The sequence below is a fragment of the Choristoneura fumiferana genome, chromosome Z (assembly GCF_025370935.1).
Source record: "Choristoneura fumiferana chromosome Z, NRCan_CFum_1, whole genome shotgun sequence".
NCBI classification, from domain to species: domain Eukaryota; kingdom Metazoa; phylum Arthropoda; class Insecta; order Lepidoptera; family Tortricidae; genus Choristoneura; species Choristoneura fumiferana.
In genome coordinates, this window is record NC_133472.1 from 28,094,080 (window position 1) to 28,238,258 (window position 144,179).

Consider the following 144,179-nt stretch of genomic DNA (forward strand, 5'->3'; position numbering starts at 1 on the left):
TTTTTCTATTTTAAATGTGGGACGTACAGTCTGCAGTTTAATGTTGGCTGAACTGTTGTGATAGATTGATCTAACGAGTTCAACATACGTGGATGGGATCTAAAATCTAAAATTTAATACTCATATTTATTATATATAGGTAAACATACTATTTATAATTACTCTCCTTCTCAATCCAAACTTCACCGAACAAGTCTGAATAAAATTATGTCTGTTTGTCTCAGGTTGTCCAATTTTTACTCATTTACAATACCGCTTAATCTTAATGTTCAGGTAAGATTGAAATAGGCTGAATGTTACCCGATTCGTACACGCGAGTTGCTTCACGGGCGGACAGTAGATAAAATAATTTTCTGACGAGTTGCTTCATAGACGATAACTCTTAGCCAAGTTGCAATTTCGTACAAATGATTTTAGGACGAGTTGATGCTATGCTTTACCCACACCCCACACTTCAGTCTACCTACTCGTGACCACGGCCACTGTAATGTGGTCGAAACGTTGAGGTATATATTACTCGTGTGTTTAGCGTGATAAGTCCCGTTTGTGGTATTTTACTTACGAGTTAATGCTGTAGACCAGCTGCGTTTAGGACCATCTGATACTAACCCCAGCATATTGCATGCATGGCTTTGAGTTATTAAAATTGCAGGTAGCAGTAGGTAGTGGCTGTGCTGTGTTTTATCACTAAATAAGTCCATGTATCTACATTTTTAGTCCATCAATGACCATGACCATTAACACCTTCAATTTTATAGTTAAGTACATTCCTGTTTGAAAATTAAAGAATATAACAAAATACTGGAGTTTATTTATTTATTAACATATTATTACATGATGGGAAGTAGGTATGAATGAACATATTATGATAAACTCGGGTTTATGGAACATACCAAGTATATATATATATATTTGAGCAATGGAATCGCTGTGAGATGCACTTTGGCTACAAATCACTAAAAACTATATATATATAGTTTTTAAGTGATTTGTAGCCAAAGTGCATCTCACAACGATTCCATTGCTCAAACACAGCATAGTTATATCATTTTATAGCAGAGTACCGGTACCTACGGTCTTCTTTATCAGGGTCCAGTTCACCAAATGATACATTCTGAATGTAAATACTTGACTTGATGTTAAAAATGCCAAAATCGCTATAGGTGTGCTTTAAAAATTCGATGGTTGCCCTCGATTTCTCTAAGATCCCATTATCAGATCCTGACTTGGTGTCAATGGGACCACCTCGGAAGTATGTGTTTTAGAACTTAAAAAGAATTTTGAAATTCGGCCCATAATTGGCGGAGTTATCGCGTAACAAACATACATAAAAAAACATACAATTGAATTGAGAACCTCCTCCTTTTTTGAAGTCGGTTAAAAAGTAATAAATAGGTACTTAATAGAAGATTGCACTGGAGTATTTGAATGTGATGTTTGGCGTTGTCTTTTTGCCAAATACCTGAACTACCTTTAAAAACTCCATCTTTCCCGGATATTCGCAAAGCATAATAGCTCTGTAAATTATGTAGGTACAACATATAACAATATGATGGAAGTTGACACGTCGAATTGTTGTCTCAAATGTGGACTAAGAAATATCAAATACAGAGTATTTGTTTGGTATAAGACTTATTTAAAAAAAGAACAAGTTAAGTAGGTACAGTCAAAAGGATATCGACACGGTCAAAGTTACAAAAATATGACCTTAATGTTAAGTTAAGTATCTTTGCACTTGACTGTACCTACATAACAGCTGCAGTTTCAAATAAAATCAATCATAAAATACTTGCATTTTTTATTACTTTTTATCAGGAGAAGCTTAGTTTTCAATTACTCTCTAAATATCTTAATAATAAGTTCAGCTACTATGACCCAAGTTCTTAATGACCTAAAAACAGGAATTATTAACTAAAATAGATACCTAACAAATCGTGACACAATTTTAATTCTATCGGTGCTGCCCAGGGCGATCTCCGTTATTTTATTTATTTTTATTTTTAAGCTCCTCTCTATAGGCAGGCAATTCCACGCCATCCCAGTGAAGGCAAACCTTGTCGAAGAACCTAGTAAAAAGAAATAAAACGGGTTCAGTTAAATCGAGCTAATGAGCTATTCCCACCGAAATACCTAACCAAGAATTTGAAACAGTATGGAATAGAAAACACGTGAACACCCAAATGACAGACTCGAAACCCATTCCAGTACCCCTAGTGTAAGTTTTCGGTTACAAAATACGTCTCGATCGCGTTCGCGTTAAAATCTCAATTTATATGGAACCACGAACAGCGCCTCTAGCGGAACGTTTGCGATGTTCGTGTTTCTATACAAATTGAGATTTTAACGCGAACGCGATCGAGACGTATTTTGTAACCGATAACTTACACTAAGGGCACAGAACAACACGGCAATATGGCCGCAGCGTCCGTTCGTTTGCCCAGGCCAGGCGTTTGACGAATACTTAGGCACTGTTATGCCTGTAAGTGTAAGTTTTCGGTTACAACATAAACGAAATCTATCTCGAATAAACACGAACAATGCAAACTCGTGTTTCCTTTCATACAAATTGAGATTTTAACGCGAACTCGATCTAGACGTATTTTGTAACCGAAAACTTACACTAAGGGGCTGTTTTACCATCCATTGATTAGTGTTAACTGACGGTTAAATGTGATGCCGTCTCTATTTGTTTTGTTTGAATAGACGGAGGCGGCATCACATTTAATCGTCAGTTAACACTAATCAATGGATGGTGAAACAGCCTCTAAGGCAGGCATTGGACACTCCGCAGTTCAGGTACGTTCGGCCGGCGCACCCAACCATTGGGTGCACGGCAGTGGGTTGCCGCTTAGCTCGCATGCTGGACGCGTCGCGCGTGATTTGTGTAGGTACCTACCAACTTATTTTTTTTGCAAACTATGACTTCGATATTGTTTACGGCTGTATAAATAAACGGTGCCCAAGGGAATATGAACGCTCGTGTAACATGATAAGTTTCAATTTCGCGTGCAAGTCGTAAGAGTAGGCAACGATTTATACCTAAACTTGACTTTTGTTCGAGAGAGTCCCTTCTGTACGGTAGTACTATTAGTTATTCTGTGCCTAAGGGTACGTGGGCCAATCAACTTTTTACCGACACTAATCTGTCCGCGACATTTTTCAAACAATTGCAGATTTTTGTAAGTAAGTAAACATGTTTTTTCTGTAATTTAATAGATGGTGTACATGAATACATGCTATTATCCTACGTAAGTTTAAGCTATTAAACCGTGAAATATCTTGTTGGAAGTGCGATTTTTTGGTAATGCCAGATACAATTTTGGTATAACGGAGACACCCAGTGTCGGTAAAAAAGTTGATTGGCCCCATTGGCCCACGTAACAAGAAACTCAGTTCGCGCGGTGACAAGCGATGCCCGTCTTTCAGTTTGCGATAGTTAAGCGACAGACAGCCGCTTTTTCGAGACGTTATCATAATAGGTACTTATCAACTTTCGGCGAATACACTTTAGTACCTATAGTGCCCTTCATTTTAATACTCACTTTTGGGGCAGCGGAGACAGATGATATGACACAAATACACGAACTGATCAACTAAGTGGTCTCCCAACGTTCTATCTTATTTATCTATACCTTGTTTCAAAAACAGTAGGTAACTATTAATAAGGTTATTTTTTTATAACATTAAAACTTATAAGTACTTAGCAAGCAACTTGGCAAGCACAAGGTCGTTTAGATATCTTGTTACCTTGACTGCAAATCAGCTAGGATATTTTGTTCATGTTGAGTGAGCCCTCCGTCCACTAGGCTTAAGGTATCCTTCATTTGCGCAATGTCGAAAAATCCGCAAACATTTGTGTCGATATTCGGTTGGTTTAGCGTAAACCACGTTGCTAGCCGAGCTAACTCTACACCTTGTTCCTGAAATACCATTGAGTGATTATTAAATTTTGGTTATCAATCTTTCGCCGTGTCAGTGACGAGTGTTACGATTATGGTTTTAGAGGTCTATGTAGGCAAGCGGTGTAGGGTAGCTATAGAGTCGCCATCCATAACATAGAACCATTATTAGATAAGAGGAATATAAATGTCACGCGAGCTAAAAAACGCGAGCGCGTTGTAAAATATAAGTTGACTGAAAAGCCGCTCACAAAATTGAGTTATCGCGGAGATGATGGATCAAAAAGGAGTAGGTCTATTTGAACAAGTTTCGGTGAACTGATCACCCGAATCGCCCTGACTTTACTCCTTATTTGTCACGTAAGTACCTAAGTAGCTATTGCTCACTTTGCAGTAGTCAGATGCCTGCTTGCAGAAAGATTTGATGTGGTCGCTGGCGGGGTGCCACGGCTGCGGCCCGTTGTTCGTGAGCAGGCCCATGCCTGTGGCAGCTGCATTAATAACTCCCACGCCTTTACTCTGCGAAAGGGTTAGATGATCATTATTAACTTTTTTTTTAATCGACTTCCAATAAAATACGGGTCCTTTTATTATTTAGGGTTCCATAGGTTACACAACGCCCGTCCGTCTGTCAGTTCGTTCGACACCAAGTCAGGATCTGATATTTTGAACATGAAACTACCGTGAGACTCACTCATATTAGAATTATACATTAACTAGTTACGCAGCAAAATGGTAAAATTAATTTTTGAAAATACCTAATGCGGGTTTCGTTAAATTATACGTCTTTCAAAATATGGCAGGTTTCAGGCACTTTTGCAGGCTTTTAATTGGTAGGCACTTTTTGATTCAGATGAGTTTACGAAATTTTTAATGGACAAAATAAACTATTTAAAAAAAAAAACTTTTTCACCTCAGCACCTCAAACAGGCAGGTTTTGCTATGAGAAATCAGTGAGCAAAATCGCATTTTGCTCACTCCGTGAGACAAAGTAACTTTTTAATTATTTTTTTTAAATGCTGAGTACGGTGTTGGGTCTACTCACTGAATTCCAAATATTTGAACTTTACTTTGATCTGTCATTTCACTTCAACTCGAAAAAAACAAGAGATAGGATCAAATTTGTCGATTACAAACTTAAATTAAGTTTTTGGTATTAAACATATATCGAAATATTTCCAAAATGTAAATTTTCCCGATCTTTTAATAAAGTATGCAACCTCGTTGCACGAAATCCGCTTCTCTTGTTTTTTTTTATAAAAGAATTCCGTATACTGCCTCTACAGTATAATTATTATTTGTTAAATTCAATGATTTTTTAACAAATCTATTTATGTTTATGTAATAGAAATCTTAATAAAAATCATATTTAAAGGTTTAATTGTTCAACCTTTTCAATTACCCCGAGATGAGGCTTTTTGCAGTATTAAAAAATAAGTGTGACATTAGTACAAGAAGTTAAGATTGCATGTTATGAGTATGCGATTTGTATTGTAGCTGCTGGACTCTTTTTTATGGTTTTAAATGTAATTATTATATTTGATAATAATCGGATTCAATTTAAAAAAAATGTGTTTGTTTTGTAAACAGGTAGGCATATGTGGTTTTATTCTTATGTTACATTTAAATTATGTTCTCGCTGCTGAGGTGAAAAATTGTATGTGTCACACGAGACCAAAGTTTTTTTGCATCTCGTGTATTTCAATCCCTTGCTGATCTCAGGATTCTAACCTAGAATCACTCGCTAACGCTCGTGATTCAATTATAGAATCCTTCGCTTACTCGGGATTCAAAATCAACACTCGCAACAAAAAACAACTTTGCTCTCTTGTTGCACAAATAACTATTTAACTTTTAGAATAGTCGACCGAGAAATACCTTTACCATTCAAAGGTTCAATGTCAAATGCCGCGAAATAGGGGATTGCCTGCCGAATTGGCCGAGTGTCAATGAGTCCCTGTTCGTGGCAGAAGCTTGTAGATATAGTGCTTTTCTCAAATAAATCCAAGGAAATCGGAAACAATAACACTTATGTGTTTTAATTCAAAATCACTCGTTTTAGATATAAACCGTATAAGTATTTGTTTTTTTTTTGTCTATACCCGCCAAAATAGGTAGGTACTCTTTTTCAACTATTTTTTTGTAAGTTAATGTTTTGTGGGTTAATGTTTTTTTTTTCACCAAATCCTGAGATGACTTAAATTACTAAAAAATGACGACACCTTAATAATTGGTAAATAAATTATAACAATAAATAAAACCCACTGAAACAAAAGACGATATCTCTTTGCTGGCGTAGGCTAGCAATGTTGTATGAAATTCCATTACTGTCCTCTAATTTGAAATTAGAACTAGTCTTCAATAAGCGCTATACAATGACGTAGGTACTTCGCGTTCTATGACCACGAAGATGAGGACATTTTCTTGGATGTCTGAGAAAAAGACTATTGTCACATTTGTCACTTACAAGTAATGCGACAATCAGCCTTATTGATTTTTCTGATAAAGGAAATGTCATAACATAATCTACCTAAATAATGGTAAAGCACATCTATAGGTACCTTAGTACCTTGAGCCAAATATGTGGTCACCACCCTAAAGTTGATAATCGTTTGCATGTCATTTATTTATTATTTATTTATTTATTGGTAAAAACTATGTTCATGTGGTGTTCATAAAACAATAATGACAATAGACGTGTCTGTTAACTTGATTATTCATTCGAAAGGAACTTGCTTAAAAATTGATAGATCACTATACTTGGCTGATGGTACTTGGGCAAATTATTTTTGATAATATCAAGTTCAATGTTACCTACTAAGTAATACCTAGAGTACAGCGATTCTCAAACTTTTTTGGCAACGGAACCCAATTAGAAAACTAAATATTTGCCGGAGCCCTGAAATAATTAAAAATAGCAAATTTAACGCGGTGTGGTACAGTCATCTGCATTAATATTTACCACACCAGAACGTGCAAAAATATCTGACACCTCTTTGCCGGTTCTAGAGAATAGAGTCGTATCTGATATAATGCAGGCTTTTTTGTGTCAGATATTAGTGGTGGTACCAGCGAAAAATAATGGTACAATGGTAAAAACACACCTTGAAATAGTTAGTAAAATTTTGCAATCTATTGTCGTGCAGTGTTGATTTAGCGTATGATAGTACTGTAGATATTTTGATATCGGTCTCTTCAATAATTTCCTTCATTCTATCTAAATCGTAATCACACAATCCGATAAATCGGGCTTTGCCATCTTTGACGGCTCTTTCCAGGGCTGGCAACGTTTCTTTTAATATTACGGACAAGTCTGGCACAAAGGTTGGGTCATGGATCTGTAAAATAAAAAGACTATGTACTTAACGCAACGCAACCTTCGTCCAGAGCAGACGCCAAGTCGAACGTTCCGTTACATATGATTAAAGCTCAAATAGACTACGACACTTTACACTTTGCCGTACACTTAACTAGTGTTTAGATACAATACATGACATGCTTCTGCAGCTTTATAAAAGTTCAGAGAAAAATTGCAAAAAAGTCCTGACATTTTACGAGTACCTACACTACGTTTACGATTTACGTGTACATAATACAATAGGGTATGTTGTGTAATTAAATAAAAAGAAGCTCGACTAGTGTGAATATATTTGAAACTGTACTTATTATAAACCTTGTAAATAGTGTTAAATACTTAGTATGATTTTTTTAGTGTAAAATACAATAAGTAAACGTAGTGATTATAAGGTGTGAATTTGGCGAGCGCTTTATCAAAGTTGGCTTCATTGAGGTTTTTGGTTCATAAATTGCTTTATTAATTTTGCACAAAAACCAGGCCCCTCTTCCCCACTGGGCACACTGGGCACGTGCCCAGGGCCCTGCGATGGATTGGAGCCCCCTAGTTCCTACTCCATTACCAAACGATAACCGATAGCTACTCAACTCTCGCCTGAAAATTAGGCTTAGTACCGAATGCAGCATGTTGTGCCCAGGGCCGCTAAAAGTTTTCAAAAGAAGCTCCGGACAGTCAGTACTTGGCAACGGTCAGTTGAACTTTATAAAAGTTACTAACAATACAGGTATATAGGAAAACGTCGTATGCAACTCACATCTCGCCGTATCAATACAAACTATTGATCATTTCATTACACACGAGGCTTTATTGTAAGCGCGAGCCGTAGGCAAACGCCCTAAGGAAGCTGACCAACTTAGCACACTTGTATCATCATAACGTACTATAAACTAACCTGGATTAAATCCACGTATTCGAGCCCAAGTCGTTCCAAGGTCATGTCAACGGCGGCTTCGGTTTTTTCCGCGGAAAAGTCAAACATGTGCTGAACATTCTTCTCATAGCGTCCAACTTTACTTCCAATGAAGTACGACTCTCTTGGAATTCCTTTGAGTGCCTAAAATTTTCAATATCAATGAATTTGTGCACAAACTTTAAGTCAGGTTAACTCACCGAGAGTATTTGTATTACAATTGCTGGGATTATTACGTGACAACACACCAGTGCACCATCTCAGAACGATTAGAATGTGCGCCATTTTTCCGCTAGTCGCTCATGCATTTTTCCTACTTTCTTACGCACAAAGCGACAAAGCCCAGTCAAGACGTTTATCGTGCTAGCTGTATACCTACTTAACAAACATGACCCGCCCGCCCTGCAGGGCTTCTACGAAACTCGAAACTCGAAGTTCGTATCGTGCCGTCCCTCTCGCTCTCGTATTAAATAGTGTAAGTGTCAGAGGGACCGCACGACACGAACTCGAGTTTTGAGTTTCGTAGTAGCCCTGCTGACTTTAATTATTACAATTATGGGGTAGGTACCTATCGAATCACTACTGCTGTTATCACTTTTACGCATATTAATACGACTACTAAATACTACCTAATCTAGATATTAGATACATATTTCTAATTACCTTGCCGTAACTTATTTCTGAACTTCCTTGACCATACCATGGACTAGTTTCCATATAGTTAACACCTAACTTTAACGTTTCTCTTATTAGTTCCACACTTTTTTCTTTATCTTGTAACCTGAAAGTGAAGGTAGGTACATGTGAGCGTCAAGTATTTGAAGTGCCCTGGGATGACATCAGTATTTGATGACCAATGCAGCGTATCGTCAACAGCGTACAGTCACCTGCATTAATATCTGCCACAGCGGAGCGAACAAAAATATCTGTCCTATCGGCCCAAGAAATAGAGTCGTATCAGATATTTTTGCACGCTATGTTGTGTCAGATATTGGGGCTGGTGACTGTACCTACTGGAATGTTATCGGTAATCCGCAGTAGTGAACGATGACGAAAACGTGGCCTGATTGCATCGCAGTTAGTTATGTCAACCACGTTGTTGACAATATATATTTTTTTTATTTTTTTTTATTCAACTGGATGGCAAGCGAGCAAGTGGGTCTCCTGATGGTAAGAGATCACCACCGCCCATAAACATCTGCAACACCAGGGGTATTGCAGATGCGTTGCCAACCTAGAGGCCTAAGATGGGATACCTCAAGTGCCAGTCATTTCACCGGCTGTCTTACTCTCCACGCCGAAACACAACAGTGCAAGCACTGCTGTTTCACGGCAGGATTAGCGAGCAAGATGGTGGTAGCAATCCGGGCGGACCTTGCACAAGGTCCTACCACCTGCAAATATGCAGCACTATGGCTATTTTACGGATACTATTATTATTATTAATTTATATAAGTATAACACTTTAAACAGCCTCTATTTATGTTTATGTTTGTATTCTTTAGCCTGTGTATGTGTTGATGCTAATATAAATAAATGTTTCTCTTTCTAATTTATTGAAGACTAGCTGTTGCCCCCAACTTTTACGTCCGGCGGGAACTTTGTATCTACTTACCTGGGTAAAAACCTTTGTAAAGTATTAATTTTTATTTAATAATAATAATAATAGTATTTTTAAATCGGATCAGTCGTTCCTATCATTATCTCCTTCATACAAAAAAACAAACACCATACTTTTTGAACTGAGCACCCATACCTAAAAGCACATGACGTGATTTTTGTCATAGAGATAGTTTATGGGCCAGAGAGTGATAAAAGCAATTTTTTTATCCCGGAAAAATGCAGAGTTCCCGAGGGAACAGCGCGCGATAACGATAACCGAATTCCACGCGGGCGAAGCCGCGGGCAAAAGCTGGTATATATATATATATATATATATATATATATATATATATATATATATGTATGTGTGTACGTAGCTTTTTTCATCATATTTGGTGCAGTCTAATGCATAGTCAATCGAATTAATTTATTTCTATCCCGAGGCAATTTTCATTATCCCAGATAAAAAGTAACCTAAGTCAATCAACAATAGTGTAGCTTACTAACGGTGAAAGAATTTTTAAAAAAGGCTCATTAGTTTCAGAGATTCGACTGCAAACAAAGAAATAAAAAAGTTTAGATATTTCCCCATCCCGTGGGAATTTCAAAAAATCCTTCCTTAGTGCACCTCTACAACACTCGAGGTACATGTATGCCAAATTTCAAGTCTCTAGCAACAGTAGTTTAGGCTGTGCGTTGTCTGTCAGTCAGTCAGTCAGTCACGGTACTGTTTTATAGGTATAGATTTTTTAATTAATCCATGTTATTCACCTTTTCGATCAGTGTATGCACAAACAACCACGATTGGCGCGTCTTGGGTAGAGATGTTATTGATGTTAGTTAATTAATCCATGTTATTCACCTTTTCGAGTAGTGTATGCACAAACAACCACGATTTGTGCGTCTTGGGTAGAGATGTTATTGATGTTAGATAATTTTATGAATTATTTATTATTTTATTATTATTACGCGCTAAATGGTTTAAATGAAACTAGAGAGTCGAAACGACACGATGCATTTACATCACAATTTAATAATAAAAACCGGCCAAGAGCGTGTCGTACACGTCCAGGATAGGGTTCCGTAGACATTACGAAAAAATCAAATAATATTTTTCTAATGATTTCGTATTGTGTACTGAATCTTCCAAGTTTAGGTATATTTTATACCTTATAGAGAGAGAGAGAGACAGAGAGACATTCATTCATTATTCATTCATCATTCATTATTTACACATATTCGATACACATAAAATACATTAGATGGAAAGAATAAAAATAACATCGAATAGTATAAAATGGGCCACACTCAGCATAATGTTACGGCAAGTCGCAACGCTGTTTTTCAAACGTTGTTTTAGTCCAGCGCTCCCTCTTTGAACTGTTCACCATCATATAAGTATATTCAATAGTAAATGAGGTCACAACGCAAAACTAATTTAGCAATTGACTTGTGATTTCGCTTACCCGTAAATGTTACTAAAAGACGCACCTCCTAGACTAACATGGGAGACTTTAAGACCGGTGTTACCAAGGTAATTATATTTCATTTTGTTTTATTTTTACGTAGGTATCGTACAATTTAATTCGGAACGTCTCCCGCGTACTGCGCGCACGGCCTGGCCGATACTGATACTGGTGTAGCATGATGTGAATGTAAAGCTTCAACCTAACGTTAACTATAGCGACGCCTGAAAGGCGAAATGGCATAAGCGACAAAAGGTAACTTTACAGGAGAGCCAAAAGACAGCATAAATTTTTGAAAAAAAAAACAATAGGTATGTATAATTTGCTTTGTCAACCGATTTTAAAAATTCAACTTTGTACATGACCAATACCACCTCCAAGACCATACTCCCCTTTGTCTTGACATTTTTAGTACTTACCAGCATTGACTTGGAAAGCTCTTAATAACAGTTTTTTATGTGTATCGAATCGTGAATAGTTACTTCAGAAGTGCAGTGTGTTATTTTGTCAGTAACTACCGTAAAATGCTGAAAAAAACTTCATTAATCTTGATTTAAGTTGTCTCAAAAACATGAATTTCAACTTTAACCATCTGCCATGAAAAAAAATGACTAGAAACGAAACAAATAAATAACGTCAATAAATTAGGCATGTTATGCAGATTCAGAAATGGTATGGCACATGTATCTTACTGCAATAACATTAGGCATTCTTATCACTTTGCTGATGCCGCAAGCCGTCACTGTTAAGTAAAAACATGTTACATTACCTACTAATTTATTGAATCAGGCGTTACTTTGCCGAGGTCCATATTAATGAACTGAAACAATCACCTACTTTGCTCACCCGCGACCTTATGATAGCTACGTTTATACTAGAAATGTGTGTTCATTCAGATCCTCTCCTCCACACTGCAAAATACAGGGTAGTTCGAAGGACTCGCGCTGCTAGGCAGACTTGACATCTCACACTTCAGTCTACTCGTGACCACGGCCACTGTAATGTTGCCGAAATGCCGAGGTAAATATTACTCGTGTGTGTTAGCATGATAAGTCCTGTTGCTGGTATTTTGACTATGAATGAAAATCACGTAAGTTTAAAACGTTAGATAATATTATTTGGTTAACGCTATAATCTGGACATACATCTTTAAAGTCAAAGTGAACAGACACCTTTTAGACAAACGTGTACCATCTTAGGCCTCATTTTCGCCTTCCATCAAGCGAGATTGAGGCCAAACGTAAGCCTATTAAAAATATTCTAAAACCCGAATTTTTTCAATGAAATATTGTGGACTGTAGAATCGGCTTGCAAAGGGATGGATATTTCAATTTACACAACGTCCATAGCTGGCAGACAGAAAACCACACAGATACATGAAGAACGAGAAGATCGGTCCCATTACCAATTCAAAATTAATTTGTGGAGTGGAATTCTTAATGGACAAATTGTGGGACCGGTCGAGTTGCCTCCTATTCTTAATGGTAGAAACTATTTACAGTATTAGTACATTGTGCACTAAGGGATGTAAGAAGCGGATTACTAACGAGAGGCTATCAGATGTCATATTAATGACTCGAGTTTTTAATCTCCTTACGACCCGTGATACACACAATGATTTTCGTCACATTGAGAGGAAAAAAATGCAAAAAGTTAAGTTATTTTGTGTCCAAACACTTTACAGGTCGGCAAAAGAAAGGCGCTAAGAAAACAACTGAATAAAATAATGGCTAAATACTCGCCAATACAGGGGGCTACTACAAAATTGGAAAACTGAAGTTCGTATCGTACCGTCCCTCTCCCTCTCGTATAAAATAATATTAGCGACAGGAAAACGATATGAATGAACTTCGATTTTCGAATTTCGTAGTAGCCCCCCTGGTTGTAACTTTTTTCGAGTCGTCTACCATAGATAATGCTAAGAATTGTGTTTAGTTTAGAATTCAAATGGTCTTACGGCCAGATTGTTCCAACGTGCTAAAATAGTCACAAGTCACAAGGGAGCAAAATGGTGTATTTACGGCGAGGGCGTACGTTGAATCCAGAACGTAGCGAAGGATTCTACAATGGAATCCTGAGCGTAGCGAGGGATTCTAAAGAAGAATCCTGAGCGTAATGAGGGATTCAAGTGTTAACGCCCAAGATGAAAATAATTTTGCTCCCGAGTCGCTCATACAACTTTTCACACCGAGCATTAAGAAACTTGGAAAAAAATAAATTGTAAATATTATTTAAGAATAACCAGCATAGAAAATGACGTGGTTTTCCAATTATTAACTTAAAAAAATGGCATTTTCAATAAAACAGTTAGAAAAGCCTTGAACAGAAAAGTTGAACTTTGCCTCTCGTCAGGGAGGAAAAGTTACTTTTCTGAAGGAGAGGTGTGAAAAAATATTTACTAAAAGGATTGCAAAACAAATTGATATAAATTTAAAATATAAAAATAACAAAGTTTCATGAAGCGTAGCAAATTTTTATGGGGAAAAAATTATAATAATTATAGCTAAGTTTTAAAAATGTAAATAAAACGTTGGCTGACTTGAAACCTCTTAAGTCCGAAATGACGTACCTACTAACATTTAAAAACTAAAGTCATAACTCCCTTGGGGAGAAAAAACTATATGTAAATCCATAGTTCCCGCGGGAACAATTGAGGCCATTGTCCTTTAGTTTACAGGCATGGAATAACATCATTGATGAGCAAGTGTGATGAAAATTATATTTTCTTGATGAGTGCAATATGTGCTCCTCAGGAGCGTTTACTGTGACGTTTTCTAGCGTTTGTTGAATCTGTTTGTGTTGAGGAAATAAACTAGGGTGCCATTCCACCATAGATGTGCTATGCTGCGAGGATGTCTACACGTACAGTCACCAGCACCAATATCTGCCACAACGGAGCGTGCAAAAATATCTGACACGTCCTTAAGGCCCTAGAAATAGAGTCGTATCAGATATTTATGCACGCTTGTTGTGTCAGATATTGGTGCTGGTGACTGTACGCTACGAAACTATGTGACCCTTTCCACTAATGCGAAGCTATCTAGCCGCTCGAGGAAGATGCGCAACCGCGAGGTAGCTGTGTGAGAAAGGTTTAGAGTTCTAGTTGACCAATGAATATGAATATGTAAAAAAAATGTTATCCGGCAGGCGAAATATCGCTAGATGACGTTAGTATCGTGAGGTCCGTTTGGGTGACACTACTTAACGGCACGGATAATACCGACCCGATATTTCGTGTACACGCCCATACAAACTGGTGTCAAACTGACAAGATTTTCTATGGGCGTGTCACAAAATATCATGTGGGTATTTCCATGTCGGTATTGTACCTACGTCCGGTAAATAGTGTCACCCGTCCATCATGTTTGTCATTGTGTGTGAACGCCATCTAGCGATATTTCGCCTGTCGGAAACCCTCTTTCCTTATGTAGTTCGTCTATCACAGGAATCGACTCTTGATGATTTTTCCCGCTTTTTAGGGTTCCGTACCCAACGGGTGCCAACGGGACCCTATTACTGACACTCCGCTGTCTGTCTGTCCGTCCGTCTGTCACAGGGCTTAAGCCGTATAAGTTAGACACCTAAAGATTCGATTTGTAGCATTCGAACATAGTTGAAGTATAATTTTGATAGTGTTTTATGCGGCGATTAACAGTGAACAGTGATCACAAAATTCTATATATTGCTTTATTAGTGTCTTACATTTTTTAATGCGCAAGTTGTCTCCACGTGGTTACTGGAATTTTACTATCAAGTTGCAAAAACTACAATCACCATATAACGTCGCTCCCAAAGAGTGCTTATATACTTTGACACTGGCGAAATTGTTCTAATATAGAACAGAACCCATATTTAAATAAAATAAAAATAGACACTTCAAATTTTCACAGATTATGTATTACTGTGGCCGCTATAACAACAAATACTAAAAATAAAATAAAGTTACAAATTAAAGGGGGTCGTCATACAAGAAACGTGTTTTTTTCAGCGTTTTTTGGTTGCTAGGGGTTTTTAGCCGTTGTTAAGGCGACCGAGTCGCGTAGCAACGGCTAGCTATGTCGTTTGAATATATTAACCTTATATTTACCTTTAAGTTTGCGATTTTAATGATGTTTTATAAAAGCTTCGATAATATAATATAGTGACTGTCTGATTGTGTGGTTTATTCGTTTTTGTGCAAAGTTAATTAATAAAGCAATAAGAACGATATTCATAAGAACCATAAACCTCAATGAAGCCAACTTTGATAAAGCGCTCGCCAAATCCATGCCGTATTAATCACTATGTTTACCTATTGTTTTTTACACTAAAAAAAGACATACTAAGTATTTAACACTATTTCCAAGGTTTATAATACGGTTTAAAATGTATTCACACTAGTCGAGCTTCTTATTATTTAATTACACAACATACGAAGTCCGTCGAATTTCCCGCGAATGAACCACGCTGACAGCCACTATTGTTTGAGCCGCGCGCGGCGCGGAGCTGGCAATGATTTCAGAAGCAAACAGCCAGAACCGAAGAGGATGAGAATTCAAATGGTTTTTTATTAGAAATAATTGCACAAGCAGCGATATTTTTAGATTTTATTTAGCTTGCCCTGTTTGTTTATTTATTTATTGTTAGTTTGGGTCAAATCTTGGAAGCTAAATTTGACCCACTTCCAGTGGTCCGATCGACTTGTAATTTGGCATACTTATGAAAATTTGGTGACAATGCAATAATCTGGTAGTGACATCTTGGTGGTCCTGCCAGAATCGTCTCTGCAGGAGGGAACTCCTAAATAGTTAATAGTACCGATTTGAAATTTGGTACAGATATTTAGTGTAAATGACAATGCAAGTACAGTCAACAAAAAGTACATTCGGCAAAAAGCTTGTATTAAAAATGATTTTTTTAACAAAAACTTTTTACAAGCATTATATTTATTTGCAGTGTAATGTAACTATGTTTGCTCGGGTGGAATCTTTTAACTCAAATTTTAAGATATCTTCAACCGATTGAGCTGAAATTTTACACGCATTTATAAATCCGATGACAATGCAATATTATAACATGGAGTTGATCTGATGATAAAGCTAGCGGGTGGCCATAGGAACTCTGTGATAAACGACACGACCGCATCGAGTTTGGACTCTTTTGTCGTCTTGACGAGTACTTTGGTAACCAGGCGCATAAAGTACAGTCAGCAAAAAAAAACTTATATTAGAAGAATTTTGAGAAAAACTTTTACTGAACTGTTTACGGAACCCTTTATGTACGAGTCCGACTTGCACTTGACCAATTTTTTCGAGTACTTTTTCCAAATGTTTTCCTCCTTTTAGCCCCATGACCTATGCTTTAGGTAAGTACAGTCAATCAGTTTGATTCCTGGGCCACCATGGAACCTTATCATAGTAAATAATTTAAATACTCTGTAACATGTTTGGGCCAATCCACTTTTTTACCAACACTTTGGGCGTCTCCTGCGTTACCAAAATTGTCTCTTGCTTTACCAAAAAAATCGTACTTCCAACAAGATATTTCACGGTTAAATAGCTTGAACTTACGTAGGATGGCATGTATTCATGTACAGCATCTATTAAATTACAGAAAAAACATGTTTACTTACAAAAATCTGCAATTGTTTGTTTTGTGTTGGTAAAAAGTTGATTGGCGCGTTTATCGAATGACGTATATTATTATTACGACTAGGTTCTGTGGTGTGGTTTTCCCTTCAAAAAACGAAACTGCCATACACTATAACATCCAGCTATAGCAGAAACCCTGCTTGAAGGCAGGCATGTTGAGAAATATTTAGAGTATGTTTTCACAATAGGTACAGTCGAACATATTGGATCATGACCCAGGGTGGAACCTTTTAATAATCCAAGCCTGGTTCATGGTTCGATTGTTCGACTGTACTTACATCGGAAAATCGGGAGCATCCATTAATACGAGTCTATACCTAATCAAATCTCACGACATCTTACCAAGGAGGGAGGCAGAGGGCCAAAAAATCATCGAAATTACCTAAAATTTAATTAACGTATGCCCCCTACTTTCCTACGCATTCGCAAATTCGCCCCCGTCGGCCTCAAGTTGGAACTCGAAAGTGAGTTTTAGCCTGGTCTCCGTTCGGAGGTAATGCTCCAATTCAGAATTTGAAGTAATATCTTGCTTATCTTTTTTTATAAGGTCAACTCTACCTAAATATTGTGCGGTAGAGTTTTTACAACTAAGTTCAGTCTATATGTCTCATGTCAGTAAATAAGTTCTTGTACGTAATTCTTGTGATGTAAATTGAAAACGATTTGGAGGATTGTACCCTCTGAATGAAATGAAATAATGACGAAAATAAACCAAATCAAATGACAGCACTCTGTACCTAAATATTTGGCGTTCGTTGCGTACGTAACTATACGCGTTGCGCAGCTGAGCAGTGCACTTAGTGTAAGTTTTCGGTTACAAAATACGTCTCGATCGCGTTCGCGTTAAAATCACAATTTGTATGCAAACACGAACAGCGCCTCTAGCGGAACGTTTGCAATGTTCGTGTTTCTATACAAATTGAGATTTTAACGCGAACACGATCGAAACGTATTTTGTAACCGAAAACTTACACTAAGGGTACAGGTAGGTAGTATCTCTTTCGCTCACGCTAGAAATGATACGGTGTAGGTATCTCTTTCGTTCGTGGAAATTGTTCGATAAAAACGCCAAGAAGCATAATATAAACTTAGTAAGGTAGGGAATAAAATAGGTAAGTACTTAACTACTAAATTAGCGTGCGCACATCGACCGATCTTATTAATATTATGTCTAAATAATCAATAAGAAATGCCCGCTCTGTTGCGTCGTTAGCAGGAATTGGCTCAACATTGACTGTAGGGGTGTAAAGGCGTCAACCGAGGGGAAACTGCTAACAGAAATTTCTGGCAATGTGCGCCGAGACTTAAAGGAGAAATTTTTATACTACGGCAACCCCGCAGGCGATTTTTTTTTCGTTTATTTATCGTATCGCTCCGTTCAGTCGGTTGTTCTGTCGACGACTCAGCACGCACGACAAGCGTCAGTCATTTTAGTGTAGGAAAATATCGGATTTAGCATTTTTAATAAACCGACAGCAGTGAATTATTGATGTAGGCAATTAATTATACGAAAAATGTAATTATTAACTAATACTAAGGTTAATAGGATTTATCTCTCGGTAAGTACCTAAGTAATATTTGCTTTTTTTGCAAATATATTTTTATTCAGTGTAATAGAAATTATTAATTAAAGTTCGTAAATATTGTGTCACGCTTAATATTATTCAAGTGGAAATTGCATTCTGAAATATTGTTGCGTTGGTTGTATTGATTCAACATAAAAGAATAATAGAAAATTATAATAATAAACACGGGTTAGAGCTAATTTCAGATGTGCTTTAAAAATCTTTGAATATAGGTATCTTAGCGAATCTACACTTCACTACAAATTTAATAGACGATGGATTTCTGAGCTAAATATTTTTCCTTTAGATAGATAGGTATTTTGTAAAAAATATAAATAATCAAATTAATGAATTTACAAAAGATATTTTCAGTTATATTCTGGCCCATTCATCATGATTACAAGATGATGTTATTACTCAAATAAGTGTAGCTACCAGCCCTTCTAAGGGACAGTCTAGCTAAAGCCCAGAGGGTTAGGGGATGAATTCAAACAAAAATGGATTTTAATTTAACCCCTACCCTTTGTACCCATTTTTTTTAATTTTGAACCTTGTTGCAACCGCATTATGATTATTTTAGAATTAAACTATTTTTATTTTTTGTAATAAATACTGGACTTATTTCTGTTTGTTTGTACGAGAGCCATGTTTGAATAGTCCCCATTTTTCATATAAGTACCTAGTCCAAGTAGAGAATAGGTCCCCATAAAGTACCTATTTATAATGAAAAGAGTTCTTAACTTATATGTATTACCAACAAGTTCAGAAGAACGAATTAAATATTTTTTTTTATTACCAATAACTAGCTATGTCCTTAAATGTTCCCTTAAATTTGTACCTACCTATGTCAGGGTTGCATCATTTGCGAAAATTTTACTGAATCCTTATATTTCAGCATGGGAAAGTTTACAAGTTGCTGCTCCTGAAAATACCTATTGATATGAATGAATGTACATAATAAAATAACGTATTGAAATTTTACCAAATTAGATACTGTCTTTTCGTCTCAATCAACTAAAAATAATAATGGTGATGTCTTCATGGTCCAGCAGGCTTAGGTTTGCCATATGGAAAAACGAAATGTCCTGTTTAAAACCTGTCATCCACCTGAAAGTCCTGACATTTCCTGTAACAAAGATTTGGCATAGATTGTTACTAGAATTTGAAACAAACATTTTTTTTATTAAAAAATAGTTTTGAAATAAATACTATTCGTTTTGTTGACTACTTGCTAATCACAAGTACCTATCATTTCACTTGTTAAAACTAAATAAACTCTATATAGTTAAGTTATTATGAAAACATAGATTATTTAATAATTATTTTTTCATTTAATGAGGACATTTTAAAAAATCTGGACACTTGCCAAGTCCGGCCGCAATCCTGACAAAGGGTCAAAAATCCGGACATGTCAGGACAAATCCTGACGTATGGCAAATGGCAACCTTAAGCAGGCTAGACCAACGTTTTAAAAAGAAAAACCAGTGAAATTTGTTATTAACAGTTATTTTATACCTGTCTTTACCTGCGGCTTTGCTCGCGTAAATCATTCGATCTGGCAGTCGAATTGAAATCCCGAGATTTTCCTAAATTAATGTGGGAATTTCCGAAATATTCCTAAATTACTGTGGGAATTTCCGAAAATTATATCTTGGCTTTCATATACCTATGTTGTAACAAGAACACTTGTGCGAAATTTTGTTTTTCCAGACTTAGCCGTTATTTTGGGATTTTACATGGATCCCGTTTGAATATCGGGATAAAAAGTAGCGTAGGTACAGACATTCAGCTATACATACCGAATCTCATCTAAATGCGTCCAGCTGTTTTAGCGTTAAGGAGTAACAAACACATATAAGCACGCATACATGCCCGAATTTAGGTTCTCATAAAGTATTGCATTTATAAGTAACTATATAACTAGCTATTAACAGCCCGCGACTTCGTGTGCGAATAATTCGTTTATTGGGCCACCTATCCCAGGGACCGTAATTAATTTTCTGGAAAAAAAAATATTCTATGTCCTTCTCAGTCACGATCGGTTGCACACTTTAAGCGTGAATGCGTAGCAAACAATCAAACATACTCACTTTCGCATTTATAATATTAGAAAGGAAAGTTGATGCCCGCGACTCTGTATCAATATAATTCGTTTATCGCTATCACGTAGGAACTATGAAATTTTTCGGTAAAAAAGTGTGCTATGTCCTTTCCAGGGTCTCAAACTGTCTCTATACCAAATTTCATCTAAATCGGTTCAGTACCAAACAGACAAATAGGTAAGCAGACAGATAAATAGACAAAGTAACTGCACTGAAAATTACATAAAGACATATTTAATCAGTTTGTTTGAGATTTTTGTTCCGGATTGTGTTAAGTACTTGCCTGAGAGATCAATTAATACTTATATCACATCAATGTTTTGTAATAATAAAGAATCAATTTCAAAATATAAAACAATGTCTTTTTACCTCACTGGCAGGTAAGATACCTAATAAAGTTGAAGATGGACTTCCGCAAAGTAACGCCCACGAATTATTCAAATATGTACTCCCTATAGGTACCTACCCGCGGCTTCGCACGCGTAAACCATTAGGCCTGATACCTAGTTGAATTTAAATTCCAAAAACATCGTAGATTACCATTACAAACTTACTTAAAAAAATTCGCGCCGAATTTCATATCTCTGACCCTGGCGGTTGAGATTTTCTCCCGATACCGTGGGAATTTCGCAATGAAAAATAACCTATGTTTTTATTTATTCCACGCGTCCATTCCATACCTTACCAAGAATTATTCAAATCCGTCCATCCGTTTTTACGTAGAGGACTAACCAACACACGCACGAGCAAACAAACTTTCGCATTTATAGTAATTATCAGCTGTCCTGTTTCTTAAGGAAATTATAGAGTAGGATGATATCCGTACTAAATGTGAAAACGAGTATGTTTGAAATTTGATATGGAGATAGTTTGATATCCTGAAAAGCCACCGGATAGTTGTATTGATCCGTATTTATATTGTAAGTAGTTTATGTATTATATTGTTTAAGACTGTATAGTAGCTTCCACTATTTTGACTCTTAAACTCACTCTTGGTCGGACCCTAACTGATTACTCCTCTCGTCTACCCAAAGGTTGACTGGTAGAGATCCCTTAAAGGGAGAAGTCCGCCTTTGTACAAGTACGATATCGTATCTCAAAGTTTGTCAATTGTGTTTAGTTTCTTTTCTTTCGTACAATAAAGAGTTTACATTCATACATCAATTGTAAATTTAAATAAACTAATCCTTCGCAGACGCAGTCGTGACCAACAGCTAGTTAACAACGTACCTGGGCATTAACTCGTTAATCCGTTAATCGTTAATTAACGAAGTTAACATTTAGACTAACGGATTTAACTTTTAAGTTAACTTCAAAAAATGTTAACGGACTCGTTAACTTCCGTTAAATGTCCCTAAGACCGTTAATCGTTTATTTAGTGCCTACAATGTACCAAAGATACCGCACGCACGCGCCGCGCCCTTTGAGTATTCTACTAAAAGGAGATGGTATCGCTCACGGGTTGCTCACCATTTTTTCTTTCTAAACCGCGGGGGGAGGGGCGATGCACATTATGCTCTTTTATAAAATAATGAAAACAATGACGACCGGATGGCCAAGTGGTTGGAGAAACTGACTAAGAAGCTTGAGGTCCCGGGCTCGATTCCCGGCCGGGGCAGATATTTGTGTGAATAACACGTGTTTGTTCTCGAGTCTTGGATGTTTAATATCTATTTAAGTAAGTATGTCTTTATCTATATAAGTATGTTTATCCGTTGCCTAGTATCCAAAGTACAAGCTTTCCTTAGTTTCGGACTAGGTCAATTGGTGCCAAGTGTCCCATGATATTTATTTAATGTTCGTACATACGCATACAAACCGAATTCCTAAACACAGCAGTAATTTTCATTCACACAGTAAAAAAAAATCTTGTCTGGACATGACATTTGTACGTCACACATAGACAATAACGTAAAATCGATAAGAATGTCGAGCATTCATCGTTCATACATTCAGTCATTCATTAAACCCTAGAATTTTTATTAGAAGATACGGTTTGATAATAAATGTGATTGCTATATCAAGGTTTTAAATGTTTTTAGAGCAGGGGTGGCCAACCAGTCGATCGCGGTCAACCGTCGATCACGACTATTAGTCCAGTCAATCGTGGCAACGCAAAAAAATATAAATACTGAACTATGCTATTTCATTTAAGATTTCAAGAAGTATGTAATTGGTAGATCTTGGGTCTAATCAAGTTGGGCACCCCTGGTTTAGAGTATCTCTAATGAAAACTGATACTGGAGTTTATCAGAAAATGTACATATAGCATCATTTTTACATAGGTACTAGTTCTTTTGTAAACGTAGATTTGTATAGGTACATGATATCTTTCTTTGGGTAGTTTTTCATTTTTTTATTTCATTACTCGGATAGTATAGGTAGGTATCCAAAGTAAGTAATACAATAAGCACAGAATGAAGGAGATTGTCTAGATATCTCGTTATATTATTATTATTTAGTGAATCTTATATGAAGTAATAAAACAAAATCTATTTAACATATTAATGTTCATGAAGGGGAATATCCACATTAGATAATGAGGGCTATCGCGAATGAATTCGCCGCTAGAGGCGCTAGTGTAGCGTGAGGTCTCCAAAATGTCAAATCTCATAGCTTTTGGGTGAGCTACGCGGGTTTATTTATAATTAGAATAATTTTGTGAATATTTTGCAATATCTGAAATTAATTATAGCAAATATGCGTTCCGGGGAAATGAATGTCTGTGTTTTGAGACAGTTTTGTCTTTCGGAAACCTTTGTCCTCCCTTTTTTCCGAACAAAACAGGGACTATGCAACACTGTGGCATGCTCGATATTTATATGGTACGGTTTTAAGGTGTATTAAATATGATTTTAATCTAAACTTTGTTTTCACGCCCGTAATAACAGACTTTCAAAACCATACTTAAAAACCTCACGCAACAGTGCGCCATCTAGTGAGACAAAAAACGATAGCCCTCATTAAATACACCCTTAAATTATAGACAACTTTTTTTTTGTTCCTTACCTATTAACTTACCAACGCAACTATATGAAAATGCAATTTCTATCGAATGTTAATGGATTAACGATTAACGTTAACTTGCGTCAAATCTTCCTAAATGTAACGCTTTAACGTTTAACGAAGTTAACCTTTTTAGTAGCGTATTAGCGATTAACGAAGTTAACCGTTTGATTAACGGTGTCCAGCTATGGTTAACAATACGGATATAAATTAATTTATTCTTAGTATTTATCCTTGGAGTTGCCCTCAAACTTGTCTGCTTCCATTGGGAACTTACTTAACACTTTTAATCTCAAATAATGTAGCTTTCTATCTATACTAGTCTGTTTTTAATTCAGCGAATAGTTTCAGGGATAACTGTCACCTACATACATAATATACAATGTTTACCTACCTCTATTTATATTTGTAGGTCTTTTCTTTAGTCTTCGTGAGCGTTTCATTTATGTTCATTTATTGATCATAATAAATTATCGAGTATTTTTATGCATTGTATAGCATTGTACTATGCCAATAATTTATAAGTAAAAATAATTTAACAGGGCTGACAATGAGAGCTCGAGTGCCTCGCTGTCGAGTGTTCTCACCCCGAGTTTTGGCGATCATTCTCCTCGTAGCAGCCCTAGGCGCTTATTGTTACTACTACAGTGCGTCTCCACAGCCGTACAGAAAACCAGGTTTGTGTATGCTTTATTAATTTTGTCTTCTTTTCCTTAATTTTTGTGAATATATTTAGTTAAAGTCGTCGTTAACCTGGCGAATGCTAAGTACATTGTTGGCGGTCGAAGCGCTAAACTCTCCGATACCTAAGTACTTATAACTAGTGCGCTAGTAGGCCCTCTTGTGGGTAAGAGACTTCATAAAACTATTGACAAGCCAAGCACTGACCTTTTCTGTAAGACTGTAAGGGGAGCACTAAGAGTCAACGAGAGGTTTTAATTTTTTTATGCATACTCGTAAGGCGGGGGATTTTGTCGTGTAAATATTTACAATTTGAAATAGGTACGGTAAAATCTGTATAACGCTGCTAAAGAGCAAACACAATTTCGGCTTGTTAACTAAATTATTAGAATTTATTTACCTACTCGAAAACATTTTCTCTCTACATTCCCCATGAAACTTGGTGCACGGTGCTCTAGTACAATTATTTTAATTCGGGAGATGTGAGCCCGACAAGGGGAAGCGAAATCCAATCGATGCAAGTTCCTCTTCCCGCGGTGGCGTACGCTCCTCACTAGACCAGACCGGTCGATATGTTTCCATTCCATCGGCATATCTCCCAACGGTTCTAAAACGAGCAGATTCTCTTTTCTAAAATTTCTAATAATAGCAAATAGCAAACATACCTGTACATAAATCCATTCTACTTACATAGTAACTATGTGAGTTACCAAAATTTCGGCTAGACAAGAACTAATATTGGTTTTGATTGATTTCGTGTGCAAGGACTTGAGTTCGTGTTTCTAAATTTATTTTTTACAAATAATGGAACTGACTACAAAAACCGTGAAAATAAACAAAACAACAATCAAAATAAATCAATAAACCTAAAAAAAAAAAATTATATAATATAACAATGCATAAAATGTGAACTAGTACTAGTGAGTGAACAATTGTTTCCATTGTTGCTATTTCATCTCGTCGCAGTCGGAGTGTAAAACAGGGTGTAAAACTCTAGCATTAAACCCATTTTCCCCTCGACGTGTCTATCCACCCACCCTCGCCTCTTCGAACGTCTCGGGTAAAATGGCTCGTTTTATGCTCTTGTCGTACAATCTACTATTTTGCCATATTCCGTTGGAATTCAGAAAAACGTCCTCTTTCACCCTCTAAAATATGTCTGCCAAATTTTCAGTCTCTAGCTCAAAGTAGTTTAGCTGGTGCGTTGTCCGAGTCAGTTAAGAAGTATAAAAAATCCTGGAATTTAAAAAAAACTGGAAACATTTTTTAGCTATTACAGTTTGCTATTTGTATGCCAAAATTTGTGGTCTCTTATTATAAGTACTTGGCAACCGAGCTCCGCTCGAGCTAAAACTCGGTAACCAGCGTTTTCCCGGAGATAAGACCAACTAGATCTATTTTTCATCCTCTAAAACCAAATTTCATCGAAATCGTTGGAGCCGTTTCCGAGACTGTGATGATTACCTATATAAATAAAAAGAGGTGCGTTATAAGTTTGACCGCTATGTGGGTCTGTGTGTCTGTCTGTGGCGCCGTAGCTATTAAACGGGTGGACCGATTTGAATGCAGTTTTTTTATTAGAAAGCAGGTTTTCTATCGATGGTTCTTTGACATGTTTTATCAAAATCGGTTCTGCCGTTTAATAACAGTAATACTAATTTATATTTTGTTCAATTATTTAAGTTATTTCGTTCGTACTCTCATAAAATAAGGTCAAAATAGGAAGAAAGTAGGTAGAATAGGTAGGTATATGGTGCAAATTCAGAATGCACCGGAGACAAAGAAGTTTACACTGTGAATATTATCAATTCTAAAATTATTTTAATTTTAAATAGGTATTTGCTTTAAAAATGTAAAACGCCCAACCCAAACCCTGGACCTAGAAAGGTAAACTTTCACTTAGAAATTTCCTCTTTTTTTAGAGACAAGAGTATCTTGAAAAATTTCCACGGGACAAAAATTCTGAGACTGAGACAAAGCTGCGGGCATAATCTAGCGGATAACAAATAAATCATGAATATGAAACTGATTTATAAGAGTGTTCGATTTATTGTCTTCCATGGAAGTGCCATCTACTATTTTTCGCTGGTGTGAAGTGAAAAATTGTGTTTCGCTCGGCTGTAAAGTTGTTTAGCATCTCGTGCCTTTGAAACCCTCGGCTACGCTCAAGATTCTTCGCTTACTCGGGTTTCAATATAGGTAAGCACTCGCGCCAAACAGTAACTTTCCACCCTTGCATAACAAGTAATTATTTCCCTTTACTCATTGACCCGTATTTACCTAACTGATATTCTAAAATCTTTGAGAGTAAATGACTGTGCCGGAAAAAAAATATTTAAATCTGCATTTCGCCAATATCAAGTGAAAGATAAGTAGTTATAAAACATGTCGGCCATTGTTCGATAAAAGACAAGCTATTGGGTAATTATTGGCCATGAAATCATTGACCGATGCCCAAGATGCACCAGTCCAAGCACTGCTCTTCCCCGCGTAGCGTCAGAATCTAGAAGGAAACCGCAGCTCTTGAGCATACGGGGAGGTTACTCAACCACCCCCCGGATAAATTGTTTGCAACAAATGATTATAATGATGTAACGTCAATATGTAAAACTAAAGAAAAATTAACAAACAAGTAAAGCAGACTCCAAAAAACCGGGCAAGTGCGAGTCGGACTCGCGCACCGAGGGCTCCGTACACATTTATAGGTATGTGTAAACGGGAATCGTATCTTGAAGATATATCTAACTTTTCCGAGTGATTTAATACATCCAGTGTTCCCTTTGAGGAACGGAACCCTAAAAATAACAAAAAATGCTACCGACTACAAAACCCTTGAAAATATTTTTCTAGGTACCTACTATTTTTTTCATTTTTGGAGTCGGTTTTACTTTTTTGTTAATTTTTTTCTTTATTTCTCGCTTTTTAGTGATTCGTAGCCAAAGTGCTTACGTCTCAAAACGATTCCATTAAGCCCAAACACGGCTTAGTTACGTTGTTTTATTACAGAGTTCCGTTGCCTACCTTCCGGCATCAGCATCAGATCAGTTCGAAAGAATCATTAACATAAAGCTTCTGCTTAGTCGCTTATCTAGGTATATTAATCATGATCGTTTATAGACGAGCGAATATTACTTAGCTTTGACGAGTTCCATTGGTCATCTACGGTCTTTTTCATCAGGGCTAGGTTACCAAATGATACTTTCTGAATGCTCATCTTAATGCTAAAAATGCCAAAATCGCCATAGACGTGCCTATAAAATTTGAGGTTTGCCCTTGATTTCCCTAGGATCCCATCATCAGATCTTGACTTGGTGACAATGGGACTACCTCAGAAGAGTAGGTACTCTTTCGACCAAAAGAAATAATTTGAAAATCGGTCCACAATTGACTGAGTAATCGATGAACATACATAAAAAAATACCAACATAGGAACATAGAACCTCTTCCTTTTTTGAAGTCGGTTAAAATATAACAATACGGTCGTCAGCCAAACAATATGAATTTTAAATGCTCTCGGATAAATTAAATGCGGATTAAAGTTGAAATATGAATAATTTTAATATGTACTCTACTCGTATACATACATAAGCTTTATAGTTTAGGTTGGGCAGTTGGTGTAATATATATGCATTCGTGTAAAGACGACGAGCTCGTCGAGACAAATAATGTTTTTAGGTTTCATCTGTAAAAACAAATTAAATCAAATAAAAGGTTCGGTTTTGTATAAAACTAGCTTTTGCCCGCGACTTCGCTTGCGTTAAATTTGGGGTAACATACATTTACTTTCTGCGATCCTTTTTTCGTGTTTAGATTTTTTTTTTCGGAGGATTCCATGGAAATACAAATACAGACAGACGTTGTTTTAGACAGATGGTGCAAATTTTGGAATTCAGAAATTAACATAGTACCTACCTAACTAATCATAATTCGTAGGTACCTATTTTATGCTGAAACATAATCGAATTCAGTATTTCAGAACAATATTCAATTACTTCTTCGTGGTTTATTTACCTACCCATAAATCTTAACAAAGAAAGTATATAACTTTGTTTGCAATTTATTTATCGCCTAGCAATTAACAAAGAAACACGCAGTCTGATAAGAAATTTTACGCAACCTTAGTTTTTGCAAAAATGCATTTATTCGTGCATTTTTACTATATTTTTCATGGTCCGTGTTATTATTGTACCACAGTCATGAATTGATTTCTGATTGATTCAATGTAAATTGTTCATGCATAGCATAGATATCACACTGCCTGCAGAATGCAACACTTATAATTATAAATGTCCTTGCCTAGATTATCTCAGTATTGCTTTCAGCAATGGTGATATAAAATAAATAGTACATACCTAGGGCTTAAATGCCTATGATAATAATATCCTTTGATAAGATTCCTTGTCTCATAACCAGAGATCGGACAAATGGATGTCATTGTTGGCAATAATATGGGCATGCGTCCAAAGATCAATTAATTATTTTTACCTGTAATTTAATTTGTATACTTCGTAAAATATTAATCAATAAATTAAATACAGACTTATTGTGTAGATTTAATAAAGTAAATAAAAAATATTTTTTTCTAAATTTTCAAGGGTAATTTGTTCCTTTTCAAATCCAAAATATGCTTATAAGCTGAAAAACTCCGTCTGAATTTTGATGGATCAATGTCTTTTGGGCCAATCAACTTTTTTACCGACACTAATCTGTCCGCGACATTTTTCAAACAATTGCAGATTTTTGTGAGTAAACATGTTTTTTTCCGTAATTTAATAGATGGTTTACATGAATACATGCCATCCTGCGTATGTTTAAGCTATTAAACCGAGAAATACCTACCTTGTTGGAAGTACGATTTTTTGGTAACGCCAGAGACAATTTTGGTAACGCAGGAGACGCCCAAAGTGTCGGTAAAATAGTTGATTGACCCTTTTAAGATAAACTTCAAAAACACCTTTCTTTAAAGTTAAAATAACAGCGACACAGACATATTTCTTCGTTGCCTAATAGGTATGTAAGAGAAAATATTATTGAGATCTCATTCTAAATGTTTAAGTTAAGCAATAAAAAATAAAACAATTTTGACATAGCACTTCGACGTCGTATTTTATTTACTTCAATTTTGCCACGAGCTCGGTGGACTATTGACGATATTCAAAAGGCGACAAAAAAAACTATGGCTTTATTTTATTTCTTATATGATATATTTCGTGATACACATGACCATAAGAATGAAAGAATCACAAAGTAAATTTAATGAATGTCAGCATATTAATGTCAATGTCAAAAATGATTGTATTTTTAAGAAGGAAATCAAAAGAGGTATGATATCTTTCTTTTATTATCCCATTGGTTTCTTAGCAATTATCACTAAGAAATCAATTAATTCATTAATTAATCTTTGGGAGTCATGTCCACGTTCTTGCGAGTAATGACACCACACAAATGTCCGGTCTCTGCTCATAACTCATTACATTACCATAAAATAACAGACAACGTAGATCCTAATGGGGTAGCTATGGATTTAAAACCGGCCAAGAGCGTGTCGTATACGCCCAAGATAGGGTTCCGTAGCCATTAGGAAAAAATCAAGTAATATTATGTGCGTTATAACACAATTAAGACACTTACTACAGTCTTAAAATCTATTACCCGAAAAAGAGCGTATCTTCACGGCACTTACGTCCTTTGGTTGAGAAGCGCAGTTTTTCGGCAATAACTCAAAAACGGTATATCCGATCATGTTGAAACCAATTTTCGTTGAAAGTATTTATTAAGCGTTACCTTTCCATATTTTTTTGGACAAACAGTTTAGCGGAGATACCCCGGGGGGGGGGGCACAATTTTTGCTACTTTGGTAGCGATCATTTCCGGAAATCTTCACTTAATCAAAAAAGTTTTTGAGAAACCTTACTATCTTTTCAAAAGAGCTGTCGAACTATATGCCACGCGTTGATGCGAGTTAAAAAAAAAACAATTTCTGTTACGTGTATTGGGTGCCTTGTTGTAATTTAACTACAAAACTAAATAGCGGCTTTGACAAGACATCTGTACCTACTTTTCTTACACTGTGTCTGTACTCCAAATTTCATTGATATACATCTTGTAGTTTTCGAGTAAAATGCCTGTGACATACGGACAGACGGACAGACAGAGAGACAGACAGACGGACTTGACGAAACTATGAGGGCTCCGTTTTTGCAATTTTGGCTCCGGAACCCTAAAAATAGAGATGGTTTTTGCTGATGGGAAAAATAGCTAAAAACAATTATTGTTTATTTCGTTCGCCACAATGTCTATGCAAATCTCTGCTGTGAGTCCTGAACACGAACGCTGTGGGACGTTTTGCTACAAACATCAACGGGACACCATATCCAGGAAATATCAATCGAGTCGGTCGACTGCCGGCATTCATTTAACTACCGAATGCTGTGCGTAAACTGAGAGAGAGCTTCGGTTTCTTGATGCATGTGATAAAGCAATTCCAACTATGCGAAGTTGTTACCTATGCTGTTCTTGGATATCATGAGTGTGTTCTTAAGTTAACTTACTATTTGATGAAATTCATTTTCTAGATACTTAGGTAATTTGTCGAATATTAAGTTACTTTTTTATCAAAACTTGATACCTTACTCATGATCATCCATAAATCGTTTTTTTTTATCATAAAAGAAGGTGAAGTGAGAGTGTTCAGCTTTTGGTGTTATTCTTGTTATTGTACCTAACAAAAATAAAACCAATTTTTAGAGAAGGCCACTCCATACATCATCGACAACATATCTAAACGAACAGTAAGGAAGGGCAATACTTATGGGAAACTAACGAGCGGTTATGTCGTTTGAAATTATATCAATTGTTATTATTACATTAAATGAAATTATATTATTTTTTCACACCTCTCCTTCAGAAAAGTATCTTTTCCTCCCTGACGAGAGGGAGCAAAGTATAACTTTTCTGCTCAAGGCTTTTCTGAGTGTTTTATTGCAAATGCAATTTTTTGAAGTTGATAATTGTAAAGCCACGCCATTTTCTATGCTGGTTGCTCTTCAATAATATTTACATTTTTTCTTTCAAGTTCTTTAATGCTCGGTGTGAAAAGTTGTATGAGGCACTCGGGAGCAAAATTATTTTCATCTTGGGCGTTAACACTTGAATCAGCTCATTACGCTCAGGATTCTACTTTAGAAACCCTCGCTGGTTTATATTCTATTGTAGAATCCTTTGCTATATTCTGGATTCAATGTACGCCCTCGCCGTAAATACACCATTTTGCTCCCTTGTGACACAAATAACTAATTCCACACCCATGTCATTGATAGTCATCACGGATTATTTTATTGTAGACGGAGCAAGTCTCAACTACATGAAATTGCCTACCAAATATTTCAGGCGTTGAATCTCAGACATAAATGTAAACTATGAAGCCAATAATCATTACCAGAGGTCGCTGTTTTGTGTTTTAACTTTCTTACCTAGTTGACAGTTATCGACCGGCAATCATTTACCGCAGGTTGTATGTATTGTAATAGTAGATAAGTAAAATTATCATAGCTGTTTTTAGGGCTCCGGATTCAAAATGGCAAAAATGGAACCCTTATAGTTTCGCCATGTCTGTCTGTCTGTCTGTCTGTCTGTCTGTCCGTCCGCGGCTTTGCTCAGGGACTATCAATGCTAGAAAGCTGTAATTTTGCACGAATATGAAGGTAAACTATGCCGACAAAATGGTACAATTAAAAATTCAAAAACAATTTTTTTAAAGTACCTTCCATAGACGTAAAGTGGGGGTGTTTTTTTTTCTCATCCAGCCCTATAGTGTGGGGTATCGTTGGATAGGTATTTTAAAACCATTAGGGGTTTTCTAAGACGATTTTTTAATTCAGTGATATGTTTGCGAAATATTCAGCTTTAAAAAGCAAATTTTCATGAAAATCGAGCATCCCCCCCTCTAAAATCTAAACCGGCGGGTGGAAAATTTTTGAAAAATTAAGGATGGTAGTAAGTATATCAAACTTTCAAGGACTACAAGAACTATAACGGCTAAGTTTGTTTGAGAAATATTAGTACTTGGAAGATTCCGTATAAGATACGATATCCTTAGAAAAATATTACTTAATTTTTTCGTAATGGCTACGGAACCCTACTTTGGGCGTGTCCGACACGCTCTTGGCCGGTTTTTTTCTTATATTATTTAATTCGGTAAACAAAGACAGTGTAGATACTAAAATGCATTAATATTAATTATAACTATATCAGCGGCCAAACACAAGGTGTTAGTTAAGTAAATAACTGAAAACCTCTGACACCCCAAAAATATTTTTTCATTTTAAGCAAGTTGATTGAATTTATTTTTGAATATCTTCATTATTTTATCATAGCTGTTTTTTTTCTTATATTATTTAATTTGATAATCAAAGACAGTGTAGGTACTAAAATGCGTTTATAACGATAACGATAACAGCGGCCAAATACAAAGTGTTAATCAAATATTAAAATAATTATATCCTACATTTTATATACAACTAGCTGTTGCCCGCGGCTTCGCCCCCGTTATCGGTCCAGCGATTCCCGAGTTTTGCGCTTAACAACACATTTTACGATTATTTTTTATTTATTTAGATGTGGTTATCATTATGATTTAAAACTGCATATGTATTAAAAAGTTGCATAACAATAGAAGTTTCTGTAGGTATTGGCCCATTACACTGACTCACTTTTACATAGAATATGTATATTGTTGCTCGTGAAAGTGGAACATGACACCAGCAAGGGCGCCGAGGAGAAATGATCGTATTAAGGCTAAGGTGATTAGTTCAAACATGCTATACATTAGATAATAAACATTTTACTTTGTGCTAATATGATTTGAGTACCTACCTGACACCTACTTAAAGAAAATCTAAGGTTCCCTCTACTCTACGTACATCTACGGGTTAACTGGTCGGCATAGGTAGCCGTGCAAAGTAACTTTCGTCGCCACATGATAGGTACACACACCACACGTACTATGTTTGGCTCGCCTTAGCTAATCTATATTTATGTACCTATAATATACAAAACCAAATGAAGCTCGTTAGTCTCGCTAAAACTAAAAACACGGCTGGACCAAATTTGCCGATCCTATTTTTTTAATTATACGATGAGGTCCAGTCTAAGGAATTGAATTAATTAGTCATTGTTGTACCATAATGTAGTTTGGTAAATTCGGAAGCGTTGAAACTTGATAAATGCACAGAACACAACATGAATATTATATTAGTGCAGGGTAAAAACAATGTGAAAAAAGATCCAGCTTTAAAATAAAATACTACTCGTACCTACTGATCCGATTGCGATAAAACTTTGGAGAGTTGTACAGCCAAGGGTATAAATATTAGAGATGGGCCGAACATGGGTTTTACCGAATACGAATATTCTTCCGAGTGTTCGGTAAACCTTTTACCGAACCGAATATTCATCATCATCATCATCATCATCATGTCAGCCGAAAGACGTCCACTGCTGGACATAGGCCTCCCCCAAGGTTCTCCACTCAGACCGGTCTTGTGCTTTTCGCATCCACCGCGATCCCGCGATCTTAACCAGGTCGTCGCTCTGCGCTCGAAGTTGTTGACGAGTATGTATACCTAGGACAAACGGTCCAGTTACGTAGGTCCAACTTCGAGAAAGAGATCACTCGTCGAATCCGACTCGGCTGGGCAGCGTTCGGGAGGCTTTGCAGTGTCTTTTCATCCAAATTACCGCAGTGTTTGAAGTCAAAAGTCTTTGACCAGTGTGTGTTGCCAGTGATGACATACGGATCTGAGACGTGGGCGCTAACGATGGGCCTCATGAGGAAGCTCAAAGTCACTCAAAGGGCTATGGAGAGGGCTATGCTCGGGGTTTCTCTGCGGGATAGAATAAGAAATGATGATATCCGCAGTAGAACTAAGGTTACCGACATAGCTCGAAAAATTGCGAAACTGAAGTGGCAATGGGCGGGGCACATTGCTCGCAGGACTGATGGCCGATGGGGTCAAAAGGTTTTCGAATGGCATCCGCGGACCGGGAGACGAGCTGTCGGTAGGCCTCCAACAAGATGGAGCGACGACCTGGAATATTCATAGGCATAATTAATTCCTAAGTAGAAACTAGTCGTATTCCTAGAAATATGATTCATTTTTAACCGACGAAAAAAACGGAGGAGTTCTCAAGTCGACGCGTATTTATATATATTTTTTATGTATGACCACGCATAACTTTTTACAGAGTAGTCCGATTTTGATGATTCTTTTTTTTTATTGGAAAGCGTATACCCCGAAAGTGGTTCCATTTAAAAAAAAAAATTCTCACCCTAAGGGTAGGAAGACAGGGGATGATTGATTGTTCAGTCGCTGATTGTACTGTATGACCAGGCATAACTTTTTACAGAGTAGTCTGATTTTCATAATTCTTTTTTTATTAGATAGGGTATACCTTGAAGTTGGTATTATAATTATATTGTACTTAATATAATTTGGGAAAAAACACCCCCTGGGTGGGAAAAAGAATAAAATAAAAACTTTTTAACAATAAATTGAACCGCCGAAAAAACTGAAAAGCAAAAAATAATACCTTTTTTGGTTGACCATAATCTATGTACCAGTTTGAAGTCGGTGCCTCAGCACGAGCCAAGAGGAGTGATAGAAGCCCATTAGGTAGACGACTATAGGTCCACTCCTCCTGGCTAAGTTTAAATTAGTCATCATGAAATAATTGATATGACTATAGCCAAAAATCACGCTTGTGATAAATAACGTCATAGCTCAATAGCTTATTACTAATTACGTTAAATACTCAGTTACAGTGACAGTCACAAAACGCGTCACCGCACCGCGTACGTACAATGAAAGAAACTGGTTACTAAAATCACTAGTTTTAGTAACCAGTGACGTGATTCTTGTCACCAGTTTAGTTTCGTTTCGCTCAAATCACGTAACGACCCATGCCTAATCCGCCATCCGTCCATCATGGACGCGGCGCCCGCGGGGCCACGCCGCTCTCCCCCGCACCGCACCTCATCGTTGCTCTGTCTAGACGGCCGAGTTTTGACTTTAAGTTCTTTAAACTTTGGTAAGTATAGGGTCAGTCCTGAATTCCGGTTGTCGAATTTTAAAAAGTGAAAAATTGCTGCGAGTGAATGGGGCGCGTCGCGCACTGTACGTACAACGAGCAGCAACCCATATGCAATATATTTATTGACATATTCAATTAAATATAAAATAAGTTTAATCCATTAACCAGTTCGGTGAAGGTCGTTCTTAAACGGATCTTCTACTAAACTACTTCACGCTAAAACGGCTCAACAGATTTGAATGAAATTTGATATCTAGATAACAAGACATTTGGCACAACACATATTATGTAGGCTACTTAACTGGTCCTTAATTAGACATAACCTACTTCAGATTTAATATTACTTTCATTGTTGCAGAATCCAATTTTGCTCTCAGTGACCCTGATGACCGTAAACTAACTATAATGATGTGGCGTAAGACAACAACAGCTTTTCATGAAGAAAAGGTTGGTAAAGAAGAAAAGGTTGGTTAGTGGCGTTTATATATAACATAGAAAATAAATAGAAATTTAATGTAAAAAACATTAAATACAGCGGCTGTGAGTGCTTTTTTTTTTTTTATTCGAGCAAGTGGGTCTCCTGATGATAAGAAATCACCACCGCCCATAGACACCTGCAACACCAGGGGGATTGCAGATGCGTTGCCAACCTAGAGGCCTAAGATGGGAAACCTCAAGTGCCAGTAATTTCACCGGCTGTCTTACTCTCCACGCCGAAACACAACAGTGCAAGCACTGCTGTTTCGTGGCAGGATTAGCGAGCAAGATAAAGATTTAAAGATTAAGGGTGCTTAATTGAAGTTGGCTTTTGTGAAGTGTGTGTAGTGTGTGTCGGAGGTTTGTGGATCATAAATTGTTATTTAGTCTTAATGCTGCACAAAAAAATAAACCACGGTCTTAGAGACAATTATTATAACTATCGAAGGTTTTATAAAAAAACACTAATAAAATCACAAATTAATAAGTAGTTAAACATTTAACAACATAGGGTCACGGGCGTTGCCCCTAGCAACTGACGGCCGTAATCTTGGCAGCGTAGCAATCAAAAACCGCTGAATGAAACACGTTTCTTGTACGACGACCCCTTTAATTTGAAACTTTATTTTATTTTTAGTATTTCTTGTTGTAGCGGCCACTGTAATACATAATCTGTGAAAATTTCAAGTGCCTAGCTATTACGGCTCAAGAGATAGAGCCCTGTGAGAGACGGACAGACAGACAGACAGACAGCGGAGTCTCAGTAATAGGGTTCCGTTGGCACCCTTTGGGTACGAAACCCTAAAAAGAAAATGGCTGAATTAACTAAAAGTCGTTCAGTAGCACTTTACATTCTTTATTGATATAATATAAAATTTTAATTGCATGTTTATTTATAATGAAATTATGGCATTATGAGTCGTGTCGTGTACTTTAAAAATAAATAAATAATTAAGTATCGTGGGGTAGCAAAAATTTTAAAACCGTGCCTATACATTTAATTTAATATTTTAACAAATTTGCTTTATTTCCTTGCATTATTTGAGAAAAGCACTATACATGCCTCAGCGGAAATTGCAATTCGTGGATTCGTATTTATTGAGTCAAACTCTACCTACTCATCCACGAATTGCTTTTTCCCGGCCTCGGCAGTAAATGTACTATTATTGTCCGTTATGTAAGTATTAATTATGTAATAATTGATTATGTTGGAGCTCATAGAAAAAGTAATGTATGCAACTATTCATAATCAGCCAATGAAACACTCATGCGTATCTATCTATTATCATATTCGGCTTCGCCTCATGTCATAAACTCGCACTCATGTCTCAATGGCCTTTATTATGATACAGTTGCATAGAATACTATTATACAGGGTGAAAAGTTGTGATGGGGCAGCAAGGGCAGCTACTAGATCCCTTGCTGCTACGCGAATATGCTCTTAGGAGAAATTTACTAACTTTTTGAGTAATGACAATCGACATTCACAGATTTTTGATGAAATGTACTGTCAGCGAGAAAATTGACAGATTTGACTTTTTTTAATGCCAATCGGTCCCATATCTATCAAGGATTAAAACACTCATTGAGACCAACTAAGGTTAGAGTATTAGAACACCAACAAATCAAAGAAAACTTTTTCCATACAGTTCGTAGGGTACTAATTTGCAAATTGAAACATTCGCATGTTGTTTTTTTAAGAATATGAATCCTTTATGCTTAAAGAAAATTAAACAGTATGTAGACAACTAAAAACTGAACATTTTAACTAAAGTTAGTGTCTTAACCCAGTATTGCTGCCCCATCTCAACTTTCCACCCGGTATAGTTTTAAGAAATAACAGTTTTAAAGTTATTTCAGAAAATTCAAAAATATAAGACAATTAACGAATAATTGGGGATTTTCTCTGAAACTATTGGGCTTACAATTAAAATAAAACTACAGGCTATCTAAGTTCGAGTAAGAAATCGATAGGAAATTTCCTTAATATCAGGGAAAGTACGGAACCCTCTCCTTGCAAATTGAACTTGCAATCGTCGCGTTTTTCATTTTTTTTCCGTTCCATAGCAGATATCCGAGCAATGTCCTGTGCTACGAGACAGCGTTGCCGACATAGACACGTTGAGCGTGTATCCTTCTTTCGAATTTCAGGTGTGTTACAATTTTCTAGTTTTTACTGTTATAATACTTCTTTATCTAACGCAGATCTTTATCAACACTAATAAAACATTAAAGTTCAGTACCTTGCCACTTTAACACATTTAACAGAAATTGCTAGAGCGAATCAGTAGGTAATGTCAAATTATAGGTATGACAAGGGTATGACTTTATCCCATAATCCCACCTACTACTCGTTTTCGCGATATCTTACAGTATTCTGATTTATTTAAGTACCTACTTATTTATGTATAAAAGTAAAAGTAAGTAAGTAGTACTCATTCAAATACAAGTACCTGGGCGACCGAGCTTTGGTCGGGCTTAAACTCGATAATAAGCGTTTTCCCAGACCAAGCTACAGTGCTTTCATTCTAGCATGGTGCATTTGGCACTTGATGCACGTTTCGTTTTATTAAAAAAAAAGTTGCTGCGGTCTAAATATATGGAAGTATATTTCAGTTGTAGCCTGAATATAACTAGCGTAAAATATTTGAACATAAAGAACTATGTTATACGAAATAAATTTAAGCTATCAGATTTTTATAATCAATTAATTAAATTCAAATCACAATTATGCGACCTAATGAATCTTGAGTTATATCGGTACTTATAAATTGGTAAGTAAGAAATATTCTTGCAAACTCCATTTAGCCTTACTTAAGTTGCAAATAATATTCCAACCTAGAATTTCACTAATATTCTCATAAAAATTAGCGTAATATCGGATTAATGATGACATTAATTATGATTAAGATTTTAAATTATTAGTATTCTCGACTCAAGTATCTTTGACACTTGACTCTCTAGTCTTGTGATATTGACAGCTGTCACCCGCACCATGCAACAGTGAAAGTACTGTAGATCGATTTGTCATCCCCGAAAACGCCCACATACCAAATTTCATCGAAATCGTTGGAGCCGTTTCCGAGATCCCCCCGAGATATATGTACATCCATTGCCTACAAGCTTTGCTTAATTTACATATAATACAAGAATTGGTCGTTTAAAGGTGTTAGATAGATTCTTAAGCATTTTAAATAGTATTTAAATAAAATATCATGGGACACTTCACACCGATTGACCTGGTTCCAAATTAAGAAAAGCTTATAGCTACCTACTATGGATAAAATACTTGTATAGATAAATACATACTTAAATACATATTAATTATCCAAGACCCGAGAAGAATCATTCGTATTATTCATACAAATATCTGCCCCCCCGGCCGGCCGGGAATCAAACCCGGGACTTCAAGCAAATTCAAAATTCAAGTACAAATTATTTATTCAGTAAATAGGCCGCAATCTGCACTTTTACACGTCATTTTTAGGGTTCCGGAGCAAAAAGGCAAAAACGGAACCCTTATAGTTTCGCCATGTCTGTCCGTCCGTCCGTCCGCAGCTATTTTGGGCGTGTCCGACACGCTCTTCGCCGGTTTTTTAAACTACTAGTGCTTTCGGAAAGACCATCATTGCCAAGAAGATTGCGCCGCAAGAAACTTGGCAGAAAGTAATTTTTTCAAAATAAAATAATTACTTACAAATAAAAGACTTAAAAACTACCTACAGTATAAAATTGAAAAAAACTTGCAAAAAATAATAATTCAGGGATGTATGGGGTCCCTTAATCACAAAACTAAGCACTAACTATAGCTACATTCAGTGGAAGTGCTTCCACCGTCATAAAAATAATAATAACAATAATTTGATTCTGAAATATACATTTCAGATCAAGTAACCATTAAACTTTTGGATTCCGAAGGCGCAAGGTCACGCCTACCGCTCCCAAAGTTAGCTCACACGCCCTCATGTCATCTCCGCATGTCATGCTCTGAAAGCAGAGCGGTACCGAGGGCTGGTATTGCTTCCGTTCTCAAAAGCCCTATGGGATCATCGTTGTGGGCCTGTGACTAGATATTGAACTAAAAATATACAAGCTTAAAATCCATAAGCTTAACAATATACAGCCTGAAGTAGTGGAGCTTCGTAATTAGGTTCTCTAACCACTTAGCCATCGGGTCCTCTGTATTTAAGGGATATAAAGGTTTTCTTATTTTTTATTTATTTCTTTGCAGCCTAGCTGGCTACGTATAAAGGAGTTTTGGGATAAGAACTTTGAAGAACGTTATGAGGAATTCCGCAATGACAGTCGACGGCCCAAGCTAAAGGTATATTTACTTTTAATCTTTTTTTGTACAGGTGCCCAAATCATGTAAACCAGTGTAAACATTCAACCCAGAGGGAGAGGGACCTCGTCTTCTGTATAGGTACATACTCAAAAACGGTGAGAATTACGTTTTTGTCATTTTCACTTCAGAACCCTAAAAGAAACTTCTGGAGAAACTTAAATTGTTTTGATTATATTAACTGCCATAATGCCATACAAAACGAATACCAAAAACCCAAACTTTATGAATAATATAAAAAAAAAAAAAAGTTCAAGAATTTTGCGAGTTTTCACGTACTTAACCAGATATTTCGTAGGATGCGCAATTTTTTTAATTCACGAATGCAGTTTCCTAAGAGTTCCAAACAACATACCGGGTGTGGCCTCGTCAATCTGAACAACATTTGTTCAGCTACTTTTAAAAATAATGGAGTCTTTGAATTTTTATACAAACTAAATACTGCTATCAATGTACGCCATCTTAGAACACAACTGACGTCGCCTGTCACGCTACAAACATCAAGCATTTTGCTTTACATTGCTTCTTCGAATAAACTTAAAAGCGTAATAAAAATTTATTGAGTTTGACGAGTATGATTTATGTTTTAATTATTTGCTCATATTTCAGGCCACACCCGATATAGGTAATTTACATTATATGTTTATATAAGATTTGACTGGCCTTTAATTAATCAGTTTTAGGATACACCAATTAATATTTAAATTCTTATTGTTAGTTCAAATTAGAATTATTCAGACGCAAATAGATAGGACCTTAATTCTCTTTTTTTTTTACACCTATTATTCAATTTGCAAATGATATAAGGAGTCATTTCAAGTGTAATCTTTTAAGTGAATTCATAACTTATAACTTGGCTGATTCTTTGAATCGATGATTCGTTTTCGGTTTATTATATCACAAACTAACCTATGTACATGAATTCTGTAAAAATTGGTTCAGCAAAACTAGACAAGCAGAGAGTCAATATTTCTGATTTAAGAAAACAAACACAATTTAAATATTCCAGGTTATCATGGTTCCGCATTCTCACAATGACCCGGGATGGCTAAAAACTTTTGAACAGTACTTTGAAATGAAGACCAAAAATATTATCAACAACATAGTACAAAGCCTACATTTGTACCCGAATATGACCTTCATATGGAGTGAAATATCATTTTTGAATGCCTGGTGGGAAAGAGCGCACCCTTTGAAACAAAAGGTATTTTTTTGTGTAACACGCACAGCCACACCATTTTGATTTGTCATGGATACATACAGACTGTGTAAATGATTATTCGTCCCTTAACATTTGATTATACTTTTTACAGGCTCTAAAAAAGCTCATCAAAGAGGGTCGCGTTGAAATAACCACGGGAGGCTGGGTAATGGCTGACGAGGCTTGTACGCACATGTACGCTTTGCTTGATCAATTCATTGAAGGTAATTTTGAAATTTTTACATGCTTATTAGTAAAACTTATTAAAAAAATGCAAAAACGAGTGGTTCTTTGCGTTTCAGGTCATCAGTGGGTAAAAACCAATTTAGGTATTGTTCCAAAAACTGGCTGGTCTGTAGACCCATTCGGGCACGGACCCACAGTGCCTTACTTCCTAGAAAAAAGCGGCGTTAAAGGAACAATTATCCAGAGGATACACTACGCTTGGAAGCAATGGCTGGCTAAAAAACAAATAGAAGAGTTTTATTGGATGCCCGGATGGTCTACAAAGAAACCGTCATTAATAGTTCACAACCAACCCTTCGATATATATTCAATTAAAGGTTCTTGTGGACCACACCCGGCCGTTTGTTTGAGCTTTGATTTCAGAAAAATTCCTGCTGAATATACGGAATACACAGCCAAACAAGAGAAAATCACGGCAGAAAATCTTCATAGCAAATCTAAGACACTTTTAGAGGAATATAGCCGTATCGGGTCACTGACACCGCACAACGTGGTGCTGGTTCCACTGGGAGACGACTTCCGCTACGAGTTCGCCCTGGAGTTCGACGAGCAGTACACCAACTACATGAAAATGTTTAACTATATCAATAGCCACCAAGAACTGTTTAACGCTGATGTACAGTTTGGTACACCTCTTGACTATTTTAAGGCTGTGAAGGAACGGCATAAGGCAATACCGACATTAAAAGGTGATTTTTTTGTTTATTCAGATATTTTCAACGAAGGTAAACCCGCTTACTGGTCAGGCTTTTTTACCTCACGACCATATATAAAAATTCTTGGTAGACAATTGGAGCATCAACTGAGAACATCAGAAATTCTGTTTACGCTGGTTTCTAACTACATAAGGCAGTCCAATAATCATAAACTAGTTTCGTCTGAAAAGAGATTAGAAAGATTTTATGATCAGCTCATAAACGCGAGGCGGACCTTAGGTCTATTTCAACACCACGATGCCATAACTGGAACTTCTAAAGCCGGCGTTATGTACGATTTTGGCACAAAGCTGTTTATGAGTCTGTACCATTGCATTCGCTTGCAAGAAGCAGCCTTGACTGCAGTCATGATCCCAGATGAGACAATACATTCGCAGAGCGTTCTTCAAAGCGAGATCGAGTGGGAAACATACGGGAAACCCCAAAAAAACTAGAAATTTTGTTCAACGATAGAAAAGAAATTATTTTATTTAACCCACTTGCTGAAGCCAGAACTGAGGTAATCTCGGTCAGATTGAACACAACAAACGTTAGAGTTTACGATACGCGGCAGAAGGAGTACGTGTTGTATCAGATAACGCCGATAATAGAGGTGAGCGGGAACGGGCAGCGCACCATCAGCGCGGGCGCGGTTGACCTGCAGTTCGTGGCGTCGCTGCCCGCACTGTCGGCCGCCGCGTTCCGGCTGGAGCCGCACGCCGACGCCTCGCACCGCGGCGTCGTCTTCTGCAACACCTGCACCAACGTCAACTCCGACACCGATGCTCACGGACTGGCACACTTTCTTATTAAACCTATGTTGCCAGGTGATATTCAATTAGAAAACTCTGTCATGAAACTGTTAATAAATAGAAATACAGGATTTTTAAGACAAATATACAGAAAAGATGTTATGAAGAAAAACGTTGTAGACGTGCACTTTGGTGCCTATCAAAGCGCACAAAGGCATTCCGGAGCTTATCTCTTTATGCCCGATTATGACTCTCCCGAAAAACATGTCTTACATCAGTATACTAATTGGAATAATGTGCAGGGTGACAATATTTTCATAGTTTCGGGCCCAGTGTTTACCGAAATAACTACCACGTATCTACCTTTCTTGGTACATACTGTCAGGATTTATAACGTTGACGACCACGCGCTCTCGCACGGGTTGTTTATAGAGAACGTAATAGATTTTGAGAGTCCTCCTAAAAATAGGGAAACAGAACTATTTATGAGAATAGAGACTGATATACAAAATGGAGATTCGCCTGAGTTCTATACGGATCAGAATGGATTTCAATACCAGAAACGAGTTAAAGTGGAAAAATTGGGAATCGAAGCCAATTACTATCCAATAACAACAATGGCCTGGCTGCAGGATGACGAAACTAGATTAACTTTGGTCACCAATCATGCTCAGGGAGCAGCAGCCTTTGAACCTGGTCGCTTAGAAGTTATGCTCGACAGGAGAACTCTCTACGATGACTTTAGGGGAATGGGCGAAGGTTTAGTTGACAATAAACCAACAGTGTTTCAGAATTGGCTCCTTCTGGAGTCAATGTCAGGTTTACAGCGAACTAAAAGAAAAACCAGAAATAAAGAATTTCGTCAGTTACACGAACGTCAGTTTAATCCTGACGAGAACGCAAATACGTATCAGTTGCCGTCACAAACTGCTGACTACTTGAGTAGAACGCTTAACTACCCTGTTAATATTTACTTGTTAGACACTAGTGAAGTGGGAGAAATAGAGATAAAGACTCACCAAACATTTCTTAAGAATTTTCCGACTGGTATTCACCTGGTGACCTTGCGAACAATCACTGATAACATCTTAGAACAGTTCCCTAGTTCCTCCTGCTACATGGTATTGCACAGGCCTGGATACAGCTGCTCGGTAGGATCGATGGAGACCGAAAAATCTACTAGTTTCACATCCAAGACATCGTTCAACGGTCTTCGCATAAATAATATTACTGCGGTAAGTTTAACTGGACTAAAAATTTATAAGTCCCTTTTGGGCCTGAAAGATATTGAAGTGGAACCAATGGAAATAAAAAATTACAAGATCCGATTCTGAAGACTGTTAGGTTAGTGAATATATTGTATATCTGTATTTATGTGAAACTGTCCTCTCTACTCTGCTTGCGAAGTGCAAGCTAATAGGTATAGAATATTACTAATATTTACTGTTATTTTTTTACCCATGTTTTTTTTTAATTTGACTGATATTAAGCAGACTACTTATCATTATATCACACTGGCACGCTGACTGGCATAGTCAGCCAGTTTTTCTATTAATTTCTTTATTCATGAAATTATCATGGACAAAATATGAAAGACATTATTACTATATTATTATATGAATATTTTAGGCAGAGGTGGGTAAAATAAATACGTTGCTCAAAAAGTTAGTTCTATACTTACGTCTAGAAAATGTAAGTAAATCAATCAGATGATTTACTACGAGTGTGTTAACGATACCATTTTTGTAAAGACTTTGCATATCATCGGACCCTTTGTTGTATTATATAGTGTTTATTTACATTAGGTACCAAAATAGGATATCGAGTTGAGTAATCTAAGCCCGTTAATACATATAGAGAAAGTATAGAAACATAAGAATCTTAACACACTATCAAAATCTTGATGAATAATTTTTTAAGTGATTGACTGTAACCAAAGATATTTAACTACCAAAATTTGGCGATTAAGTAGTATTAGCGATTATTATTTTGTTTTACATATAATTAATTTTAAGCGTAATTATGATTATTTATTTTTAGTTAAGATATGACGTTGCTGTGCAATTAACCATGCATTCCATTTTTATGTTAAAACTTGTAAAATCTGAACGTACCGAATTGGAAATAATATTTTTTTTCGTCTACGAGTAGGTATGTAGATTAGGTCAGGCTATCCAAAACTGTGCTCTTTTTCGCACGAGTCAGTAGAAATAAAAGCAACTTCAAGGAGTTTGCGTATAGCTTAACATACTTAATAGTAGCACATTTAAAAATCTTTAAGTGTGTAGGTATTTTTTATACTTAGATATAATAAGCCTGCTCAATACCCGGGAACCTGCTTAGGTACTCAAAATTGACAAGCTTTTCAATCCATAGATAACATGTGCTCATCTTTGTATTTTAGTGCTACTGTTACGTTTGTTTACCCGAATTTAATTCCTTATTGTTGCTTCCTGTAGATCCTCGTATTTCAAATAACCAGATATGATAATCGTCTACCTACTTATCACATTTTTTGTCCTCATAGGAAACTGATTTTGTCAATATTAGTTCTTCTAAAATAAAGAAATGCTTACACATTCAAAACTATTAACATCTATTAAAAACACTCTAAAATTATCTACCTAACACAAATGAACAAATAGGTAGAGGGATCAACGATTTCGATGAAATTAGCTGTAGGGACTTTCCTGGGTAATACGAGTAATCGATCTAGGTTCGTAGATGGTAGAGTGATCTCTGGGAAATCGCAATTTTTTAGAAAAAACTCGATCGCCCAGGTAGGTACTTATGATACTTATACTTAATTACGTTCATCCCGTAAAATTGTAGGAACCGTTCCCTAGAATAGCAATAAGCGATTATTTTTTTTGGAAATTTAGTCGTGGGCAACACCTATTGCTTAAATAAATAATCGGTTATCAACTTTGGTTATCTACTTACGAGGACCAGGGGGTTGCTTCTTTCTGCTATATCAAGATCCACACCAGTGTCACAAAATGTAATAAAATAGTGCAACTATGTGCTATATTACCTTCGTTTATTTTATGCCCGTGGCTAGCACTAACGATAACACAACTTTAATATAAAAATTTTTTTTTTCTTATTCTTGGTTACTTATATTATTATTGTTGCATTTATTGTTATGTCCGTAAAACCAGATTATAATAAATAATTAACATAGGTTTGAAATATTTATGATATTATTTGTTGGTATTATTGAACCACTATTTATGTTGTTTTTTTTTGTAGGTAAGTAACCATAATAATAATAGTCCGTAAATTTTGTTGTACAGTACATGTGTCTATGTCCTGTTGCTTTATTTTCCTTGTAATTGTAACTGATGGAATATTTAAACTTGTTACGTTACAGTTGGAATTTTAATTAAATATACATAAATAATTTATTATTAATAAATAGTGACGCGGGAATGAGATCTAACGCGCCTTTAATCGCTTCCTCGCATCAATTCGCAGACAACTTACAAAACTACAGCAACAACTAACGCAGTTGCAATCGCCCATGGAATATGAACTAAGGACTGTTCAATTTACTAAACGAACAATAAAAACCGGTCAAGTGCGAGTTGGTTTCGCGCACCGAGGGTTCCCTACAAATTTGTATGTAAATAGATCGTTGATTTTTCCCGTTTTATCCGATTGTTTTTCCTTTAGTTTTGGGATAGAAAAAAAATTAAAAATATTTAACACAATGAAAAAGAAAAATAAATAAACTAAAACAAATAATGTCATTACTATTCTTAGGATTCGAACTCGGGGCCTCGTGCACCGTAGTCTGCGCGTGTATCACTACGCCACCTTGATCTAAGCAAAACCTGTCGAAATAAACCATCGCTTTCGAATGAAATAAGTTTGAAATTAAAAAAAATGTGCTGGAGCAACAAATTAGCGATTTTAAACTTTCGTAACTTTCACTGACAGCCAAAATACCACAAACAGGACTTATCACGCTACGACCTTGGTCATTTTTATTTGTCACCCTATCACGCCGACACTTATTTATACTGAACAGGATTCCACGAAGACGAAAAAGCTTATATGATGTCTAATTTCTGCTAACAAAAATAATACAAAATGAAACAGCAGATTAAAGACGGTAAAGGGCTGTCTCCAATTTAAAATATAGCAAAAATCTCATAGCATACGTTCTACTTTCCATTTGTAAATATAAACGCACTTTTACGATAAACAAGCACAGGTAAAAATACGATTAGTGCCAACGTAATAATACAGAGGGGCTACTACAACTAGAAAAATAAACAGTATGGCACCGTCCCTTTCACTCGCGTAAAATGAAGATAAGCGGTGGGACGGCATACGAAGCGGGCATTTCAACATAGGGAAGGGCTACTAGTAGTTCAAAAGTCATGGAGGCTCGACGATGCGAAATTGATTTTCGCATATCCGGAGTAGGCCCTCAGATATCACACAACGTCATTGTTCATGTTTTTCAGTATTCAAGTGGTGATATTCGTATTATTTTCTTTACTCGTATTGTCATCGGATGTGATCAGTCCGTTTTCTCGTGTTATTGTTGCTGTTGACGTTATTTGTTAAATTTGTTGAGATAAGACTTTTTATTTATTAATTTTGTTTGGTCGTGTTTTTGTTGAGTTTTGTTTGATTAAACATGGACTCTAAGCAGCCAAGTACTTCGTCGCATAGACGACACAGCGAAGAAATACTTTCGCCTCAGAAAAAACGGAAACGTCAACCTCTTAGCAAAGCCGAGAAGTGTATAATTGTAAATACGTACAAATATGTATACACAGAAGCCAAAGAATGAAATTGAAACTTAAACATCAACATCTATAAAAAGTTGAAATACCTCGAAAACGGTCGCATTTTTATTAGACCTATTTTACATTTTCTAGAATGTCATAAGTGCCCTACATTATAGTACATCACGGATCCGTTCATATCTTAATATTTTACGACATACATACATAGGTACCTACAAAATCTTTCGGTGATAACCGGTTGCGGCACATCACTATTTATGAAACGCAAAAAACAGGTAACACATGAAACGTCATTTTAGTATCTCGAATTATGGGACAGACCATAAGTGATTCTGCCCCCAGCGAGTTTCGGCTTGTAATTATTATGGATGATGTGGCACCATATTAGTAATTTACCTACAAAATGTCAGCCCCCTAAACTATAGTTACAAGAAAAAAAAACGAAATATGAATTTTCTTTAATATTTTTTCCAGTCTACTGATTTTAGCGTGTGTCATAATATATACCTATAACTAGCGATTACCCGCGGCTCCGCACGCGTAAATCATTAGATACATCAGTTGAATTGAAATTCCGGGATTTTGTTAAATTCACGTGGGAATTCCAAAAAATTACATCGTGGTTTTCATTGACGTTAAAATAAAACACTCATAACTCTAAAGGGCAACTCACACAGAGAGCGGGCGCGGGTCGTGCGCGGGCCCGCGACGGGCGTATTTGCATGGCGGTATATGGACGCCTTCACACAGAACAACAACGCGGGCCGAGCGCAGAGTTACCAACTCTCAAAAATATTTATGCCTAAAGCTTAAGTTAAAAACCCCTAAAACTCGATTTTAATGAAAATGTGTACTTTAAAGTTGAGTATTTAATAGGCGTTTAGAATTTGTATAATAATAATATGAAGCCCTAGTCCTAGAATATTTATGTTATGTTATGTTGCCATGCCCTTGCAGGGTGTCACATGTGTACTACTTAATTATATTATATTTCCACCTTTAAATTGTAATGTGACTTGCAATAAACGATTCTAATTCTAATTCTATTTCGCAAACAAATCACTGAATCGAAAAATCGTCTTAGTAACCCCCTAATGGTTTTAATTTAAAAGACCCCACATTATAGGGTTGGATGATAAAAAAAAACCCTACTTTACGTTTATGGAAGGTACCCAAAATTTTTTTTCATTTAATCATTTTGTCGGGATAGTTTTCATATATATCCGTGCAAAATTACAGCTTTCTAGCATTGATAGTCCCTGAGCAAAGCCGCGGACGGACAGACAGACAGACATGGCGAAACTATAAGGGTAAAAACCGTATTCATTTCCGCATTCAGTTCATTTTGGCGAGAATAAAATCTAAGTATTTTATTTATTTAATTAATTGGTACTACAGAAAAATTTGATATTTTTTCCATTGACTAGTATAAGCTTATTCCCGTCAAAAAAAAATCAGCCACTTTTAAAAATTTCATCCATCGCCCATCATTACATAAATTGGATTTAATTAAGTAAGTAAATAAAGTTTGACCTTGGTGCGCAATATGGGTGATGGCTAATATGTGTTCATTCAGTGGGTGGCACAACCCTTAAAAGAACCGAGCGATATTTTAGTTACATGTACTCGTAATTTATTTATTTGTTAAATTTTTTATTGTTATTTTTTATTGATGTAGTGTGGTTTATAAAATTAACCAGCATTAATATCTGCCACAGCGGAGCGCGCAAAAATATCTGTCACGTCCTTCCGGCCCTAGAACTAGAGTCGTGTCAGCATCGATTTTAATGAAAGAAAGAATAAATAAATTTATTTGCCAAAATTCGGCACAGCAAAAAAAAATTTCAATTAAAAATAAGACACCTTATTACAACCTTATTATTGATTTAGATTAGGGTATTCTAAATCAATGCGTACGTATCAGATATTTATGCACGCTTGTCGTGACATATATTGGTGCTGGTGACTGTACGTCACCAGCACCAAAACCACCAGTGTAAAAAAAAAACTTTTATATTTAAGTAAGTAAACGATTTCTAACAAAATATAATACGACATCCAGTGTGTAGTGTACCCATGCACCTATCTATTATTTGATTAATTTATAAGGTACAATAATGTATATTCAAAAGATTTGGTTATATCAGAATTCCAACTATACCTTATATTTTTATTGTTTATTGATGGTCCCATTTTACATGAGCGTCTATTGAGAAGCTTTGCCTTGCATTTTGTTCATGGAAACACGATTTTAGTAAGACATATCTACCTAGATTTTTTACGAGACATGTAATTATTACGGACACTTCACTAATTTAAATTTTCAGCGTGATATTACCCCGCCTAGAATTAAACCTAAAGTTATTTATTTATATAGGTACTCATTACATAAAAGCACTAACATAATGAGAGAAGAGAGAATGCATATATTTGAATATTAATATGTTGAGCAAATACTAAAAATTTATTCATGCACAGCTGACTAACATAAGATCATATATTAACCGGGTTAAGTTTTATCCACATAGAAAATTAAATAACGAGGTAACCTGAGTGTCGATGCAGATATTATTATATCGCACAGGGTGCTTAAGCAGATTATTCAAATATTTAATGCTAAACTGTTGTCCGAAATTCAACGGTTTTCTAACGCAATTTCTTTAAAACTCTACAGTTTGATGTTTGAATACTCTAGTATCCAGAGATAGAAGTAGGTAAGTATGTAAATTTATAACATTTTATATTCTTTCAAATTAAACCATCAGCACATGCATGCGGGCCCTGTAATAAAATAAAAGCCACATAAAGAGGTACCTAATTTACAAGCGATATTTTCATTTTCTTAATATCTCAACTTACATAGTAACGAAACAAACTACACGTATGATACATCAGTATAAAGAGAAAATTTCTTTTTAAATTATCTGTAGACCTAATACTCTTTGAAAGGTACTTTTAGAAATTCCCGCAATTTATGATAAAAATTACACCTTGTTGCGTGCTTTCTTTGCTTATTATATTTACAGACTCATTCGAAAGATTAGGTTCACATTAGAGTAATAAAACAATATAAAAATAACATATGGATACTTGGGTACAGTCAGCATCAAAGCAGTGGATCACTTCTAGTCTGTCGCATTAACACATTTTTGTCAATCTTTCATGGCGTTAATTACATGGCTGCAAAACGACAAAGTAAAAAAATGCAGCTACTTTTCATGCTGACCCTACTGGGTAAGGTGTTTTGTGTTTCGAATGGTCATAAAATGGAAAAATTACGAATTCATGAAAGTCTCTAATACCGGAAACCTCTGGCTGCATTTTTCCGGGATAAAAAGTAGCCTATGTCACTCTCTGGCCCATAAACTAGATCTGTGGCAAAAATCACGTCGACTTTTAATATTAGTATATGGATAGCTACACGACTATGTGTACTTAACATTATGGTCGTGTATACATATTTTTGTAACTTTGGCCGTGTCGAGTGTCGATATCTTTGCACTTGACTGTTTGGTTGCGTGCGCTCGCGCATGTTTTAACGGAGACCCCCAACAATAGTTAATAGACCGATTTGAGTCTAATTTAAGTATCCTCTCGCCGTTTGGTGTCTACATCAGTCAATGAAAATATATTTTTTGCACCAACATTATTCACTAAGTTAAGTTAATCAATGGTAGGTACAGTCAAGGAAAAGTCATTACTACTTTCCTTATTAATTAATGCGATGTCACTATGACGTTTACTGTGAAATGGTTCCATGGTGGCCCATGAATTAAACTCCTTGACCGTACAAACCACATTAACTATTCACCAACATCGCTTCTGACGAAGTTCTCTCTCTCTCTGTATTTACAAACTTTTATTTTCCTTTCGTCTTCATTTCTTCAGAGCACTTCACTTACACCGCACGGTCCAGGAGTTTACGAGAAATCTTCTTAAACACTTTTTTACCTGAATAAGCCACACACAGATAGTAGAGATCTCAACCTATGACCATGCCAATGATGTTAAATAAACTGTGGCAAGATATAATTTTATTTTGCCAGTAAAGCTTTAAAAGGTTGGTCAAATTCAATATTTCTAATGTTGTGACAACCGAGTAACTTGCCAAATTTAGTGATATGTACATAAATTATTGATTTTATTTAATTTAAAGTAATGTTTGTATTTACCAGTATGTAATACGAGTAAATAAATCAGTCATTCAAGTTTGTATCGTCTATCTTTGGGTTAAAAACTAATCCCAGCATTGTTTTGTAAGGTCGACATAAACAGTGCTGTGCCATTTTGGACTGCATTTCTCCTTAACGCATTCATTGCCACCGACGCACATATGCGTTTTCGGAACTTCGCCCTGTCCTGCTGTCATAATTATTTATACATTTTGAACGCAATGTGCGTCGGTAGCACCTGTGGAAGTCAGGTGGCAGTGAATGCGTTAATATCGAACGATATGACAATTGGGGCACACTCTAGTTTATCTCCGACTTAAGTGGTTGCGTGACATGCGTCACTGTCAAAAAAGTTTCACCCGCCATTTTTTGTTGTTCGAATTGAAACAATAATTAGCATAAACTTATTATTACTAGCGTATAATTAGTTTGTTTTGTTCTTTACATAAATATCGAATTGAGGTCAATTCAAATAGCTTTTTTTTATTTAAATGTCATAATAAAACCGAAATCGATGTTATTATGATGGAAAAAGTAATATTTTCACAGATAAGTTTACTGTAACAAAATAGTTTATCTTTATCTCGAAATTTGCGGTTTTTGAACGGATTATAAGGCTTTATATATGAGTGAAGATATAAACATATATTTAAATACAAGGTGAAGAAACCGCGGCCTTGCTGTCACCAAGGGTCTTTTCGCACTCAATTCGTGAACTCGTACCGCACTTACGAATATCTATAAATAAGCAGAAAGTCTTAATATTGCGAAAGATCAAAAGATTAACTTACTACAAATATCGCTAGCACGTCAGATAATCTGACGAATTAATGATAACTGGCTGAGGGATAAGATTTGACGAATTTGAATCGTGTAACATTGGAATCTTGTCATACCTACCTGCCTAGGAAATCATTATAATACTTACTTCGAAAAGGTTCCATAGTGAGTCGCGATTCATATTCTCTTACGGTAGATAGAGAAAGAAAATCAATTGTATAATTTTAATATGGTTTATTTAAGAAGGACTTTTAGGACCCTGTGTTTTGTTAATCCTGTTTTTGTGAACTTTTTGTTGCATGTAACTATAACCATAAACAAAACATAGGGACTAAATATGTACAACTTTTGTTCAAGAATAGAAATAAGTAGTTGAAATAAAATAGAAAAATTTACAAGACCATGTTTTATTCATTATACACACTTTTCTTTAACATAAATACTTATTTAATTTTGGTAAGGTAATCTTTTGCAACCATACCTTAAAATAAACATTTTTTTCATGTAAAACCATTTACAAGTAGATTAATACATTACATCTAGAACTAATAGTAACTTAGTTTCAGGGTCCCATTTATTTCAATCCGGAAGAGACCAAATCCTAGAGTAGATTTTTCCTTGTACTGATCAATGTCGCTTAATTAACTTGAGCGTGCGCACAATAATTAATGAGACTGCCATGTTTGATCCGAAAAAAGCTTGCACAATCAGTATGTCAATATATAACAGGTTTAATTAAAGGTACGAACCTTGTTTAGTTTTACACTTCTCCATTTCTTCCGTGGATGTCGTAAGAGGCTACTGAGGATATAGGTTGAGGTAACCGTAGGCGACAGGCTAGCAACCTGTCACCATTGTACCGTTTTTGTCAAACTTAAAACCTAAAATTGCTAAAAGTGGCCCCGAAGCGGTAAAGTTTCGTATGCTCTGCCTACCGCATTTGAGAATACAGGCGTGATTTTTGCGTGTGTGTGTGTGTGTGTGTGTGTGTGTGTGTGTGTGTGTGTGTGTGTGTGTTTAGTTTTACTTTGATACCTTACGGCAATGTTATTTTATGACTTATTGTCCAAATGTTTAGTTACAGGAAAACGTGCAGTATCTAATTTCATAACTAGATGTTACCCACAAATTCGTCTGCGTCCTGCGGGAACTTTCCTTTCCGGGTCCCGCATTTGATATTTACATATTATTGATAGTTACATCCACATTTTTTAGCTCGGCTGCCTCTGGCGATAGAGTTGAACTGCTAGTTTAAGAAAAATAAAACACGCGGAAAGCATACCATACAGTACCACCGCAGACAAAATATGTGGTGTATGCCATACACCCCTGGCCTGGTTAAAGGTAAATTATACAATCAATTTCATTTCAACGGTCAATAGTATTTTGCATGTGAATATCTTCATTGGCATTTAGTCTGTGACTCATAATGCTTGGTAAATTGTTATTAAATTTTAGTTTTAGGTACTTCCCGATTTAGTTATAAATGGAATCCTGCCAACCGAATTTCAGTAGATATTTAAAAGTTAACAACGTAATTATATAATTCATCGTCATCGGTGTCCTGTCATTTCTTCTTTATCCTACTTGCAATCCATTCTAGACCTAAATGTAGCCTGAAACAAATAAAAAATATAAAAATTATATATTGGATCTGCCAATTATCAAGTCTCTACATATAACAACAAGTCAGATATGGAGATAAGACCATTTTGAAGGTAATGTATAATAATCCTCTTTATTCCTTATCCCGTAGGAAATTCCAAAAATATTTTTTTACTGTTATTACCTACATTGTATGCCAAATTTGAAGTCTACTAATTATAATAATGGAGATAGGGTCACAAACTAAATCTATACTAATATTACAAAGAGGAAAGGTTTGGATTTTTGGTTGTTTGTTACGAATGAACTCAAATACTACTGGACCGATTTTAACAAATCTTTCACTATTAGAATGCTTAATTATTCCAAAGTGCCATAGGCTATAATATTTGTTACCAGAAAAAATTTCGGTTCCGTACTAAAACTTCAATAATGTGCCTCAAAATGTAAAAAAAAGTTGCCATAAAACATGTTTCATCGCATGCGGTGTGGAAACTATTGATGATAGAACAAAAAAATGTTCTACAATATTATAGATTATATCAGTAAGTATCTACAAAAAACTTCGCGATACCATATCTCCAACTAATGTAGTCACTACAACTACTTTTTTTAATTTTAAAAGTTGACTGATATGCCGACTAAAATCAGACCATGTTATCCATACCTTTGTATTAATCCTTATCCAAATAAATAGTTTCATATTCAAGATGGTTTCAATACTGTAGATTACTTTTCGAATTATTCAAATCGGACATTTCATTCAAAAGATATTACGAATGCATTTAACTACCTTACGTTGACGCGTCCGTCTTCGCGCGGGTCGGGTGTTGTTTTTGGGAAATGGCGCTGCAAAATGTGTATGAAGTGCCCTCGATTAGAGACCTTTTTAGAGTTCTGTGCCGAAAGGGTAATAAAAACGGGACCCTATTACTAAGACTGCACTGTCTGTCTGTCTGTCTCTGTCTGTCAGTCACTAGGCTGTATCACATGAACCGTGATAGCTAGACTGTTGAAATTTTCACAGATGATGTAGGTATTTCTGTTGCCGCTATAACAACAAATACTAAAAACAGAATAAAATAAATATTTAAGGGGTGCTCTTTACGGAAACAGGTAGTTCCACGAAATATTCACAGAATAAAAATTTGTAATTTAATTCACTTTAAAAATAAATAATTAAATTAAAATAGATTGCTAATGTCTAATGTTGTATAGGTACGGAAGTCCGACTCGCACTTGGCCGTTTTTTATTTATTTTGGCCATGCGAAGCCGGGGCGGGTCGCTAGTATATAATATAAATTCAGTTTATTCCTTATCTTGTAGGAATTTCCAATAATCTAAAAAGTAGTTTTCCTTACATCGAACTTGAACACACACGCCAGTAAAAAATAATAGTTTTTGCTTCGTCCAAAAAAAAAATGTATATTATCCTTTTAATATGCCCAAAAAAGGGGAACTTACGCGTACAAATATTAAAGGTTTTTTTTTTTATTTAATTTTTAACAATTACACAGTGTATACATGAACACATTTTTTCGGCAAACTGCATGACAGTTTGTTGGCGAAATGAAACACTCAAAACACTTCCTTATATAAATACTGTGCAAAACTTAATTATATAACTAACTTATCCTAATTTACATTTATATGTAAAGGTGGTCAATACTTTATGCTGCATAATGCTGTATATACTCGTACACAACAACACAAGTTCTCTTTTTTAGGCATATTAAAAGGATAATATACTTTTTTTCTTGCTTGAAGCAAAGTTCAATGTAAGCGAACCAGAAAAAGGGTTTTACATTTTCTATTACAGGTTTTGTGTTATTGCGAGCTAGCATGCCATTTATTGTGTATAAAACTACGTATGTGTATTTATAAACAATTTGGATGCACACATTTTGTGGATTTATATTTTTTATAGGGTGCTAATACTTTGGCCAAAAAGGCTGTCTTTGAGTATTCAACTAGAACGGAGATGGTATATATAAACCGAATTCGTAAACACAGCAGTAATTTGCATGCACACAGTAAAAAACTTTGTCATTTGATCGTCACACATATACAACAACTAGAGTTTGCCCGCGGCTTCGCACGCGTAAACTATTCGATCTAATAGTTACAATTGAAATTCCCGAATTTTACTAAATTATCCTGGGAAACCCCAAAATTTATATCGTGGTCTTCATTGACGTTGTGTTAACCTGACTGACATTTTTTAACAAACTTAGCGGTTAAGACCTAGACGTTGGTGACCTGCTTTGTTATTTTGGACATTATTTCAAAATTCTTAGAATTCTTTATTCGATGAACAATTTGTACTATATAAAGTACATTCGGCCGTTATTCTTAGTGTTAATTAGTCCTTTATAAAGTAGGTACGCGAGGACTTAGGAGCTTAAGAACAACTGTCCAAAATTACAAGACTCTAAACCCAGCGGTTGTGATTTCAAGATTATCCCAATCCCGTGGGAATATCGGAATAAAAAGTAGCATATTGTTATTCCAGACGTCCAGCTACCTACATACCAAATTTCATGACTCTAAGCCCAGCGGTTGTTATTTCGAGATTTTATCCCTATCCCATGGGAATATCGGGATAAAAAGTAGCCTATGTGTTATTCCAGATATCCAGCCGATCTACGTTCCAAATTTCATCCAAATCCGTCCAGCCGTTTTAGCGTGAAGGAGTAACAAACACACACACACACACACACACCCAAACTTTTGCATTTTTAATATACTAGCGTTTACCCGCGGCTTCGCACGCGTAAATCATTAACAGCAGTTGAATTGAAATTCCGTGATTTTATTAAATTCTCGTGGGAATTCCCTAAAATTACATCGTGGTTTTCATTGACGTTAAATTAAAACACCCATGCCAAATTGTATGACTCTAAACCCAGCGGTTGTTATTTCGAGATTTTATCCCTATCCCGTGGGAATATCGGGATAAAAAGTAATCTGTGGGTTATTCCAGATGTCCAGCTACCTATATACCAAATTTCATAACACTAAGCCCAGCGATTGTTATTTCGAGATTTTATCCCTATCCCGTGGGAACATCGGAATAAAAAGTAGCCTATTTGTTATTCCAGACATCCAGCTACCACATAACAAATTTCATGACTCTAAGCCCAGCGGTTGTTATTTAGAGATTTTATCCCTATCTCGTGGAAATATCGGGATCCTATGTTTTAATCCAGGTTATAAACTACCTTTTTGCCAAATTTCATCTAAATCCGTCCAGCCGTTTAAGTGTGAAGAAGTAACAAACATACTCACTCACTCGCTCACAAACTTTCACATTTATAATATTAGTAGGAAGTAAGATGTAAAAACAGAGCTGGGGCCATATCGATAAGAAGGTCGCATTCAATTGTTCATACATTCAGTCATTCATTAAATCCTAGAAATTTTAATAGAAAATGAGATTGCTATATTAAGGTTTTAAAGTGTTTAGAATTTTTCGAATAAAAACTGATTCTAGGATTTATCAAAAGATTTATAGATAGCAACATTTTTACATAGGTACATGATGTCTTTGGATAGTTGTGTTCATTATTCGGATAGTATTAGGTATCGTTATATTATGTAGTTAAAGTTGAGTTTCGGACACCAAAATGAAGCTGTATACGAGTTTCCAGCTTATTATCTCTCATTCCAAGATTGACCCCATCTCATTCCTTAAATGACCGAATTATTTAGGAAATTTGTACCCTCCAAGTGTTGCGACTGCATTCAGATCACAAATGCCACTTTCTAGCCTATACATCTTCCCGCTACTAGGAATAGGTCTCTCACAATGGGAGGTTTTGTATTAAACTAATATAAATTTTCAACTACACTAAAAATAATGCCAAGTATTAGTACTGCCATGCAGTAATGGATAATTGAGCTGTAGTGACTAAAACCTTACCCTTCTCCAGTTAGAGCACAGCACGCCTGTATGTGCCAAGGATGTTGTTTGATAGACGTCAGGTCTAATTGCTCCGATATTTCAGCAGCAGTCATAGAGCCTTTGACATCCTAGAAATTAAAATAGTAAGTTATATTAAAACAAAACCCCTATGGTAGACTAATGTCATGTTGAGCAGTTGTGTTGCACTGAGGATGAAGTCTGGTTGAGATCGATACGCGTCAGGTGTGTGTTCTTGCAGTGTGGAGGAACTGCATGAACACACATTTGTTGCATAGATGTAGCTATCGTAAGGTGGTGAGCAAAGTAATTGTTTATTTGTTTATAGTTCATTAATATGGACGTCCGCAACGCTTGATTCAATAATTTAAGCTTGAAGAGGTAACAGATAGATTACTTCCGTATCTTTACTAATATTATAATCTAGCTTTTGCCCTCGACTTTGTCTGCCAAGGATACACATAACGCTAACCCGCATTATTACTTGACAGAGATACTTTGCGAAATTAATAATATACATGCGGATGTAACAGTTCGTGTCTATTACCTCTTGACGCTTAAACCGCTGAACCGATTAAGATGAAATTTGGTATGGAGATAGTTGGAGACCTTGGAAAAATCATAGAATAGCTTTTATCCCAGAAAATAGCATTGATAATAATAATAAAAACCTTTATTTTACCAACAACAACAAACAAAACATTATACAATCACGCAAAGTAAATATTTTACTTAAGTCTAAAGGTGGGTAGGTACATATGTTGGAGGTTTATACTTTGAGTATTAATGATGTCCTTTACTCCCCGTACTAGTTATAAACTGTATCACGGTGAAGTAAGATTCGTCATTCTTAATCCTGAAGTCAAATAATTAGACATGTGTGTGGACCAATGAGCGTTTAATAAAACAAGATTTTAACATAACTACAAATTTGAGGGTATAACCGTGGCAGCGCAGCAGTACGTAAATGAGAATCTTAGTAGTATATGCAAAAATCACACATGCATTTTAGATACTATCTAAACAAAACATAACACTAAGCAGCTACATAATATCTCAAAAATTAAACATTGTTCCCGTGGGATAACAATTAACAAATTCTTAACAGACAGAGCCGCGGACTCGGAACAATAAAAAAGAGTAGAATTGACTCAAGTCGCGATTAGTATTGGGGACCCTTGGCGCCAAAACACACATCATAAAGCTACAAACATTGAAATATTGAAAGTGATTGGTCGTAGTATTTTAGTTAAAAATATTGAATTAGAGTTCAATCGATGTATTATTTATAATCGATAGCATAAACCAAATATCGATAACTTTATCGACATCATCCGCGCACTACTTTGGCGAGGTCCGCGCACGATCGAGTAGCGAACATTCTGGAAGCTAGATACTTTAACGTATGGTGCACAATCGACTTTTTTACTTTAAAATAAAGTTTGTTTTTGTTTTGTATAATAAATAACATGTCTGAGGGGAAAGAGAGAATTAAAAATTATTGAAAATAAAATAAGACTAGCCGATGATAGGAAACAAAATCATTGTCAACGTTTTTGGTGCGGCTATCGTTTTTGCACTCTGAAACAGCGCAATAAGAGAATTTTTTTTTGAATAATGGCATTCACATAACTGTCACGCACAAGCGCAAGCGGCGAACTGCGGCAAGGCTGCGATTCTCCGCATACTAGAGATGGGTAAATCCGGATCTGAAGATTCAAAAGAGTCAGATCCTCAAGCGGATCCGAATCCCTTAATGACTCCTTTCAAATCTTATCGACTCCGGAGTTACTCCGACCAAGTCCGGCCGGATCGAGCGGCTCGTGATCGCTGTCACACTCACTCGCTCCGCTTTCACTCTCGGCTCGGATCGGATCGGATCTGATCTTATTACGTTTGGTCGGGCGCTGAGTGAGCCGGTACCTACGTCGGTACTCGGACGGACTACTCGCTCGGTTATATTGGAAAGAATTGAGATAGAATTAAAACACAATATAATATGACCGGAGCGGGCGACGCTTATTTAAACACTGTTTTCAAGCTTCAAAGAATCAAACAGAGAACTAGTACTTAGGTTCTTAAAGTAGCTCATAGTTCTTTAAAAATTACACGATTTAGAATTTTTGAACATTAAAAAGACGAAACGAATCGGTACTTCAGTTCAGTACCTTGACCTTGGTACCTACCGAACCGAGCCGGCCGCATCGGCCATAGATAAATTAATAACCTGGAACATATTTAAAATTTATCAAATTTATCTTTTGAAACACCTACGAATTAATTTCGCGAATTCGCGAATTTTATTAAAATATAAAAAAAAACTACAAGCCTTACAGATAGTTTAGCATAAAAAAATCAAACAATGAATGACTTCAATTTTTGTGAACTTTATTATTCATTATCAAATTTCTGAAAAAAAATTTTTCTCAGTCATGTATTCAAATAACTGTCAATTACAAATAAAGCAATTAACTGCGGCAACACTGATTCTCCGTAAAATAAATTTATTTAAGATTCAAAGAGATAATCCTTTCAATATCAAATCTTATCGACTCCGGAGTTTCTCGAACCAAGTCCGGCCGGATCGAGCGGCTCGGCCACACACTGCTCCGCTTCAGGCTCGGATCGGATCGTTCTTACGTTTGGTTGCGCTGAGTGAGCCGGTACCTACGTAACTGACGGACTACTCGCTCTATTATATGAAAGAATTGAGATAGAATTAAAACACAATATAATATATAGGGGCTACGCATTTATGTTTTCAAGCTTCAAAGAGTCAAACAGAAAACGTACTTAGGTAAGTAGCTCGTTACACTCAAGAATTTTTGACAGCGAAACGAAGACGGTCAGTTCAGTACCTTGACCTTGGTACCTACCGAACCGAGCCGGCCCGCATCGGCCATAGATAAATTAATAATCGCTCGAAAGAACCGGAGTCAATAAAGGAGTCGGATTCAATAAGCGGATTCGGTACCGACACCGGAGCTGGATCTAGTGAGTCAGATCAATTCGCGGAGTTGAGATTACCCATGTCTACCGCATACTTATGACAGCGCGGCACGCCCCCTTATCACTTCTACTCTTTTTTATTGTTCTGTGGTCGCGGACAACAGCTAGTTTATGACAAAATTAGCCAGAAATCGACACAAGTTACACCACGTGCCATCAGCCTGTGTGAGAATGGGCTAAATCTTATTATTTTTGGTCGATGATACCAATCAACGCGTATGATGTCATAACTAAATATATACTCAGTTGTTAACATCTAAAAGACGTAGTACACTACTACTGACTAAGTATTGTTTACATTAATTCATATTAAGTATTACACAAGGTCATGAGATAACTTATCCATGCCAAACAACACCGTTAAATCTAGATAACATATACATAATTCAAATAGTAGATAATTTAACTACAAAGCAAGGCCACAAATTTCAGAGTAAGTAAATACCAATCTCTGTAAAAAATCAGGATTTCTCCTTACTCTTAAAATTGCGTAGTAGCGTAGTGTGGATTCTAAAAGTCGTCAAGAACTTGATAATTACAGAAAATAAATAATACAAGGTTTCGATGACGTATAGTTATATAGAAAAATAGGTTAAAGGAGATTCGGTCGCCGTGCCCAATTTTAGGCTTTAGATTATTGAGATCCATCAACGCTTTAGATATAATATGTAAAAGCAAGCGATAGATATAGCAATATTATTCCTACGAGCAATAAAGATAAATAATTTACTTAGGGGCTGTTTCACCATCCATTGATTAGTGGTAACTGGCGGTTAGGTGTGATGCCGTCTCTATTTGTTTTGTTCGAATAGACGGAGACGGCATCACATTTAACCGTCGGTTAACGCTAATCAATGGATGGTGAAACAGCCCCTTAGTGTTTTATAATTTTTAACCGACTTCAAAAAAACGAGGTTATCAATTCGGTTGTATTTTTTTTCTGTTTGTTAACTCAGAACTCTTTATGAACAGATTTGAAAAAAAAAACCGTTTGCCTAGGAATGCTTTCAATTAGGTCCCATAAGCACCAAATCAGATTCTGATGATTGGATCCTAAGGAATGAGGGAACTCTTCAAATATTGTAGGGACACCTATGGTAAATTGGATATATTTAGTAGTAACTCGTGCATTCGCTTTTGAAAATCATCATTTGGTGAAGTGGAACTGATGATGAAGACCACAGTTGACCATCGGAGTTAGTACTCAATTCAATAACGAATATTTCACGGGTTGAATTTCAATTACTTTAACACAGTTGTTAAGCAATTTGTTTCTCGTAAGGCATAATGGTAAAATGGAACGGGTGGTGAAGCACCAGGACTCCTCAAGAATGAACGTCTCTGCATCGGAAAAAGCAATTTTTCGTAAAAGATGACGAGCAGTTGACATTAAACTATTGCAAATTAGATCTTTTACACTAAAAAGCGTAAAAAAAACCGACTACAAAAAAAACATGAAAATATTTTTCAACCAGACTGAAGTCGGTGCCTCAGCACAAGCCAGCAGGAGTGATTGAAGCCCAATATACTCATATAGTATTTATGACTACAGGTCCACTCCTGCTGGCTCGTGCTGAGCTGAGGCACCGACTTCAGACTGGCAGAAAAATATTTTCATGGTTTTTTTGTATTTGGTTCAGTTTTTTGATATGAAATTTTTCATAACAAGCAAAAGGGCGCATGATTATTCAGTAGGTACATAGACTCTTTGTGTGCGTTGCGCTTTAGAGACACAAAATTTTGTATGGTTGTTCTTCATACAATGTAAATAGAAACCACAGTGTAAGTGTTCCTTAAACCTCTTACTAAAGATCACATGTGGTTAAAATAGCATAATATGTTATGTATAAGTTAATTAATGTACCTAATTAATTTTACAATTGCCACGCCACAACAGGGCATCATTTTTTATGATTTTATGTAAAAGGTGTTGCAATAAATAAGTACTGAATACAACATAAGTTTCGAATAGTCCAATGAAAATTTTGTAAAATCCTGGAACTCACCAAAATTTAAGAGCACCCTTGTCTAGGCAACAATAGAGCTCTCACCAGGTTCTTGTTATGGAATTAAAATTCGACTAGCAGACCTAATGTTTCATCCGAGCGAAGCGGGGGGTAAAAGTTAGTATTTAATAATATTTACCTGCTTGTTCGCAAACACAAGAAGGCACGCGCGGCTGAGCTCTTCGTACGTCAGCATGCGATGGAGCTCCTCGCGGCTGATGGCCAGCCGCTGCCGGTCCGTGGAGTCGATCACCATTATCACGAACTATAAGTCAAAAGGCACATTGTTTACATCTGACTTAGCATGTCGCTTCCAGTTGATAACACCTTTATTGGTCGCAAAGCCCTGTCATTAAACAGAACCTCAATACATAAGTATTTTATCAGTGTCATTAAAGTCGAGGTGCAAATTCAAATCAAAATATAATTCAGATAAGAGAGACTAGAAATGTACAATAATGTACATAAACTAAAACAAAATCTTTAATAATATGCGTCTTCAAGCAGTTCCTGCACCTCCACACTGTAAGAACACACAAATCACACAAACCCATCCGTCACCACCACCACACTACACTGACGCGTTTCGAACTCAACCAGAGCTCATCTTCAGAGCAACACAACCGTACACCATGCTACCAGATGCTAGACCAGGTTATCATAAGGTTGCGGGTGAGCAAAGAAATTCTTTTAGTTCATTGATATGGACCTCCGCAAAGTAACGCCTGATTCAATAAATAATGTACATATAAAGTAGTATTCTTTATACTGTAGTGTAGACACACCTTCATCCCAACCTTATATATAATCATGTATCATTAGCGTAAGCAAGACTCCAGTAATCCCTACTATCCCTACTATCCCTACTAATATTATAAATGCGAAAGTAACTCTGTCTGTCTGTCTGTCTGTCTGTCTGTTACGCTTTCACGTCGAAACCGCTGAACCGATTTTGATGAAATTTGGTATAGAGATAGCTTAAGCGCCAAGGATCAACATAGGATACTTTTTATTCCGGTAGAGGGCGCCACCGCGCGATAACCTAGGTCCGCGCCGACGAAGTCGCGGGCATAAGCTAGTCCATACTAAATGCGAAAGTAACTCTGCCTGTCTGTCTGTCTGTTACCTTTTCACGCCTAAACCGCTGAACCGATTTTGATGAAATTTGATACAGAGATAGAATAGACCTTGGGCATGAACATAGGCTATTTTTTATCGCGAAAAAAGGCTTTAAGGGGTTCAAATAGGGGATGAAAGTTTATATGGATGAAGTTCGTCGCTGTCGAAGATAAAACCATGAAACTTGGCATTTAGGCACTCAATAAGAAATCTATATATATAAAAGAAGACTGACTGACTGACTGACTGACTGACTTATAGATCAACGCACAGCCCAAACCGGTAGGCCTAGAAACTTGAAATTTGGAATATATATTGCTTCATAGGTGTAGACGCGCACTAAGAAAGGATTTTTCAAAATTCCCACGGGATAGGGAATAAATGGGATTTATATTTTCACTTCAAAATGGCCCTATTTCCGTAACTATAATTATTAGAAACTTCAAATTTGGAATGCAAATAGATAATACCAACAGCTAAAAACAGTTTTCAGGATTTTTCCAAATTCCCACGGGATAGAGAATAAATGGGATTTGTATTTTCACTTTCAATTATTGACCCTTTTACCGTAAGTATAATTATTAGAGACTTCGAATTTGGTAAACAAGTAGGTAATACTAACAGCTAAAAATTTTTTTCAGGATTTATCAAAATTCCCACGGGATAGGGAATAAAATGGGATTTATATTTTCACTTTGAAATGGCCCTATTTCCGTAACTATAATTATTAGAAACTTCAAATTTGGAATGCAAATAGATAACACTAACAGCTAAAAACAGTTTTCAGGATTTTTCGAAATTCCCACGGGATAGAGAATAAATGGGATTAATATATTTTTTTTTTCAATTAATGACCCAATTTCCGTAACTATACTTATCAGAGACTTAAAATTTGGCATAGAAGTAGTTAATTATAATAGTTAAAATTAGTTTTAAGGATTTTTGGAAATTCCCAAGGGATAAGGAAAAAACGGGATTTATATTCAGTTCAATTTGATCTATTTTTCGTTATACCTACTGGTCATAGAAAGGTGAAATTTGGCATGTAGGGTACTTGAGGAGTATTGGGAAGCAATAAGAGATATTTCCCGAAATTCCCACAGGAAAACAAAAATACGGGATTTTTCGTTTTACTGGTCGTGGAAAGCTGAAATTCGGCGCCTAGGTTGCTTGGGGAGTGTAAAGTAGCATTGAGAGAGGATTTTCCAAAATTCCCACGGGAACGGGAAAAAACGGGATTTTTCGTTTTGCTGGTCGTAGAAAGCTGAAATTTGGCAAGTGGTTTCCTTGGGGAGTGTAGGGGAACACTAAGAGAACATTCCGAAAATTCTTAAAGGGACGTGAAAAAACGGGATTTTGCGTTTTACTGGTTGTAGAAAGCTAAAATGTAAAAATTCAAAAGTTTCTATTGTAAGTAGGCCACAAAGGGCTCTTCAACCGATTTGTCGATCAATTGGGGATCACCGAACCAGGATCTGATGACGGGATCTCAGGGAAATCGAGGGCAACCCTCAAACTTTGTATGCACGCATTATATTTTTAGTTCAGTTCAGTTTCTTTATTTGCCATAAATACATGTACTAAGCATGTTGTAGATATAAATAAGTCTTAATACAATTTCAATAATATGGTGTAGCAAACAGGTACAAGCATAATCCTTACGAATATTTTATATATGCGAAAGTGTGTGTTTGTGGGTTTGTATGTTTGTTTGTTTATTTATAGTCTTTATTGTACAAAAGGAAAACAAAAGGTTACAGAAAAAAATATGTTTGTTGTTTGTTTGTATGTTGGTGCATCTTTCACGTCGAAATGGAGCGACTGATCGACGTGATTTTTGGCATTTGGCAGTTTACGGGCCAGAGAGTGACATAGGCTACTTTTATCCCGAAAAATGCACAGTTCCCGAGGGAACAGCGCGCGATAACCGAATTCCACGCGGGCGAAGCCGCGGGCAAAAGCTAGTAAACCGATATTTGTTTGAGCTTTTTTGAAAATTCGACCTGTGAGGGGGTGAAAGATTATGGAACGCCGTCAGAACCAGCAGAGATAAATCGATGAATACATGAAACTCGGCATTTAGGCACTTAAAAATAAATACATTTGTTTGTGCGTTTTTTTTATTCTACCTATGGCAGGATGAAATAGAGGATGAAAGTGTATATGGAAGGCCGTCATTATCGAAGATAAATCGATGAATCTTTGTGTTTAGGTATTTGATATGAACTAAAAAAAAAACTATTAAATGCGAGTCGATTTTTATGAATATCCAGTGCTAGCATAGCCCCTCTCATAAGCAAAATGTACGCAATGTGAGGTCATTTTAGATGGCTTATTGACAAGGACATGAAAAATTATGATTTTCAGATTTTTCTTATTGATCGTGCTATAAGAGTTACCTTCATACATAATTTCAAGTTTCTAGAACAGCGGGAAGAACCCATAATTTTTTCGGTTAAGGCGATTGTAGCTTTTGACTGCTTTGACTTAGAAGTTTAATTTTTTCACAGTAGACCTGTGTTTGGTTTTAATTTCAACTCGTCTTGACGGACAGACGGACGGACGGACAGCAAAGTGATCCTATAAGGTTTCCATTTTTCCTTTTGAGGTACGAAACCCTAAAAAACATACGTTCTTGCGCTTTTGAAATTTCAACCTACTTGAAAATATGGGGACGAAAATTTAAATTCGTAAAGAATTCCAAGCACTATATTAAGTTTATTTATCGGAAACATATATAGGTATGATAAGTAAAAATGTATCGCTAAAGTGTGACGCCAAATATTTATGTTTTAAAAAAAAATAGTTTAGTAAAATATGTTATTTTCAGTAAACCGCAGAAGTTTATATATTTAGGTATTATTGGCAGAATAGCTATCCGAAAAAAAATACTTCCCAAAATTACTATTCCACGCGGACGAAGTCGCGGGCAAAAGCTAGTAAATCATTATATTGCACGTGCCGGATGATTCCATAACATCCATCCTTACAATATCAACCTGGTACAGCAGAGATGCACAAAGTGACAGGCGAGAAAATATTGCGAGTCTTTGTGTATTAACTTGGTGTAGTATTTAAACATAATAAATCATTTGATACTTCCTATGTGTCTATTTGTACAAGCCATCTGAGTCTCGCGTCTTGTTTGTTTACCCTATTTCATTTTCTGGCTTTTAATGCAATTAATTGGCGATAAGCCATTTTTTAGAGAAATACCTAATAGTAATTCGCCTATAATATGCCATCAAATAATGTTAAATTAGTGAATTAGTTTGCCAAAATAAAACTAGCAATCAAGTACATAAATTCATTAATAATTAGCATGGCTAAACTATTATATTATGTAAACTACCATTAAAATTATGCCAATGGTTGGCTATCCCTGGTTTAGGATCTGGGGTTTATCAAACTTAACAATTTTGCAGTACACTATCTACTTCAGTATTTTATGCAAATACTTTAGTTCTATTCCATTCTGTGTTTAATGTGAATGTCACACACAGGCATAGTCAGTCTATTTGATATAAAGAGAAGACCTGAGTAGCGGACCAGGCAGGACTTCTATTTGTGGCTACAATGTATAATTACAAAAAAGGACATGACAATAAATTTTCTGACTTAGGTCTGCATAAATATCTGATACAACTCTATTTCTAGGGCCAGAAGGATATTCTATTCAGATATTTTTGCACCCTCCACTGTGGCAGATATTGATGCTAGTGACTGTACTAATACTTAATGCTGACAAATATACCTAGTGTCATCCACGAAGATGCGTGTTTTTGTCAAAATTTATGACATTGTAATAAGAACATTAATGACATTTTAATAAGTACCATGGCACGCATCATCGTGAATGACTATAGGTAGCATAGCAAAGAGCATCATTGAATAAATGTTAACAGATATTGATGAACTAACTGTTACTGAAGATAATCAAGTTGATTTCTAATTAAATTTATGTAGTTTAAATAGGATGGATAGTTTTGAAGTTTTCTTTGAATTAAAAGTATCCTTAGGACAGACATATTTATATTTACTCACAAATATATGGATCACTCATGTAATAACTATAGGGAGGTATGCCCAGCACACAGACAATTTATTAAAATAAGATACATGGATCGCTGAGGTATGCCTGATATATTTTGAAGCACGCATTGATTCTAAGTCTGTACTTCAGCTATTAACTTATTTGAATAATTATAGATAGTTTTCATGGGTAATCTTTTAGATTTAAGTTTTATATTTTTGTGGAACTGTCATAAATTTGTTTTTTACATAATATCATCAACCTCTACTTCATTAGCAATAATTTAAGTATGTAATTACTTCGCATTGCATCATTCAAAAAAGGAATTATTAGAGACTTCGAATTTGGTAAACAAGTAGGTAATACTAACAGCTAAAAATTTTTTTCAGGATTTATCAAATTCCCACGGGATAGGGAATAAAATGGGATTTATATTTTCACTTTGAAATGGCCCTATTTCCGTAAGTATAATTATTAGAAACTTCAAATTTGGAATGCAAATAGATAACTCTAACAACTAAAAACAGTTTTCAGGATTTTTCAAAATTCCCACGGGATAGAGAATAAATGGGATTCATATTTTTTTCTTTCAATTAATGACCCATGTTCCGTAACTATACTTATCAGAGACTTCAAATTTGGCATAGAAGTAGTTAATTATAATAGTTAAAATTGGTTTTAAGGATTTTTGGAAATTCCCAAGGGATAAGGAAAAAACGGGATTTATATTCAGTTCAATTTGATCTATTTTTCGTTATACCTACTGGTCATAGAAAGGTGAAATTTGGCATGTAGGGTACTTGAGGAGTATTGGGAAGCAATAAGAGATATTTCCCGAAATTCCCACAGGAAAACAAAAATACGGGATTTTTCGTTTTACTGGTCGTGGAAAGCTGAAATTCGGCGCCTAGGTTGCTTGGGGAGTGTAAAGTAGCATTGAGAGAGGATTTTCCAAAATTCCCACGGGAACGGGAAAAAACGGGATTTTTCGTTTTGCTGGTCGTAGAAAGCTGAAATTTGGCAAGTGGTTTCCTTGGGGAGTGTAGGGGAACACTAAGAGAACATTCCCGAAAATTCTTAAAGGGACGTGAAAAAACGGGATTTTGCGTTTTACTGGTTGTAGAAAGCTAAAATGTAAAAATTCAAAAGTTTCTATTGTAAGTAGGCCACAAAGGGCTCTTCAACCGATTTGTCGATCAATTGGGGATCACCGAACCAGGATCTGATGACGGGATCTCAGGGAAATCGAGGGCAACCCTCAAACTTTGTATGCACGCATTATATTTTTAGTTCAGTTCAGTTTCTTTATTTGCCATAAATACATGTACTAAGCATGTTGTAGATATAAATAAGTCTTAATACAATTTCAATAATATGGTGTAGCAAACAGGTACAAGCATAATCCTTACGAATATTTTATATATGCGAAAGTGTGTGTTTGTGGGTTTGTATGTTTGTTTGTTTATTTATAGTCTTTATTGTACAAAAGGAAAACAAAAGGTTACAGAAAAAAATATGTTTGTTGTTTGTTTGTATGTTGGTGCATCTTTCACGTCGAAATGGAGCGACTGATCGACGTGATTTTTGGCATTTGGCAGTTTACGGGCCAGAGAGTGACATAGGCTACTTTTATCCCGAAAAATGCACAGTTCCCGAGGAACAGCGCGCGATAACCGAATTCCACGCGGGCGAAGCCGCGGGCAAAAGCTAGTAAACCGATATTTGTTTGAGCTTTTTTGAAAATTCGACCTGTGAGGGGGTGAAAGATTATGGAACGCCGTCAGAACCAGCAGAGATAAATCGATGAATACATGAAACTCGGCATTTAGGCACTTAAAAATAAATACATTTGTTTGTGCGTTTTTTTATTCTACCTATGGCAGGATGAAATAGAGGATGAAAGTGTATATGGAAGGTCGTCATTATCGAAGATAAATCGATGAATCTTTGTGTTTAGGTATTTGATATGAACTAAAAAAAAAACTATTAAATGCGAGTCGATTTTTATGAATATCCAGTGCTAGCATAGCCCCTCTCATAAGCAAAATGTACGCAATGTGAGGTCATTTAGATGGCTTATTGACAAGGACATGAAAAATTATGATTTTCAGATTTTTCTTATTGATCGTGCTATAAGAGTTACCTTCATACATAATTTCAAGTTTCTAGAACAGCGGGAAGAACCCATAATTTTTTCGGTTAAGGCGATTGTAGCTTTTGACTGCTTTGACTTAGAAGTTAAATTTTTTCACAGTAGACCTGTGTTTGGTTTTAATTTCAACTCAATACCTCCGCGCGTTTCCGAGATAAAGGGTCTTGACGGACAGACGGACGGACGGACAGCAAAGTGATCCTATAAGGTTTCCATTTTTCCTTTTGAGGTACGAAACCCTAAAAAACATACGTTCTTGCGCTTTTGAAATTTCAACCTACTTGAAAATATGGGGACGAAAATTTAAATTCGTAAAGAATTCCAAGCACTATATTAAGTTTATTTATCGGAAACATATATAGGTATAAGTAAAAATGTATCGCTAAAGTGTGACGCCAAATATTTGTTTTATAAAAAAAAATAGTTTAGTAAAATATGTTATTTTCAGTAAACCGCAGAAGTTTATATATTTAGGTATTATTGGCAGAATAGCTATCCGAAAAAAAATACTTCCCAAATTTTACTATTCCACGCGAACGAAGTCGCGGGCAAAAGCTAGTAAATCATATATTGCACGTGCCGGATGATTCCATAACATCCATCCTTACAATATCAACCTGGTACAGCAGAGATGCACAAAGTGACAGGCGAGAAAATATTGCGAGTCTTTGTGTATTAACTTGGTGTAGTACTTAAACATAATAAATCATTTGATACTCCTATCCTATGTGTCTATTTGTACAAGCCATCTGAGTCTCGCGTCTTGTTTGTTTAGCCTATTTCATTTTCTGGCTTTTAATGCAATTAATTGGTGATAAGCCATTTTTTAGAGAAATACCTAATAGTAATTCGCCTATAATATGCCATCAAATAATGTTAAATTAGTGAATTAGTTTGCCAAAATAAAACTAGCAATCAAGTACATAAATTCATTAATAATTAGCATGGCTAAACTATTATATTATGTAAACTACCATTAAAATTATGCCAATGGTTGGCTATCCCTGGTTTAGGATCTGGGGTTTATCAAACTTAACAATTTTGCAGTACACTATCTACTTCAGTATTTTATGCAAATACTTTAGTTCTATTCCATTCTGTGTTTAATGTGAATGTCACACACAGGCATAGTCAGTCTATTTGATATAAAGAGAAGACCTGAGTAGCGGACCAGGCAGGACTTCTATTTGTGGCTACAATGTATAATTACAAAAAAGGACATGACAATAAATTTTCTGACTTAGGTCTGCATAAATATCTGATACAACTCTATTTCTAGGGCCAGAAGGATATTCTATTCAGATATTTTTGCACCCTCCACTGTGGCAGATATTGATGCTAGTGACTGTACTAATACTTAATGCTGACAAATATACCTAGTGTCATCCACGAAGATGCGTGTTTTTGTCAAAATTTATGACATTGTAATAAGAACATTAATGACATTTTAATAAGTACCATGGCACGCATCATCGTGAATGACTATAGGTAGCATAGCAAAGAGCATCATTGAATAAATGTTAACAGATATTGATGAACTAACTGTTACTGAAGATAATCAAGTTGATTTCTAATTAAATTTATGTAGTTTAAATAGGATGGATAGTTTTGAAGTTTTCTTTGAATTAAAAGTATCCTTAGGACAGACATATTTATATTTACTCACAAAATATATGGATCACTCATGTAATAACTATAGGGGAGGTATGCCCAGCACACAGACAATTTATTAAAATAAGATACATGGATCGCTGAGGTATGCCTGATATATTTTGAAGCACGGATTGATTCTAAGTCTGTACTTCAGCTATTAACTTATTTGAATAATTATAGATAGTTTTCATGGGTAATCTTTTAGATTTAAGTTTTATATTTTTGTGGAACTGTCATAAATTTGTTTTTTACATAATATCATCAACCTCTACTTCATTAGCAATAATTTAAGTATGTAATTAGTTCGCATTGCATCATTCAAAAAAGGATTTATTTCCAATTATGATGTTTATACCTCGCAATGATTTTGAGATGTGAACTAAAACCATTTACTACTTACTAATGTAAATACACATAGGGTTTGTCTACAAATAGTCTCTACGCATGCAGCCAGCTGTACTTTTTGTATTGCAAATTAAACTTTGCAAATAGTTATAATTATAACTGTATATTATGAATGAAAACCTCATTAAGAATATGGTGACCTTGCTTTGATTTATTTATTTGACATACAATTATCATTACATGTGATGCCTAGTTGCATTAGTTTGATGGTTTTTTTAGTACAAAGGATGATAATACTAGCCTCGCTGTTGGTGTAGTAGGTATTCCATGCAGAGCGAAGGCTCTGCTGGCCGCCAAGGTCCCACATCACAAAGCGAAGGTTCTTCCAGACCACCTCCTCCACGTTGGAGCCAATCGTGGGCCGCGTGTGCACTGCCTCGCCCAGCAAAAGCTGGTACAAGATAGTTGTCTTCCCAGCATTGTCCAGACCAACCAGGACTAATTTGTGTTCTGTAAACATATTGCGCATAGATTAGGTATTACTGTAACCTCTTGCAACAGATATCACTCTCTTTAGAAACCTACGTGATTATAATTTTATAAAGCAATTAAAACTTAGCCAAGATTACAATATGTCAAAAGGAGTTTAATTTCGCTTGTAACAAAACACTTACCTTCGTTTCCAAAGAGGCTCCATATTTTAGAAATCAGTAATCCCATTCTGTACTAGATTCAGTATAAAAAGGGTGGGTACGAGGTACGAGAATACTACATCGAAGGTAAACTACTTGTTTCACATCTGAATCTCATTCTCTCATTGCAAGTTTTTGTGAACACACAAATAATGAAACCATAAGGAATCGTGCACTTTTCAAAATTAATTGTCATAAATACAGAATTAAGTATTCAAATCATTACGTTTTTGGTGGAAAATATGTAACTTTACGCGTCAATCAGCTTTCATTTCGACATCTTGGACTAAATTAACGAGGGCAAGCAAGGGGAAGCGGAGGGAGAGGAGAGGAATGACAGCGATTAGATGATGTTTACACTGTCAGGGTGACACTCTATTCCAGCCCGGCTAATACTGCCATGGAAATACTGACCCTGTTTTTTGTGTACACGCCCATAGAAACTGAAGGCATACTCCGAAGTTCGAAAATCGAAGCCCGTATCGTACCGTCCCTCTCGCTCTCGTATTAAATAGTGTGTGTCAGAGGGACCGCATGACACAAACTTCGAGTTACGAGTTTCGGAGTAGCCCTGCTGGTGTCAAACTTACAAGCGGCTACTACGATACGAATCTCGAAGTTCGTGTCGTGCGGTCCCTCTCGCTCTCGTATTATATAGTTTAAGTGTCAGAGGGACCGCACGACACGAACTTCGAGTTTCGTAGTAGCCCTGTAGTTTCTATGGGCGTGTACACGAAATATCATGTACATATTGTACGTTCGGTAAATAATGTCACCCAATTTTGACAATCTCAAAAATGATACCAGATTAAAGTTTCGTAAAAAATGCGTGGACAGCTTTCGCTGGCCAGTCTAAATAAAAAAGAAGTTTTGCTAGATACTTATTAGATAACTGTGTAAGTTCTGCAGGGCTACTACGAAACTCGAAACTCGAAGTTCGTATCATACCGTCCCTCTTCCTCTCATATTAAATAGTATAAGTGTCAGAGGGACCGCACGACACGAACTTCGAGCTTCATAGTAGCCCTGTAGCGCGCGGGCCGAGCGCAGAGTTACCAACTCTCAAAAATATTTATCCCTAAAGCTAAAGTTAAAAACCCCTAAAATTGCTATAATTAATTGGAAATCCCCCTAAAACATGTTAGTATAGGTAGTGCCACAAGTGTTGAAGTGAATGATAACACACCCACAGCTACATGTCGTATAGTGATATCAGGATTTTGACAGTAATCATTCATTTAATTTATTCTTCTTTTGCACAACCAGTTATTTATTTTTGCAGCTGTGAGTAATCATTTGCACATCAGGTAAAGAGCCTGGGTGTTATTTAAAGCGCACTCTCTCATGGTCTCCTCATGTGTGCGAGGCAGTTGTGGTGCGAGGTGAGCAGGAAGGTGTTTGCTGCGGTGGGATCTCTAAGAAGGCTTCAGAATTTCCTACCCTTTGCTACCAAGCCAAGGTTGCGCTTACTCAAACTTTACTGCAACCTATATTCGACTATGCTGACATTTGTTATCCCGATCTCTTCGAAGAGCAGCTTAATAAACTTGAGCGAATTCAAAATCTATGCATTAGGTTTATATTTGGTCTACGTAAGTTCGATCATGTCTCTAACTTTCGATCACAGCTCAAGTGGCTCCCAATCCGCCTTCGCCGTAACTCTCACATTCTCCACCTTCTTTACGGCATTATTTTTAACCCTGCAACTCCTCGCAACCTCAAAGCGATTTAGCTAAGTACGTAACTTCTATTCGATGCTCTCAGAACTTTCTCCTTACCGTGCCTCTTTTTAACTCCAAATTCTATTCTATGTCTTTTCTTATACTGTCCAGGTTATTCGGCTGTGGAATTCCTTACCATGACTTACGATGGGCAAAATCTCTGTCACTTTAAATCTATGCTTAAGGAGCACTATCTGTCATCGTGTGATAATTAACTTTATCCTAGTTAATTTATTTATTCATTATTTTTATGTGGCTGTTTATCCCATTGCCTATATTTATTTTAGACGTGTAAAATATGTACGATAATGTGTATGTGTAGATGTGTTTTTGTTGCATTTTAATTTTCTGATCTACTGTTAATGCACCACCTAATGCTGTTAACTAGTCCTTTCTTCTTTCTGTAAAAAGGTTGCCTGGAAGAGATCGCTCTTAAGTGCTAAGGTCGCCTATGGCTTACCTTGTAATTTTCTCCGTGTACTTGTTTTCTGTATCGCTTACTGTTTCTGGTGTACAATAAAGAGTAATTGTATTGTATTGTATTATGCATGTACGTAATATCTACCTTCCTATGTGGGGGTTATTAAATCACGGTTCAATCAGTGTTTCACAAAATATACTGAGCGGTAAAAAATCTGGCCCTCAAACGTATGCAGAAATAGGTAATTTCGTATGTAGAGTGGGTCAAATTTTTTGCCGCTGAGTATATTTCCTATCTCAAATAAAACCAAATTTTACATAATAATAAGTACAATTTATTTAATCAACAAATTTATGGGTAAATTGTACCCTATTGTCGATCTGGACAGATGAATGGCTCGTTAAATTACGTAAGTAATAATTAGATATGGCCACTTTTTGAAGAATATGCTACACCCACGCACTTGACGAGTGGGAAAAAAGCGAGGAAAGGGGTAAATAGTGTGGCCATTTTAGTCGTCATACCGCACATGATGTCCGATTTTGTGCGCTAGGTGGCGCTGGTCAAAGATTGTAATACTTGTTAGTAGGTATTCAAATCTTTGATTAGTTAGGATTTCAGAGCGGGAAAGTACCTACTTATTGTATTCTAATAAAGGTTCAATCAAGTCCCATTTTCAAATTATTTCCTTACAACTTTATTAATATCGCTAATTTTGTACAAGCTTTTACATAACTTGTTTTGTTTTGAATCTTACAAGTGAATTTTGATACACTTCCAATTTTAGGATTTAAGTACTTATTTGTTTCGTTTTATAATATCTAAGTAGATAAGTTGTAACCTGTATGCAGATCACAAAATGATTTACACACGGACTTAACTGCCAAGGTATTCTCCTATCCGCGTCGCTCCTCTGAGCTGTTTTCTATAGCTGCGCTAGGCTGAGCGAAGATAGGTAAATGAAGCGTTTCTATTGGTTCATGATTATGAAAAACACATTCCACTCAACGTATCCTCGCACATCTCTGGTGGAAACGCTGCCTTAAGAAGGTGTGCAGATTATTTTGAGCTTCTCGATTGTTTATTTTAAAAACCTAACTCTTGCTGCTTATTTATTGTATGTACATAGATGAACTACTTAGAACCAAAGTTACTCTGCCACCTGCATACACTCTGTGCCTTCCCTTCCCACAATCAAACCTCTTCCACATGAAACAAGTTTTGTGTATATTATACATAAATATCTATACCACACAGACAACGCTGTCATCACCACTACATAACATATTATTATCTATTATCATTTAATTAGCACTAGTTCCGAACTCAGATACCTACCTGGCATTCAGAAGTACCTAAAGAGCACAATATAAGCTTGTTGGTTGTCCTTACGATACCATCCTTAATTTTATTACTCCATCAATTTTTTAACTATTAGGTATTTAATTAAATTTGTAATCACTCCACTTAGTGTTCATTATTCACGCAATCATCTTCCTAGTTAAAATTTATTCGTAAAGTCAACAATTCCATGGGCGGAAAATTGGCTAGATTTACTTTACCCATGGGCGCTCCCTTGTCGGTACCAGCCAAATTAGTCCGATATATAGATTTTGCATTTCGAAGTACGCTATCCATTAAAAAGTCGGTGTCCAAATCGCAGTTAATTAGCGATTCGTAATTAACATTGCAAGAATAGCTTTGTCTGTGTAAAACCATTAACGCCACATCTGGTGAATAATGATTGAGATTTCCGCCTTCCATTGCAAGCCTGTAGGTAAGGAGAGATACATCGCATGGTAATGGTGTTTTTATTAAAGGGAGATAAGCATAATGGCAATGTTCTGTCTGATTCCTAAAAACTGTAAAAATATCTAAGAGATAATTCAAGGAATTAGATAGAAAGGTCGCCCGAAAACTAGGTAGCTGCAAATGACCAGGCGTGGATGTGTGATCGGCACCACCATACGGTTCAATAAAATTTTCTAGTAGTATGTAGTGCCTGTGATAAGTGGCGGCGTTGTCGGCGAGCCCCTCGTCGGCGCCGCGGCCGTCGTCGAAGAGCACCCGCCGGTCCAGCATCACGATAATCTGTCCCTCCTGCAAGGCAGTCACGCCCTGCGCGTGGTCCGTAATCAAAGTTAACCGACTCCTGCGGTCTTGTATGTAAGTCATTGTCGTCATCGGATACAAGTTCGATTCAATACGTCTGCTTATATTTAAAACTCGGGGAGTGTATTGAAATCCATTGTTATCGGTGTAGATCTCTGGAGGATTGCCATTTGCAATATCAGTTTGTATGGTTAGAAATAACTCTAAGTCTCGGTTTTTTGGAGAGACTTCATAATCCTCTTTAGTTTCAATATAAATAGCATCCGACAAAGGGCTATTAAGCAAGTTAAATATTTTGACTGAATGTTGTAAAAGCCGTCCGTAAATAGATGTCAACTCTGTTGTTATTCGACCCGAAACAATGATAATAAGCTTTGTTTTCTTACCAGCTCTATAAGGCATTAAAATATCATCAAGCGGCTTTGACACATTTGTGTTGAACAAAAACATTCCAGAATTTTTATCTGAACTTCGGAATGCCCCATAATCAAGCACAATCAACTTTTCTATATTAGTGTCTTTTTCAACGACTCCTTTCAAAAATCCAGTATGTTGGTCAAACACGAGGCGATGTTTGTAGCTTTCCAGTTGAATGTCTCCAGTTTCAATGGGTTGAATGGAAAAAGGAAATACCGTCCTGTTATTCGTCACATCTTCGACGACGCATGATACACAATATAAAGTTGCAACATTTTGCGAGACAACTTGAGTTTCTTTAATTTTGTATAGTTCTAAAGTTAAAGGCGGAACGACAATAGCAAAAACTATTTTGAAAAATGTGCGAGACACCACAATAAAGTTATCAGAATTGTATTTCCAAACTGGATTTATCTGAATTGTGACATCTTTTCTGTTGTGGTCTAGGATTCTAATGTGTGGAGTCCTTGAAAATAATTCTACTATTTCAGGTCTTTCATGACTCAAAGAATTAAATACGAATATGTGATCTCCTGGATTCACTGTTCTAAATACAGATATAAATTCCCCATCTCGGTAGACATACTTCTGTAAGTAAGGTTTTCTACTTCTTCTCTTTGTACCCAATAAACTTATTGTAATCTCCTGTATGTACCAACAATCTTTAGCCGTCATTATAATCTTTTCATGAACATATCTTAGAGCGACAGCTGTTAAAGTACCGCCTATTACATTGCGGTCTAATAATCGGGCCACTGTTTCTCTACTTTTAATTAAAAGGTCGAATATATCTGACATTTGAAAGCCATTGAATAAGTTTCGGCTCGCTGCGAATGAAAAAATGATCTCTGTTGATCTTAATGTTGATTGAAGACGTCTTAGCAAAATTTTTAATTGCGGTCTAGATGTAAAAAATCCTACCCAGTACGCTGGGCTGCCTTTTTCAATGTCGGCAAAATTGAGAAAATCCCCTTTTATGCTTGGATAAAGTACATGCCTTTGAAGAGTAGTTTTGAAAAAATCTGATGGCGTACCGAAGTCGATAGTAGCTTTGTAAATGTCTCGATTAATGTTGACAAAGTCGGTAATTTTCAAATAGTTGTTGTACTGAAAATCGAATTCAGGTTGAGATTCAAAGCGATGTGGTCCGCCGATAGGTGCAATGATTACGTTGTGTGGTGAAATAGTTCCAGTTTTAGAATATTGCTCCAGAAGTAATTCAGATTTATCTTTGACATTGTAAGAATTGATGTCCATGTTCTTGTTCAGCTTAGCAAAGTTAAATTCTGTTGCACATAAATTTGTATTCGGTCCACATGCTTTAAAGCCGTCAGAGTTAAATTGTAAATAGTGGGAGATCACTGAATTTTTTGGGTAGCGATCTTTGCCAATCCTATGTAGAACTTCGTTTAGATTTGAAGAACTATCTTTACTCATCCAGTTTTGAAGCCAAATGAACTCGCTTATCTGGTACTCCGCAAGGTATTTTTCCCACGAATAATGAACATTCGTGAAGACCATTTTTGTTATTCCCAGTAAAGAGAGTAGGTAAGGCATTGTAGGACTGTGGGTGACGGTGTTAGTTAGCCAACCCACTTTGGGTGAATAATTTAAGTTACTCAACAACCATTGGTGTCCTGAAAAATAAAACACTTGTCAAAGTATCGACACACAGAGAACAAAAACAAACAAACAGCCAAGTGCGAGTCGTACTCTCACGATGAGGGCTTCGTCACAGAATAAAATAGTATGCGTACAATTTTCTAGGGGTATGCAGTGTGGGACCATTTTAAGTTGGTTATTGACATAGAGAGATAGACAAAAATGTACCTCTAATTACAACCAATATTATCTATGTAATACTTTTACCTTCCATTAATAGATGTACTAGTCCAAATATGTGAGTTGTTGCTTCATCGGACTCTACCCAGCAGCCTGTGGTTATTTCAAGCTTTCCGGTTCTTACCAATCGGCGTAAAGTCTGAAATAAAACATTTAATTAAAGCCTTCGCATGCGCGTAGCGTAAGCCAATTATAGACCAGCTACTTACATAATGGAATATTTGCTATCAGATATATTGGAGCAGCCTCAAACATATGTGGCCATGAAGATGCTCGCATTATTAAGTCGAACGCAAAATGTCTTTTTTGAATATCGGCTATACCTATTATAGCCGTTATAACAAGCGACAAGCACATACATATATTGTCGAAAAGTCAATCATCCGTTTGGTGTTCGCCACAGTGAACATGATTCAAGGCTATCTTTTTGTATTTTAACGACGAGGTTTGAATCATGCACTTTTTAGGTTTTAGGTTCCGTAGTCAACTAGGAACCCTTACAGTTTCGCCATATCTGTCCGTCTGTCCGTCCGCGGCTAAGCTCAGAGACCGTTAGTAGGTACTTACCTACTAGAATACTGTAATTTGTCATTCATGAATATACATTTCAGTCACGCCGACAAAGTGGTAAAAAAAAACTTTTTGGAGTACCTCCCATAGACGTAAAGTGGGGGTATTTTTTTTCCTCGAATGACCCTATAGTGGGGGGTATCGTTGGATATATTATTGGGTCTATTAAATCATTGGGGGGTTGATAAGACGATTTTTCTATCCAGTAATCTGTTTGCGAAATATTCAACTTAAAAAGTGCAAATTTTCATTAAAATCGAGGGTCCCCCCTCTAAAATCATATGGTAGTACTTAAATATATCAAATTTTCAAGGAACATTATAGCGGTTAAGATTGCTGGAGAATTATTAGTAGGTAGTTTAAGAGTAAATAGCAGCCTAAGGTATAAAATATACTAAACTTGGAAGATTCTGTACTCGCGTACACAATACGAAATCCTTCGAAAAATATTAATTGATTTTTCCGTAATGGTTACGGAACCCTATCCTGGGCGTGTCCGACACGCTCTTGGCCAGTTTTTTAAATTTTGTCAAATACAGAATTAAGAAGGGTCCGATAAGAAACTCAAGAAAGTACATTTTTAAAAACAGCGCAAACAGGCAATGAGCAAGCGCGTTAGGTAGTCCATGAACTGATTTTATGTTGGAACTTGCAACATGAAAAGGTACGGTCAAGGACTTTTATTCATGAGTCACCATGGAACCCTTTCACAGTAAACGTCATAGTGACATCGCCTTAATTAACAAGAAAATCGTAATGAGTTTTCCTTCGAAAAGGTTCCATGGTGGCTCATGAATTTGATGAATTAAAGCCGAATAGACCGTACATAACCTTCGTTTTTTGGTTGCACTTCTACCTAATAACATAAGGTACCTAAGGTAGGCATGCAACATAATTACCTAATCATAATTATATAATTACCAGATCAAACTCGACAAATGGTATACTTACCACACGACTTTTTTGCGAAGTATTTTTCCACCATTTACTTAAATGAGAAACTTCGTGCCATGTAAATGTCAGATTGGAATAAAATTGCAATTTTTTCACGATGTTAGTCAATATTTTGTTTGCAGAATTGTTGTTATATTCTTCAAATGTCTTTTTCCATATTGTATCTACGTGTGTCCGAGGTACGAGAATAACCTTTAGATTACACAAAAAAGATATGTTAATGCTTTCTCCACAACACATACCTACACTAACAACTATTTACTCGTATTTGTAGTAGGAAGTTACCTACCTACTTTGATTCATAATCATAAGTGGGTAGATAGTTATCAATGTTATCATAATGTAGCGGTACAATGTTTGAAGCAGTGATTTAGCTATATCCCGACGTACAGGGTACAGGCAAGGGCATACCGCATAAATATAAGTAAGTATGTACGTTACCAAGTCAGAAATATCTGTACACTGACAAACTGACTTATAGATCAACGCACAGCCCAAATCGCTGGGCCTAGAAACTTGAAATTTGGAATATATGTTTCTTAATAGGTGTAGACGCGCACTAAGAAAGGATTTTTCGAAATTCTCACGGGATAGGGAATAAATGGGATTTATATTTTGACTTCAAAATGGCCCTATTTCAGTAATTATAATTATTAGAAACTTCAAATTTGGCATGCATGTAGGTAATACTAACAGCTAAAAAACATTTTCAGGATTTTCCGAAATTCCCACTGGATAGTGAATAAATGGAATTTATATTTTCACTTCCAATTAATGACCCTATTTCCGTAACTATAATTATTAGAGACTTCAAATGTTTTTCAGGATTTATCCAAATTCCCACGGAATAGGGAATAAATGGGATTTCTATTTTCGCTTCAAAGTGGCCCTAACTCCGTAACTATAATTATTAGAGACTTCAAATTTGCCATGCGAGTAGGTAATACTTACAGCTACAAATGTTTTTCAGGATTTATCCAAATTCCCACGGAATAGGGAATAAATGGGATTTCTATTTTCGCTTCAAAGTGGCCCTAACTCCGTAATTATCAATATTAGAGACTTCAAATTCGGCATGAAGGTAGATAATCCTAACAGGTAAAAACTGTTTTAATGATTTTTAAAAAATCCCACGGGATAAAACGAATAAAGAGGATTTTATATACCAACTGGATCAGAAAACGCACAAGCTAAACTTATAAAATTAGGGACTGGAGATTTGGCAAACTGATGTACTAAATATGGTAACAATAAAATAATTTAGCAGTGACATCCTGCTCATCCTGGCCAGGATTGTCTCCGTAGAAGGGAACTTCTCAAAAGTTGATGGCACACACAAAAGATTTTTACATTATTGTTAAATTTCAATGACAATGCGTTTATATGATACTAGCTTTTGCCCGCGGCTTCGCTCGCGATAAATTTGGGGTAACATACATTTACTTTCTGCGATCCTTTTTTCGTTTTTTGATTGATTTTTTGGAGGATTACATGGAAATATAAATACATACAGTTTGTGTTATGTTTTAGACAGATGGTGCAAATTTTGGAATTCAAAAATCAGCCTACATACGTTTGTCGGTCTTTCACGCCGTAATGGAGCTACGGATAGACGTGATTTTTGGCATAGACATAGTTTATGGGCCCGAGAATGACATAGGCTACTTTTTATCCCGAAAAAATGCACAGTTCCCGAGGGAACAGCGCGCGATCACCGAATACCACGCGGGCGGAGCCGCGGGCAAAAGATAGTATATATATATATATTTGATGCTATGGCTATACAGATATTTATGCCCTTGACTCTACCTACCACATAGTTATTAGTTATTATATTTAGTTACTAGCTTTTATCCGCGGCTGGCTTCGCCCGCGTAGAATTCGGTTATCGCGCGCTGTTCCCTCGGGAACTGTGTAGGTATTATTCCGGGATAAAAGGTAGCCTATGTCACTCTCTGGCCCATAAACTATCTCTATGCCAAAAATCACGTCCATCCGTCGCTCCGTTTCGTACAAACACACACACTTTGCATTTATAATATTAGTATGGATATAAAAATGCTTCATAACTATTTTGTAGGGAAATATCAAATATTTTTTTCAGGGTAAATCGAATTTAGTGAGATTGAACGAGTAGGTATAATTTATTTATTTCGGGGTCGACTCTGACGATTTCGATTCCATTAAATTGGCCATGTGAGGGTTTCGGGGATGGCCATCGATCTAGCTTGGCCTTACCTACGGGAAAACGCGAGCTCGATCGTCCAGGTAGGTAGGTAACTAGGTAATAAGGTACCTACTAGGTATAACTACAATACGAGTACGATGTAATAATATATTACTGTATTACCAAAATAGTGATATTATGGTTATAAATACAATAAAAAAACTTCAATAACCCACCTTCTTCGAAGTCGGAGAAAAAGGCCGACATCGATTCCACTTGCTCGATCTCGCCTTATATCGTTTATGGGTAAGTAATACGAGATATAAGAAATTATTACATAATATTCATAATACATACTCTCACTTTATATAAACTCGTTTAATAGGTACAACGTTCACTGGATATAATAAACGAAAAGTATAATTTCAAAATATCAAATTTTGTGAGGTAAAACGTTGTTTATATATAATATCAATTGATATAATGATCAAAGCAATTCATAACACCTAAGATTTAAAACTTCATTAAATTTAAAAATTCATTAAAAACTTTGATGCAAGCAAACAATCAAGCAAGCCATTAATTTTTTCCGCTCTGTTAAAAAAAAACCTACCTTCTGAACCTAACCTATCCAAGTCGCTTCTGCCCAGTTTCGTCTCTGTTCTGTGTAGTCTATACCTTCTTTTTGCGTAAAACCTTTTGCTATTAGTCTTGCTCGATACCTGACTTTATTGTTACTGTCCACCTTCTTTCTGAAAACCCACTTGCATTGAACGACTGTTCCATTTTCTGGTTTGTCTGGCTTTGAATGATTCTAGTTCTTCATCCATAGCTTTCTTCCACTCCCTGGATTCTGGCCCAGTCATAACTTCCTTATATGTTGTATTGTCTCCATACAAATTGACATCAGGTGCAACACATATATTTTGCTATAGCCATAGGTACCTGTCAGGTTTCTTTCTTTCACGTCTCTCATACCTGGGTTCACTAGGTGCAGCTGGAGGTAAGCTAGCTGGTCTCATCTGAAGAACTAGTATGGCTTCTGCCATCTACCACATATGAACTATCATTGGGTACCACTGTAGACTGTGATTGATCTGAATCTGCACTGTCTGTGCTCTCACACTCTTCCTCAGTATCTGATAACATGTCCGGCTTTTCTTCGATAACAGCTTGTACCATGTCTGTGTCTAGTTTGGGCTCTATGATGGTTACATCTCTGCTTGTTATGATCTTGTTTGTTACTGAAACATCCGAATGTGACTGACATCTGGCTTTCTGCCTGTCCAGAGTAAGGAGTAATAAGGAGTTTTATGTTCCAAACATGAATGCAAGGACTGGTTTTTCAGATAAACTGCAGTATGCAGTGCTTCTGCCCAAAAACGTTTTGATAATGCTGCATCAAATAGTAAGCATCGAGCTTTTTCAACCACTGTGCGGTTTGACCGTTCACATAATCCGTTCTGCTCTGGGGTGTAAACTATGGTGCGCTGATGTACAATACCAGATTTCTTGAGATAGCTAGCCATTTGATTTGAACAAAATTCTGTGCCGTTGTCTGATCTGAGCACTTTGATACAGGCTCCAGTCTGCTTCTCCACCATCTGCTTAAACTCCTGAAAACATGTGAATACTTCAATTTTGTTCTTAAAAAAATACACAAATGTCATTCTGCTGTAATCGTCCACAAATAGCAAGAAGTATCTGGATAAGCCAAGTGACTTTTCTTCCATAGGTCCGCATACATCAGTATGTACCACTTCTAAGAGTTTTTTACTTCTATTATTGTTATGTGAAAAGGGCAATTTGGTTTGTTTACCTTCCCAACATACTTTGCAGTTAAATTTGCTGATATCTGCTGTGCCACTGTAACTCAGCCCCTCAACAGCTCCATATTTCATTACATTCAGATCTTTACTGTTGATATGGCCTAGCCTCCTATGACAATCCATACCCGAAGTCGTAGCAGATGCTGCTAACACACTTGCTGACTTGATGTTTAATCTGTATAGGTACTCCATTTAACTGGTTCTGCCGATTTCTGATATAGGTAGCAACTTCCTTTCTGGAAACTTACTTTATTTCCATTTTCAATCAGCTGGCTAACCGACAACAAGTTGGTTGTTTAGTTAGGAATACACAAAACATTTCTTACAGTAATCTCAAATTCTGAATTTTCATTCACCACGGTTGTAATCTGTGCGTCTCCTGCACACAACACTGGTACGCGCACTTGATTCGCGACTATAATTTCTTTCGTCGATGGATTATGCGACTTGTTCATAATGAGTTCTTCGCTGGCTATCATATGAGTGCTGGCCCCTGAATCGATGTTCCTACCATTCATCCTACCTACTTGAATTTCCCGTTGAGAAAAATTGTACTAAACGCATCATTTATTGTTTTTTTCTTTCAACATCCGACTAATTTTTAAAAATGCATATAACTCGGAAACTAAAATCCACAAAGTGATCCCTTTATAGTTAAAACAGTCCCTTACAGTCACAATGCCGTGAACGTTATTATATCTCGTGGGACGCACTCATTATTTATCTAACTATTTCATTAGATTAGTTTTGTAGTTAAGATAGTTATAACTATTACTAGATCATGTTCGTGCCATATCTCGGCCTAACACAAATATACAAATGCATATAAAGTACCCAGGAATATGTAAGACTTTTAATACTAACCTTTAGTGGTGGCCACTTTGGGTTCCTCATTAAAGATTCGTAGCGGCTATTAAAAATATTGCTCCAATAATGCTTTTTCGTTGTCCATGGCGGCTGTGTAAAATTACAAAGTACCTATTAATATAAATCTTCACTTTGGTGTGACAAATGAATAACAATGGGAAAAGTTGTGCCCTTATAATTATTATAAACTCAAGCTAATCTTCAAATTTGAAACTACAATAGGGCAGAATAATATTCGCTTGCAGTTCAGCCTGAATCATGCAAATTGCATTCGAGCTCGAAGAAAGTGTCAGATAATGTTGCATCCGTATACCTAATGTGTGTGGTGGCAATCGATCGATAAATTTTACCCATAGTTTTACCACAGTATATATATGCTTTAGCTTTATATATATATATATACTGTGGTTTTACCGCTAAACCAATAACACTTTCGTCATATTCCGGTGCCGCAACCCACAACGTTGAAACACAAAACCTCTTTCTTTACTTACCTCTATATCAAACTCTGAAAACTTCATCTGTGCATCGATGTCTGCATTCATTGTTTTGACGACCGTACATTTTAATTGATTTGCTGATATATTCCTGCTATATACAAAGCTACGCGGCTGTGACCCAGAGGGCTCTTCAATTAAATAGTCGGCTTTATCGCCATCATCAATTTCTGTTGACTCTGTGCTGTACTTTACTTCAGCATCTTCTGGTTTTGTATTTTTGGTTACATTTGGTCTAATGAGCCCTCTTACTTGTAAAGTGTCATATCTTTTGGTATGTTCCCTGTAGTCTGGAATAATAATGGTCTTTTCTTTAGTGACGGGCCTTGGTACTGGATTTTGCATTACATTTTCGTCGACAGGCGGAAAAAAGTTAGATGAAGGTATTTTACGAAAATTTTCAACAATGGCAGCTACAGGCGGGCTAACATTGTACAGATTTTTGTCGGAGAAAAAAGGTTCATTCTTGATTGGTGAAGCCATGGAGATATTTTGGTATGTGTTCCTGGTCAATCTAAGTTCAATGGGTAGTAACTTTTCAGTGTGTGCTATCCTAGTCCGAGAGTAAGATTTTCCTCGGCCTGTTTCCATTGACGCGATGATGGCTGACTTGGGCCTCTGCCTGCTGCTGAACATAGTTTTCACTTGCGCATGGAATGGGAACATATGGGCCTCGTGAATCCGCAAAGGATGCGAAACATTTGACCAAGTCAGTGTACCGCCCATGTCGTCAAATGGTGTCTGCACCATTTTAGATTGATTTCGTACAATCTTACGAAGTGCTAAAATGAAAAAAATCTCAGTTTATTTACCGCCTAGATATCGTACAAACATTTATGTAGGAATATTTTACATGCATTAGACTAACTAAAAAAAAAATGATAACAAGCATTGCGGTCATATTTTTGAGTAGAGACAAAACTACGACGTGTAACAGTAATAATACTTCCGATCTCCATATTATGATCACATTCCAGAAGTAAATGAGAAGATCCTGCCTGGGGAGGCTGGAATTATCAAACCAGGGAACCTTGAAGATCTTACATTCGATGATACCTACCTACTTAATTTTATCGAGTCGTGATAGGTAATCAGTGGCGAATTTAATTATACCCAACGGAAATCTATTAATAAAGCCTTTTTTCTCTGTGTCTGTCCATCGGTCCGTCTGTGACTAGGCTGTCTCTTTTGATCCGTAACAGGTGCACTTTGATTTTTACACAATGTGTGAGTAAAAATAAAATAATGCTAAAATAAATAGGATCCTCATACAAGAGACCTGTTTTAATTCGCTGGTATGGAACCCTTCTTGTGCGGGTAACGAGTACCTAACGATTGGCCAGTTTTATATCTAAATCTTGCAAGTGTTTGATCTTATACATTAATATTAATACTCACTTTTTTCGTAGCATGAAACCGTGTCTGTGAAACTGAATATCAATAAAAGGCGCACAATGTAGCGATTGTTTGCGCTACTTTTGTACAAAGCCATCGCTACCTCGGGTCGAAATGATCAACGGGCCAACATCAACCTAGAGGATGTTTTAAAGTTGATAAGTCAACAAAGAATTGTTTCCTTATATGTAACTGCAGTAATTGTTGACTAAAACATGACCACTAGTTTACAAGTTCGTGTACTTACAAAGGTAGATAGTTGTTGATACCTACTCAGTATCAATGAGCTATCTCCTCCTCCTTGTGTCGCATTCCTCAGGAATGAGGGTCGTGACCACCCTTCTGAATCACTTTCTCTCGCACGAACTTTTTCCATCTATTTCTCTCTGGCGGTGTGGAGGGCGTTATGAACTGTAGGTAGTGTAGGTAGAGTCAAGAGCGGTGCGAATCTAGTCAGACCAACACATTGGGCTGCGACCACGAGGCCTCTTCCCATCCACTTCAAAAATACAGTTAATAATAAGTTCAAAAATACAGTTAATAAATATAAGTTAAAGAGGGTAGACTGAAGATCTTCAAACTACTAGGCTGTTTTTATTACAAAGATTTTGCTACTTGTTCAGCTGCTTGCAACATCGTTTGATGGTCTCTTTCAATTTGAATCTGCTTATTATCGTAACTATTCTTTAAAATGAGTTCTCATCGCAATATTGAAATGGTTAAAACAAGTGAAATTATTAATTTATATGAAGAAGGAAAAAATATGTCGGAATTTTCTAGAGAAATTGGAGTTAATGTGAGTTTTTTTTGTTTACGTTCATCCTACCAACTTCTTCATTAAAATTATATCTACGTTATATTATTTTATGTTTATTATATAGGTAATTTATTAACTATTTCATGATACTTATCTTCGCACGTTATGTTATAATATAATCATCTTTTTTTTTTTAACGATTACATTTATTTGCACTATCTAAGCCATACTAAACATTTATTTTGTTCTGTTTTTTTTGTGGGTTATTTAATAAAAGGGGATATTAACAGATATTATGGGTACGACGATATCATGACGAAGGATCTTTGCTGCATCGTCAAAGATCGGGTAGACCACTATGATGTTGCCCACTGTTAGAATTGTCTATCCAGAAGAACAAGTGCCGTGCATAACGTTCGTGCAAGATAACTGCCCAATACACCGGTCGCGTATTGTGCAAGACTGGTTTGATCAACACAAAAATAATATTAAAGTCGTTCCTTGGCCTGCCAGATCACCGGATTTAAATCCCATTTAAAATTTATGGGGTGTTATAACCATGTCCAACGTTGGGATAAACAAAATAAGCGAACTCTGTTACGTTAGAAGCCCACTGTGTAAAAATAAGGGACTGTATTCGCAGCTCTAATATGTGTGAAAATCTAGTTGCATCGATGCGATTCTTTTTGCAATCAGTTATCGACAATCATGGTGGTTACACCAGTTATTAAAATAAAATTGATAGTTACGTGTAGACCGGGTTATATACTGAAACAATTATGTTATAATAAAACATATAAGGTGCAGATATTTTCAGGGCATGTAATTAATAACCTAAGAATCATAATTGACACATAAATTACTTAAGTATTGTGTGGTAATATATTTTTTTTGCTTCATACAAAAATACCATTCCGTCCAAAAATAATCATACTCGCATTAACATTAACTGTATTTTTTAAATTTAATTTAAGTAATTGAAACCAATGAGGGCTATCGTTTTTTGTCTCACTAGATGGCGCACTGTTGCGTGAGGTTTTTAAGTATGGCTTTCAAAGTCTGTTATTACGGGCGTGAAAGCAAAGTTTAGATTAAAATCATATTTAATACAACTTAAAACCGTACCATAAAAATATCGAGCATGCCACAGTGTTTCATAGTCCCCGTTTTGTTCGGAAAAAAGGGAGGACAAAGGTTTCCGAAAGACAAAACTGTCTCAAAACACAGACATTCATTGCCCCGGAACGCATATTTGCCATAATTAATTTCAGATATTGCAAAATATTCACAAAATTATTCGAATTATAAATAAACCCGCGTAGCTCACCCAAAAACTATGAGATTTGACTTTTCGGAGACCTCACGCTACACTAGCGCCTCTAGTGGTGAATTCATACGCGATAGCCCTCATTAACGACGATGCAAATAATCGATCCTCAAAATATCCGCATCTGATTTTCTAGCACACTGTATTATATAAACCAAAATATTTATCTTTATTTATGATCCTGTAGGTATCACTTTGTTATGAAAAGTAATTATTTTATTATTATGAACAAAACATTTAATTATACCTTGATAGTTTTGTTTAATTATGTGAGATAAGTGTGAAAGTTCAATATATGACTGTAATCTTATTATGACTGTCAGTAACACATTACACACTACAGTGGATCTACGCCATCAATTTTTGATAAGTAAATGTTTAAAACTGGAAAACTTCAATTATTATAATTTATAACGCTTTGATAACCCGGTCTCAGGTAAGTATAATACTTTCAAATACTATTTTTTTATTGTGGCTCAGCTTCAATCCTCTTTCTAGAATCGGAAATGAATACTTAAGCTAATACCTCAATAAAATGTTAAAATACAACTTTTGGTCAGGTGCTAATGAAATAACTGAAAACCTCACACGACACCCAGAAAATATTTTTTCATTTTATTTTAAGTTAGTTGTTTGCATTTATTTTCGAATACCTTCATTATTTCCTAAAATAATTGTATGTTTTACGTAATCAGTAAGTAATTCTACTTCATTTCTAACTTTACAGTTGTAATTTTTAATGCCACATTTAGAAGAAAGCCAAACTGACGCAAAACGGCCAGTAGGTATTAAATTATCTAAGGGGTATGAAACATCCCTAAAACATTTAATTGGTGTATGCATTCGTAATATTTACACTGGGCACAATAAAAAAAGGATTTAAAAACTCAAACACAACATGATTTAAAACATAGTGTAATCGATTCTACTCTGTATTCTGAACAAACTACTTTCTGGTTTTCAGTTATTTAATTAATATATAGTATAACATTAACAACTGCGTCAATATTTAATGAATAGAAATATTGTTTTAGGAATAAAAAAAATATGTTTAAACTTCAAAACGTGTATTATTTCTGTTACGTTATCCTTTTTTCAGAGTATTTTTTTTAATTTCCATATCAGTTATCTACAAAATTAAAATAGAAACTTACAAAATATAAAAATAAGAACAAAAAAAACAATTCTGATATGTAGGATACGAACTCATGATCATTAACGAGTTTATCTGAGCAGCCGATCAACTAAGCTATCAACACATTACTGTTACGGGATAAAATATCGATCATATCATAATAACTGTTTAACAGCGCCATCTAGTTCATTTCTTGTGAACACTTAACAAAATCGCCAACTCTCGTGTTCAAACGATTATAGAACGTAAGGTGTCCATCCACTTATGCAGGCCATTGTACGCTTTGTTGTGTCGTATATATCGATGCTGGTGGCTGTAGGTACCTATATCCATACTTATATAGTACAGTCACCAGCAAAAATATCTGACACAACAAGCGTGCATAAATATCTGATACGACTATTTGTAGGGCCGGAAGGACGTGCCAGATATTTTTGCACGCTCCGCTGTGGCAGATATTAATGCTGGGTGACTGTACGTACAGTGGAGCAAATTGCATCATGACCCAGGGCGGAACCTTTGTGCTACCAAGGACATGTCATGTTGACATCTCATACTTTTGTCAAGGAAATCATAGTGATGTTGATTATTAAAAGGTTCCACCACGGTTTCACCCTGGGCCATGGTCATGATTCAATTTGTTCTACCGTACAAGAAGTTCAGGAGGTAGGTATATCACATACGAGTAAGGTCACAAGATTTTGAGTATACGATTTTTTTCTGTACAACTGACTAACTCAGAAAATCGCATGCGCTAATGTGGAACACGAAGTTGGCGCATTCCGACTTACTTACTGTGGCCAACCTACATCGAAAAAAAGCGGGCGGGCGGGACCCTTCTATTGATCCAACCCACCCCTAACGGCGCCCCGCGCCGACATCAACATTGCTCTTACATTTTCCTGTTATTTTATAGTATACCATTCAGTAATGTGAATTTATTCTAATTCGAGTAGATATTGTACAATTAAATCATGGTAAGTTAAGTGACTCACTAAAATAATAAGAACATAAACAGTTTTTGTTGACAGTGCGGTTTTGAATACCAAGTACCTACCTACAGTGCGTGAATTCAGGAGTGCTTTCATAGCTCAAGTTGTTGTACCTACGGTACACACAATTTACAAAAAAAACCTGAAATAGGTAACTAATTTGGCTCCAAGTAACATGCAATTTATTATGATATGGTTCCATGGTGTGGGGAGTCCGGACCGGAGACAAATGACTATTTAATTAAGTTATTTAAATATAGACTGTTTAAAAGGTGATTGATTTATTTGGACGTTACTTTGCAGAGGTCCATATCGTCCATATCAATGAAACACAACCACAACATATTTTGTAATTAGCTATTGCAAAATGAAATAACGTGTGGTACGTCAAGTGCAAAGATATCGACACGGCCAAAGTGACAAAAATATGTATACACGACCTTAATGTACAGCGTGTATTTTTGATACTACCTCAAACTGCAACTAGACGAAGATTTAAGTGTTGTGAACCGATATCCAAACAAATTTTAATTTAGAATTAACTACCAGAGCGTAATTAATTTTTGAAATATTTTCGAACAGCAATGTAATGCGTACAATAATTTGATACGAGAGAGAGGCGTTCTGTGTCCGCTGTCACGTCAACAAGTGCGACGTTTTGAACAAAACCACAGTACCTAGTATCACGTAGTGATACATTGGGTGCTAATTAATTTTATAAGGAAAATAATAAGTTTTCTACTAAAACATAATAAAATGTGATAATTAGGGCCTTGACTAACTACCCTTAAAGTTTGAGGTAGTATCAAAAATACACGCTGTATAATATAAGACAACCGGATGGCCTATTGGTAATTCTTTTTTTATTCGAAAGAGTATTCTTCTGAGGTGGTCCCATTGTCACCAAGTCAAGATCTGATGATGGGATCCTATGGAAACCAAGGCAAACCTCAAATTTTATAGGCACATCTATGGCGATTTTGGCATTTTTAGCATTAAGATGAGCCTAGAAAGAATCATTTGGGGACCTAGCCCTGATGAAGAAGACAGTAGATGACCAAGGGAACTCGTCAAAGCAAAATAATTCTCGCTTGTCTATAAACGATCATGATTAATATACCTACCTAGATAAGCGACTAAGAAGAAGCTTTAAGTTAATGATTCTTTCGAACTGATCTGATGCTAAAGCCAGAAGGTAGGCAACGGAACTCTGTTATAAAACAACGTAACTAAGTCGTGTTTGGGCTTAATGGAGTCGTTGTGAGATGTTCTTTGGCTACAGACAAATCACTTAAAAGTGAGAAATAAGATTTAAAAAAAAAGTAAAACCGACTACAAAAAAAAAAACAAAGAATAGTAATGAAAAAATACAAAACCCTTGAAAATCAGCAAGACCCAGCAGGAGGGATCGAAACTCATAGTATGTAGGTGAGGTAGACGACTATTGTTCCACTCCTGCTGGCTCGTGCTAAGGCACCGACTTCGAGCTAGGGTTTTGTAGTCGGTTCCATTTTTTGTTATTTTTTTGGAGTCGGTTTTACTTTTTTAACCGACTTCAAAAAAGGAGGAGGTTCCATGTTCCAATGATTGTATTTTTTGATATTTTTTTACATTATATTAATAATGGAAGTGATTTTTTGAATAAGTAGGTACCTACTTTGCAGGATACGAATTCGATGACAACATCCGGGTTGCTTGAGTGGCAGTTTTCCTTACCCTCCGATCAGATAATATCTCACGGATGGTACCACGGCGCGCTGAGCCGCACGGCGGCGGAAAACTTGTTGCAGCAGGACAGGGAGTTCCTGGTGCGAGACTCCTCGTCACAGCCCGACAACTACGTGCTGAGCTGCCGGTCCAACGGCCAGCACCTTCACTTCGTTATTCAAAGGGTATAATTTCTTACCTATAATGCCGACTTCCAACATGTCATGTTATATTAGTGCGGATCCGCATAACTAGCTAGCATTAAATAATTACGCGTATAGGACAAATTTAGTAATTGGTACTCAATTTATTTACCGTGTTATTGTACCTATTAGCAGATAAGCGGATTTGCACTACCTCCGCCGCGATATGTAGGTTCACACATACTTAGGTACTAAATGAAAAATTGTTTTTTCGAAGTCCAGCCAACAGATGCTCAACTTTAATTCATTTTTAGATTGTCGTACATCCAGAAACAGTCTATGAGAGATACCAATATCAATTTGAAGATGAAGCTTATGGTACAGTAGCGGATCTTATTACTTCCTACGTGGGCTCAGGGAAGCCTATATCGGCTGCTTCAGGTGCCAGAATTCAGTATCCCGCCAACCGGGTAGTACCATTGACGAACTATATTCCCAGTGATGATGCCAACTCTATGGTATCTCCCGTAGGCGATGGATCAGGCTACGGCAATGGATTTAGTCTTTATAGTCACTTCGCCTCAAAACCAGGTATGCAATTACGGGCGCCATTCAAGAAACAGCGTTCTCATTCATTAACACCAATCGACATTGGTCAGCATTCCAACCAGTCAAAGAGTGCTAGTGCAGACGGTGTCATCCAGAGTCAAACTATGAAACATTGTAAAAATTTCTCATGTGAATCAAATTCTATCTCTGGCACATGGGATGCCAATCTCCCGACTAGTCCACCTGCCAAGCCGGCTAGATACGATGGCCCAAAAGCGGACGATAGACGATTGGAGTTGCAAAGACTGTACCACGTGTCGGGGTCCGACTCTGGCAATGGTTCCGGGGATTCAACGCAAAGTTCAGCTCACAGCGATCCTAACAAGTCAAGAATAGAATCGGATTACAATGTGGTTACACCAACAATAAAACAGCAATTTGATTATGAGCTTACCGAGGCGCGTCTGATGCAGTCAGAAAATCTAGACTATACAGTTGATTCCAGGATTAATCTTGAACAGTTCCAGTCTCAGATCATACTAGCAGGGCTATCAAAACCATTGGAATCCGAAACTTTGCACACAATAAAATTGTTATTACGAACATCTGGTCCCCGAATTTTGGCAAATCACTTGACAAAAGTGGATTTACATTTTCTTCTAGACGATGCCATCCAGATCGAAGGTCTGGAAAAAACCGCTTCAGGCCTGGAGTTGTGTTTTTTGCCTCAAGGGCGATCACTTCGTTTAGATGTTATAGAAAGGTGGGTAGGAGTTTTATAGTGACAGACGTGTTTATATAGTACTTATCCCATTTTTTATTAACAGAAGACATACCACATTTTTCTTTTCAGAATTGAAACGTTTCGTCTTATAATAGCAGTGACAATATTAACTTGTCAAACCGATAGACAACGAGCTGATACGATCAATGACTGGATTTTGCTTGCGGTAGAGACTAAAACGGCTTTAGGAAATCTTTACGGGTTTTCTGCCATTATGTTCGGACTGTGCATGCCGCAGGTCAGGCTCAATTTATTGTAACAGCTACAGCCTTTTAGAGGATATTTTTATAATCTTATGGTATTTTAATGTATTATGTACTTACTTATGATATATTATTTTAGGTGGAGTGCTTGGAAAACGCTTGGCACATTTTACGACGCGTATACACAGACAATGCATTTATGTTTGAGGCAAAGTTGCGGCCCTGTTTCAAAAGTATGAACGAAGGAACGAACCCTCTTCCGCCTAATACAACAACACCTCATGTTCTACCACCGGTGCTGTGCTTTCATTTGTTTGGTAAGCTTTAGACCATTAACGAAACACAAATAATTTTTGTTATAATTTTATATTATAAGCTTGCTGGTCAATGCCGGATCTTACGAAATCTTAGAACCAGGAAAAAAGTCAATTTGGGCGCCCTTTTTTGGCACCAACTCTTAGATTTACAACTTAGTTGACATCAATCAACTCTTAGATTTTTTATTTACCAAAAATGAGCTGTTGAACCCGTTTATTGTCTGATTTGTTTTTAGTTCATATTCTTTACTTATTCGTATTGTTGTTTATAAATAAAAGTTCTTGTTACTCATTTAAAAGTTGTCACTTTTACACAGGCGGTGACGCCGCAGTAATGTTTGTACACGTAGGTTATTTAAATTTATTAACAGACATAAATGATTGCTTGTACTTAAATGCAAAATCAAAAATTTGAATTATTTACAGACGGGGAAGGAGGTGGTTTGATGCAGCCGGATGACACGTTTCCAAACAGTCTAATGAACCTTCTTGCATTCGACTTTAATGCGACAGCGGCCCACCTGGAATGTGCTCGTCATTTCCCGGATCAAGTGGATATGTTCAAAAGAAATGCTAGAACGGTTGTGCAAGAAATGTCCTCGCTTGGCCCTACTCTGGATCCTACATTATTAGAACTATTTAGGATAGAGTTTCATATAAATTTTCTCTGGGGTGAGCGCGGGGCCTTAACCACTCCGAACCAAAGGTTTGCACGCCTAACAGACATATTGACGGCAATGGCAAACAAGCTGTCCAATCAAACCCCAGAATGTGAAGCGAACGTTTAATTTAAGCCCAGCATACAGCAAAGTCCATCAAAGAAAAATAACTATTCATGAAAGTCACACCATATCACAAGATTCATAAGCATTAGAAAAATATTAGGCACTTACCTTAGAAAATATTTATTACCTTTTTCATCTACATTTGCTTTAATGGTTTATATTTAGTTACCTAGAAGCTTTGGTGAATTTTATATAATTAAGCGCTCTAAGTTAGTTTCTAGTTGGTATTTTGATACTAGGTAAATACCTACCTACTAGGAACTATAGATAATAGTCGTATAGGTATATAATTATGTATGAGAACACATAAATAAATCTAATATATAAAATTCTCTGGTCACAATGTTTGTAACCAAACTCCTCCGAAACGGCTTGATCGATTTTTATGATTTTTTTTGTGGATATTTGGTAGGTCTGGGAATAGGACGTAAGCTATTTTTCATACCCCTAAACATTAAGGGTGGCCCACCTAAAAAAAACTATTTTTTTTATGATTTGCTTTTAAAAAAAATACAACCCTAAATTTTCACCCTTCTACCACTAACTAACTACCACCAACCCCCATTTTTTAATAGCGATATTAGAACTTTAATAGTTTTTTCATCACACTTGCTCGTAAACAGTGTCGAAACATGCAGGCTACCTTGCTTGCAACCCCCCAAATAAAACCCTCGACCTTAATGTGCTTGTCATGAAACCCGTGGTCGGTAAATGAGTCATTGCGGGTACACATTTTCTTGTCATGAAGCCCAAGGTCGGTAAATGAATCAGTGTGCGTACTGATACTGCTGCGCGCGCTGCTGCATGACCACATGCACATGCACGTTGCAGCGCATGCTGCGGGAGGGGAAGGGGAGGGCAGCGCTGCCAAGAGCGCAGCCTAAGGTATCGCCAATATTTGGAACAATATTTTTTCTTTTAGAAATATAAAAAATTACTCGCAAATGTGATGAAAAACATTGTATGTCGCACGGGCGGTAATAGAATTACGAACATCGACTCATTAAAGCCCTCAGTCTTCGACTTCGGGCTTCTAATAGACTCTCGTTCGTAATTCCTTATTTACCGCCCTTAAGACACAATGTACTATAAACCCTTGGTGGTCGATAATACAGTACACTCAAGGACTTTAATTCATGGGCCACCATGGAACCTTTTAAAAAAAAACTCATAACGATTTTCCTTGTTAACTATAATGCGATGTCACTATGACGTTTACTGTGAAATGGTTCCGTGGTGGCTCATGACATGAATTAAATCCTTGATCGCACAATGAATAAAAAAAATATGTTTGATGTTTTGCTATTTTTATAAGCAGTCGTTCACAGCGCTCCATTCCTCTTTCATTTATAGACCACATGCCTACACACTTACAATAAGTTAGTTATTTTTTATTTGACTACTAAAATATTCACTAGAAATAATTTATATGACTAAACAACGTTTGCCGGGTCAGCTTGTAATATATACATTGGTGATAGTTTCTGCGACCCTAGTATATGAGTTCTGATCTGGACATAAAGCTAGATCCTTTCCAAGTGTCGAACGTAAGCGAACCTTCCGTAGCATTTCGTGGTTTTCCAGATATTATTGATAATAGGCCAGTCAAATCTTACTAAAAACGCAAAACGTGATGTAAAGCTACATAAATTGGTGCGATATGTTGTTTGGAAACATGGTTTGGAACCCTAATTGGAGTGCGAAACTACATTTTGCAATCAAAAAAAGCTGTGCTTTCAGCGTAATACAGGAAAAACGACAACATTTTCAACCTTTTCTTCATTTTCTAATTCCGGGTTTCCGAAATTAGTTGTGAACAGCATTTTACCTAACAGTATATTCAAATTGGAACAATTAGTTCACTTGTACTCATGGTCTTAGGTAGGTATGGTCTAAAATAACATAGGTAGTTACCAAACATGCAGCTTAACATCACGGTTTGCGTTTTTAATGTAAACTATACTGGCATAATGAAGAGTTACTACCGCGACGAGCGTGTACTTGGATTTCGTACCTAGGTTTTAAAAGTAGAGTTCGATTTCGATACATACATGGTAATATTTATAAATATCGGAATGTCGGTATCTACGAATATTTGTTATATTTATAAAATCCACTTACTTAAATAAAATGTAAAGATTCACGGTTCGATGTTTTCTTTAATTACCAGAAATTTCGAGACTACCAAATAAAACTTGTTTGTTTACCCGCTTTACCGGTGTGAACCATCCATCCGATAATGGCAGCTTGCAACGCTTTACATTTACTCGTACTCGAGTGTGTATTGCTCAAATTGCGTGGCATCAGGGCTAGCGCTATGTCTAATTAGGACTATTTTAAATAGTGGATGTCATTTTGTAGCCGTGCGATGCCCAAGTCATTTATGTGTATAAAAAAATGAAGGAGCTTCGCAAAACACGATATTCGCAAAACATGATATTCACAAAACACGATATTTGCGAAACATGATATTCGCAAAACACGATATTCACTGAACACGATATTCTCAAAACAACTTGATAGGGCTGTTTAGATCGTTATTATCTCGTAACAAAATTTCCATTCGCATTCTTTACCAAATGCTTTTTTCCCCACTATGGTTATTTACTGAAGCTTATTTTCAAAATCGCGTTTTTCCCAATTTCAATCAACTCAGAAACATAGGTAGGTTTAGATTTTGCATCGGCCCGAAGGACCAAAATACCTACAAATAGGAGCTCCGTCGACACCGTGTCTGTGTAGATTCAAATTGGAAAAAACTCTACTGTGAAAATAAGCTTCAGTAAGAAACCATAGCTAGTGCAGAAAAAAGCATTCGATAAAAATTAACAGAAAAAATATCAGATTTTTAAGTAGTATAAATTAATTGAAAAAAAAATGAAAGAGTTTTCTTTACCGCGAAATTACGACCGTCCGGTCGGTTACGGGTTGTTCCATAGTCCAGAATAAAAAACATTAAAAAAGAATTTGTGTCTTTGACTCGATCATTTTGACATGGAAATACCGACCCTGTTTTTCTGCCCATAGAAACTGACATGAGCTGTCTTTGAACCCAATCCAAACCAATCTTAATTTGATTGCTTAATAACGATATCTCTTGTCCGGGTGAGCGGTTAGTTCCAATGGAGTGCTGAAAGTTTCTCGATGAGGGCTATAGCAAAGATGTCGCTTAAGTGACTAAATGAGCATTTCTAAAAAAGTTTGTACATTTGATTTGCGACTCCGATTTGGGTAAAAATTTGCAGGTAGATAGTGTGAAACGATACTGAGTTTAAATAACATAGTCTCCCAAAATGTCCCAATTATTTTGTATGGAAAGTTCCTTTTTTGTTACCGCAAATCCATAGAGTTTTGGTAACAAATAAGGAAATTTCCATACAAACCAATTGGGTCATTTTGAGAGACTATGTTATTAAGACTCAGTATCGTTCACTCTACATACCTGCAAATTTTTATCCTAATCGGAGTCGCAAATCAAATGTACAAACTTTTTTAGAAATGCTCAAATAAGAAACTAACAGGCTGAGATATGTGGTGCATAGGAGAAATTCGTATCTGTACCGTTGTCCAGCGGTGGTGTAGTGTTATATAGCACGCGGCACGGAATGCCGAGGACCTGGGTTCGACTCCCAGCGCTGGTCTCATTTTTCTGGTTTTTCTGTGCATTTATATTTCAGTTTGTATTTTCGATGTCTTTGAACCCCCCCACCAGAGGCATGTTTTGTTGTGGCCCGCGCCAGAAATGCTTAGAATTACTTGAGAAAAAAAATATCAAAATTTTTAAAGATTCTGTATGGGAGGCATGGGAGCGTCCCAATAGACCCTCCACTATTGCGAATATCTTGTTTTGTGAATATCGTGTTTTGCGAATATTTTGATATTTGCGAATATCATGTTTTGCCAATATGATATTCAGCGATGGAGGGAACTTGGCTTACTGTTTATTTGAGAACCATAAAGACTATTTCACAAAAAGTTGTCCATTTTTAACCCCCGACGAAAAAGAGGGGTGTTATAAGTTTGACCGCTATGTGTGTCTGTATGTCTGTGTGTTTGTGTGTCTGTGTGTCTGTCTGTGGCACCGTAGCTCTTAAACCGGTGGACCGATTTGAATGCGGTTTTTTTCATTTGAAAGCTGGTTTTCTAGCGATGTATCTTAGACATGATTTATCAAAATCGGTTTAGCCGTTTCAAGATCATCAGCTCTTTTGTTCGCTGCGGTAGGAATCTTAGACGCATAATGGATATTTACTTTACTTTCAAACATATTTGGGACCTAAAATTTGAAACACCCATGTATGCTATATAGCTATGCAAGATTATGGAATTCTCGGCCTGATGCTGCAGCCAGGATATCCAGAACACTAGTAGGTACTCTTAATAAAACTATAGCAGATATATCGTGTTTGGGTTTGTTTTGATCAGTATTTGATTCTACAAACAATGCAATGGTGGCAACAGGATGAGCTGATGCTGCAGCCAGGATATCCAGCACAATAGTACACTCTATAAAAAATAATAGCACATATGTCGTGTTTGGATTCGTTTTGATCAGTAATTGATTCTACATACAATGCAGTGGTGACAACACGATGAGCTGATGCTGCAGCCAGGATATTCAGCATACCAATATACTCTTGAAAAAATAATAGCAGATATGTCGTGTTTAATTCCTTTTGATCAGTATTTGATTCTACATACAATGCAATGGTGGCAACAAGATGAGCTGATGCTGCAGCCAGGATATCCAACACACTAGTACACTTTAAAAAAAATATATATCAAAGTTTAAAAAACATGAAATAAAAACTTAAATTTAAAATTTAAAGACCCCCCGACTTAAAAAACGCCAGCAAAAATAAAAATAAAAACGCCCGAAAAAAACGCTGCTTGAAAAGACAATTAAAAAGTAAAAAATAATTATGCGCTACCTAGCTGTTGCCCGCGACTTCATCTGCGAAGAATTCGTTTATCTCTATCCCGCGGGGACTATGCAGATGTCCCGCAAAATTAGCCTAAGTTAATTTAGTATAAAGTATCTAGTAATATTTTTTGTGTGTCGGGGGACCGTTATACTTTAAAAAATACAACATATTTAGTTTCATGTTAACCTTAGCGGTCCCCCGACACCGACGACGCTTAGGTAAAAAAATATTACTAGATACTTTATACTAAATTAACCTAGGCTAATTTTGCGGGAAATCAGCATAGTCCCCGCGGGATAGAGATTTAAAACGAATTCTTCGCAGATGAAGTCGCGGGCAGCGCATAATTATTTTTTACTTTTTTTTCCAGCAGCGTTTTCTTCGGGCGTTTTTATTTTTATTTTTGCTGGCTTTTTTTAAGCCGGGGGTTTTTTAAATTTTAAATTTAAGTTTTTCACACCTCTCCTTCAGATTATTAACTTTTCCTCCCTGACGAGAGGGAGCAAAGTGCAACTTTTCTGTTCAAGGCTTTTCTAAGTGTTTTATTGCGGTGTAAGAACTACGTTGCAAAACTTGCATCTTTTTACGTATAAAGTTTTTGATGGGATTTTGAATTTAGAACTTTTATTAGGAAATCTTGGCTGAAAACCTAATCCACCTCAAACTTTATATTTTTATCTTATTGAATGCAGTAACAAGTAAAAAATCTTTAGGTTTAGTGAAATATTTTATTATAAATGAAAAACATGCAAAAATAATACATATAAACAATGCTTTTACATTATAATCTAAGTAAGTTGATATAAACCCCTTCGTGTACGTTAAAGTGTATAATAGGTATATAATATACCTTATAGTACTTATACTTACCTACACAAAAAAACACGATCTTGCCATTACAGGTTTGTATTCTGTTTAACCACTTTTTTTAGTTCATTTGAGTAGTCCCTTTTGTAAACGCCAATGTATCCACGTTCCTATTCTGTATACTGACAGAAAGCTACGCACGATCTTTTAGGCGGGATTCCTGGCAATCCGTATTTTAGTAAAATAAAAGCATATCATATACAATAAAACAATTTTATATGTGCTATTTATTAACTGAGAAGAATGATAGCCATTTATTTATTTTACTCCACATCATTCATTCTTTTCTTCATAAATTTTACTAAAAAATTAACTTGAAATTATCATAACGTCTAATTTTCTGTACTAGAACATTTGTAAAACTGAATGTTATATTAATATTGAAAAGGTACCTCCTACAATTAAATAATATATATAAGCTGCATATATACAGCTTTTAATTGGGTGATGAGTGTTATTTTACCATGAATCACAAAATTAAATTTTGATGAAATACAATAAATTTAAATCCTGTAGATAGTCATGACATATCGCTGAAATGTCACGGGAAAAACAAACGCCACATGGTGGATAATATATAATAACTTACATATTACATAATGTATTATAAATATACATAAAGTTGAAATTTTATATGCTGGGGTGTAGGACTTCAGAACTCATCTGGTAAAGATAACTTTGTTCTCGTTTGTTGAAGCCTACCGCTAATAACAAATCAGAACAAGTAACAAAAATCGGTCAAGTGCGAATGCGAGTGACTCGCGCATGAAGGGTTCCGCACCTCCGTACAATGTTTTAAAAACAAATAGTTCAGTAAAAGCTTTTTTGCTGGCGGTACTTTTTGCTCCTGGTTACCAAAGTAGGTAGTCGTCAAGGCGAATCAAATGAGACCAAAATCGATGCAGTCGTGTCGTTTTATTACAGAGTTCCTATAGCTAACATCTAACTTCATCATCAGATCAGCTCTACGTCATAATAATATTGCATTGTCATCGGATTTATACATGCATGCAAAATTTCAGCTCAATTGGTTGAAGATTAATTCCACCCGAACAAACATAACTAGTTACATTACATTACAAGTTAATAAAAACATATCACCAAAATGTAAGCACTAGGTGCAAGTATTTTTAATAAAGAACAATTTTAAATTCTCATCCTCCTCGGCTGTCGCCCTGTCGGAGGCTGAATAGCGCTTCAGACTCTTGCCATGCGCCGTAGCAGAAAAAAAAATTGCTGTGAGTTTGGTTTATTCGCGGGAAATTCAGTGGACTTCGTAGCTTGTGTAATTAAATAATCAGAAGCTCGACTAGTGTGAATAAATTTTAAACTGTATTATAAACCTTTTAAATAGTGCTAAATACTTAGAATGATTTTTTTAGTGTAAAATACAATAGGGAAACATAGTGATTATACGGTGTGGATTTGGCGAGCGCTTTATCAAAGTTGGCCTCATTGAGGCTTGTGGTTCATAAATTGCTTTTTTTAATTTTGTACAAAAACAAATAAACCACACAATCAGACAGTCGCTGTATTAATTATCGAAGCTTTTATAAAACATCTTTAATTAAAATCGCAAACTTAAAGGTAAATTCAAACAACATAGCAAGCCATTGCTAGGCGACTCGGTCGCCTTAGCAACGGCTAATAAATAACGCCTAGTCACCAAAAAACGCTGGAAAAAAAAACCACGTTTCTTGTATGACGACCCCCTTTAATTTGTAACTTTATTTTATTTTTAGTATTTGTTGTTATAGCGGCCACAGTAATACATAATCTGTGAAAATTTGAAGTGTCTAACTTTTACGGCTTAAGAGATAGAGCCCTGTGACAGACGGACAGACGGACAGACAGACAGACAGACAGACAGCGGAGTCTTAGTAATAGGGTCCCGTTGGCACCCTTTGGGTACGGAGACCTAAAAAATGCAAACAAATAGTTACAAGGTCGAAATTGCAAAAGCTTAACTCATTCAGAAAGGCCAAGGCCTACTCGGGTAGGTGGTCGGTGTTGTAGTGTGTCCATCCATAATAGAACGATGTTATCTTTACCAGTTGAGTTCTGCAGTCCAAAACCCCCAGCTTATAAATTTTAACTTAAGTTATATATATATATACGTCAGTTCATTGCATTTTTTTATTAAATTTATGATCGCACACTGATGAATGTTTGATTTAATTTAAACTATATATTTGCATTTATAAAATAGCTATGTACAAATTTCTTCATTTATTTAAACAGTGGTTAAAATGGCCACATTATGGGTAAAAAAAACTAAATTGATTAAAACCATAAATATTTGGGAGTCGCTATCAGCAACAGAGTGGTGCTTAAGGAGTACAATGGTTGAACTTTTTTATTTCAAAATAGAAATCCTCATATTTATATTTACGAATATATGTAGTACCCAACCAAACCATTACAACCTATAATTATGACTAAGTGCTATTTGGTCAAAACAAAGTTATTAAACTAACGAGAGATGCGAATTGAAGTTGTAAGAAAAGCCAGAAACTCACCGAATATATATATATATATATATGATAAATATGTCAAAAAAAGAGAGTGAGTTGCAGTTCGCGCCAGCTCCCGAAGTTCATCATATTTTCACCAAATAGATGATGTTTAAGTAGTAGTCTTATATCGTAGGCATCAGTAAGCCATCAGAACTTAAGTGATTTAGCAAATAGAGCCACAGTTGCTTGCGTCTTATCGCCATTGAAGCGACGAAGCTCGACGATCGCCTGAAAGAATAATACAGCAATTAAAACAATTTGTTTATCTTCATTCTTTCGATTGGTTAGTGCGGTTACCGTTCACCCTTTTAATCTCTTTTTAAGAGTGTGTGCACTAAGTTTGAAAAAAAAAAACCACCAAGACTCGACCTAGCTCTTCAAAATGGTACAGAATATAATTAGTTTTGATACAGCATTTTAGGCACAAAACAAAGATATTTCAGAAGTCAATCTCGCACACAGACACTGCTCACGGACACGATATCTCGGACCGGTTGGGACCAGTGCGAGCGCGATTGCCATCCGCTTGAGACACGCGTCTGTGAACTTTTTTGTGCAATAATGGAGCAACAAAATAAAGTTATTATAACTGTTCAGTGGACGGTTCTTTAAATTAAATAATTGTGAAATAACGAAATCGTCGCAAGTTTTCTGTGACAAATTTATAATATAACAATGACATTAAAATTAAAATATTTTAGTTATTAACCCTTAATAAGGTAGAGGCAATTTAGCGACCACTTGCATTGAGATAGAAACTGAACTTTATTAATTTCATAATACGTCACAATTTCCATTGTAATTATTGAAAATACGACTAGCAAAAATATTCTTTGTCAGGTATGTATTCGATAGCTGCTTTTGATTATGTACTAGTATGCTCCAATAAATGGGGCCTTATTAAGGATTATTTTATATTTCCATTCTTCCAGTTTCATTCTCAAGTTCTCAACAATAATAGACCCGTAGGACTACGTTTTGAGGCTTCAAAAATATTAAAGTTGTTTCTTTTTCGCATATAGCTTCCGGAGCATTTGCCCAACCTAATACAAAAAATTGTGTCATTTTGGGTGCCTGCATAAGTAGAAATTTAGGTATTAGTGTTTTCCATTAGTATTGGACGAAAAAAAAATTAAAGACGAAAATTTTACTTTCTTATTAATATCTGAGCAGTAACTGATGTACATAGGCATTTTGTGTCATATCCATCCACGGGAATCCTGATTTTTAACCAGTACCTAACACATCGCCCAACTAACTCTAAAAGAATATTACAGTTTGTTAAAAAGATGTCAGACGTTTTAAAATACTGATATCTGTTATCCAAAATATTTTGTGTCAAATTCATCCACGATATTCATAGATATTTTTTTTTTAATACAATACCCTGTAAAATCCACAAAAGAAAATTCAAGTTGTTAGAGTTTACGTGTTTTGATTATTAACGGTGTAAAAAAAACACTATTCATAATTTGTGTCATTTTCATCCACGGATTCTCATTATTTGAAAAAAAAACTACCACGAAACGTACTTCGCGCGAATGGCGAGCGCGAGGAAGTACATCGGGTGCTTGGGCGCCGGCTGGCAGCGTTCGTTTGTTTATATTACCCGCGGCTTCGCACGCGTAATCTGACAGTTTAATTGATTCCGAGATTTTACTGAATTCTCATGGGTAATCCCAAAAATTACATCATAGTTATCATTGACTTTGTATTAAAAACAGCTGTGCAAAATTTTATGAATTTAAGTCTAGCGCTTGTCATTTCGAGATTTTATACCTATCCCATGGCAATTTTTTACGAGATACACCTACCTAATAAGTTTTAGTTTTTTTTGCTGATTACTTTTGGTTGACTGTAATTTCATTGTTATCTAAACAACACTTCCGCACCAAATTTCAAATCGATGTCATTAATCACTGAGGAGTTCCCTTCTGAGGAGACGCTCCTGGCTGCTTTACCAAGATGTTACTACCAGATACCGGTGTGAAGTAAGCGGCCGATTATAACCCAACCCAATTAAGAAGTTTGAGTTATTATTTGCATTTGTGAGGTCATAAGACTGCCAAAAACACACACACACGAGTTGATATATGATACAAACTAGTTTATATTTAGTAGTTAGTATGACACAAACTAGTTTATATTTAGGGACAAGTATTCAACCTGAACGTCTGGTGAAGCAAGAGAATTTTTGCCAGCTACACCAGATTAAAACAAGCAGCATATAAAACTTCGAAACTAAAATGAAAAAAAAAAAAAACACCAACATGGAAATGCGAACCTCTTCAGGTCTTTCCATAAAATAACACTGGATATTAAATGCTTTCTACTAAAGCTGCAACTGCTAACTAACCTCAACTAGTCTAGGAGCCACGCCCGATTTAATGAAAGCGGTGTATTTTTTTTTTGTAATAAAATGAGAAAAACGACATGTTGCAAATAGCAAATACGAACCTCTCCAGTATTTTGTGGCATGTTATTACGCACGTTGAGAGCTTTCGATCAACGCTTCAAGTGTCCAGTAAGTAACCTCATATTAGTTTTGAAGAAAAGGTAGAATTAAAGTTAGCGGCCGAAAATAATCACAACAAAAATAAAAAAAACATTGATTAGAAAACGTGTTCCTTCCAGATATTTTATTAATACGATTATGAATTTGAAAAGATTTCCATCAAATCTGAAACTGCCCATAACCAAAGCCTAGTACGGGAGTTACGCCCGAATAAATGTAGGCGGCCGAAAAATTTTGCAGTAATATGACAAAACGACCAACTTGGAAATGCGAACCTCTTTAAGTCTTTCCATATTATAATACGGGATACAAAGCTGCAAGAATTTACTAACCTCATCTAGTTTAGGAGCCACACCCGATTTAAAGAAACTGGCGTATTTTTTTTTTGTAATAAAATGAGAATAACAACTTGTTAGAAATGCGAACCTCTCCAGTTTTTTCTGGCATATTATTACGCACTACGCCTACTTTTATTCTGGCGTAGCTCCCGTACTAGACGTTGGTTATGGGCAGTTTCGGATTTGATTGAAAGCTTTTTAAATGCATAATCACCTTATTAAAATTTCTGGATGAAACGCGTTTTCAAATTGTTTTTTATTTTTTTTATTTTTTTTTTCGGTCGCTAACTTTAATTCTACCTTTTCTTCAAAACGAAACGAGATTAGTGGACATTTGAAGCTTTCATCGAAAGCTCTCAGCGTGCGTAATAATATGCCAGAAAAAACTAGAGAGGTTCGCATTTCCAACATATTGTTATTCACATTTTATTACAAAAAGAAATACGCCGCTTTTTTAAATCGGGTGTGGCTTCTAAACTAGATAAGGTTACTAAACTCTTGCAGCTTGTATCGAAAGCTTTTAGTATTCAGTATTATAATATGGAAAGATTTAAAGAAGTTCGCATTTCCAAGTTGGTCGTTTTTTCATATTACTGCATACATTTTCGGCCCCCTACTTTTATTCGGGCGTAGCTCCCGTACTAGATGTTGGTTATGGGTAGTTTCGCATTTGATCGAAGCTTTTGAAATGTGTAATCATATTAATATATAATATCTTTCCAGATATTAATATAATATCTAGGAGGAAGGCGTTTTCCAATCAATGTTTATTTTTATTCTAGTTGTTTTTTTTTCGGCCGCTAACTTTAATTCTACCTTTTCATCAAAACGAAACGAGGTTACTGGACATTTGAAGCGTTGATCGAAAGCTCTCAGCGTGCGTAATAACATGCCACAAAAAAACCGGAGAGTTCCAGTTTCCAAATCGGATGTGGCTCCTAGACTAGATGAGGTTAGTTAACAGTTGCAGCTTTTATAGAAAGCTTTTAGTGTCCAGTGTTATTTTATGGAAAGATTTGAAGAGTTCTCATTTCCATGTTGGTGTTTTTTTTCATATGGTGTAGCTGGCAATAATTTTCTTGCTTCACCAGACGTTCAGGTTGAATACTTCTCCCTGAATATAAGCTAGTTATTGTGTTTTTGTCACTCTTATGAACACACAAATGCAAATAATAACTTAAACTTCTTAATTTGGTTGGGTTATAATCGGCTGCTAACTTTTGGCCGCTAACTTCACACCGGTAGGATTGTTGACGCTAAGCGCTGCTATTTTAGATATGCAGTGACGCGATAGCCAGGTTTTAGAGCTGGGCACACTCCTTGACCATACAAGATATCCATCTTCCTTTGTTCGAGTGAGAGAGAAGGGGCTTAGAGGCTAGATTACATCCTACTAATATTATATATGCGAAAGTTTGTATATCTTGATGTTTGTTACTCAATCATGCTTTAACGGCTGGGTAGCATTAGCTGAAGTTTGGGATACTTATAGATATAGATATCGATTTAAATTAACTACATATATGCGTCACGACACGACAGATAAATACAAATCCGACTTTAGCGTCATAAGCAGGATCCACGTCAAATTTTGATCATTAGAATTTTCGAACTTAATGCCAATCAGTTAAAGTTGACATTAGTTTTGTCGAATGTCCTAAATTTAGGTGCTTTCTGCTGTTTGATACTATGAACATACCATTTCTAAATTTTTATATAAAATACAATACAACAGAATGACTCTTTATTGTACACCAAAAATAGTAAGCGACACAGAACAGGTACACAGAATGAAAATTACAAGGGTAAACAACAGGCGGCCTTATCGCTTAAGAGCGATCTCTTCCAGGCTTAGAGCAACGCGGCGTTCTGGCGTTTGTTGCGGGGGGAAATGTGCATACAAATGCAGTTCGGCTTACTTAGATGCAAAAATAAAACTGCCAACTGACTGTAATGACGACGTTAACACATAAATAATCCAACAATACACTAATAATTCGTTTACAGATGACTCCAAACTAACACATTGACAGTAACATCATTAAGTCATCGCTTTATCGCTTATGCGATTTATCGCTTGACCGATCCGAAATTTGTACCGCTAGGACTCGATGTTGGTAAACGAATCTTGACAATAATGTACGTCTTTGTTGTTTAAATGTAATTAAATAGCAATAATACGATAACAATTTACTTCCATGTGAAATGTAACACCATAATTTTGCAAGCTTGATGTCCCAGATCTCTTTTTACAGCAGGAAACTGAACAATTCGGTATTTTTAGCACCGCCGCGTTCACTCGCGCTTCTCGATTCGGTCTAGTAGTTTGAAATCCGAGCGCGCCTTGTTTTATAAAATTCGTATGCCCAATTGGGCTTGTACTTTGACAGAGGGGAACGCGTCGAATGGCTACTCCCTTCCGCCCGGGTTGCTCTAAGCTTCCAGGCAACCTTTTTTATATATAACTATCAGCCTTTTTGGTTCTTAAATTAATGTACCTATTATCTACATACTTCATTATTTGAATAGATACTACATTCAGAGTATGCAAAAAAGAAAGTTATGCAATTTGTTCATTACGTAGCGGAGATAAAATTCAGTCAATTCAATACTCATTAAGTTATATAATAGGCGAAGTGCATAGTTTAAGGCCAGCGAAAAAAATGAAAGAGTTAAAAACATTGCAGGATCGCTATACTCGACAACAATGTCGCATATAAATTTTATTATTATCAAGTCTCAAACTTGGTCACGGTAATATCAAAGTTGGCAGGGCTATTACGAAACTCGAAACTTGAAGTTCGTGTCGTGCGGTCCCTCTGACACTTACAGTATTTAATACGAGAGCGAGAGGGACAGTACGATACGAACTTCGAGTTTCGAGTTTCGTAGTAGCCCTGCTGTACCTACAGCCAATTCAATCTGGTTCCAGAAAAAAAAAACATCTAGCAAATCAAAATAACAAAACAAAACAAAACAACTGATACCTACCCATTAGGTATCAGTTATTTTGTTAGAACCTCGGACTTTTTTTAATGTGTGTGAAACAGCTCGTGGTGTTTTCAGAGGAAAAATACACCTGCAGTTTTGATATAAAATTAAATATCGTAATACATTTTGAGAAAATGTTTATATTAGTCTCGGCTGGAATAGCAATTGCTGGCTTTGTATAGTTAAACGGACTCGCAAGTTCGTTCGTTTAATACTCATACTCAGCCAGCAATTGCCTACTTCCATGCGACGACAGTACTTGTATTATCTAATATGAATGCTTCCCATAGATGAAATCGTACCGAACGAACGTGTTTGCGTGCTTATTCCCCCGGCGCCCCGCCACTTGACCGCGCGGCCAGTTTCGACCGCAACCATTTGTTTTTATGTTTTATTCATTTAAATATCGTGGGCGAAAATGACACAAATTTACAATGTCGATTTATCATGCATTTATGATATAAAATATGTGAACTCTAATGACTATAATATTTTTTTGAAGCGTTTGTAGGTTAAGAAAACAAAATAATTTAAAATCTTAAAATTGCGTGGTCTAATTTGGCACAACTTTTTTTTATAGGCGTATGTAAGTAATCTGAAATAGGAAATAAATATTTCATAAACTGTAATATTTTTTTTCACACCATTTTTACATACTGTCCATATAACAGTTTGCACTGGACGAAAATGACACAAATTTGGTTTACATACTCCACAGGCTATCCTAGATATGATGCCATAATTATTTTTAACTTTAAATTTATTTTGCGAGATTTATTCAAATAAAAAAAAACAACCACAAATCTTCAAATTGCTGAAAATGCAGGCAACAAAAATGACACAAAACGCTACAATAAGCTTCATAGGTACGACTGTACCCACAGGCAAAAAAATAAGAAACTTTAGAATTCTTGAAACTTAATACCTCAAAATAACGTAGTCCTATCGGCCTATAAATGAAACAACTAGATACGAGTGCCTCTACCACGAGAGTTTTTAGCCATAGTTGACAACCTTAGATCGACCGCCGAGCGTAGGTATGAAAAGTGAAGTACATACATGAGATTGACTTCTGAACTATCTGTTTTGTTTTTTAGGGCTAATACTACCAAAGCTTCTAAAAGCGTAGGTACAATTTAGAAATTAGTAATATTAATTACCTGCTCCCTTGTGAATCCCAAAGCAACAATTTCTTCCACTTCCGACTCCCCAAAAGAATCCGTAGGCAAGATCGTCAGGCTGGGGTCACCTATAACTGAACATATCGAACGCTTTAATACGAGGGTTGACTTTTAAGTTGTGTCGTTTGGAAAAACTAAAGACAATTTAAGAGTTAAATGGTATTTATTGTTTTTCAAAGTAATCACCGTGATATGTAATACACTTTTTCATTCGATCGAACCAGTTTTCGAAACATTTATTCCAGTCCGAAGTCGGGGTCTCCAAAATGGCCGTTTTGTATGCCTCAACCGCTTCTTCGGGCGTCCGGTACCGTTGACCACGAAGTCGTTGCTTGATTTTTGGAAAAGTGAAAAAATCATTAGGGCTGTACGGCGGGTGTTCCAGATTTTCGACGTTTTGCTCTTTTAAAAACGCAATTATCTGCCGGGCGGTGTGCGAGCTCGGATTATCGTGGTGCAGTACTATACGACGTCTCTGGTTATTTTTTCGGAACTCGCCGATAACTTCAGATAAACAAACAGTGGTATACTTACCAGTCAGCATTAACTGTTTTACGGTCTTCGAGCACGATTGTGGCAACGTGGCCATTTTTCGCTACAAACGTGCGTGACGACCATTTTTTTCGAAGTGCTCCGTGAGCGTATTACTTTGGTCGGTTTTGGCTCATCTTGGAACACCCAAACAGCCGACTGCTGTTTAGAATCCGGATCGTAGATTCATCACCACTATAATGTCATAAACGTGATTAGAGTCTCCTCGGTTGAATTGCCGCAGAGTTTTGCGACACCATCTAATGCGAAATGCGAGCCATTTTTAACCCCCGACGCAAAAAGAGGGGTGATATTAATTTGACCGCTATGTCTGTGGTAGCTCTTAAACGGGTGGACCGGTTTGAATGCGGTTTTTTTATTTGAAACCAGGTTTTCGAGCGATGGTTCTTAGACATGTTTTATCAAAATCGGTTCAGCCGGTTCAAGATCATCAGCTCTTTTCTTCGCTGCGGTAGGAATCTTGAAAATGAGTATTTACTTTACTTTCAACCATATTTGGGACCTAAATTTTGAAACACCCATATATGCTATATAACTATGCAAGATTATGGAATTCTCGGCCTGATGCTGCAGCCAGGATATACAGAACACTATAGTAGGTACACTCTTGATAAAAACCATAGCAGATTTATCGTGTTTGGATTCGTTTCGATCAGTATTCGATTTTATACATACAATGCAATGGTGGCAACACGACGAGCTGATGCTGCAGCCAGGATATCCAGTACCAGTATACTCTTGATAAAATAATAGCAGATATGTCGTGTTCGATTCCTTTTGATCCGTTTTTGATTCTACATACAATGCAATGGTGGCAACACGATGAGCTGATGCCGCAGCCAGGATATCCAACACACTAGTACTTTAAAAAAAATAATATACCAAAGTTTAAAAACAACAACAACTTAAATTTAAAATTAAAAAACCCCCGACACAAAAAAACGCCAGCAAAAATAAAAAAAGCCCGAAAAAAAACGCCGCCAAAAAAGACAACTAAAAAGTAAAAAATAATTATGCACTAAGTATCTATGTTGCCCGCGACTTCATCTGAGATGAATTCGTTTATCCCTATCCCGTGGGGACTATGCTGATTTCCCGCAAAATTAGCCTAAGTTAATTTAGTATAAGTACCTAGTAATATTTTTTCTATCTAAGCGTCGTCGGTGTCGGGGGACCGCTAAGGTTAATACTTTAAAAAATACAACATATTTACTTTAGTTTCCTGTTAACCTTAAGATCTTGATATAACTAGCCCATTTTAAATATGGGTTATAATAGTTTTAATTTACCATTTTCACAGATATCAAGTGTGAAAAAAAACAATAAATTTAAAAATGAAAAAACCCGACTGCCTTAAAAATACTAAAAAGAATAAGCAAGTCTAGTAGGTAACTTAAAGTTCAACAGTCGGGACCCATTCAAATCTTGGCCAGTTCAAAAATTCTTAGTACTATAATATTTTTCACCTATGATGAGTTCTGTGACGTTTCGAGTTTGAAAGTTTTAGAGATGTGCCATTTATCGAGTGAACTATCGATTTTTCTACGAGTTATTAGTGCCTATTTTTGGAGATTTAAAAAAATAATATTTTTCCAGTTTTCCACCCACCGGGCCATGGTTTTCTCGTTCTCGCTCAAAATAATGCCTCAAACGAATTACAAACTCTAAAAGGTCTAAAAGGTCGTATTGCTGCCAAAAAAAACCCTTGTTACGTAGTCAGAATAAAGTTAAGAGGTTGAAATGGGCCCAGATACACAAAAACTGGACGTCTGAACAGTGGTCTAAAGTTTTATTTTCTGACGAATCGAAGTTTGAAATTTTTGGGGGGGAGACGTCGTCAATATGTCCGACGACAAGTAGGCGAACGAATGATAAAGCAATGCGTGATGCCAACAGTAAAGCACGGTGGAGGATCGGTTGTGGTCTGGGGATGCTTTGCGGGTGATAAAGTTGGTGATCTCGTGAGAGTCAATGGCATAATGGATAAGAAAATGTATCATAACATTTTGCAACGTCACGCTTTGCCATCTGGAAAACGAATTGTAGGCAGAGGTTTTGTTTTTCAATAACACAACGATCCCAAGCATACTTCAAAGTTGTGCAAGAACTACATTTCATCGAAAGAAAAACAAAAAGAATTAAAATATATGGATTGACCTCCTCAATCGCCCGACCTCAATCCGATTGAGTTGTTATGGGATGAATTGGACAATTTGGACAGGAGTGTGAAAAAAATGCGGCCAACTAATAAAGAACAGCTTTGGTAATACACCTGCACATTTGTTGGAACAAAATTTCAGCATCAACACTGCAAAAAATAATTACGCGAATGTCGAAAGTGTGTGCGGCAGCATTGAAAGCAAAAGGCGGATATTTCGAAGTCTAAAGTTGGCAAAAACTGATATTTTTTATTTAATTGTGGTTTTAAATTAGAGGATTAGCTTTGTTTTTGTCTGTATTAGAAGATACTTTTATTAATACATTGTGTTATAGCTTCATTTAACCGAAATTACAGAGTGAACTTAAACTTTTGACCGGTACTGTATTGTAACGCCGGGGGTTAAAAAAGGAACTTAAATGATACCATAGAACAAATATAATAAGTAGGGTTAGGATTCTCCTGGCATTTTTGAACAAATAATGCAGAGGAGTCGTTGTTATGTACTTTTTATAATTGAATGAATGACTGAATGGTAGAAACTTAACTTACGTAAAATTTGGCGTGAACTATTTTCACTTTCTAAAGCTATCACCTGTTTTTTTTTATCCTAACATACAAGATTTTGATAGATGTGTTGGGAATTCCTACCGGAATATATATTTCAAAAACCTATTGGTTAACTCTAATACCTCACTCTCAATATATGATAATTAGTACCAATTTCACCATACAATGTTAAATGTTAATGGACGTAAGTTCATACAGTCAGCTGTCAAAATGTATGAACTAACAGTCGATTAACAAATATCATTGTATGGTGAAATTAATTGTTATTAAATGTCTAATACATATGTTTGTAAAAAGTAATGTTACTTGTTTTTTTTTTTGTAAGATAACTGGTAGCTATTATATACTTATGTAAATTTTAAGTAGCTCTTGAAAGTAACTTATTGAAATGAAATGAAACTAACTTTATGGAGTAACGTATTTTTCGGCATCAGGCATTATTAGATTTAAAAGGACATCATGTTTCCTCTACTTACTTTTTTCAGTTAAAAAAAATACATGTATTTTTTTTAAATATTCTCTACTATTATACAAGACATTTCATTCCATGACAATTTAAACAACACATTTTTTGTTCGAATTCTTATGCATCATTCATTTATTCATTCAATCATAAAAATATTTATAATAACGACTCCACTGCACTCTGTTCAAAATTACCACCAAACATCCCAACTCTAATAATAAGACGGTCGATCTCCAAACTAAAATCGAGCCAAAATCCAGGGTTATGTATGACTAGATGGCGCTGAGATTTTTACTATATTATGTATGACTAGATGGCACTAAACGCAAATAACAACGCATATACCTAGTGCCATCTACGAAGACGCATGATTTTGACAAAATTAGACAGTAATAAGAACCACAGCACGCGTCATCGTGAATGACTCTACCTATAATCCAGGGAAACGGCGCTGATATTTTTTCCGACATTAAAACTAGATGGCACTATTAACGCAAATACCTTAGCTGTCAAAGAGCCACTGATATCTAAGCAGCGAACATATCAAATATGTATAAAAAAATAGACCTTTAAAGCATATAAGTATGGTCGAATGTTGATAAAAAAATAGCCATGCTAATTTCAGCACAGTGCAGTCCAGTACAGTTTCAGTACAGTCAAACAGTACAGTCTTGTTATCACACCCTTCTGTCTCTAGTTTTTCTCTTCAATCATTTGACAAATGCCTCTCGGTCATCTCATCTCATTGTAACTAATTTGCTTTTTAGCAGGACGTCAAAACGCCTGACACATAGCAAAACCTATATTTGAAGCCGAATTTAACATAGCATATCGAAAATACAAACTGAGAAATGGATGCACAGAAAAACCAGAGAAAGAGACCAGCACTGGGAATCGAACCCAGGTCCTCAGCATTCCGTGCTGCGTGCTAAGATAGCACTTGCTTTTTAAGCTTTGCTAAGCTTACTTTGGGACTAGGTCAATTGGTGTGAATTGTTCCGTGATATTTATTTATTTATTTATTTAAGAAATTTGTAAATGTTCCGACTAATTAGTACAGTCGAGTTCATAAACTTGTGAGCAATAATTAGATCAAAAATATCTGAACACAACTCTATTGTTAACGGCGTAGAAGCGTGTTCAGATATATTTGATCAAATTTTTGCTCACAAGTTTATGAACTTGACTATACAGTAAACCCATCTAAATAAAATAAGCATAGAACCACAACTCACGCTCAACTTGCCTCACGTAATCTATAGTCCATTCAAGATAACATTGGACTCTAGAAGGTCACAGGAAGGGTTCTAAACATTTTTATGAAATCGTAATAATGATGATGATTATGATTTATTAAAAGAAGTAATAACATGACGTCATAATTTTGTTTATTTTGTAAGTAGATTAATACGTAATGTTAATGTACTTACAAAATAACACAATATTAATACGTAATTTTCTACATACTTAATTTTAATTTGATTTATATTTATTCATTTAATAACTGTGTTTCGTGGACTCATCCGCTCTCATTCCCTGTTTAAAAGTATTCTACTCGTAGTTCCTGCTTTGAAGTTCAAGCTTTCTTTCATTCCAAATTTCATAAAATTTGGTGCAGTGCTTTAGTTGTGAAAAGTTAACTATTTGTATATAATTAAAGGCCATAATCATCACATTTAAATCCAAACTGGCGATTAAAAAGTATAAATAATGTACAGAATATTTCTTGAATTATCAATATCATCAATCAATCAATCATCAATCAATATATATAAAAATCAATGCCACTTTTCTTTGTAATTTTATAACTCAAGAACGGGCTCACCTATCCAAACCAAATGTTTAGGCTTTGTTCGGACTATATAGTAGATGGTTTATGTGAAGTTTGCACAAAATCGGTAGAGCGGTTCTTCATTTTTTGTATACGTAGCGAAGCACGTACCGGGCCGCTAGTTTTATTAAGTATAAACGTTCCGTTCCATGCAGTGTTGTTTACCTCTGCCTCTTTAGGTATTTTATAGGAATACATTTGTTTTTAACAAAATAGGATGTTTTTTTTTATATGAAAAATAGCAAAGTTAATAAAAAAGGCAAAAGCTTGTATTATAATATAAATGTGAGTGTGTGTTTGTATGTTTATCCTTCTTTCACGCCACAACGGAGTAACAGATCGACGTGATTACGGCATAAAGATAGTTTATGGGCCGGAGAGTGACATAGGCTACTTTTTATGCCGGAAAAATGCAGTTACCGAGAGAACAGCGCGCGATAACCGAATTCCACGCGGGCGAAGCCGCGGGCAAAAGCTAGTTACTCAATATAATAATAAATTACCTATAAATTGCTGTTACCAAATCATTGTAGGTATCCAAAGTGCAAATGAAATCACATAACCATTAAAAAATAATTACATATCAATACATTTAAAAACAAATTAAGTAATTTGGAATATTTAAACGAGTTTTAAATTGATACTGAAAGAGCATGTTGTATTACGCTGGTCAATATGGGGCATGGTCTGACGCATAAAGAGGGATATAATTGGTAATTACAAATACGAACCCATTCTCTGGTTACTGGTCTGAGCCGAAGCGGAATTTGAGGCAGTCTGGCCGCTGGTAGTCGATCTGGCTCCTTGACTGCTCCCTGCTATTTAAAACAAAATGGGTTAAACTTTAGTGTAATGAATGGCTAAATGGCAAATCGTCTACGAAGTAAGTCGCCATCTGATATTTTGGAGCGGCCAATCAAAAATATCGAAACATGAACTCTAAAACCTTCATAATAGAGTGCATGTGCTGATATATTTTTGTCAATTTTGGCCGCTCCAAAATATCAGATGGCGACTGAACAAAGCAAGACATGGTGCTCAAAATAACCATAATCCTACCCTACTAAAACGGAGATTATAGAGAATAAGTAGTATTTAAAGCAACATTTGACTTCTGGCTTTTGATAATACTCCTTTTATGAATCAAGCGGGTAGAGCATGTTCGTTGTGAATTTAAGAGCACCTTATCTTCTGAAATACTGATCTAGTAGTTACTATATCACAATTATACCAAAATTTGAGGGACTAAACTATCTATAGCAAATGATTACTAGTATGCACCAAATGAGTTTCACGTTATTTTTACTTCAGGTTTGTTCTGATAAATGTCGAAAAATGCCGAGTGACAAATACATGCAATGCTTGCATTTTGTTTCGATTTCCACTACGACTTTCAGTAAGTACCTACAAGTCAAAACAAATCTAAACTATATGGGTTAATGTTAAAAACTAGTATCTAAGTCTTTGTTCGATCTATAAAAAAAGTTATAGTGGTAAAATATACTAAATTATCTTTGTCCCATTTCATACGATTTTTTGCAAACTAACATGGGTTTTTACATTTTATGGGACTATGCTAAGAAGTTTACAAGGCAAGATATTTAAATCAGTGCACAAATTGGGTTTCTGCACTAATTAAAAAGGATTACTATGCATATATTTACTAGTTTTTACGATAGGTACTAAACAAATACAGTACCTAAACATTTTTATATGAATGATGATTTAACAGCTTTGAGAAACATACCGCCATGTTTAATTTTAGGTACTTGGAACAGCATAAACTGCATTTCTCTGCATCAATGTCACTTGGCACATAATAAAACTGGCAAAGTTAGAATTTTTTTTAAGTTGTTGGTAGATAGATATCATTGTGTTCTCATAGCAGACTACCGTTATGGCTTTTTTGAAACAAGACCTTTTACCTCTTTATACCAAAGATAACCGACCAAAATTACTGATCATTTATTAAAACTGTAATATTTATTATTTACGATTAAAGAGTACAGATATGATGCTACCATTGACCTTATTATGAAGCTATGACCTTATTATCATGAAATTAAATTGTAATTGCCGTTTATTTCCAAGGGGCAATTATCTTTTGGTTCAAATGATTGGTTTAGTTTAACTGGAATCACAGTTAAAGTTTTTCATTGAAATTTTTCACTCTAAATGTGGTAACCACAATAAAAAAACCCTGAAACACAGGCTGAGGCGTGCAGAAAGGTCAATTACACAGTAAGCCGCCCATGCTAGTCCCTATCTTGATGCTAGTGGCGGCTGGAGCCCGCTACCACTACCGACTAGCGCTGCCAACCTGTAATTGTCTCACTTCATGCCACTGCTTACAGGGCTATTCAATCAAACCAACCGAACCAAATATGTTACATTCTCACCTATAGCCTCCTGAGTCCTAAATTTTTTAACAAACTTAGTGCTTAAGGCCTAGACGTGGATGATCTGCTTTGTTATTTTGGACATTATTTCAAAATTCTTAGAACTCTTTATTCAATGAACAATTTGTACTTTATAAAGTGCATTCGGCCGTTATTCTTAGTGTTAATTGGTCCTTTATAAAGCACACGAGGGCTCAGGAGGATAAAGCTATCCTTTAATCAAATGAATACAGCAATTTCTCGGAAAAGTCTACACTCTATACCTACCTATACTCCTAATTATCAAGTATGTTCTACATCAAACTACACTGAACATCAAAGACGTCATTGCAATTTTTATTGCTTTATATTCATTGCTATTTTTATTAGTTTTGATTTTTAAAACATCATTCCAAACAAAATACAGTCGGCACATTAGTTTATTGTATTGGGTAAATTATTTCTTTTTGCCTCTCCCACCTTGCTTAGACTTTTCCAATGCTTCTTTGACTTGTCTTTCTTCATGATCCCTCATGGACTGGCTGACGATTTCATCCTCAGAGTAGCCGGAGAGGCGGGCGCACTCTGGAAGCTCAGACTCCGGGAGGAAGGGAGTCTCAGTGCCCGTTGTTCCAATACGGAGAACATTTCGCTTCAAGTCTATGTTACACTGTTAAAGTTTAAAGAATTCAGTGAGACTTCGCAAAAATGGTAAATGTTACAAAATATATTTATACTTTAGTCTTTATTTCTAAAAGTTCTACCTGATGTCTTTTTAACATGTCTAGTCCAAGTAACATGTCCATAGGCTGTTCTTCTAAGACTGAGAAAGATGTGGTAAGAAAGTCTTTCTCAATCCTCATTTGCACCATGTGAATGCGGCCTATGATTCTCTGTACACCAACACCTTTAGCTATTCCAGCCCACCTGAACATAAAAAAATCACAATTATCTTTTGGAAAACTGGCCAAGAGCGTATCGGACACGCCCGAAATAGGGTTCCGTAGCCATTACGAAAAAAATAAGTAATAGTTTTCTAAGGATTTCGTGTTTTGTACGGAATATTCCAAGTTTAGGTATATTTTATACCTTCGGCTGCTATTTACTCCTAAGCGAGGTTTAGACTAGCAAGAACTTTCTGCGATTTATTGAGCAACTACTTGCGTTAGTGTATACATTACATGCAATATTTGTTTGTAGCACAAGTAATATCTGCAAGCTAAGTAGCAAGTTCTCGCTGGAAGTTTTTGCAGAACTGTTTAAACTAGCGAGAAATTGTAGCTACTTTTGTAGCATCAAACTGTTGATTTGTTTACATTATCTGCAATTTTTGTATCGCAAATCCCTTTCAGAAGTCATCAGCAAGGTTTCTCTAGCGAGTTCTTCCATATTTGTTTAGACTACAACAACGCGATTAATGCTTAACAGAAAGCAGACTTCTAAAATGCCCTGCTGCAGTAAATTTCGTGCATTCCTGACCAAATAGCGTTTTTAAATTATGTAGTTTTTTATTAATTTCTTGTATCAGTTGTATTAAATTATGCGGATAAAGTCTGCAAAGTCGCATTATTTTAGGGTTCCGTATCTCAAAAGGAAAAAACGGAACCCTGTAGGATGGATCACTTTCTTGTCCACCTGTCTGTCTGGACTTTTTTCTCAGAAGCGCGTGGAGGTATCAAGCTCAAATTCATACCAAATACTTTGGTCTACTGTCCCTTGGAGCTGTGAAAAAATAAACTTCTAAGCCAACGAAATTAAAAGATACAGCCGTTTATGCTGCAGATTTTCGACACTCGCAAGGGAATCAAAACCTACAGGGTACTTACTTCCCGTGAACTCAGAATCTTGAAATTTGGTACGAAGCAACTTCTTTTAGCACAGATAAAGGAAAAATTGAGAAAAGCATAAAATGTTAGTTACATCATATAATAAAAATATTTTTAATAACTTTTTTAATAATTTGTACGGAACCCTCGGTGCGCGAGTCCGACTCGCACTTGGCCAGGTTTTTTTTTACTTTGTTGCGGTAATCCTTGGACATCGTGCCCCATAATTCGGCATGTTTCGCAGGTGTACCCTTGTGCAAGGTTCGCCCGGATTGTCAAATCCATCGAGTCGTATAAAAAAAAAATGTTGCTCATACTGCGATACCAGTCGAACAATTTCCTCACGGCTTCTAACTTTATTGTCAGACATGCAAGAAAACTTTATTCCGCAAACAGAATACACACAAAAATTCTCGCTGGAATATTTTAAATTCATATTCACATATACAGGGTGTTCGGCACATGGAACGCAGCTTTTATGACAAGGAAAGCCGAAATACGGCTAGCTACCGTAACTGTTCATGTTCAAGTAAGAAAGAGATGTCGGGCGTGCATTAGGAACAGGGGAGAACAGTTAGAAGAAAAAAATGATAACTAGAACACAGTTAAATATTGAATAAAGTTCAGTTTATCCAACCAGTTTTTTAAAAATATTCCATAAAAATAAAGTTTATTTACTCGCTGACTCCGAACAATTTCCGCCTTAGCGACGGAATACTCCCGTAATTTGACTCAGATTTATTTTTTATCAATGTGTAGCATATCGTTAGAAAGGTCATAAGCTAGAGAAGTAATTTAAAGAAAATGACCTACTCAACTGTCTTTTGTTTTTTAATAATTGATTTTCGAAGTAGTATTTTTTTCACACAATCATTATTTTTTGAGAATAAAAATTCTCGTACGTCTCTCTGAGACTATGAATTATAATAAAAACTATTATTATTTGAACAAGCATGTATTATTATTATTATAAGCCTTCAATCAGATATTCACAGTTGGTTGGGTTCTTTAGTAGTCTGTTTCATTGGTTGTAATATCTGTGTGCTTTTTCACAGCAAAAGCCTCCTCCAACTGACTCCACTTTTCTCTTTCTCTGGCTAGTGATGCCCAAGTACCGCCCGCCACTGCTTTAATTTCGGCGATGGCCTGAGTGGTTTGCCTCGTTTTCTTTTCCTGTTACCTGTGTACCAGATCATCACTAATTTCGACCACTTGTCTAATCCTCTGATAGTATGGCCTGCCCATTTCCACTTTAGCTTTTTGATGGTTATCGTGACATCCTTTGTTCTTGTGTGCTTCCTAATTGTTGTAGTTCTTATTTTGTCTTTCAGTCTTTTTCCCATTATACTTCTCAGCATAGCGTTTTGGCAGGTCTCGAGTTTCGTATAGTGAGATTTGTTGAGCGCCCACGTTTGGCATCCATATGTGAGTACGGGTAGTACGCATGTGTTGAACATTTTACGCTTTATGCTCATGCTCATTTTTGAAAACCTCTTTCAGACTCCAGGCGTTTGCACGCTTATCAATTTCTTTTGAGGTCACCTCTGTAGTAGAGATTATTTGGCACAAATAAACATATTTGTTCACATATTCAATTTCGTTGTTGTTTACATATATAGGTTCTTGCTCCCCATTTGTAATGGCCTTGGTCTTTTCCGTGTTCATTCTTAGTCCTACCTTGCGGCTCTCTCTTTCTAGGTCATTTACAATTGTTTGAAGATCTTCCTTTGATGTTGAGATTATCACAAGGCAAGGTCATCTGCGAACCTCAGGTGAGACAGATTCTCGCTATTGATTGTTAGCCCATATTTGTCCCAGTCCAGTTGGTGAAATATTTCTTCCAGCACAGCTGTGAATAGCTTAGGCAATGATGGATCTCCTTGACGGGCCCCTCTTTCTATTGTACTTCTTTAATACACTTTGATTCAGAAGTGCCTCCCATATCTTGTTGCGTTTCAGTGAATCAAAAGCCTTTTAGTAGTCCACGAAACAACAGTAGATGGTTATGTTGAATTCTTTGCTTTTCTCGAATAGTTGACGCACTGTGTGGATATGGTCTATGGTTGAGTACCCTCTTCTGAATCCAGCTTGCTCTCTTGGTTGATTTTCGTCCAGCGATTTGGTTACTCTATTCAAGATGACTTTTGCAAAAACTTTGTAGACGTTAGACGTTAGGCTGATTGGTCTATAGTTGTTTATGTTGTTTTTATCACCCTTCTTGTGTAGAAGTATTATTGTGGAAGTTGTCCACTGGTCTGGTATGCTTTCGCTTTGTATCACTTCGTTGAACAGGTATGTAAGGATTGGTACAAGAGAGTTTTTGTTTTCTAAGAGGAATTCATTGTTGATGTTGTCTGATCCGGCAGCTTTGTCCCTTTTTTGGGAAGTTACAGCTTTTTCCACTTCTTCAGCTATTATTGTTGGTACTTCTTCTCCACCAGTTAGGTTAATGTCTTGATAGGTACCTTTGCTAGAGTACAAATCTCGGAAAAAGTCTGTTGCTATTGAGATAATTTCTGGACGCCTTGTCTGTTGTCTGCGGTTTTTGTCTACCATATTGGGTACCCAGTTGATTTTTTCTTTTAACTGTTTGGCCGCCTTTTTGACACCACCAGTCTTCTCGATGCATCTTTCCAGTATTTCGTATTTGTGTCTTTGCCGATCCTTTGTCATGTTCATTTTTATTTGGTTACTTAACTTTGTTATTTATTTTCTAGTATTTGCAGTCTTTTCAGTTGAAGACATTAATTTGTTTCTGCTTTCCAGAATTTCTTTAGTTTCGTTTGTTAGCCATTTTGTTTTATTCTTCACTTCACTTGCATTCATTTTCTCATCTGCCTTCAGACACTTTTCAAATTCATTGTATTTTTCTATTGCATTTACTTTAATAATAAAACATCCAACGATACCCCACACTACAAGGTTGGATGACGTTGGTACTCTAAAAAATCGGCATAGTTAACATATGTATATATTCATGCAAAATTACAGCTTTCTAGCATTGATAGACCCTGAGCAAAGCCGCGGACGGACAGACAGACAGACATGGCGAAACTTTAAGGGTTCTGTTTTTGCCATTTTGGCTACGGAATCCTAAAAATGGGCATAGCTACGGATTCATAAAGTAACAGAGTTCGAAAATATATATATATCAAAAGTTTGATATATATCCATTTTGTATGGAAGCCATATTATTATTTGTAAAATAAATTAAGTAAAATTGTTTCTGCACTTTATCAATTACTTTCTTTGTAAAAAATAATAGAATAAACACAACAAAATTTTACTCTTTCGTAACGAAATTTTTCTGTCATGACTGACGCCATTAACGCCAGCAGAAGTGCTGCCATTAAATGGATAAGAACCTATTATTAGGGAGTATCTTTTAACTACTCCAATGCCATCTACATTTGGGAAGTAGAAATACAGTAACAAAGATAACATTGTAAATCTGTTTAAAAAAAAAATACCTCGTTGAGTTTCTTGTCGGATTCTTCTCAGCAGAGGTTTTTCCGAACCGGTGGTAGATTATATTTGACATTGTGCTTGTTATAGCCTAAATTGAATAAAGATATTTTGACTTTGACTTTGAAAGGCCAAAAACTAGCCAAAAGTTACTTAATAATATCAAATTTTTAAACCAATTTTTGTATTGATATAATCATAAAAAATCATTTGATATATATCAGATATATATCATGATTTATATCCATTGATATATATCCTCGAACCCTGTAAAGTACCTAATCAACTGTCATTTGACAAAAATACCTATACTTTATGATTTTGATACTGTAATCAGTATAAACTTCTGGCAATCAGTATAACAAATAAAAGGCCAAAAAAGTTTTAGTACCAGCTTTAAGATAACTATGCTCTGTTGACTGTACTTGCATTGTCATCCAAACTACACCTATATACATACAACACATAACCATATACACTCATAACCAGCAGCAGCGGTTTTTCCTTTCCCTAGTGAAAAACTGCCTACAAACAAAGAGCCTGACTGTCAGGTTCTTGGCACTGAATGTATTAAGAAATAAAATACCTTGTGTCTACTAGACGCATGATGTTACACCTCTCAGCACAAGCTGCCGACATTATAGTTGTCTGAGCTCCAGAATCTATGAATGCCTTCACCGGGAAGCTGAAATATTTTAAATTCATGTATTAGTGCTTCATTAGAAAAATATGCCGTTTCCTTTTACTGCACAGTAACAGACTTATAAATAATGTAATAGTTATGCTAAATGATGTTCAATAACTTAGTGTTTATAGATTATTCATGGTTGCACAGTAAAGTTGTGAAAACACATTTCTATAAGTTAATGCCATATACACTACCAGTGTGAATTTATGGTTTAGTACTTAAACTGCTATAATATTTACCCATTGACATGGCAGTTGATATAGAGCATCACTACTGTGCCAAATGTCTCAGGATTATACTCCATGGCAGCCTCCATATTAGCCTCAATATTTTTCTGCCTGATTTCTTCAGCAATCATTCTTTGAGCTTCAGTGTCAAATGGGTCAGAGTTCATCATTCTGTAAAAATATGACATAGCAATATATCTAATATCTTTTTTTTTAATTTTACGTAAACTGCAATGATTTACAATACTTGCCTAATTCTTTGTTGTTGGCGTTCAGTTCTAGCCGATATTTGTTCACGAAGTACAGAAGCAAAAGTATCTATGGAAAACAATGATATTACATATAAACAGGGAGTAGATATGTTACTACCGCACCCGAGTTGTAGATCCATAAACAAGCTAATTGTCTTGTGTCACAATCAGTTTACCTCAAACAAGCCACAGTGCCAGTAGTCCGTGACAGTCAATGTGACAGGTGAACAAATGTATGTAAAATGCCATCGTGTGTATTTAGAAAGTGCACAAATAATAACAATATTATTACTATTGAACAAAATAAAGTCCTAAAGTTCCTAAAGTCGTCTAAAAATATTATTAATAATAATATTATTACTATTGACACAAAGTTTGGGCCTAACTTTAGAGCATTCTCCTTTCATACAGAGATGGTTTGAACTGTGATGTTGAAGGTTTGGAGTAGCTAATGTGGAATGTTAGTACCCCATCAGTGTTAAAATTAACTACTCACAACTTTTTTATAGATTTCCTTCTAATGAGGTCAGGTCCTTCTAGTGCGGTGCCTTATACCGTGTTTATTATTTTTAAGCAGTTATTTTATTAAGTCGAAATAAATTTGGAAGCTATAGATAGTATTAGGTAACTTCCAAAGTTGTTTAATATACTTTTGTGAAATGTGGGTAGACAGAAAAACCAGTCTGCTATCTGCTTTCTGCCAGCTTATGTGCTCAGCATCCGATTATCGTAAGTTATAATAGTAACATAAATACATATTTCTGCTCGAAATTGTGACTTGTGTAAAACATAATGTATGTAAAATAAATGTATATACAAAACTAATACATATTTTCGTTTAACACAAACACAACATATTTTATTTCTGTCAGTTTTCTACCTCCTTTCCAATATCTGTTCTGTCTGATTTCGGTTACAATTCTTAATCATTGTCTCTGTCATCAGTGTCATCTCACTCGAAGCGCAATGGCTTAAAGATAGCTATCTGTTTTATCCTCACACTCACCATATCTTGATTCGTCATTCCTTAGTGAATCACAAGACCATAATGTAGTTTTATAGATATCTGTGCAGGCAGGAACTTTTTAGTACAGCATCGTTGACAAAGGGCATTTGGTATGTGTACAGTCACCAGCACCAATATCTGGCACAACAAGCGTGCGTAAATATCTGATGCGACTATATTTCCAGAGCCGGTAGGATGTGTCAGATATTTTTGCATGCTCTGCTATGGCTGATATTAATACAGGTGACTGTACCATGCAGTATAAGGTATTTAAAGTTCCCTGGTTTGATTGTGCCGGCCTTTCCAGGGGCCTTCATGTGTCAGCACTACGTGTTTGATCTGGTCACATTCCACTTAATTGTTTTTTTGCATTTGATGAGAGTTGTGCAATCACCTTTGTGTATGGGATGTAATAAGACTGAAGACCTTATTCACTTTCTTGTGGAATGTGATCAGAATAAGGACATCAGTCAGGTATTTGGATGGTATGGGCTTGTTCAATGGAGGTGCAAATGTAATTCTCAGTCGACCGCTTTCAGAAGAAGCGACGCAAATTTACAGATTCATTGGATGGGCCTTTGCATCCAGACATGGTTTCAGTGCAAGGGAGAGTGTAATATCTGTCTGTAGTGTGGTGTATATATCTGAGGCTCCCCATGAGGCTGACATAGTCACATTTGGTGGCTTTAGCCTCATTAAAATATCAGAAGGAAAAAAAAATAGCTATCTGTATGCAGCAGGAATGTCTTGCAAACACAGTTTACTAGGAACGTAACATATCTATACTATGAAATATCATTGATGGAAAACAAAATTTAAATGCCATATATGCTAGAAACAATCTGATGTGGTTTGTCTTATACATACCAAGATTTCCACTGAGAAGGGCATCTGCTAATCTGGGGTTATTTTGTTTGAGGAGAGCCAGTTGGTCAGGATTAGCAAGAAACATCTCTCGTATTATACGGGGATCCTCCTCCACAGGAGGATTTCTCGCTGCCATTGATGAAGATGGTGTACTTGCACTTGCTACAGGGGGTACTTGAATGTTGCTGAAGTCAAGGTTTGCAAAGCCTGATGGTAAAGCTGCAAGGTAGTAGGAATTATTTATTCATATAAAAGTCACAATTAAGAATGAGTAGAACCTATTAAAAATTTTTGTTTGACAATGTCATGTCATCTTAATTTTTAAAGGCCTAATGTGCATCGTTAGACATTGCCAGTGGTAAAGGCATGACGCTCGTTGTCATTGTTGACACACAGCATGACACGGCACATTCGCAGGCCGCGCGTACCTTGGCTGGCGTCCGTGGCGTTAAGGTCGGGAGCAGACTGCAGCATATGCAGCAGCACCAAGACGTCCCCATCGTGGACGCCGTGATCCTTGAGAGACTTCTTGTCGTCAAACAAAGGCTTCCCATTGAAGTTTAACGTGATATCCTTGGCGGGAAACCCAGATTCTATTTCGCAGAATGCCTTAAAATTCTCTAACTCCAAGTCTTCTGAGACGTCCAAGACGAATATTTCGTCGTTCAGTGTGGTAACTGTAACTTTCATTGTGAATTTTGGGTGCTGTGCCGACTATTTAATCTACTTTATAAAGACAAGTCAGTGATGTTTAATATATTTTCAAGAAACAACTGACCAAAACATTATAAAATTGTTTTATATGGTCTTGTAGAGACTTTCTTAACAAAACAATGAACACGGCACAAAGTGAAACTTTTCGGATCTTTCTTCTTCTTGATAAATGTAAATTCATGGAGGAGAGTGGGTGGGAGATATTTTGAGTGATGTGATGTTTGTAAGTTACCGGTTTTCCTTATCTGAACCAACTTCGAAAAAGGGACCACTTTTCGGGACGCTTTAATAAAGTAAATCCAGTGTTATACAATTTCTTATTTTTATTTTACTATTCAGATTCGTTCGTGCATCATCTAAGCAATGAAAATACCATACCAACCAAACATACATGTAATGTAATGCCGTGCCGCATTTACACTAGACATGGGTAATCTCGACTCCGACAAGGGATCTGCAGGGCTACTACGAAACTCGAAGTTCGTGTCGTGCGGTCCCTCTCGCTCTCGTATTAAATAGTATAAGTGTCAGAGGGACTACACGACACGAACTTCAGAGTTTCGTAGTAGCCCTGCAGCTCCGGTATCGGTACCGAACTGAATCCGCTTGTTGACTTCGACTCCTTTATTGACTCCGGTTCTTTCGAGCGATTATTAGTTTGTCTATGGCCGATCCGACTCGGTTCGGTACTGAGGTAGGGGAGAGTGGGTCTCAGTTGAGCAGATTTTTTTAAAATTGTTTTAATCGCACTAGTGTCTCTTCAAAAAGCTGTTTTTTTTTCTTTAAACATACGTTTACTATGTATGTTTGAAAGCCAAAGAAAGCAGATGGTAAGTTCAGTAATAAAATATATAAATTTAAAAAAAATGGCGCGTGGTGACCACGACGTGGTCCACTGTAACCCATGCCTGGGTAACACTGAATCAGGGATCTGAGTTACAACGAATCGTACGGGATTCACAAAAGTTATATATATAACTAGTTAACTGTTGTCTTGCAATAAAAATATTTCATTTCATTTCAAAAGTATAACTAAAATAAAGCTAAAAATATTTAAAGGACCTCGCGACGAACGCGAGCTTGGTGGTTACATTCGCGCTCTCGCTCCATTCGAGTGTGAACCTTGTGCTGTGCAGGTTGTAAGCTCAAAGACAACTGAACTCGCCATGAGTGTAAACGAGAAGCTCATTTACCATTGATCACGCGAGCCGCGAGGCACGAGACGAGTGTGTAAGTCCCGCATAAGATCAACAACACCGCTCTATTCCCTGTAAGAAAGTAGGACTAGCAAATCATGGCAGCAAGAAATAGCGGTAAATTTTAAAGAAAGGGATTTTTGGCAGCTCTCTTCACGAATAAAAAAATATCGGTTATAAATTCGTAACAAGGGCGCAAACATTTATATTATACACTATACAAAATGAAAATAAATGAAAAAAGACAGCATGAATTTTATTCTTAAAAAAATTATGTTAAAAAATACCTTATAGGTATAATCTGTTTCATATGCATTAAAGTTGTGAGGTTGTGAGGCTGCGTGCGAGTCACGTTAATTAAGTATTAAAAGCATATTCATTATTGTAATGTCTCCTCCACATGCTTGGTGTTTGCCACAAATAAAATACCAAACACTTGCCAAACACTGACCACAATCGCCCAACACAAAACCGGCATCCCCATGCTTGGCGAACATGGCCGGATTGGTAAACATGGCGGACGACGAGCTTGTTGTGGAGGGATTGCTTTCGGGTTGACCTATTTTTATTATAAAGAAAGCAAAATGAAAAAGAAGGAAACCAAGACGTTGGTGGATGATCAAAATTCACAGAAATCGTACAAGGTTTGGATACATCGCAAACACGTTTACTATAGAGAAGCGTTTGGTTTGGATACATCGCAAACACGTTTGTCGAATACCCTTTGATTTGCGCACAAAAACCGACACTGACGCCGATCACTGGCAAACACGAACAAAAACAGGCAAACACAGGCGAACACCTATCCACACCACACGTTCGTGTTCGATGTTTGGTGTACGCTGTTTGCCTTGCCATTGTTCGCCAAGCATGTGGATGCGGCATAATAAGCAGTGCTCATTAGTTGATGCGAAACCAGTAGAAAACCGACTTTATTAGTCGATATTTTGCAACACTAGCAAAAAATGTAAATGACATGACAATTCAAGCGAATCACAACTTGTGTGAAAGAAACCTAAGCTCTTTGTTAATAAAATGTGGGTTTTTCTTGATTTTTCTTAAGAAAATATGATAGAATTAGATTTAGTGTAAAGAATATGTTGTAGCGTTCATAATAAGATAGCATCGAATCCAGATTCATACGCAGAAAAACACATTGCGTCGTTAAAAGTAACGATGTGAAAATGAAACACTGATCTAGAATGGTGAGTAATATGATAACACAACATTTGTTTATTTTATTATTTAGTCAATGCTTTGACTATTGTGGACCCAGCAATGAAATACTTAATTGAATATTATTCTTACTATGACACCCATATCCTTTTTCTTTACACGGGTTGTATTTTTTTAGATGGTAGTTTTTTAGTAGTAATGGGTGGTGAAAGTGTTCTAGTTCACGAAATAGTTGACGACCTACGAACTATAAATTTAAAATTATTGACGAAATATGATGACGACTCAAAAATCGTAATAACTAGTAACAACGAAAATATACATGTACTTGTTTAAGGTAACCCACCTTCTAACTATTATGTTATCCACTATTAGTGAATAAACAAAGCTATACTTCGTTTTTTTAAGCATTAAAAATAGGGTAAACAATCTTGAAGTCTTTTTATTGAAAAACATTTGTGAAAAAAGCAGAAACTTACTTTATTATACCAAAAGCATGCAAATGTTCATAATGTCCTTGCTAATTGTTACATACTTGCTATGAATTATTTTTCAAGTGTTTTTCAATAGAAAGACACATCAAGATCACTTACCTTCTTTCTAATGCTAAAAAACGAAGTATAGGCATTTCAAAGCTTAGACATAATTTGCTACAAGGTTTATGTCAACATCTTTATCAAAATAACATTAAAATTGGACTGTAATGCTTTTATTTTAGTACATAATATATTATTATTGAAATAATACACTAGCAGCTCTTAGCGCTGATGTGTGTATGATTATGCTGCTGATGGGTGTATAGTACATAATATATTTATAATATTAGGTAGATGTTTTTAAAACAGCCTAAACCATATTTGAATAAACCTCACTAAAACAAAGTATGCTTTAGAAAATTTGCATTCAGGCTGTTCAACTCTGGCATAGAGGCATTATTTGGTACTTGAAGGTATATAGCAAGCAGTAAGGTAAGCAGTCTTAAATAAATTACTATTACTACCATTCTCTAAGCCAGGAGTTGATAATTTTTGATAAGTAAAGGTAAAATCAAGAGAAAGCAGGCTGCACTGTTCATAACTTTGATAAAAAATAAAACTGAGATATTAAGACTCAGTTACTAAACTGTTGCATGCTTTATGGAGGAGGGTTGCAGGCTGCAGGTTACCGACTGCTGCTCTATAATTGGCAAATCTGACTAGAGCTAGTTAGCCGTCTCATACTGAAAGGATGGCTCTGCTCAATAGTACTGATGGCTGCTGTTAAGACCTCAAAATACAGTAGAGTCTGCTTATAATGACATTGAAAGGAAGAGACAAATACCTACATCATACAAAGCATAATCATAGAAAATAAGAAAAAAAATCTAATTTTCCTTAATAATGATTTGAAACTACTCAATTAATACTTGGTTAACAATATCCTGGGAGATTTTCAGAATTTCTTCAGTTATAAAACATTTGAATTGAATAATTATCAGCGGTGGCCTTACCCATTGCGGGGCTCCAGGCAGCAGGTCTTTGCAAGGCCCTTTGTCCTTCGTGAAAAGTATGTGACGCGAAAATACAGTTAATTTAATTTTGCTTGGGTTGTTGTGCGAGACCCCTTCAAGAGAGATTGCCCTGTTCGCCACCCCCTAAGGCTGCCGCTGACAATTATTCCTTAATCCTGTTCCAATTTGACTTAGCTGACCAAATTCATGATGAGTTTGATTCTCCATTTTAAAGAGCGGTTGTGTTGTTGTTGTTTCTTTAAAAAAATATGTCTCTGTCCATCAGAGGTCAATTTTGCCAGTGTCTAGTGGTTTTTGCCGTTGTACGGTAAAAAAAATCTAGAAAACGAAATATGAGAATTGGTGGATGAACAATAAGAGTGGTTGTGGCCGCAAAATAAAGATGTGACAAAGGGTTTAGAAATCATATTATATTTCAATGTCAATGCAAAATAACCGACATGTCAGAAAAAGCAGACTAATCAAAGTCATTGTATCCGAATTTTGTTATAGAGAATTTTATATGAAACCAAACTTTACCATTCAATTACGTCATATTAAGTGGCTGATCATTGCAAGGGGAGTCATAATAAGCGGGTTCTACTGTACTTAATACTGATAAATTTCAGGTCGTTTCTGCAACTTATTAAATAAAAAGTGCAAATTGAGTGCCAAGATGTCATCATCAGCCGGACAGCTAGTACCGCCGTCAACCCGTGCTCCACCTAATATGAGCATCAAGTTCAACGGGCCACACATTGAGGGTTCCTTCTGCACATCAATTGATTATAACTATGATCCCATCATAAGTGTCATCTGTGCTATGTATATAGCTTTTGGGATTGTGTACACATTTTTTGGTTAGTATTTTAACCACATTTCATTAATAAATAATTTAGAGTAAATATTATTTACTAAAAAGATTATTTTGTTGCAGGTTACCGTTGCTTCAAAGCCAGTATGTTTTTGACGGGTTTTACATTTGGCTCGACTATTGTATATTTGATATGCCTTCAGGACTATCTTATGCCTGCTTATGGGAATGTTTGTAAGTGTATTTAAAAACTAATTCCTTATGTATCGCTTTCTTTGTAATTTAAATTAACATAGAAACTGTGACTTGTAATTTTTGGCATGTAGTGCATGAGTGGGTGCGCTTCACGGCGGTGACACTGTGTATCCTCACCACTCCTGAGATCCAGCCTATATATCCCAATTGTAATGTTCTATAGGTGTGGCGTTATGCGCGGGGCTACTGTTTGGTCTCATTACCATGCTGATTCAATATGTGGGCCTTTTCATGACTGGCTTCCACACTGGTCTTCTGCTAGCCCTCGCCGGATTGGCCATATATGACCACTTTTTGGACAGCAGGCCTACAACAGTAAGTGATGAAGTATTTCTGACTATGTACATAGTTTATTTTAATCTAGTTCATATTCATGTTTTTGTTTACTTCTCCTTAACCCTTTGAACGCTTTTATATTTGAATGAAGTCCCAAGCACTGTTGTGTTATCAAAAATGACGAAAATCGCAGTTTTGTGCAATGTACAAAAAATAAAAAATAAAACAGTTTTGAATTTCAGTTTGTATTTTCGATATGGGTTTTACGGGATGACCGTAAAAGTAACAAAAATTTGGAATTGAAATAAAAAATACAAAAAGATTCCAAAAACCAATCTTAGTTACTTAGGTACTATATTCACTCAAATTTCTTTTATTTTTATCACTGCTACTAAATGAGATTAAGAAATCAGCTTCCAAGACCAAGTCCATGTTGAAGCCACCTTGTCGCTGCTGCTCGACGCGGCGACTTGACGCTACTTTTTTGATTCGCGGGAAATTCAAAATCACCTTCAAAGTGGGGTCTCGTGACCAGATTTATCGCTGCAAACGAGCGAATAGCGAATGCATGTGGAGGCACCCTAAAGCGCTGAGAGGGTTTAATAGCCCCTTGTCTTTACAAGACATAATGGACTCTTTAGTCCATTGGCAAATAAAAACCCTTGCATGAACCTATGATTAACCAATATAAAATATTTTCAGTAAAAAATATTATTAAATGCATAGGTACACCATTTTAGTCAAAGGAAAAGGTAGTATTGTTTAGTCAGCTGGTAATACACAACCAAGTAATGTGATCACTTCATTAAGTAAGACATTTCCTTGTCGAGTGAATTATTCAACACTGTAGCGTGTAGCCATATTGTCTAACGCACGAATGCTCGCGATCGTATTCACCCTCTCTGTCTACTCCCATTCTATAACGAGTACAGATGAAAACTATTCTGATTCTGTTGATGGACCACCTGCTGTATACTAGTCCTTCCTTCTTTTTTCATTAAAAAAGGTTGCCTGGGAGAGATTGCTCTTAAGCAATAAGCTTTTTAATTTTAATAACTAAAATTTGGCTTGAAATAATCCTGCTTGCATTGGCGAAACTCTGACAGTCTGACTTGTCTTATATTAAATGTGTTTTGCTCATTGTGCTTCTGCGAGTATTTCATGACAGTTCTAACTTAATTTACACACAAAGAATGAGGGCACCTTCACATGTTCTCTGTGGCCGAATTTTTGGTAGTTTTTTGTAAATATTTATTAAAAACTTTGGCATCACAGCTTAGAAGACACGTTTTTAAGTTTGTGAATGATCCCACAGCGAAATTGTATCACAATTCACAGTGCCTACCTTGTACAGTCGAGTTCATAAACTTGTGAGCAAAAATTTTATCAAAAATATCTAAACACGCTTCTACGCCGTTAACAATAGAGCCGTGTTCAGATATTTTTGATCAAAATTTTGCTCACAAGTTTATGAACACGCATGTACCTAGGTTGTTTAAATCAATAGGATGCATAGAAATTATGAACACTTGTTTCAAGTACATAATGGGGCCACAATAGTAACGGTTAATAGACCGCAACTGCGTTGTTCAAGCGACGTTAATCTCAAAGTGCCTATGTTGTACGTGTTTTATTTAGCTTACTTTTATCTTAATATCTACGTAGGTATGTGCATATATCAGATAATGTAATATAATTATAAAAAAGATCAAGTCTTTATAAGACATCTTACACACAGATATGTATATCAAATTTTAATAGGTACATTCACATATTATAAATGCAAAAGTTTGTAAGTCTATTTGTTTATTTGTTTGTTTGTTGCTTCATCACGTCCTAACCGCTGAACTGATTTAGATGAAATTCGGCATACACATAGTTTGAGTCCTGGGGAAGGACATAGGATTGCATAGTACCCGCGGGATAGCGATAACCGAATTCTACGCGGCCGGAGTCGCGGGTAATGGCTAGTATTTTAAAATTTAATCAAATAAAAAATGTAAAAGCGCATCTTTTTCAGTCTATAAATTTATAATTCATTTTTCTTCTTATCGTTTTTGCCTTGCGAAATAAAGTTTTCCGTCTTGTTGGTTATTATTTTTTACTTCCGTGCCCGTGTGTGCGTGCGTGCATGTGTGTATGTATGTTGTGTAAAATAATAATTATAAAATTTTAATTTCTATCGACGCTATTTTAGCAATTTCCGATGCATTAAGAGCAAGTATTAAGAATAAGAAATATTTATTGTATTGTGTATACACATTTGCAATTAAAACCATCTGAAGAGCAGTCTGATACATATAATTCATCAGACCTTGAAGATAACAAGTGCTATGAGTGTTTTTTACATCAACATGCCCATATTTTTAGAAACTGTTTATTTGTTCAAGTCAAGCGTTTGGATTTGGCTAGATAGTTAGTGTAGAGTAGAATGTACGGATTTACCTACCTGCTGCCCATCCTGTCTATTTATTTTCAATCATTTAACAAATTTAAAAGATGTAGAAGAATTGCAAAGCTTGCCTGCGACGGTAATTTAAGTTTTTTTTATGTACCTACAGCCTTGGCCATAATTAAGTATTAGCACCCTATAAAAAATGTAAATCCACAATATATGTGCATCCAAAAAGAATATAACATTTACAAATTGTTAGTGAATACATAGTTATAAACACCATAAATGGTATGCTGGTTCGCAATAAAACAAAACCTGTAATAAAAAATGTAAAACCCTTTTTTAGGGTTCCGTACCCGAAGGGTGCCAACGGAACTTTATTACTGAGACTCCGCTGTCTGTCTGTTCGTCCGTCTGTCATAGGGCTCTATCTCTTGAGTCGTAATAGTTAGACACTTGAAATTTTCACAGATTATGTATTCCTGTGGCCGCTACAACAACAAATACTAAAAAAACAGAATAAAATAAATATTCAAGGGGGGCTCCCATACAACAAACTTGATTTTTTGCTAATGTCTTATGTTATATATGTACCTAGATATTGGTACGGAACCCTTCGTGCGCGAGTCCGACTCGCACTTGGCCCGTTTTTAAATAGTTTCTGGTTCGCTTACATACGCCAGTAAAAAATAATTATTTTTGCTTCGTGCAAGAACTAAATGTATATTATCCTTTTAATATTCCCAAAAAAAGTGAACTTACGTGACATACAAATTATTTGTATATATTGGTCTTCGATAACTCTTGTTGGCTCGTGCTGAGGCACCAACTTCATTCTGGCAGAAAATTATTTCATGGTGTTTTGTAGTTGTTCAATATTTTGTTAAAAAAATATTTTTCACGCTTTTTAGTGTAAATAATCTAAGATAAAATAGTTGAATATCAACTGCTCGTCACCTTTTACGAAAGATTGCTTTTTCCGATGCAGAGACGTTCATTATTGAAGATCCCTGCTGCTTCACCACTCGTTCCGTTTTACCATATGCATTACGACGAGCATTCAATTGATAACCTTCTCTTTTTTTAAGTCGTTTAAAAAGATAAGTAGCCATAAATCTAAATGAAATAAACTTTTCAGTATTGGCTGTGTGTCGCGGCGTTGCTTGGTTCCGGAATCTTCTTTGCAGTCATCAACTTGTATTGGAAGAAAGGTGAGTCATATACCCCTCACCCAGTTGCCGGAATGCGATTGCAACTGAGCAAATGTTTTGTTAATTTATTACATAGCCGTAGACTGATGAATCAAGCGAAAAAAATTGTTCATTTCATTCCGATGCAATGTGAATATGAGAATTCAAAAAGGGAAAATAAATTAATAATTTCGTTATCTTTTTCAGTTCTGACAATATTCGGAACGAGCGTGTACGGCGGTGCAGTTATAGCCACGTCAATCGACTATTTCTTCGAAAGAATGATGATGCTCAAGTGGGTTAGTTCAGCTGCGTTACGCACTTATCCGTATCATACATAGAGATATCTGATGAATGATCGTATTCTGTCAACGAAGGAATGTTTTAATACTTTTGCTGCATTAAAACATTGGGCATCGCCTTTTTGATTATGACAGTATTGGCGAAATAAATGAATTTATCCAGTCACTATATCTTTTGTACATATTGTGCTGTACTCAGGGGTACTGTATTTATATAAATTTAGTATCATCCTAACTAGATCCAAGACTAATAGTTTTCTCATGCGAAGCCGCGGATAAAGTCTAGTTAGTAGATACATACCTACATGGTTACAAGTGAAGTTAATAATGAGAGCGTGTAGACAGTAAGCATTCTGTACCCAGTAGTATTATTATATCAATTATACTTCGCCCACTACTGTGTCCCAATCCTGGGCAAAGGTCTCTCCTCTTGATGTCCCATCTCCCTATCCAGAGCTATATTTGGCCACTCACTCAGTTGCACGTGCAGAGGCCGTATTGCTTAACGTTTCTGACGTTCGCGATCGCAATCAAATGACAGATTTCGCATACAAAAACTGTCATTTGATTGTGATCGCGAGCGTCAGAAACGTTAGACAATACGGCGTCAGGTCATCTCGCCCAGTGTCGGAAGCAGAAATGTATGAAAATTTATGGCTTGCTTTTTACTTACCAGCGCCGGCGCCGGCCCGGCGTTGAGTCCCGTCGGCGCCGTCGCTGTCGCCGGGGTAGCATGTTTCTCACTCGGTACCGGCCCGGCAAAACTGCATGTTGTATATGAATTGTGCTGAAGTCCGTGTCAGTACTGTACCACTCATCGGGCGTAAACCGGCATCGACACCGGCGCAGTGGGAAAACGAAGCCCCGGCGCCGGTGACGGTGCCGCGCCGGCTAATGGAAAAACAGCCATAGTATTATTATATGTATGTTTGCAGTTGTGGGAGCGGGCGAAGCTGGAGCCGGCGGTGGCCCCGCCGTGCCGGCTGTCGTGGCTGGCGCTGGCGGCGTGGCCGGCCGCCGCCGCCGCCGGTCTCGCCGCGCAGGCCGCGCTCACCGCCGCCGGCATACACCACGAGCAGAGTCAGTCACTACTTAGTACAACTCACACTAAACTAGAATTCAATGGAATTAAGCAATCTGGTACTTAAACAAACGTGGTGACTGACATTGACACTTGACTGACGACTGGCTGACTGACTGACTGACGTTGGCTCTAGTGATGTGAATGCTCTTTAAGATACTTCAATCAGCAGTGAATAATTATTTTATATTTATTTATATTTCATTATTTAAGTATTTATAATTTTGTATGTTTATAGTTACGATAAAATAGTAGCGAAATGAAAATACAAGTTCATTTATATATAACCGCTATCTTTTTTAAATAAATAGCTTCTGTCCAATGGGGCAAAGAGTCAGAATGGCAGGTGTACTTACCATTATAAATATAAAAAAACAAGTATACAAAAAAAACGTGTGTGTGTGTGTGTGTTTTACTCCTTCACACTAAAACGATGAAATTTGGTATGTAGATAGCTGAACATCTGGAATAACACATAGGCTACTTTTTATCCGAAGTTTTTTTTCACGAAGTATTAGAATTATATCTTCAAATATACCTAACGTTTTTTCCATACAAACTTTTACTCCCCTTTATACTTACTCCTATAAGGGTAGAATTTTTGAAAATTATATTTTTTGACGTATATTTTCCCCCAAGTTTGTGATGGAGTATTCTAGAATTGAAAGAGTTAGTCAAAATTTTTATTAATTTAGAAGAGGCATTTTAAAATTTACATAAGACAGAGAAATGAGAGTAGACACAGGGAAGTGATTACAAATGATTTTTTGGTTCAAAAATGGACTCTACAGTACAGTATGTTTACTTGGAGTTAACACTTTATAGATGGGCGTGCCTTCAGTCAATTTTCAACTTAGACGCCATACAAATAAAATAGTTTTTACATAATCTGTAAACGTGGGTAGTGGTATACTAAAAAATTACTTTATTTGTATGACATTAAAGTGGAAAATTGACTGAAGGCACGCCCATCTGTCAAGTGTTAACTCGAATTAATCAAACTGTAAATATGATATTAGTAAATAGAAAAAAAATATGAAAAATAGAAATCTACATAATATGTACTGTAATACCATGTTATCGTCCAATTAGAAACCAATATAAACCTTAATTAAATAGTGTCACTTAACACAAATAATTAATATCTACGAATAAATTACTAGGTATGCTTAATTCTACGACCTGAGCCAATAAAATTCCCCAATTTGCAGAGCCAGCCATAATTATCGGTAGGTAAGGCTGGTTCAATCAAATAATTAATTTTGTAGGTTCGGCACAAAATTTCCAGAGACTAGAAGAGTAATCGTGAAAAAGTGCTTTGTCTACACGATTGTTTAATTCCATTGAATTCTAATATACATCATGTTCTCGGTTCATCGCTCGTCCATTGATAGAAACTATCTAGATAGTTCTAGATGGATGGATTCAATATTCGACTTGGCCAAAGTCACTTTCAGAAAGTGACTTTTTGGCCAAGTCGAATATTGAATAGTGATAGTGTTATTATAATGTGATGATTTATACTATAAATGCGCCCTATACTACGCTATATAATGCGGTATAAAATTTATAGCGTCACCGCTGCACGGGCGCCGATGACAACGCCCGAAAGACGCTAGTGTGATGCGGCACATACACTCGGAATTCTGTAAATACATCACACATACGTTTATTTCACTTCTGAACGCACAGGCCACCATGCATCTGAGAAAGGAATTCCGAATCTGAGAAAGGTTCGATTGGAAAACTACTGTCCGCATGTGTTAGGTCTATAGATTTGTATGGATTTACTGCGTTCAAAATTCCGAATCGGAATTCAGAGTGTATGTGGCGGCCCTTATAGTTCTGTTTGTCGTGTTAAGGTATAGGCGCGCAGAAGCGCCGCCTGAAGGCGCAGCAGTCGCGGCCGGTGACGCGCGAGCAGCGTGCAGAGATGAAACAGCGCAAGTACCGGTACCTGTACCAAGTGCGGACCGCACACGGGGACGTCATATCCCAGGTGCGCAACTGAACTTACTTAATGAGCAAATGAGGGCTACGCGTTTTCGCGTTCACCAGTTGGCGCCACTGTAAACAAAGGTTCTGCCTGAAGTCTAGTGGTTAGTTTGTTATTACGGGCGTGAAAACAAAATTTACATTTATGTACTATTCATTGTGCATTAAGGGGCGTAAGAAGGTAATCCCCTTACGGCCCGTGATACACACAATGATTTTCACCACATTGCGAGGAAAAAAATGCATAAAATTAAATTATTTTGTGTCCAAACACTTCACAGCTCAGCTAATGAAAGACGCTAAGAAAACAACTGAATAAAATATGGCTACCCGACAATACAGGGGGCTACTATAAAATTCGAAAATCGAAGTTCGTATCGTACCGTCTCTCAAACTCGTATTAAATAATATTAGCGTCAAGAAAACGATATGAACCTTGATTTTAGAATTTCGTCTTAGTAGCCCCCCTGATTGTCACTTTTTTCAAGTCGTCTACCATAGATAATACTAAGAACCATGTTTAGTTTAGAATTCGAATGGTCTTACCTTAGGGTCTTACGGCCAGATTATTCCAACATGCTAAAAAAATATTTACTAAAATATTGCAAAACAATTTGATATAAATTTAAAGTATAAAATATAACGAAGTTTCATGAAGCGTGGCAAAGATTTATGGTGTATAATTAGGTTATTGCTAAAATTTAAAAAGTCTATAATGACGTACCTGCTATTTTTTTTAAACTGAGGAAAACTAAACGTAAATCCATAATTCCCGCGGGAACAATTGAGGCCATTGCCCATTAGTATACAGGCATGGAATAACATCATCAAATGCCCAAGCCACGTAGGGTAACTAATGTTAGCATCCACGCGGCGTCACCGCGGCGGTACGCTGGCGGGAAATAATCGCGACGATATCGCAGCGTGCTCGCCGTGTGCACTCGTCGTGCACGCCGCGCTCCCGCTCCGCTGAGAAATCGCCGGCCAAAACGCTAGTGTGTATAAGATCTCATTGTAGGCTTTCCTACGAGACCTTTTTACTCATATTTTTCCGCCTTTTTGTATAGTTGCACCCGTGCGAGTCCGGGTCGGGTCGTTTTTACGTCATTACCGGGTCTTTGTCCCAGCGGACCTTACGAGTATAATTCTATTTTAGTCATACGTGCAAGCGCTGCAGAAGAAAGCTCACTGCGGCAACTGGGGCGGCGGCGGCGGCGGCGGCGGCGAGTGCAGCACCCTCCAGAGCGACTCCACGCACCTGACCGTGCTGGCCGGCTCCGAGCTCGCGCCGCCCACCGATTCCGAAGACGACCTCAACCAAATCCGCCCCGTGCACTAATCGCATCCCTAAGGTTTACTTCTTACCCTATGTCCAACTGCTAGACAAAAGTTCTCCTGTCAGTCTGTAAAATCAAACAGGTTAAATTTAATAGGGCGCCGACTGGATAGCATAGTGGTCAAAGAACCTTACTGCGCAGCTTAAGGTCCCGCTCGGGTTAGACCATCGGTCGGAGATGGAACTTGTATAAAAAAAAAGGTTCTCGAGTACTGAAGGTTTGATGTGTATTTATCTGTATGACTACGTTTACCCGTTTCCATAGTCCAAGCTTTTCTTACTGCAAACTTAGAAAAGTTAGGCTAGTTGACATATATTAGTCACGTTTGTGATTGGTTTATAAATAAATGGGCTAATTGGAAGCAAGACTGTAACGTCAAACGGACGTCTCAATTATAACGCCATTCTGCGGTATTCCACCTGCCATGAAACCCTTATTGTTGTCAACTGTTATGATATTTATTTATTTATTTATTAAGAGGGATAATAGAAAGCAACCAAGTTCCAAAAAAGGTCTCCCCGTTACATTGTCGTTTCAAATCGTATTTCAGCTATTGTTCTAGTCACTAGATAACTTATCAACCGACGAAAAAAAAAACGGAGGAGGTTCTCAAGTCGACGCGTATGTATATGTGTATGACCACGCATAACTTTTTACATAATAGTCCGATTTTGAAAATTCTTTTTTTATTGGAAAGCGTTTACCCCGAGGGTGGTCCCATTAAAATGTGGAAAAAATATTCGTACCCTACGGGTAGGAAAACAAGGGATGATTGATTGTTCAGTCACTGATTGTACTGTATGACCAGGCATAACTTTTTATAGAGTATTCCGATTTTGATAATTATTTTTTATTGGATAGGGTGTACCTTGCAGTTGGTATTATATAAATTTGGAAAAAAATACAGTATAAAATAAAAACTTTATAACAAAAAAATTAAATCCCAAAAAAACTGAAAAGCAAAAAAAAATAAGAAACTTAGTTTGAAGTCGGTGCCTCAGCACGAGCCAGGAGGAGTGATAGAAGCCCATCAGGTAGACTCCTGACTAGTGCTGAGGCACCGACTTCAAACTGGTACCTAGGTATACTTTACTTACATATACCTAAGTATTTAACTTTGTTATTGTCGGCTTTTCTTTTATGTTCAAAAGTTTTTATGTTAACCATAGTACCTATAGATATAGAACCATTAAATAAAATGGTAAAGACGACCTACGAAATAGCGTAATACACTTTACTATTTCTAACTCATTGTTATCAAGTCTAGAGCAGATCACACTCTGTTGCTACTTTAACCATCCCTCTATTTTAATAATAACCTCTTTGGTTTGAAGTTTAAAGGATTCTGTGGCCACCGTTTGGCCCGACATTTGTACAATGGCAATAATTTGGCACCCATTAGGTGTAGACATCAGAGTTAATACACGTAAAGCAATTTGAAATTCGAATGTTAAGACAAGTTCGAATGGTAAGATCAAGTTGACTACTAAGCTTTCCTAATTAAAAAAAATTGAACTAGCTAACCTAGTAACTTTCTCGGCATTAATTGTTTATTAGGGCAGCTTTTCATCAACACTG

The 144,179-nt window shown here is 36.3% G+C and overlaps 7 protein-coding genes across 19 annotated transcripts in view; 3 read left to right on the top strand and 4 right to left on the bottom strand.

The window, feature by feature from the left end:
- Window positions 1-1,781: 1,781 nt before the first annotated feature.
- Window positions 1,782-11,525, bottom strand: LOC141433231 (uncharacterized). The gene is made up of 7 exons (XM_074095179.1): window positions 11,233-11,525; window positions 8,828-8,945; window positions 8,147-8,308; window positions 7,004-7,237; window positions 4,287-4,418; window positions 3,748-3,920; window positions 1,782-2,066 (listed from the first exon to the last, which is right to left on the bottom strand). Exons 1-7 carry the CDS (start codon window positions 11,313-11,315, stop codon window positions 1,985-1,987), a joined length of 984 nt encoding a protein of 327 aa, XP_073951280.1. The 5' UTR covers window positions 11,316-11,525; the 3' UTR covers window positions 1,782-1,984.
- A 6,734-nt stretch (window positions 11,526-18,259) lies between these two features.
- On the top strand, window positions 18,260-47,055 carry LOC141433146 (alpha-mannosidase 2-like). Its single transcript, XM_074095022.1, is given in 9 exon segments — window positions 18,260-18,421; window positions 24,078-24,212; window positions 35,666-35,754; window positions 37,852-37,935; window positions 40,016-40,108; window positions 41,136-41,330; window positions 41,440-41,551; window positions 41,630-42,706; window positions 42,709-47,055. Coding segments are annotated over 8 exon segments (3,423 nt in total). The 5' UTR covers window positions 18,260-18,421; window positions 24,078-24,085; the 3' UTR covers window positions 44,355-47,055.
- Window positions 47,056-47,558: 503 nt separating this feature from the next.
- Arl5 (ADP-ribosylation factor-like 5) lies at window positions 47,559-73,665 on the bottom strand. The gene is made up of 5 exons (XM_074095241.1): window positions 73,255-73,665; window positions 72,882-73,090; window positions 63,418-63,543; window positions 58,264-58,373; window positions 47,559-54,351 (listed from the first exon to the last, which is right to left on the bottom strand). The coding sequence occupies exons 1-5, from the start codon at window positions 73,298-73,300 to the stop codon at window positions 54,303-54,305; spliced, it is 540 nt and encodes a 179-aa protein (XP_073951342.1). The 5' UTR covers window positions 73,301-73,665; the 3' UTR covers window positions 47,559-54,302.
- A 2,092-nt stretch (window positions 73,666-75,757) lies between these two features.
- On the bottom strand, window positions 75,758-88,639 carry LOC141433280 (alpha-mannosidase 2-like). 4 transcript variants are annotated; one of them, XM_074095260.1, is made up of 7 exons: window positions 88,312-88,428; window positions 88,068-88,201; window positions 86,667-87,451; window positions 86,170-86,262; window positions 81,307-81,501; window positions 79,813-79,924; window positions 75,758-79,580 (listed from the first exon to the last, which is right to left on the bottom strand). In XM_074095260.1, the coding sequence occupies exons 2-7, from the start codon at window positions 88,159-88,161 to the stop codon at window positions 76,912-76,914; spliced, it is 3,948 nt and encodes a 1,315-aa protein (XP_073951361.1). In that variant the 5' UTR covers window positions 88,162-88,201; window positions 88,312-88,428; the 3' UTR covers window positions 75,758-76,911. The 4 variants fall into 4 exon arrangements, with proteins under 4 accessions (XP_073951361.1, XP_073951369.1, XP_073951355.1 ...); XM_074095268.1 differs by having other exon boundaries at window positions 88,338-88,425; XM_074095254.1 differs by lacking the exon at window positions 88,068-88,201 and having other exon boundaries at window positions 88,338-88,639.
- A 1,862-nt stretch (window positions 88,640-90,501) lies between these two features.
- Window positions 90,502-97,092, top strand: LOC141433306 (SH2 domain-containing protein 3C). 5 transcript variants are annotated; one of them, XM_074095296.1, is made up of 6 exons: window positions 90,502-90,584; window positions 93,940-94,167; window positions 94,440-95,437; window positions 95,528-95,696; window positions 95,801-95,978; window positions 96,405-97,092. In XM_074095296.1, the coding sequence occupies exons 2-6, from the start codon at window positions 93,952-93,954 to the stop codon at window positions 96,764-96,766; spliced, it is 1,923 nt and encodes a 640-aa protein (XP_073951397.1). In that variant the 5' UTR covers window positions 90,502-90,584; window positions 93,940-93,951; the 3' UTR covers window positions 96,767-97,092. The 5 variants fall into 5 exon arrangements, with proteins under 5 accessions (XP_073951397.1, XP_073951421.1, XP_073951387.1 ...); XM_074095320.1 differs by lacking the exon at window positions 90,502-90,584 and adding an exon at window positions 91,935-91,949; XM_074095286.1 differs by lacking the exon at window positions 90,502-90,584 and adding an exon at window positions 92,076-92,260.
- Window positions 97,093-102,402: 5,310 nt separating this feature from the next.
- On the bottom strand, window positions 102,403-129,405 carry rngo (DNA damage inducible 1 homolog rngo). Of its 3 annotated transcripts, none has more exons than XM_074095349.1 (10): window positions 128,810-129,405; window positions 128,382-128,588; window positions 126,509-126,575; window positions 126,270-126,428; window positions 125,929-126,027; window positions 120,816-120,978; window positions 120,532-120,721; window positions 118,405-118,491; window positions 112,076-112,170; window positions 102,403-105,299 (listed from the first exon to the last, which is right to left on the bottom strand). In XM_074095349.1, exons 1-10 carry the CDS (start codon window positions 129,069-129,071, stop codon window positions 105,219-105,221), a joined length of 1,410 nt encoding a protein of 469 aa, XP_073951450.1. In that variant the 5' UTR covers window positions 129,072-129,405; the 3' UTR covers window positions 102,403-105,218. The 3 variants fall into 3 exon arrangements, with proteins under 3 accessions (XP_073951450.1, XP_073951441.1, XP_073951433.1); XM_074095340.1 differs by having other exon boundaries at window positions 118,405-118,488; window positions 128,382-128,600; window positions 128,810-129,404; XM_074095332.1 differs by having other exon boundaries at window positions 128,382-128,600; window positions 128,810-129,401.
- Window positions 129,406-131,251: 1,846 nt separating this feature from the next.
- LOC141433358 (transmembrane protein 198) overlaps window positions 131,252-144,179 on the top strand; it is a 13,786-nt gene continuing 858 nt past the window's right edge. Inside the window, exons 1-10 of one of the 4 annotated variants that reach the window (XM_074095369.1) lie at window positions 131,252-131,496; window positions 131,646-131,804; window positions 133,586-133,816; window positions 133,894-134,004; window positions 134,189-134,340; window positions 137,835-137,907; window positions 138,094-138,185; window positions 139,124-139,268; window positions 141,132-141,268; window positions 142,421-144,179. The exon at window positions 142,421-144,179 is cut by the window's right edge and continues 165 nt beyond it. In XM_074095369.1, the coding sequence (XP_073951470.1) occupies window positions 133,633-133,816; window positions 133,894-134,004; window positions 134,189-134,340; window positions 137,835-137,907; window positions 138,094-138,185; window positions 139,124-139,268; window positions 141,132-141,268; window positions 142,421-142,603 (1,077 nt within the window). In that variant the 5' untranslated portion in view covers window positions 131,252-131,496; window positions 131,646-131,804; window positions 133,586-133,632 and the 3' untranslated portion in view covers window positions 142,604-144,179. The remainder of the gene's footprint in view (window positions 131,497-131,645; window positions 131,805-133,585; window positions 133,817-133,893; window positions 134,005-134,188; window positions 134,341-137,834; window positions 137,908-138,093; window positions 138,186-139,123; window positions 139,269-141,131; window positions 141,269-142,420) is intronic. The other 3 variants (XM_074095378.1, XM_074095387.1, XM_074095360.1) reach the window with 3 other exon arrangements.

Bases quoted from the DNA above. Each gene is read 5' to 3' on its own strand.
- LOC141433280 (XM_074095254.1), bottom strand. From the start codon at position 88,440: ATGGAAAAAGTTCGTGCGAGAGAAAGTGATTCAGAAGGGTGGTCACGA. The intron at 87,452-88,337 runs GTAGGTATCAAC...TTTTCATTTTAG, and splicing joins AGATAGCTCATTGATACTGA to CACTTCGTAAGATTGTACGA. The intron at 81,502-86,169 runs GTTAGTATTAAA...TGTAATCTAAAG, and splicing joins CAAAGTGGCCACCACTAAAG to GTTATTCTCGTACCTCGGAC.
- Arl5 (XM_074095241.1), bottom strand. From the start codon at position 73,300: ATGGGATTACTGATTTCTAAAATATGGAGCCTCTTTGGAAACGAAG. The intron at 73,091-73,254 runs GTAAGTGTTTTG...ATATGTTTACAG, and splicing joins GAGCCTCTTTGGAAACGAAG to AACACAAATTAGTCCTGGTT. The intron at 58,374-63,417 runs GTAAATATTATT...TTTAATTTCTAG, and splicing joins TTGTGTTTGCGAACAAGCAG to GATGTCAAAGGCTCTATGAC.
- LOC141433231 (XM_074095179.1), bottom strand. From the start codon at position 11,315: ATGAAATATAATTACCTTGGTAACACCGGTCTTAAAGTCTCCCATGTT. The intron at 8,309-8,827 runs GTAATTAGAAAT...TGAAAATTTTAG, and splicing joins CAGAAATAAGTTACGGCAAG to GCACTCAAAGGAATTCCAAG. The intron at 2,067-3,747 runs GTAACAAGATAT...TCTTTTTACTAG, and splicing joins CTAGCTGATTTGCAGTCAAG to GTTCTTCGACAAGGTTTGCC.
- LOC141433306 (XM_074095286.1), top strand. The intron at 95,438-95,527 runs GTGGGTAGGAGT...TTTTCTTTTCAG, and splicing joins CGTTTAGATGTTATAGAAAG to AATTGAAACGTTTCGTCTTA. The intron at 95,979-96,404 runs GTAAGCTTTAGA...AATTATTTACAG, and splicing joins GCTGTGCTTTCATTTGTTTG to ACGGGGAAGGAGGTGGTTTG.
- rngo (XM_074095332.1), bottom strand. From the start codon at position 129,071: ATGAAAGTTACAGTTACCACACTGAACGACGAAATATTCGTCTTGGAC. The intron at 126,429-126,508 runs GCAAGTATTGTA...ATATTTTTACAG, and splicing joins CGCCAACAACAAAGAATTAG to AATGATGAACTCTGACCCAT. The intron at 126,028-126,269 runs GTAAATATTATA...AAAATATTTCAG, and splicing joins ATCAACTGCCATGTCAATGG to CTTCCCGGTGAAGGCATTCA.